Consider the following 144,179-nt stretch of genomic DNA (forward strand, 5'->3'; position numbering starts at 1 on the left):
TCTTTTGCAAAAATCTCTGCATTTTGTGATGCTCATCTATTCTACCTCATCTATAACTATTCACAGGGTCAGCAGACAGCTTGTTCATCATGTCAGATCAGAGTGACAGCCAGAATGTGTTAGAACAGCAAGTGCACATGAGTGAGGGCACTAGTCCCTCCAGTTCTTCTGATGAAGGCAGCAGGAGCACCCCTAGCAATCTGCCAAAAGCTGCCACCAGACAAAGGAGGAAGAGAACTTCAGATTCTGAGGATGAAGATTATGTGGCAGAAGTGGAAGCAACTTCCAAGAGAGTTGAACCAGCTCAAGGCACAAAGCCAGGATTGAAAATCAAAAGGCCAGCAGGCAGGCAGCCTATGCCAAAGGCCAGAGCTTCAACCAAGATTCCTAAGAAGTCCACTCCCATAGAGCCAGTTGCTGCTGAAGGCAAGAAAAGGAAGGAAAGGGTCAAGAAGACCGTAGCCAGAGTGCTTGGAAAGGCTTCCATCATGGAAGAAGAGGAAGAAGAAGAGGTTGCTGCACCAGCACCTAAGGCACCTAAGCTTATGGGTGATGCTATCAGGACAGGGGCTGCTACATCTAAGCCCAAAGAAGCACCCAAAGCTGCCTCCAAGCCCAAGTCTGCGCCAAAGAGAAATACAAGAAGCATCTCAGCTGCGGAGAAGAACAAGGCCCCAGTGCCTGAAGCTGCAGAAGAAGATGATGAAGAGCAAGTACTCAGAAAACTCAAGCCCAAGATCCCAGACCACAACGATGCTCATCCTGTGGCCGAGGATATGAAGCTCAGGAGAGACTCAGGGCTCAGGAAGTGGAGAGAAGCAGATCCGTATGCTTCAAGGAGGAGGACTGCTGTTGACTACATATTTCACACCAAGGAACAGCAGGACTTCTATGAGACAGTGCTGCTTGATAAGAAGCCAATAGTCTGTGACATGAGATGGGTTGATTGGGAGTACATCAAGGACAATGAAGAGTACTACCCTGGAGTGCAGGACAGCTTCAAGGCATGTGGAGTAGAGGACTTTGTTGGGCAGAAGCTCACAAAGTGGAACGAGGAACTCATCATGCAGTTCTACTCCATAGCCCACTTTTATCCAGATGGTAGGATAATTTGGATGTCAGAGGGTACGAGGTACCAGTCCACAGTTGCTGAATGGGCTCAGCTGATTAATGCCCCAGAGGAGCAAGCAGATAATTTGGACATTTATGCCAAGAAGAAGATGGACCACAACTCTATGTCCAATATGTACAAGGAAATTCCAAATGAAGGTCTTGAAACTTTCAAATTTGGCTCAGTGCATTATCTTCTGTCAGGGCTGCCAACTATTAACTGGATCCTTAGGCACACCATATTGCCCAAGTCAGGTGATCACAAGATGATCAGAGGCCATGCAATCAACTTGCTACATATCTTTGATGTGCCACAAAAGTTCAAGGTGATGAGCCTCATGGTAGAAACAATCAAGAGGACTGCAGCAGACCAGAAGAGGAGCTGTGGATATGCCCCACAAATTCAGGAGCTCATTAACTCCAAGATGGGCACAGGCATATACTTGTTGGACAAGGAACACCTGCCCATCCGTCCAGATTTTGAAGATAATCAAGTTGTGATGACTGATAATGAACCATCATCTGCACAAGCACAAGCAAAGAAGGAGAAGGCAAGGAAGGAGAAAGCTGCCAAGATGCCAACTCAAGAGGAGGCATCTGAGTATTTCTTGAAAACCAAACAAGAGCAGCTTGGTTACCTGATTGCATCCACCCCATGGATTGAGAAAGGACTAGCCACCCTAACTCAGAACAAGGCAAGCCTAGAGAGAATCATGGAACAAAAGTTCTATGACTTGGATGTCAAGGTGACAGAGATTCAGACTGCAGTGGAGCAGCTCCAAGATGACATGCAGGAGAGGAGAGGTAGGACTACAACTGATGCATTTGCCAGAGTGCCACGAGGTCCGAGGTCGTCTGCAGTGCCAATTACTGACCCCAGAGCCACCACGTCTGCACCAGCTACAGCCTCAGTTCCACCAGCTCTAGCATCTACTTCAGCTCCAACTCCAGCGTCTACTTCAGCGTCTACGGAAGCCTTCGTCCTTGGAGTGATCCGGACTCCACCACCACCAGAAGATCAAGCCTGAGTGTCGATCTAGCACTATGCATTTTCTAGGAACTTTTTGGTAACTTGTTGCCAAAGGGGGAGAAAATGTATAGATCATAGGCTTCGAGAGAGAGAGTGTTGCTTTTTTCTCTCTTGCTTTATTTGGTGGTTTTTCGAACTTTGTTTGCTTTTGCTTGAGATACTATGTCATTGCTCATGAGACATTGATGATCATGTGTTTGATCATAAGCTACACTTAATGCTTGGTGAATGCTATTAGCTTATCTATCTTATGTGATCATTCACTATTCTTGGTGATGAGTGCATGTATTTCATTCTTATCATTTTAAGCGCACCACCAAGATGTATGTGACATGGAAGAGTAACCCATGACTCTAACTCTTTGTGCATTTGCAGTCCAAAGCAAATTTTAAATATGCACAAATTTAGGGGGAGCTCTTACTTATCACATACTTCTCAAAGCGACGATATATTTCATGCTTATTATCATTTGTCAAAGCTTTGATCTATATGTTGTCATCAATTACCAAAAAGGGGGAGATTGAAAGTGCAACTATCCCTAGGTGGTTTTGGTAATTCATAACAACATATAGCTCATTGAGCTAATGCTATTCCAAGATGATTATTTCAGGAAAGCTCAATGATTGGCATGGCATGGATGGTGAAAGTGGAACCCTCAAAAATGCTAAGGACAAAGGATTGGCTCAAGCTCAAAAGCTCAAGACTCTTCATTTTATATTTTAGTGATCCAAGATCACATTGAGTCTTTAGGAAAAGCCAATACTATCAAGGAGGGATGAGGTGTTGCTTAATGAGCCTCTTGCTTCATGTGCTTAGTGATATGCTCCAAAACCCTCAACTACTTTCCCATATCCACATATGACCTAAACCCTAAGCCAAACTCGGTCCTACCGATTCTTTCTATTCGGCGCCACCGAGTTTCACTTGTCATAAGCCACTGCCAAACCCTAGCAATTCGGTTCTACCGATAGGGATCTCGGTCTCACCGAGATGGGATTGCAAACTCTCTGTTTCCCTTTCGTAACTTTTCGGTCTCACCGAAAGAGCGAATCGGTCCCACCGAGATTGCAATGTAAATTCAGTGTTTCCTTTTTGTAACTTTTCGGTCTCACCGAAAGAGCACATCGGTCCCACCAAATTTTCCTGACCAACTCTCTAGTTAGCTAATTACCAAATTCGGTCTCACCGAGTTTGTGTAATCGGTCTCACCGAGATTATGTTATGCCCAAACCCTAACCATATCGGTCCTACCGAGTTGCATGTCAGTCCCACCGAAAATCTCTAACGGTCACTAGGTTTACCTTTTCGGTCCGACCGATTTTGTTGATTCGGTCCCACCGAGATTGGAAAACTATGTGTAACGGTTGGATTTTGTGTGGAGGCTATATATACCCCTCCACCTCCTCTTCATTCGTGGAGAGAGCCATCAGAACACATACACAATTCCAACTCATATGTTCTGAGAGAGAACCACCTACTCATGTGTTGAGACCAAGATATTCCATTCCTACCATATGAATCTTGATTTCTAGCCTTCCCCAAGTTGCTTTCCACTCAAATCTTCTTTCCACAAAATCCAAATCCTATGAGAGAGAGTTGAGTGTTGGGGAGACTATCATTTGAAGCACAAGAGCAAGGAGTTCATTACCTACACACCATTTGTTACTTCTTGGAGAGTGGTGTCTCCTAGATTGGCTAGGTGTCACTTCGGAGCCTCCGACAAGATTGTGGAGTTGAACCAAGGAGTTTGTAAGGGCAAGGAGATCGCCTACTTCGTGAAGATCTACCGCTAGTGAGGCAAGTCCTTCGTGGGCGATGGCCATGGTGGGATAGACAAGGTTGCTTCTTTGTGGACCCTTTGTGGGTGGTTGCTTCTTTGTGGACCCTTCGTGGGTGGAGCCCTTCGTGGACTCGCGCAACCGTTACCCTTTGTGGGTGGAGCCCTCCGTGGACTCGCGCAACCGTTACCCTTCGTGGGTTGAAGTGTCCATCAACGTGGATGTCGGATAGCACCACCTATCCGAACCACGGGAAAAACATCCGTGTCTCCAATTGCATTTGAATTCTCCAAACCCTTCCCTTTACATTCTTGCAAGTTGCATGCTTTACTTTTCGCTGCCAATATACTCTTTGCATGCTTGCTTGAATTGTGTGATGATTGCTTGACTTGTCCTCCAATAGCTAAAATCTGCCAAGAACTAAAATTGGGAAAAGGTTAAGTTTTTATTTGGTCAAGTAGTCTAATCACCCCCCTCTAGACATACTTTCGATCCTACAGACGACCAAACCGCGCGGTGGTGCTTCGCCGGAACGCGCTACAGGCGGCGAAAGAGCGCGCGGGGACTACCAATTGATTGCACGCGCTCGACCGTATCCACCCAGGCATAGGGGACGTCGCGGGGATGGCGGAGCTCGCCGGAGCAGGGCTCGCGGCGGCGGTCGGAGCTTGGCCATGCGCGGGCGGGGTGCTGCAGCTCGAGGGGGGTGCTAGGAAGCACTAAAGGGCAATAGGAGCCCGCCGGAGGAAATAGCAGGTGTGGAAGGGCTCAGGGGCACGGAGCTCGCCGGCCATGGGGTGAAAACGACGACGTGGTTAAGGGGGGAAGGACCGGGATCAGGACCGGTTTTTTGGGATATTAATTTCCCAAAAGCGGCCCTTGTGCTGACCAGCCCTAGGATTACTGTTAGCTGATGAGACACCAACTTGATACAGAAACTCCAAGCAAACTACAAAATATGTAGTACCAGACCATTCTAGCCTATGGGTACAACAATTGGTTTCTAGTGGTTGATGGCGGAAGCGGTTTGCGGATCATCAGCGTCTATGGGACTCCATTTCCCACAGGAACAGCTGACCAGGATAACTCCTATCTTCGCGAGGGTGCTATCTCCATTGCGTAGGTTCTGGGGCTGTCATCGCAACGTTCCTTTCCATGCAAGAAATCTGGCCAAGACAATAGCCAGGGACAAGCCAATGAGTACTTTGAATGTACTCGCAAACATTAAGAACAAAGGTATAATATAGCCATTGATAATCATGTTTTGAAATATTCCATGATCACTTTGTCAGTTATGAAATAAGGTTCATGATGCATGCAAGCAGATCATTCAAATAAAACATGAGTAAACAATCAGGGAGTAGAAATGAAAAGCACCGATCGGGTGTCTGAAGCGACGCCTCAAAAGGATAATAATATGAAGCGTGCCTCAGTCGGGCGTCTGTGCGACACCACATAAAGGGCTTATAAGTTAATGAAATGACAAGCATGCCACAGTCGGGCGTCTGTGTGACACCACATAAAGGGCTTATAAGTAAATGAAATAACACGCATGCCATAGTCGGGCGTCTAGGCGACACCACATAAAGGGCTTATATAAGAATAATCACGGTGAATATCCCAGAGGTAGAACCGTCCCAGGGATACTCATTAATTCAAATAACATAAATGATTAGTCCATAATAATAATAATCATAATCATCATACGTCACAAGTTATGATCCATGTTCTGGTTTAGTAGTTTCTCCTCCGAAGACCGACACTAAGACCGACACTTGACCCATCCCAGACTGTAGTCCTTAACCATGGACACGGCTATTTGAATAGGTATAATATCTCTGCAGAGGGTGTACTCTTTACCCACTAGCAACGGATTCCTTTAGTCCATCGGGACTAATTCCGTCCACGGTCTTTTGATTGAAAACACACTTGACCGCACACACTAGCCTAACTCACCAGTGTTTGGAATCACCCTTGACACCTGGTAAGCAAAACTCTAAGTGGGGAGGCTACAACCTCGACTAGCATGGGATCACAAAATTTATACCGCGTGCAAACTGGGGGAGCTACCCCCTACGGCTACAACCGAAAACACCCATGCCCCCGGACTGGATGACTGGCTTTAATCTAGGGCCATGGAACCCTCATCACGGTCTCTCTGTACGGTGTGTGCTAGACAGGGGTTGACAACTTACTGAACCGTACCCTACCTGCGGCAGGGACAAGTGGCAGCACGAAACAAGTATGGGGGTTACTGGAACAAGACTCGATCTACGGACGACTCAGGAGGCTTAAGTATTTCCTGCATGGTTAGCTCAAGAATTATATATTACAGTCATCAGACACAACCACCACTTATCATACCTCCCCCTGCCCTACCGGTCATAACCGTCTCGACGAGGGACAAGCTCGTGTCTACACAAGACAGAGGCTTTCCCGGGTCCTTCCCGGTAGGCATGATAGGCAAATGAGGGTGATTGCTATCACAAGTATGTCCATTTCCAACAGCAACCATTACCATTTTTGCACTCAAAGCGTAAGATCATATCGTCACATAAAAATAACTAATGCTTCATGTTGAGGTGGGGTTATAACTGTATCAAACAATCCCCAAAATATATTATGCTAGGGTTCAGAATGCTTGCCTTCAAGGTGTGGAGAGGTGAGGTGCCCTCCAAAACTTTTGAAAGTTATATCTCCCTTCCAAATTCCTATTTTCAAAAATATTCAAATACCACACACTTCAAAAACAGTACAAAAAGTTGTCCTAATTATTTTTGAAATAAATCTTAAAATAAACTAGGTGAAATTTGAGAGAGGTAGGAAAAAGAATCAATTCATTTGGAGTTTTATTTAAAAAGATATAGCCAGTCAAAGTTTCAGTCAAACTCTGTTTTTAAAATAAAATAGAAAAAGAAAACGTTTCGAATACGCATACGCTTTCGGGCAGAGAAAATGTACTTTAGGTTTTGCGCTTCCACTTAAAACACATGGAGGCGGGGCTGGGTGACCTATAGTGGGTCCCTTGGGCCCACTGGTCAGGTTTGACCAGTCGTCCCCCGCCTTCCCTCTCCTTTTGCCGAACGAAGGCGGAGCTCTGGCGATCTTCGCCGGCGAACGACGGCCCCTCGAGGGCATCCGAGGGCAGGGATGGATCCACCACTCCTAGGCAGTCCTACCGGTGGTCGACTGGCCGGCGGGGACGGAGGGAGTCACCGGTGGCGAGCTCCGCGGTGGAGGAAGCTTCGGGCATGATTGGGGAATTGGGTTTCGGTGGGTTTTGATCGCGTTTGAGGGGATGGGGAAGAAGGCCTTCCCTGGTTGATTGAGTACTACGGGGGTGCTAGGTGGGGTGGCTTGAGGTCGCCTGAGGTTTCGGAGAGGCTCGGGGCTCCTTAAATAGGCGGTCGGGGTCGGTTTCGACGATGGCCGTGGATAAGAACGCCAGCGACCGTCATTCTATTGCAGCAGGGGGATGTGGCGGTGACGAGCGCTTGCGGACAAGCTTGTGGATGAGCTCGGGCTGCTCTAGAGGGCAGCTGGCATGCGGGGGTGGCTTGGGCGGCGCCGTCCATGGCAGGGCGCACTATGGCCGCCTGCTAGCCGCCGTTGCCGACCTAAATAGCAGCAGCGCTTACTTATTTCTAGCGCTACTACTATGCTAGTGTGTATAAGCGTTTTCCTAGTAGTGTACTCTAACCCTCTCTATATTTAATTCTTTGTCAGATTAGCATACTTGCTTTTTCTGAGTGCATGATATCGTCGGCTATGATACCACCACTATGGCCAGCCTTATATAGCGGGGAGTATCATATACTATAGTATCATGCATATGATACTAGTGTATGATACTATGTACATACCTTCATAGTGCAGATATAGTATCATAGAGTAGTATATATCATAGATAACCGTATTTATGGCCATGCATGACACAAAGTAGTATAGCATTTTATTATATATGTTATGGTCTCTACCCATGTTACTTCTTCTTTGCCACATAATCATATTTGCTATTCCCGAGTGCATGACACCAGCTATATATGATAACCCCAGTATGGCCACCCTAACGCTGCTTGTAATATGGGAGTATCAAGCATTATCATGCATGCCAACTAGACTTTTTGGATGAGGTGGCACACAGTTAAATGAGGAAAGAGAGGTTGTGGTATCATATCATGATACCTTATCATATTAAATGGTGTACTACTTTGTGTCATGGATGGAAATTAATAAGGCAACCTAAGAAACTAACTTGTGATACTATGCGCGCATTATGGAGGTATTATCAATCATATATTAGTATCATGCATATATATGATACTAGAAGCATGGTCAATAATACAGCCTACGGTCGTCTATAAGAAGTTGCCATGTCATATATTGGCAACCTCTTATCCGTCTTGTAAAATAATAAGATTTAAGTATGTACTAGTTTATCAATAGTTAGCCCATCTTACATCCTCACAGATTGTCTTGGGTCTCGTGTTGCAGCTGGCTACTAACCAAGAGCCCGCTTCTCTTCTCTATCCTCTTCTCTTTCGTCCAACTAATCACATATATATTATTCTATTCCTTATAGCCTTCTTATGTCACTCTATTATACTTGCTCTAATGCATAGTATCATAGAGTAGTATCATGTAGTACTTTATTTATTGTCATGCATGACACATAGTAGCATAGCATTTATTATGATACGGTTTCATGATATGATACTTAACCCTCTCTTTCATCATTTAATTCTATGAGAGCTCATGAAAATTTCCTAGTTGGCATGCATGATACTAGCTATGATACCCCCTTACTATTAGCCTAGAAAAGAACGTGTATAGATCATTTGTGTGTCACTTTGTGAGTTTTCATCCGTTTGTTCGAGAAGTGGGGAGAAGTTTCAAACATTTCGGCCGCGAGGTGCGGCCACTAGCGTAGGCCTAGTTGGTATTTTAATTACAGGGAATTCAGATGGAGCCCGGACATCATCAAAATCGATATGTGCCCATGGCGTGCTCTCACGATCCCTTGGAAAAAAATTGTTAAAGTTTGGCACAAGTTTTGATAACTGCTCCTTCCAAACCGGAGTATCTCACATGAAGGATCATGGTTTCTTCCAAAAGGAGACGTGTCAATTCAAACACCTATGGCCGGTGACTTCATCATTTGGCCTCATAAAAATTTCCACGGTACACAATCAAAATTATACCACGGGTTCGATTTTCTGGTGCATTTCAGGTATCATTAGCTATAATTAAGGCATATTTGAGTTTAACGTGCATTCTGTGCATAAAATAAAATTACAACCGGAAATGCATGTGTTGTCGAAAGGGATGAGGATCGTCGTTCGATCTGGGAGCATCCAACGGTGCAGACGTACGATCCGTGGGGTTTGGGTTCTGACCAATAAGAAAGCATGACTCAGATCGTGGGCGGGGTTTGAATTAACACATTCTTACCGTAGTATCAAGGTCAACATATTAACGGTTCTTACACGAATAGAAAACTGGGCATAGCTCACAAATTTAGTACACGTGAAAGTTCTAAATTGAATGAACTAAGTTGCAGGGTAGGCATAAAGACTAGTCTTACGGCTTAATTCCCATGTACATGGGGAACTGGGATCATTACATTCACCTTGAATGAACTTGGGTTTTCTGATGATTTTACGCTTCTCTATTACATGGGTGGGTGATCCCTTGGCTGGAAACTCATCAAATTCATCATACTCGTCCTCATCGGCAACATCGTCGACACCCAGTACTCTTCTCTTCCCATGCATCACTGCATGGCAGTTCCTATTCAAGGGGACTTCCACAAAGAAAATCTGGGTAGCATCACTGGCAATAATGAATGGGTTTGCATGATATGCCATCGTTGTCCTGTTAACACAGGTCTTCCTATAATCATCAACCCTTACATGACCAAGAGGGATCCATGCGCATGTGAATAATGCCACCTTAACTTTCACATAGTCAAGCTCCCAAATCTCTTTAATGGTTCCATAGTATACCCTTTTATCAGCTTCATCTACAATCATGTATTCTATTCGAACAACGCTGTTCTGATATGAGGTCTTCTGATCATGTTCCTCAGTGAAGAACGTGTATCCATTTATGTCATATGCTTGGTACGTCAACACCGTAGGTGATGGATTTTGTGCGAACCACATAGCAATGTCATTGATGGATCCTTGTGCCAAACGATTCTTCAGCCATTCGGCGTAGTTCTTAGTGTGCTCCTTCATCTCCACAGCTAATGAAGGCACCATTGCTAAGAATCTTCAGCGTATCTCCGCCAAGTGTTCTTCGGCACAAGTGCTGAGAACTGGGCTATTAAGCAGTACCGTAAAATGCGCTTTCTCTGCCAATTCTCCGGGTCCAGCCATTTGCATTCCAGCAAGGACCGACTTACCTTTCAGCCTTCCATCATGGCGAGAGAGGGGCAAACCTATAGGTCTTTGTTTCATGTATTCGGTGCAAAACTCAACCACCACCTCCATGGTATAACCTGGTAGGATGCTTGCCTCTAGATGGTTTCGGTTCCGACAAAAGTGCTTCAGTATTCCCATGAACCGCTCGAAGGGATACGTGTTGCGAAGAAACATAGGACCACAATACTTTATCTCATCGACAAGGTGCAAAGTGGGATGGAACATGACCTCGAAGAATGACACTGGGAAAAACATCTCTAGGTTGGACAATATTCTTTCAATATCATCTTGCATATGATCCAACTCTTCAGGATCTACAACCTTTTGCCATTGTTGGCTGAAGAAATCACAGAGGTTAATGAGTGTGTTTCTTATATCTTTGTCCATCAGATTCCTGATGGCCACCGGGAGGATCTGTGTCAACATTACGTGGCAATTATGTGACTTCATGTGTCCCAACTTCATTTTACCTGAGCTCGTATCCACGAGACTTCTAATGTTTCCGCAATAGGGAGAGGGTGTCTTAACTAACAACAAATAGGTGAAGAACTGTGTTGCTTCTTTTGCAATGAAATTGTAACTCTGGCGAGCTTTGATGAATTTGTCATCATTTTTCTGCTTCACTCTTGCGTTTTGATTGATCAGCAAGCATATCGAGCCGTGAACCGTCACCATCCTTTCTTTTACCTTCAATCTTGAGTGGAGTACCAAGGATGCTTTCACATGCGTTCTTCTCTACGTGCATGACATCGATGCAATGACGTACACATAGAATCTCCCAGTAAGGTAATTCCAGAACACCGATTTCTTCTTAAACAATTGACCCTTGGGTGTTTGTTTCATCGTCAAAGGGTGGTTCTTGCTAAGAACAACATTAATTTTTTAGCCATGTTGTGGAGCACCTCCCCTTCATAGGATCTTGGTCCCACACCTGCCTCTGCCATACCATCAAATTCAGCTTTCAACTTTCGGTATGGGTGATTTTTCCGTAAGAACATAAGATCATGCAAATACACAGTTTTGTGTGAGTTGGAAAGTCTTCCGTTAGCTATCCTATCCATGCATGTGACTCACCCTACATCTCCCTTTGTTTTCTAGCCTGATGTGTTGCCTAATGCTGGCATATCTTGAATGGTGTGCACCAGCATCACATGTAGATCGAAAATCTCATTTCCGTAAGCATCATAAGATTTTACAGCAGGCTCATCTATCCACAATGTCAGCAGTTCTTCTACCAGTAGCTGAAAGTAAATGTCGATGTCATTTCCAGGTTGCTTCTGGCCTTGGATAATCATTAACATCATAATGTATTTTTTCTTCATACACAAGCAAGGAGCTAGGTTATATATGCATAGAACCCCGGCCTTGTGCTATGATTGGTTCTCATATTGCCGAAAGGATTCATCCCGTCAGTAGAGTCCCCGAGCCTTATACTTCTAGGATCCTAGGCAAAGTCTTCAAACTTGTTGTCGATTAATTCCCACTGAGCCCCAACTTTCGGGTGCCTCATAAATTTATCCGCAATTCACTCATCATGATGCCACCGTAACCCCTTTGCCTCTCTAGGGTTTTCAAACATACGCCTCAACCTTGGAATTAAAGGCGAGTACCAAACAACCTTGAATGGGATTCTTGTCTTGATCTCGTCGTCCAATTCGTACTTTTCCTTAGCTCTCCTACACATGTATCATGCATGCTTGCATGTGGGATATGCACACAAATCTTTGTACTCACCACAATAAAATATACAATCATTCACACAAGAGTGTATCTTCTGTACTTCAAGTTCGAATGGGCAAAAATTTTCTTTGCTTCATTCATGATTCTAGGGAGCACATTATCTTATGGAAGAATTTCTCTGAAAAGACCTAACATCTTTGTGAAGCCCTTGTTTGATAGACCGTTTGCTGCTTTAAATCTGAGAAGCGCCAGGGTGGCATTCAACTTCGAATATTTGTTTTTGCAACCTAGATACAATTCTTTCTTGGAGTCCGCATCAATGGTTGGAAGATCCTTGTACCCAATCATATCCTTTTTGGGCCCTCGAAATCTGCAATCATAGCAGCAAAATCTGGTATATCAAGATCGTCGTCATCTGCGTTGACATCTTGGTTTTTTCTAGTGGGCATTTCGGCTTTCCGGTGTTCCATTGGTAGCTTGACGCCTCTGCCCCGATGTTAGATGAAACATCCATGTGACACTGATCGGGGTTTGGCATCTCGCAGCCCTGGTTATCTTCATCCATGACCTCTTCACTGTGTCTGGTCCAACGTGTATATCCATCAATGAATCCCCTTGAGACTAAGTGCCACTGGACATCTGCAAATTCATGTGACTCTATATTGGCAGACACAGGATGTAATCCACATCACCAATTCTCCTCTTTGTACTTTCAGCCAAATTCATGAACTCTGTCACGCCACTAATAAAATTTGTGGTTTTTTATTCTTTATCCATCGATATTGTTCCATCTGCACAACATGAATAGTAATTAAAAACAAAATAACAACATTAATACACGGATTAACTGCTGCCCAAACATGCGTGCATAAATCACAAGCTTTTATTTTCATGATTACTAAGGGCGCTCCATATTGTTATCCGGACGTGCAATGCCAAAAATTAATGACCAATCAATTTACACGTAGAGTACTAGTACAACACTACCCATAGGAATTGAATACCTTAATTAAGACACTCACAAAAACAATACCTTAATTAATTAGCCGCACGGTGACCTCCACCCAACAGACAGAGAAGTGCGATGTGGCGCCACACTGAGACAGCCGGGACAAGGAGCAAAGCTTAGTGCGGCTGCCACCTAAAGTTCGACCTCCACTATCCTGCCATCGACTGTGATGGATGTGCTCGAAGCACGCCGCCACCGAGTTCGATGCTTGAGCTCCTCCTATCTCCCGCCGCAGACTGAGGATCGACCTCCTATGATGCCGCCACCACCCACTGACTGAGGATTGACCTCTTCTCCGGTAGCTGCTGCCCAGGCCGCCGCCACCATCTCTATATGCAGAGCGGTTTTTCTTTTTGATGGATATCCTCAAAGCAGCTGTTTACACGGTATCACTATAACTCAATTATATGGACATGGTAGTACATCACATACGGTTATGTAACTGCAATTGTGTCTAACCTACGTTGTCTTCTAACACAGTGTGCCATATACAACATATAGTGCCATAAGTAGTTCCCGACCGTTAGCTTATCCCCAGAGGTTCTCCATTTCCCCCAAATCCCTACATAGCATCCAAATTCCCTCACGTGGCATTGACATTGGGGGAATGCGGACGAGTGGTGCTGATGGTTTCGGTGCGTCTACTCCTACTCGTATCGCTGCCACAACGGTGGACGTCGCCGAGCACTTGCCTAAGGTCATCAAAAGGAAGGTGTACTACAGATCCGAGTCAACCTGTCAGGTTCTGATCTATCCCGATCTTTTTAGCATGTCCAAAGTATAGCTCCTTCCTGAATCCGTTATGAATGACCCCACCCCCCAGGAAAGCGATCTGCCACTAGATCCAGAGCATGACTATAGACTCCCGCAACACGAGTTCGACTCTGAGTTTTACGCCACCAAGAAGTACCAAAAGTGGAGTTGTGTGCACGAGCACACTCCTGCTCGATGTGTATGCACAGAGGGATTCGACATTGGGAGGAGGTTTCCCGGTTGCCCCTAATAGATTAGTGCTAAGTTCATCATTTTACTTCAGTTAATGCCACCGCTTATCCTGGATACTATTTAACATTGGCAGGGATATGAGGCTTGCGCCTTTGTTAACTGGCTGGATGAGGAATGGCATGGAAGGGCTCGGAGTGTTATCACCAAGCTCGCAGAAGATAATGTAAAGATGAAGAAGAAACTAGTTGACATGGAATGTACAATCAGTACGATGAAGCAAGAAAGAAATAATCACAGGCAACACATGAAAGCAAGAGACAACAAGGAACTAGCATGTGTAGTTGTGGTTGGCACATTAGCCATGTTTATCCGCTGTTTGCAATGATGATTAGGGGTTTTGTTTGACAGTATTGCTAAAGCACCTCTAGATGTGCTCTAAGTAATGCACATCTAGGTCCTATGCCATTGATGTTACAGGAAGATTCGTCCAGATATTTTCCTTTGTCTTTTTTTTTTATTTTCCTTTGTAGTTTGATTATTATTGGCTTTATCAATAAGAAGAGCTCAACGTAATGCTTGCAAACTATCCTACTCCGTTCGTACTGGTACCGGTGCATAATCCCAAAACTCGTTCCTTATTTTTGTCCTGAAAAAATAAACCAGCCAATAGGAGTCATGCACAACCCCAGGAATTTGGAGCGACTAGGTACAAATAATTGCGGTTGATTATATCAGCGGTTAGATAGTACGTCAACCCGCTCTTCAATTAGCATTTCCTATTCTCTGCATAACCCGCTTAAGTGTCTAGAATCTTCATCGTCCCTGGCAGGCTGCGCTACACATTGGCACACACTCTGCAGCCATGTCGAGCGATAGCGAGGATGATAGTTCGGCCAGCAGTCTGGCGCCCGATGATAGGTCAACATTGGAATCATCCAGCTCGTCTTCCATGAGTCTAGCATCGAGCCTAGACCTTGATTTTATCCGGAGTCGTCAGAAGACAACCAAACGGATGAGGAGCCATCGGAGGACGGATAAGAGGACGAAGATGATGATGAGGAGGGATAGTCGAACAAGGAGGAGGAGGACGACGACAACAACAACGATGACGATAGCGGCAACGATGAAAAGTTAACCGTTAGTGCAAGGAAGCGTCCTCCCCAAGATGATGTCGCCGGTCCATCCAACAACAACAACATGGACTAAATTAAGCAGACTATACATATCTATGTTTCCGTTCGCTCATATTAATTTGTTATCTCTATTTATCCTGTCAATCTCATCGCAGACGGTTAGTAATACGTATTTGATAGAGATCTTCTTCATTATTGCCCATAGGTTGGTTTGACGAACTGTGTACCTTGACGACCACACAATTCACAAAAAAGGCCGTATGGGCTTTCTATAATGATCGCACACTATTCTGATTACCGACCTATTTGATGGGTATCACACACATCTTGTAATGTCGAATTGTTTGTGTTCACCTCGATCATCGCAAATAGTTCACCGGAGTGTACTGTATGCTGTATATCTCGCACACATTGATATGGATGCCCGTTTCTGTTGTTCTGTCTAATCACGAAGAGTTCGCATCGATCAACCATATGCCCAGCATCGCACACGCAACTAAAATTTGAACCATGTTGGATGTGCCCGCCATCGCAAACAGTTTACACCTTTTTTATGGTTATATTACACCACCGTTTGCAATTATTGCATCGCACACAGTTTCTTTGAAGGCTCTCTGATCGTAGTGTCGCGTTAGTAGCATCATGCAGTAGTGAATGTTCAAGCAGAGTGGGCCAATCAGGAAATTTTGAGATGTATAAAGCCCCGGCTTATGGTTCCTTTGCAGAGAATGCCGGGTTGTTGGGTCAAGGAATTACCCTTAGCAATTTGGAGTATCAACACCACCCCCAATAGGTCAACATGCTATACGCCTTTTGTCATGGTCTATGGGGCAGATGCGGGTCTTCCAAGCGATATCTGTCATGATTTACCTTGTGTACCGTCTTATGTTGAGTCTGCTAATGAGATAGCGCGTCAAGATGCACTTGATGTGTTAGATGAGGAGGGTGACCTAGCGGTAGCTCGTTCGGCTTTATATCAGCAAGATCTGCATCGCTACCATAGCCGCGGAGTTAGGACCAGAACCTTTCAAGAAGGTGACTTGGTGCTCCGGTTAGTCCGAGATCAAACAGATATGCGTAAGCTATCCCCACCTTGGGAAGGACCTTTTGTGGTTAGCAAGAACCTGAACAAACGGGTCATACTACCTCATTGATATATGAGAACACAAGGAATCACTTAAGTCGGAGGAGGAGACCCGCCGGCCCTAGAACGTTGCTCATCTTTGTCATTATTACACTTGAGCCACTGGCTCTTGTTGTTGTACATACTTTCACCAATGTATATATTATGATCAATATAATAAAGCGGGCATCCCTGATAATTCAGGGACTTTGTCCTTTCATTTCTAAGTATCTGAGTCTTTATTATTTGTTCATAAGTTCACTTGGGGGCTTCCAACCCACCGGGTTTAGCTTGCTTACCCTCTTGACCAGGCGTGGACGCCGAATCCTGAGTTTGTCCTGCCTGTTTGCAAGATGCTACTCCGCTAGGTAATCCTGAATAACCCACTATACTCTTATCAGTCAATCTTTTTAAGACCTTGAACTCCTTAAGATTAAAACAATGGTTTTTCATTTGAGGGTCGATTTACAGTGAGCGAGGATTGCTCTAAGGCTGTGCGGCCTATGTAAGCACTTGAATTTTAGAGGTTGTGCGGCCCATGAAAGAACTTGCATTTTAAGGCTGTGCGGCCTATGAAAGCACTTGAATTCTTCTGAATTTATTTTCTTCTGGATAGTTTGGATTTGCATCACTTAAAGAATTTTTCTTCCCAGGTCTTTTTGGTACAATTCAGGCCATGCAGCCTTGATTATGTGACTCATAATTGAACATATTGGGTTTGGTAACCCACCCTCATAGCAAACTCTAAGTCGCCAGGATCTTTTTCCTTGAGCAATCCAAATCATTATATTTCATGTCTACAGGTGAATACCCACTCTAGATTATAATTACCAAAGCATCACCATGATATCAATCTACAGGTATGTCTTTTAATAAGTATATGAATATTTAGGGTTTGGTAACCCGTCCTTGCTTTAGACTTTAAGTCTCCAAAATGTTTCGGCTTAGATAGCTTCTACTTTAGTCTTTTTATAAAATTCTTCAAAGACTATTATATTGGGGTTTATTACCCGCCCTGGCTTAAATTGTCAGGGCATATGTTGTTTAACTTGTGTGCAAGAAATATGAAAATATTGATCTGACCTACATAGATGATGATATTATAAGAAAGCTTGGCAGCGGGTCATAAATATTAAATTGGCGGCTTAAAAGTTGAAAGCTAGCACGCACGATGGCATAACAGATCATTGTTTTCAAAAGTCTAACCTATTACAAGGCCACCCTGGACCTGCATAATGGGAACAAAGTATTTTTTTTAGCACAGAATGTTTATGCCCTGATTTGAGAGCCATAGTGTATCAATTGTCTTCATCGCAGCGGGTTGATGACTCCGGGTCATCCCGCTCTGGCACTTCTTCCTTGCCCATCTGGATGTCAGGTCACGTCCAATCAATTCTAGTTAAGGCTTCGAATATAGCTTCATCACTTATAATTGGGGATAGATCAACATCAGGGGCAAAAGTGCGCTTACGTATTGGAGGAGTGAGATCCACATCGTCATAAGTCAGTCTTGACCTTAGCATTGTCCTTAGGATTGTCCATGGTGTACGCCGGTTCATACCGGGATAAGTCAGTCTCCTCGGCCAATTTGCTCGCCAAGGCACACATCTCCTTTACGCATTTTGCAAAGTTTTTCTGATCAAAAGGAGACCCATCTTCCTTGACGCTTGGGCAGCCAGTGGGCATTTCCTCCGGGTATAGTTCCGCCTGCCATGCTTTGGCTCGGCTAAGAGTTGTAATGGCACGAGCGCGTGCGGCTGGCCATTTTATCTCGACTATTTTTTGGGGAATTATGGACAATTTTGCTAGCACCTCCCTGATGAGTGTTGGCCGCTGTTTACCATTGGAGATAGCCACAAGAGTCCATTGAGTGCTAGTACATAATTGTTTAACCAATGCATATGTGTCTTTGAGCTTTACGAGCATACAGTACAAGGGAAAACCCTAGTAGTAGCGCTGGTTTTAGAGCTACTAGTAGCACTTGTACCAGCACTACCAGTAAGGTGCTAGAGCTAACTGGTTGTAGTAGTGCTGGTTTTCTAGGGCTACTGCTCTATCTACTTAGCAGTAGCGGTTGGGAGGGAAAAGCTCTACTTCTAATAGTAAGTACTAGTAGCGTTTCTTTTGAAAAGCGCTATTGCTAAATTTTCTTGTATTTTTTAAAATGCAGCTTATTGTCGCTATATTTGTATAGGTTTTATATACAGTACTTTCATCATACGATTTTATGACCATGATTAGTTAGTATATACAACAATGGGTGAAATGAACGTGGATTAGGTTCAAGTGGAGGCAACATGTGGTGCATGTCGAACGTATACTACTAATCCAAACTTGATCTAGTTTTGATTAGTAGTACTTTCGAAGTGCACCACAAGTTGCCTCCACTTCATTCTAATCCATGTTCATTTCACCCACTGATATATAAAAACTCATCATGCTCATAAAACAACTTAGCATCATGCATTGGTATCATAATAACAAGTTGTACTCATCATAGTCATTACCACCAACACTATTTAATCATCATAGTCATAGTGTACTAGCTAATCACCACCAACACTAGCTAATAATAATCACCATAGTCATTACCACCAACACTAGCTATTTAATAATGGTAGTCATAGTATAGCACATCATCATCTTCAAACTCATTCTAGAGCTTGATAATCACTCCTGATGCTCTCTCTCTGGTAAAATAGCTTAAAACATCACTCCTGCTTCATCATATTGGAGCATGCAGATGAACGTGTCTCCTATTTGTGGGCTACGCTTCTGATTTCTGCCCCTAGTACTTCTGTGCTGCGATCCTTCCCAATTTTGCTCTAATCTATGACAATTAAGACTTGCTCGCTTTGAGAAATGATGAATGCTCTCATGTGCAATGCATGATATCTTGTCCGTAAGCTAACCAATGTCATGCGACCTTTAGCCTCGATCCAACTAGGCACAACACTCATCGGGAGTCCCTATTGAAGAACATCTTAGTAACATACTTATTAATGAAGTTTAGCTTAAAAATAATGTATGCAAAAAATGCACCACGGACAAATAGTAGAAATATTACCATCTTTCCTAAATAGATGTGACCGTAGTTCAATACGCACACTAATGGTCACACGTTTTGAGTACTAATATCTCGAAGTACAGGAAAATAACCTATCTTGACAGTATCAAGATCCTCAAGCCATGAAACGTAATGACCTATCTCCTCACAGTTTAGTTTAGCCCCGGGTCAGTACTAGGTGTTGTCTACCAAGCGCTGGACATATTTGCTTGAATGGAAATAAGCTGTCAAGAGAAATTAGTTGTCAACTATTTTTAAATAAACAATATAAGTTACTTAATAAATGTGGTTGAGAAACTCACACAATGGTAGAATTAGAGGAGTCTGCACATCAACCCACATGTCGATATTACCTTCAATTTCATCTTCCGGACGAATATCAAAGGTGATAAGCATATTAGGCTCAAATGCAATAAGCCCTGCATGGTTCTCTCCTATTTTTGCATTCAAAATAGGAGTGTCACAACCCTAGAATTGTTTGCAACAGTTGCATAAGAGAGCATCCATGCAGCATGTCTAAATTCTGAAAGTTGAATTGAGGTTAGTTGAAACCCTCAGAAATCACTTTAGGGATAATCAACATTGAAAATCTTTTCAAATGAGTCCAAGGAAATGTTCCTGTTATTCTGTAAAAATATTGGCAAGAGGTAAAATTCAAACCAATATTTTTGGAGTCTCAGAAATATTTATTTTGGGCATTTGAAATTAATTCAATAACTATTTGAACTAGATATATATTTATTATATAATAAATATATGTTCAATAATTCGGAAAATTGACGTGTGGCTTTGGATAAGTCCACTTAGCTAGCACAATTATTTTCATGAAGTTTAAAGTTGATTTGGTGTTAAAACTAAATCGCAAACAAACTGCAAAAAATAGAAAAATAGAAACAATTAGTAAAAGAGAGAGAGAAGGCCACTGGGCCACGATGAGTTCGATGACACCGATGAAGAGCTATAATATCTTCAGAAGTGCCAGGCAAGCAAAAACCCCTTGTTCATTCCGATACAATCCCACTCTCTTGCTCCTGCTCTCTTTTACTGCATTAGGACAACAACGATTCAACTGTTACGTGCTGCGGTAGCTGAATCCCTTTCCTCTGCATGACCTGTCATTGCCACAGTAAATAGATGAAACCCACTAGCATGAGTAGGAGTTGTTTGAGCCCTAATGTGCCTACTCATTCATGCTTGTTTGTCATGCCTGCTACTGCTTAGAGTTGAGTCAGGTCTGATCATCGGGGATGAATTGGAATGGTGATGAACATGTCCTACTATGTGTGAGCTAAGTGTGTGAAGACGATTTGGTAAAGGTAGCGGTGAGAGGCCATGTAGGAGTACATGGTGGGTTGTCTCATTGCAGCCGTCCTCAGGAACTGAGTTCTGTGTTTGTGATCCCTGAATAGTTATGACCACACATTGGGTTCCGGTAACTCGACCCCTCTCGACTTATTATTCAACTCGATATATGTCCAGGAGTTGCACCTAGTTTCTGGTGTTTGTAGGTAGCGTTAGTAGTCTACCAAGTGGCACCCGGTACAGGTGGGCTTGAGATAGACTAGGCATAGTGGCACAGTGTGCCAAGTGGCACCCGGATGGTGGGCTTGGGAACCCTGCTCACATCGTTTAGGGCCGTGAGCGACACCCCGGCCGGATCTCCTTGCGGATGGAACCCGAATAGGCGATAAACCTGGACGAGAGACTTGTGTGGTTGGTCAGGTCGTGGCCAACTCCCTCGCCAGGCTTTCGCTTGAAGGTTGCCGAGGTACACGACGTGTACATGATGGTAAGTGGAGAGAGCGTGTGTGAAGAAGTACACCCCTGAAGGGTTATCATTATCTATTCGAATAGCCGGATTCCTCGGATATGGAAACTTGGACCCCTTGCATAGTTCATAGACAAGTGAAAGTGGATACTCTAAAATGCGCAAGATAAGCGTGAGTGCTATGGATGGCGTTCTCGTAGGGAGACGGGAGCGGATCCATAATGGAGTATTGACATGGTGAATATGTGGACTCGTGTGCGCCACCTCAAAAGAGTTACTTGCAGTCGTAGTTCAGGATAGCCACCGAGTCAAAGCTAGCTTGCTGCAGTCAAACTCCAGCACCCCTTTGTTGATACCGATGCATATGTAGTTAGTTCTGATGTAAGTCTTGCTGGGTACATTTGTACTCACGTTTGCTTATTTTATGTTTTTGCAGAGAGACTTCAGTCTCGCTAGTAGTTCTGTGTGGACTTCGACGTTTAGCTTGATACCTCAGCTACGATCTTGTGCCCTCGGCAGGATCTGGTAGATAGTTAGGCTTCTCAGCCTTTTTCATTTGTAGAAGTCTGTACTCAGACATGTTAAGCTTCCGCATGTGCTTTGACTTTTATGCTCTGAATGTTGGGTCACGATATCCATGTTTATATTATCTGGCTCTACAGAGCCTAATGAATAAATACTTGAGTCGTAGAGTTATGTTGTGATGCCACGTTGTATTTACACATATCGAGCATATTGTGTGTATGATTGAAATGCTTGGTATGTGTGGGATCCGACAACCTAGTTGTTTATCCTTGGTAGCCTCTCTTATGGGGAAATGTAGTCTTGTGCTTCCATGAGCGATAGTAGTCCGCTACAGCCCGGTTCACCGGAGTCCTGCTAGCCCAGCACTACTGCTCCGGAACACTTGACTGGCCGGCATGTGATTCACTTCGTTCCTGTGTCTGTCCCTTCAAGGAAATGTCACGCGGTGACATCCGGAGTCCTGCCAAGCCTGCTACAGCCCGGTTCACCGGGGTCCTGTTAGCCCAGTGCTACAGCCCGGATTCGCACACTGCTGACCTTCATGTATGCCTGTCCACGTAAGTTAGTGCCACTTTGGGTTCACGACTAGTCATGTCGGCCCGGGTTCTCTGTCATATGGATGCTAGTGACACTATCATATACGTGAGCCAAAAGGCGCAAACGGTCCCGGGCCATGGTATGGCGTCACCCGTGGGGATTCCGTGCGTGAGGCCGCAAATTGATATGAGGTGATACAGGCTAGATCTGTGTGACTTAGAATCGGGGTCCTGACAAGGAGTAGGTGTCTGCATTGCATAATTTTACGGCAAAAGTATAACCATGCTCGGTCCTCAAGTGAAATCTCTTTCCCTCCATACTTTCCATAGTACTGAAACCAATCTTATCCAAGACATACATTCTTGCATGGCAGGGGATACACTAGTAGAATTGTAAAAAAATAAAAGTGTAAGTTGAAGAAAAAGAAGCAGAAGTAATGCTTAATTATGAAAAAAGACTTGTCATTGTGACTTACTGTATGAACTTCGAAGGTCTCATCTAGCATGATGCTAAAGCGCCTACCACCAAATAGGTGAGCCCTGTCGCATAGGCCACGCTCGTCTTTGCAAGATTCGCACATAACAAATTTCCTTTCGTCGTCAGACATTTCCTATGTTCATAGTTGAAACATTAATTGAAAATCGATTGAAGCCAACTACCAGGAAATTCAACACACAGATCAGTATTACTCAATATGCAACAAGTTAACTTTAGGTCTCTCGACTCTTCCTTCCTAAACTCGCATCTCACGTATATGGTGGGAACTCCATTTCTGATATTGCGACCGTCGGTGATGGTCGCTACTCCTCCTTTCCCTAGTGCATTAAAAATATCTAGCACAAGGAAAAGAAAGAGAAGCGACCCCCACAACAACAGTCAACATTCTTCTTCTCTCATATATGGTGGATACTCCTTCATCGATTGTTTGACCGTCGATGATGGTCGCTACTCCTTCCCCTAGTGCATAACAAAGGTCTGGCAGAAAGAGAAGAAGGAGAAGCGACCCCCACGACAATAGTCGGCATTCTTCTTCTCTCATACATGGTGGAGACTCTCCCTCACTGATTTTTTGATTGTCATGTATGGAGCCCTGACAGACTTAAAGTCAACTCGAAATTTTGTTTAATTCTCTTTCTATTAAATCCGGGGCACTCGATATTTCCTACATATTCTAGCACAAGTCATGCTTAAATTCACGAAAAATCTGGCATGACCTTTGCTAAAATAGGACATATCGAGCATCTGAAATTTGCCAGAATAGAAATGAATCAACACTTCGGCGAAACATAGGCCACTCGGAAATGAATCAACACTTCGCACATGAGCATAAACTGGTGCTCATTCCATTTCTATGGTTCAATATTGACAAAAAAATTTCAACATATCTTATAACACAAACATTTCATTTGGTTAAGAAGCATACACTACAAAAAAATACACTTCCGTGATGATACGTGTTTGTCACAGTAGGTTGCTTTTTTGTCATGCATGTACATCCATGGCAAATTTATGACAGAATCAAGATAGTCATACCTGTGCTGACGTAGAAGTGTTCCATGACATTACAAAAATTATCATCACGGAAGTGCCCAATTCCATGATGATAAATCACGCGTCACAGAAGTGCTTTCGTCAAGGGTGACCGACACGTGGCATCCACTATAACGGAACGCTGTTAAACTATCGGGTCGGGTTTTGGATCCGATATCCCATTAACAGCCCCAACCAATGGGGATTTTCCACGTGTAAAATCATCATTGGCTAGAGGAAACACGTGTGGGCTCATCGTCGGGACAGATGTCATCCACTCACTGGATAGAAGGCGCCTATGATACGTCGACACATGGCACGGCCCAACAAGTTTAAATGGGCCGGCCCAACTAAAGCCCCAGAAGATTTTGCGAACCATAATGGGCTGGCCCAGCTAAAGGCCCACGATATTTTGCGGACCATAATGGGCTGGCCCAGCTAAAGGCCCACAAGATTTTGCGGGCCATAATGGGCTGGCCCAGGTAAAGGCCCACAAGATTTTTGTGTGCCGTAATGGGCCGGCACAGGTAAAGGCCCACAAGATTCTTGCGGATCATAATGGGCCGGCCCAGCTAAAGGCCCATGAGATTTCACCGACATTAATGGGCCGGCCCAACTGTAGGCCCACAAGATTTTGAGGACCCTAGTAGGCCGGCCCATTAACTGTCTGCCATGTTTTGGGCCAAATGCCGACCCATATTTGATCCGGTCCATTACTGGCCTGCCACGCTCCGGGCCTAATAGTGGCCCGTATGAGATCCGGCCAGTTAAAGGCCTACCACGTTCTAAGCCAAATTACCGCCCAGATCAGGTCCGACCCTTTAAGAGGCTTTGGGATCAATTATGGCCCATATCAGATTCGGCCCGTCAACTGGACACTATGCTTTTGGGCCCATTTATTAAAGGCACACTTAGTAATTCGGCCTGAGATTAGTTTTGCCCTATTAAGGGCCCGTTTAACATTTCAACCCTATATTAATTTCAGCCTGTTAAAAGCCCGTCATATAGTTGGGCCTAACTACGGCCCAGTTTGCATCCGGCCTACTCGCAGCCGATATCTGATTGGGCCAAACAAGGACCGAGACAATTTTTTGGCCAGTTAAAATCCCGTGATTTGATTCGCACAATCTTGGGCCGGGGTTCATTCGGGCTGCTGCCGGCCCGTGAGCTGTTCAGCACGTTTCAGGCCCAACCTACATCGTGATTGCATGACGGCCCGATTATGTATCGTAATTTTATGGTTTGGCCGGTTTACTGCGAAGACAGGATATATATATACAGTAAAATAACTGCAGCATCGTGAATAAGAAAAAAAACCTAGACTATACAGTAAAGAAATTATGGCATATTACATCCACTAGGCATCAATGTTCGCCACTATGATAATAAAGCACAAGCAGACAGCAAATTACATACACTGGGCATCAAAGATCGCCACCAGTGCAAATAAACACGCCGACAAAATAATATACAAAACCGACAGCACTTCAATAGAGTTCAGGAAAGGTTAGCCCTGCTGGCGAGCTGCAGTGCAAGCAGCTGAGCAAGATGATGAGATTGCGCTTGTTCAACACTTATATCTTCTTCACTCTGAAAGATAAAAAAGCAGACAGATGACAGGTTTTGCACATAAAAGTATCAGTGCTGACAATTCATCACATTTCTTACTGACGAATAAAGTGACACACTTTAAATTTGCATTAACACAATATGGTATTGTTCAGGTCAAGACATGGCAGGAAATGACATTGTGAAGGAGTTGGCAGCTTCACGACACCACTTGATTACAGATCAAGAACTCATAAGTATCAATGGTTAGTGTGTTGTCAATTTATACCATTTCATATTGGCAAATAAAGAGACAGTTTAAATAATAGTACAATGATATGACATTGTTCATAGTTAAGACATTGCAGAATATGACATTGTGCTGTAGTGGGTAGGTTCATCACACCACTGGATTATGGATGAAGAACAGAAGCATACATGCAGTGCAAAACAAGATCACTTGCTCTGTATAGTTTAATTTACATGGTATAAAGAAGGAACTTGGTTGTACAACTGAAAACTTAAATTGAGAAAGGACAAACTTTTGTTTATGAACTATATATAATAAACATTAAAGAAGCAATCTGATGCAAACACCAAAAATAAAGAGCTGTTGCAGTCATGCCTAACCAAATATATACAACAAAGTTTGAAGGCTTGAGATGGACAAACTTACATTATTGGTGAAGACAGGCTCTATAAAGGCCTTGTCCATGCTGATGTGGGGGCAATTCAAGAAGTTTACCACAGAATCTTCTTCAAAAGCATTGCCTTTATTCTACATTTTGTTAAGAGTAAATATAGATGTGATAATATATGAAAAAATGGAGAATATTTAAGATAAGAGGAAGAGTGATGCTACATAACTAAGTAGCTATAAATGTAAGTGCAGCGATACATGCAAAAGGTAAGGCCAAGAGCAATGCACAGCTAAACTTCTTCAGTACCAACCTTATGGTAAGAGTAAATATAGATCTGATGTGTAGAAAATGGAGGGCAAAGGAAAATAAGCTGCAGAGTGATGGTACATGAACAACTACCTGTCATTATAAGTACACTGATAAAGGACATCATTTACTTACAAGAACAATGCAGAGCTAAAAAAACATTGGCATTGGATATATTCTACACTAATGTAACCATTCATACAGATAAGATAATTTGGAGCGAACAATTGATAAGCAAGCTATCATGCATACTGTTGTCACATAATGAACCAGGTATGTAGGCAAGTACAGTGATATAGGACAACAGGTACTAACAAGTGCAAAGCAGCGGACAGCATATTTGCGATATCATGTCGTCCTTGTCAAATCGGAATTCTTCTTTGAGCAGATTTCCTGCAAAAAAGATCCGTAAGGCACATGCGGAAAAGTAGAAGTTCAAATTGTCATGTGATTTCATAGATAGTACCTCATCCTGGGAGCGAGACCAGTGCATAACAAGGTTTTTCCATTAAATGTCTTCTAAATTTAGCACAGGAGACTTTACCGGAAATTCGTTTATAGAGTTGCCATCAAAGTGTAATTTCCTCAGGTAACACCGATACTGCTGCAATGCTTCCTTGAAAAGCACAAGCAAGCTTTGCTCGTCATGACTATCCAGATTGACCCTCGCCTAGTTACAACAATGTAATGTAAATCATTGATGTGTTCAATCAGCAGAAAACAGGAAAATAATAACCATGAATAATAGCACTTACACGTAAGTTGGACAGGAAGATGTGAAAATGGTGTTTGTCTTCACAATAATCTTCCCATGATGGGAATATATGCACGTAGTCCCTAACAACATTGCAAGCATTGTATTTTAAACTGGGAATAAATGGAATGGGGTTCCAATCTGCAGGAATTGGCCGTCTCTGCAGTTGGGATAGGTCTTCGGCCGGTGGACTTGTTGTACTTTTTGCTGGAGTGGGATTTTTCTGTGGTACAGCTGGTGCTATGGCAAATGAAATCGGTATGCGTTTTGCTGGAGTGCAGGTCATGTGTGGTGGGGCTAGTGGTGTGGCCAGTGAAGCATGGGTACAGTCTACTGGAGTCAGTCCTACGTTTTGAGTCACTGGTTGTACAGCCAATATAAGTGGGTGATGTCTGATTTCTCTAGCACCACCATGTTTTTCAAGGTCTTTGCTGGTGCTCCTTCAGGTTCGGCAATCACCCTCTTCCTTTTTGATGTCTGATGCACAAGAACAACATTTGAGTGGAAAAACATGGTATGATGACAGATGGAATATGTATTAATAATGGATGGGCATGGCATCTCGACATATATGATGAGTAAACTAAGCAGATGGCAGTGCAACAAAGTAGAAGAAATGCAAGACAACATATGCAAGATACATGGAATCAATAAAACCTTGCCAAATTAGAACAGGCACCTTGATGGGTGAACAGGACAGGCCATCTGCCTTTGACTCCTCGAGGTTAGAATAGTCATTAGGATGATATTCTGAACAAGAATCAATAGGTGGGGAGCGTACGAGTTTCATTGCTTCCAGAATGGCAATCAATGCCTTGCTTCCAATTTTGTAAGTCATTGTAGTGTTCCACAATATTCTTCTGATGCGCGGATTCTGATATTCACTATAATTGTGTATAATATCTGAGAACCATGAAAACATAAATAGTTGTGATATTATCTTTGTAATGCAGATGATATTCTAATATAGGGGCGCCTCTGTAAACACTTGTGTGCTATCACTGGATTCTGATGAGAGAGCTCATGTGTGCTGTAATATGGTGCGTGCATTTATATAATCTGGCACAAGTACACAAAAAAATAGGCTCCGGAAGTAAGGATAGCTGGCAGATGATAGGTTCATAATATACTGTATAGAGAGTTTATTGCCAAACCATGATAGCAAGAGCACACAGCAACTAGGCAGATCATAGTGTACATAACAGGGGTACACCATAACCAGGATATATAAATCGGGAAAGTGGAACTGGCTGGAAATTACGGTGTTGTATTGCCGCTAGTAATTGAAAGCCTATCGATCATGTACAGGCCAGCTCTATCAGCTGTTGACTGCAGATGTCCCTGCTACTCTTCCTGACAAGGAACATACTGTGCTTCCCATACAGAACACCGCACGGGCCGCCAGCCGAATCATCGGCCCCACCGCCTGTGTTCCTCCGCCACCCCCAACCTCGCCCCCACCCGCGTCGAGTTTTCTTCGTTCGACGAGGCCCCACCACCGCCTCCCACAACCACCGTCCCCACCCGAGCCCCTTCGATCGCACTGGCGAACTCCGGCGAGCTCTGAAAAATTGACTGACCCAATTTTGAAATTTAGTCTACTGTGATTTAACTAGTGTGGAATATAAAAGGGGAAAACCATAAGCATTGAGAGCATGGTGTTGAGCGTGCCATGGCGGATCTGAAGGTGCAAACCGGACAATGGCAACTTCGCAACCAAGACAAGAAATCAGAGTAAAGCAGTGGCGATCTATTTTCTTGCTGTGATAAATAAGTTGAGCAGATACGAAAGAGTACTGCCTCTGGTGCGGCGCCGCGTACGCATCTGCTGAGAATTTGACGGTGCTGTGGTAGCAATGGCTGTCAGCGGCATGGAAGCAGATGTAGGAGGGTAGACGGTGGCGGCGGGGCGCGGTGGACGAGACGGTCGTAGGAGCGGCGCCGGCAAGTTGGACAATGGGGGGGATGAAGCGAGAGGACGGGATGGAAGGATCCCGGTCTGAAGCCATGGATGAGAGAGGTCAATCTCTTGTAATGGATGGCGGCGTCGTGGTATCAGCTCCGGCATGGTGGAGGAGGAAGGCGGTGGATGGGGTGGCGGACGGCGGCGGACGGCGGTGGACGGAGGAGGGTGGGGTGGAGAGGGTGTTTTGGCGCCCACGGAGTACGAATGGGGAAAAGGGAGGTAGAGAGGAAGGGGGGAACCATGTATTCAGGGCGCTCTTGTCTGAAATGCGACGAAATTTACAAACTTAGCCCCCGTTTCAATTTTCTACAACATCACAGCAACACTAGTCGGTTGGGGATAGGACGGTAATCTCGCATACACCGAATATTTGTCGACGAGAATTTGTTTTTGGCGCCCACCGTGTATGAATATGAATCGGGGAGGGAGTCGATTTCGGCCGAGGACACACTATGTTTTGGCGCCCACTGTGTATGAATCCGGGTGAGAGGCGGTTACGTCACGTTTGGGTGAAATTACAAACCTACCCCTATCAAAACCTATAGAAATCCAGCATATAGGCTTTGCTTGGCAGGGATAGGCAGTAGTGATTTCCATCTCACAGATTTTGGTTTCGGCGGTTACTGCGACTTTCCCCCCTTCGTTCAAATTTTGCAGAGTGCACGTTTACTGTGCCAACTCAATTTGAATCCCGTTTGTATTCTATTTTTTTCGGGCGGGATCCATATTCAATTGGAATTACATTCTATATACATCATTTTTTTATATATACTTTCAAAAGCACAACACCATTTATACATAAATATGGTTTACAAATGGCATGATCTCAGATTCATAAGGTTGTATCCATCAATTTGGATTTTTAAATATTTGAAACCACTTTATGTTGAAATCGAATGTATGCATTCCTCGCTAACTGCTCCAATTAATGTGTGTTTTATGCGGGGTTTTTTACTTCTCAAACATGTATAATGTGTTTCACACACGCAACATATAGTGTAATCCCGTTTAGACATTAATTGCATATAAACCATGCATTGTTTGTAATTGAAGAATCTATGGATCACTAATATTGATAAACTATATAACATTACACGTGTGCCCAAATTCAAATGAATATGCATGTTTGATACACCAATTTGCATTATGATATTATCGATGTCGTGATCTCCAGTTTAAATATTTGAATCCCCTTTAATCCAGATATTCGTCTCATATAGATATCACTCATGCTTATATAGGACTATCTCTCTGGACCTATACGCGTTCTTCGTCTCTCAGGTATCTCTCGTGCTACCTGTATGTCGACAATAATCTTTTATCATCGTAACACACTGACGGTACTCTTTCCCTCGACCTTCATCACTCTATCTCTCTCTAAGTATATCTTGCTCCTTGCTATGTGTCTCTACCTATGATTCTCCATGTGGAATCTCTTTCTCTCACACAAACACAAAAATTTGTCTCCCGGGGTCTCATTTCTCTCTACTATTCACATGTGTGCCACTCGCACACCCCTCATATAGAGATGTCTTTCGCTCCTTAGATATGAGAACCTACAACTCTTCCTCTTCAATATCTCTTTCTCACACACAAACACAAAGTCTGTCTCCCAGGGTCTCATATTTCTCCATTGTTCTCTTGTATGTCGCTCACACACACCCTCTCTCCCTAGAGATATCTTGCGTTCCCTCGTATGTCTCTCTATCTATCACTCTCGTTGTGAAATATCTTTCTTTCTCGCAGACACAAAACTCTATCTCTCTGGATCTCATTTCTCTCTAATATCTATTTGTATGTGACTCACACGCACCCTCTCTCTATCTCTCTCACACCCACACACATAACCCAGCCTTCTGATCCACTCGACTCTTATCTTTAACGCACACTAGCTAGCATCTTTATCTTTCTATTTATCTGTTTCTCCATCAACCTTCTTTCTCGCCCTCACTCTTGATTCCTATCACGCACACTACATATGTTTCTCTCTACATGCAGTCAAGTGCCCTCTCACATACATATATAACTTCACCCTTTGAACCACCCGAGGGTCATCTCCAACACCCAAACTAGCGGATGTCCCTCTAGCTAGCATCTCCATCTCTGTATCTATCTGTAGTTTCTCTGTCAACATTTCTTTCTCGCATGGAGTCTTGCTTCCTATCACCCACACTATATATGTCTCTCCATTCATATGCATTTATAGGTTGGTCACTTTTGCACAATCATTGCGCCTCACTCCCTCTGCTCGCCATAGATGCATGCTCCAGCCCATGCCACTATCTCTTAAAGACAAAAACACATGCTGAATTGTCGGGACTTCTTCCATGCATTCTCACATGCATGCATATTGTCATACCAATCCGTCTCTCCCATGTCGTTGATCTTATGACTTATGTCTTCTTTCTTTTATCTCGATCATGCACGCGCACACACACACACATCCCACATATAAATGTATACCTCTCGCACATGCACGTTCAAGGTCTCTATGTCTCCATACGTAGTTAATTACCCTCAATCCTAACGCCACATTGAATCGTTCTCCTCTTTTGTGCACATAACTTCCGCCTGGATGGGTAAAACACACACTCACACTTAGCAATCTCCTTCTAGCTACCCCCACCCCGCCTCTCACTCTTCCCCTATATCCCTGAAACCAATAAGACCATCCCTTAGTTTAATTCCCGCCTACATGCACCATCGATATATAGTAGTCTTCCTTGGTGTCTCTCGAACAAACACGTTCTCTCGAAGTCGACTCCTCTCACTGTAACGCCCTCAATGCGGCTATATCTCCCACGTGTCGAAGCACGACTTAGAGGCATAACCGCATTGAAAGCAATGTCTCAAGTGAGGTAATCTTCACAAACAACCCATGTAATACAATAAGGGAAAAGATACATAGTTGGCTTACAATCGCCACTTCACACAAATACATGAATAAAGCATGACATCAACCAGATACACACAAGGTCCGACTACGGAACCAAAATAAAAGAAGAACCCCAAATGCGACAAGGTCCCCGATCGACCCCAACTGGGCTCCACTACTGATCAACTAGAACAAAACAACACAAAGGACAAGATCTTCATCGAGCTCCTCCTGAGCTTGGTTGCGTCATCTGCAAGGACTCATCTGCACCTGCAAACTGGTTTGGAAGTATCTGTGAGTCACGGGGACTCAGCAATCTCGCACCCTCGCGATCAAGACTATTTAAGCTTATGGGTAAGGAAAAATGTATGAGGTGGAGCTGCAACAAGCGACTATCATATATGGTGGCTAACATACGCAAATGAGAGCGAGAAGAGAAGGCAAAGCACGATCGATAAAAGTATGATCAAGAAGTGATCCTAGAACAACCTACGTCAAGCATAACTCCAACACCGTGTTCACTTCTCGGACTCCGCCGGAAAGAGACCATCACGGTTACACACGCGGTTGATGTATTTTAATTAAGGTCAACTTCAGGTTTTCTACAACCGGACATTAACAAATTCCCATCTGCCCATAACCGCGGGCACGGCTTTCAAAAGTTCAAATCCCTGCAGGGGTGTCCCAACTTAGCCCATCACAAGATCTCACGGTCAACGAAGGATATTCCTTCTAGCGGGAAGACCCGATCAGACTCGGAATCCCGGTTACAAGACATTTCGGCAATGGTAAAACAAGACCAGGAAAGCCACCCAGATGTGCCGACAAATCCCGATAGGAGCTGCACATATCTCGTTCTCAGGGCACTCCGGATGAGCCAGACATTGGGTGGGCCAGCCCAGAGTTGCCCCTGGTAGCTCCGAACATCGCTCGGTTTGGACCAACACTCAGAGGAGCACTGGCCCGGGGGTTTAAAATAAAGATGACCCTTTAGTCTGCAGAACCCAAGGGAAAGAAAAGGCTAGGTGGCGAATGGTAAAACCAATGTTGGGCCATGCTGGAGGAGTTTTATTCAAGGCGCACTGTTAAGGGGTTCCCATTATTACCCAACCGCGTAAGGAACGCAAAATCCGGGAACATAACACCGATATGACAGAAACTAGGGCGGTAAGAGTGGAACAAAACACCAGGCATAAGGCCGAGCCTTCCACCCTTTACCAAGTATATAGATGCATTAATTAAATAAGATATATTGTGATATTCCAACAAGTAAACATGTTCCAACAAGGAACAACATCTCCATGTTCCAACAAGGAACAAACTTCAATCTTCACCTACAACTAACAACGCTATAAGAGGGGCTGAGCAAAGCGGTAACATAGCCAATCAACGGTTTGCTAGGACAAGGTGGGTTACAGGCTTGGTTCAACAATATAGGAGGCATGTTAAGCAAGTGGTAGGTATCGCAGCATAGGCATAGCAAAAGAGGGAGCAACTAGCAAGCAAACATAGAAGTGATTTCGAGGGTATGGTCATCTTGCCTGAAATCCCGCAAGGAAGAAGAACGAGTCCATGAAGAAGACAAACGGACGTAGACGAACGGGTCCTCACATACGCGACGTTACCGGAACCAACCCAAAGAAACAACACCGGAAAGAAAGCAAACAATATAGTAAAACAACCATCACATAATCATGGCACGATGCGCAAACAAGTATGATGCATGTCCATTTTAATGAAGCATGGCATGGCAAAGTGCACAAACAAAACTACAAATTAAGTGGAGCTCAATATGCAACGGAGTTGCATATTGAAGAAAACACCACATGACTTATTTAGTTCACTCCCGGTTAGGTACTCAACAATATTAAATGTTGGTTAACATGTCAAGAGGTGAAGCAAAGTAAAACTACCTATCTAGGCAAGTTTAAATGAGGCCGGAACAAAAAAACAACAAGTCCGGAAGATCCTCATGAGCATTTATCAATTTAAAGCAACAACAATTTAAAAAATTTAGTTGTTGTTATCATGATGCAGATGACATGAACAAGTTTATGCAATTTTTATTAAAAGTTGACAAGAGCAATATGAAGCATTTGTCACCGTGGTGGCAAGGAAAAGGGGTGCCACGGCAAACATAACGAAACGGTGCCACGCAACGTTCCGGTTCCGCCAACTCATTGAGACGTTGGTGCAAAAGAAAGTGTGGCGGGAGCGTGCAAAAGATGGAAGGTGGGGTCCTCCCGGTAACCGGGTTCCCACATGACGATGACAAGGTAAAAGAGGGCAACGTGCACCGACAAATCGAGCACGGTGCAAGCACAAGCATCTCATACATCGCAAGCAATCATTCAAGGACGTCGTCTCGGGGTTATACCTTCGAAGCGTGCAAACGGGACGGATCAAGTTCGTAGAGGGAAGTAGGCGTTCTCGCGACGGTGGTAGTGGAAGTAGTCATTCACGTTCGTTCGGAGAGGTACTTGATGACTCCAACGTCTTCGAAGCGACAGTAGTTGTACACGGTCCACGAGACGTCGATCGTTCGGGGTCCGACTTGCGGTTCTTGCCGACATGAGTGGTACTTGGCATTTTCGTGTAGATGAACTAGGTGCATCCGAAGGGTCACACTCGTCGTCGTGGGAACTTGGTGAATCCGAGGTCTTCAAGCGCCGTGGTACTTGGCGAATCCGCGTAGTCATGCACGTTCCAACATCACACTTGGAGGGACACCGACGGTGTGGTACTTGGCGAATCCTGGACTATCTTGGCGGTCTCCGGTGGAGGTGTTTGTTCCTTTGACCGAGGGAAAATAGCGGCGGTAGCAGGCATCGCAGGAGCTAATGGGCGGCTGCGTGTATGAAGGAGCAATGTAGGGGTGCATGCGCGCGGCGGTGACCGCTGTAGCCGTGCGGTGGTGGAGGTCTCGGGAAGTCCCTGGAGGGGGTGCTCGGCGGTGCGACAGAGGAGATCCCGTATGGATGCAGGGGATGGCTGCCTGCGGTGCTGCACGAGGCAAGAAGAGGAGGCAAGACAACATTGGTGGAGAGGAGTACAGCAGCAGGGCGATGCGCTGTCCGACCGAGAGGAGGGGAGGCACATGAGGTCGAGGACGCCAGAGGTGCGCGGCATGGCTCCTCCGGTCCATGGCAGGAGGCCATGGCGAACAGGCGGCGTCCATGGTCGGCGGGCCAGCGACGGTGCAGCACGGCAGTGTGCGGGGCTCGTGGTCACCGGCGGGGTTGCGACGTGGCGCTCGACGTGGGAGGAGAAGTAGGGCGCGGAGGAGCTTCAGCGCGGGATGGCGTCCTGATGGCGTGGGAGCTCCTGTGGGCGACTGAGAAGGAGAGGCGGGGTTGAGGATGACAGGTCCGGGCGGCGAGGGGATCGGGGCGAAGCCCTTCCTGGCGCTGGTAGTGTGCGTGTGTGAGGCGTCACTGGGAGAACGAGGGAGAGGGAGATGGGGAACGAGGCCCCTGGCGGCACTACGGGAGGGAGAGAGAGACGAGTGAGGAAGAGATCGGGCTAGGGTTAGATGTTGTGGGGGTTGGCTGGGCCTTGGAGGCCGGCCCAGTAGAGAGGGCGGCTGCGCCTAGACGCGGATGGGCCTGCCTGGCTGGGCTCTCTTCTCCCTCTTACTTATTTCTAAAACAAAAAAAACAAAGAAGTGAATAAAAAGGAAGGAGAAGTTAGGGGAAGAAGTTGGGCATGGGGTTAATTTCTGGACTCACAAAAATGTGAGGAACTTAAATAAAATGGCAAGAGGGTTTTTGGAGAGCAATAGATTCGCACATGTTGAATTTAATTCAACATGCTTGAATTTTGAAACCCATTCGAAAGGACTCTAAATGGGCTGAGATTTTTAGAGGGGTCTCGATAAAAGAGATGAGATATATTGGCAGTGTTTCAAGGTCAAACTCGAAGAGGAATAGACATGGAAAATATTTTGCACGTGTGTTATGGGTGATTCCGAAAATGAAATATTTAATATAGCTCCCTAATATCGGGAGGATATGTTATAAAGAGAAGTCACTCTTCCCTCGATTTAAATGGATCGAAGATCCACACAATTTATTTAGTTGAGATGAAGAAGATTTATGAGATGATGGCATGATGACATGATGCAATTCACAAAAATAAAAGGTCAGGCACAAATGAAACACACGGCGAACCCCGAAATATATGGAGGCATCTGAAGCTCCGGTCTTGGGGCGTCACAAAACTCCACCACTACAAGAGGATCTCGACCCGAGATCTAGGATGGCACCGGGGAAAACGAAAGAGAAAGAGAAGAGGTAAAACTAAGTTGCTTCTTTGACAAACGAGTGAAACCATGAGCCTTGAGAGGTTGAACAAATTGAAAGAAAGAATGCAACGAGAATGAGCGAAGTTGAAAGCACTCCGTTCGAAAAAAACAAGGAAGAACAAAATTCGAGTAGCACTCTGGCTGAGAAGGGATGCAAGACTTGATAAGGCGAAAAGAACTTGAGCAAAAAGGGCACAACACTCCAGTTAAATGGATAGGCATGAAAAGAACATGATCTTTGACAAAACGAGATGATGGGTGAACAGAACAACATCGCAAGGCCTCCAGAACAGAACTAAGAATGGAATGGAATGAACGACGAGAAACAAGATCTTGGGGGAGCATGCTTACAACAAATGCTAGAACGGAGTTGTTGGAAAACCAACAACGAAAAGAATAATCTTGATATGGTCTTATGAAATACATCTCAAATTATGAGGTGACAACCTGCCACTCATGGGAAAAAGAATTGGATTGATAAGAACAAGGAGACGAGAAGCTATCTCACCGGGAGGATAAATGAAGAACTTGGATCATTGATAAACACCATAAGAGCGACAATCCATAAAGGAAAGCTTTAGGTGAAATATAACCCAAGATAATTCAAATGAAGAAAATGATGGATTTAAAATATCTCATCCTTGACAACATGTGAATCATGAAACATGAACTCAAATTATCAAGAATGGCATAATACCACCTCCAATAATATGATAGAAAGAATGCACTCCAGATTACAATATGAAGAAAGCTTGAGTTTCTTAGAAAAGAATCTTGATGAACACTTCAAGAAGAAATTAAATCCTTTATGAACCAACATGTAGAACCTTCCCGAAGAACTCCGTTAAACAAAAGAATGCTCAAACGGAAGGCAAGAGAAGATGGAAACACAAGGTGAAGACTTGCAATGATTAGATGAAGCTTTGGAATGGTACAATTGAAATAACTTTGAACTCCGGAAAAGAAAGATGGACAACTTGAATCGAGAATTGATGAACCTCCGGAATAAGGAATTAAATTTACTCGATGAAAACAAGAATAAGAATTACGTTATGCGTATCCTTCACCAATTTAGATTGATGAGAAGCAATGGATTTGGCATACTACTTATTCTCGTAGAACATATTAAGATAGATATGGAGCAAACTTGAGAAGGTCTTCAACGAACCACCGGAAGGATTGAAAACAACGAATAATTGATATGATAACGAATGACGAGAGCTCTTGAACAAACCACTATAAGAACTAAAAATGAACGAAGAGAAGATAAAGAAACACCGGGAAGAATTAGCAAATAACCGAATATGCTTGAGAGAATTTAGATCCATGAGAACGAAGAAATTACGCGCTGATTAGAGAATCCTTGATTTAAGCACCGGTATGATTTGGAGAATGATTGCTGAAAGCTGAGAATGAATACTTCTGAGGTGATGGCCTTCGGAGAATCAAACTGAAAAGACTCCTGAATTTCTCCGGATGGGTGAGAAAGAATTTTGACAATCGAAAACAATTATGAGAGGATGGCAACAATCTCGAATGATGAATCTTGAAGAGAATGGAGCAAGGTTGAAAGAAGAATCTTCTTCGGTCTTCCAGACTGAGAATGACGACGAGAAACACCATCATGAATTATTTAGACGCTCCGGAAGAATCAAAAGCGAAGAGATTGAGCCAACGATGAGAAGAATTTGACTGATGATAAATCATTCTTACGTCAATCTTTGAAACAAATTTGAAAAACTCTGGGAAAATAAGAAGAGTCAGGTAAGTTCCTGGGAAAAGACCTGTGGGTTAGGGCCCACTGAAAAGAAACACCATTGAATGATTTAAGAGAGAAAGCACCGGTTGAATTAAAAGGCTTGAATGAGATAACATCTTCAAAATAGCTTGAACGGATTAAGAGTGGAAACACGAATCTCCGGGATATCTTGAGCACTCCGGAACAAATGAATATCAAGTGGGGAATGATTATGAGGTGCACCGGCATAAGAAAAGCATTGGGCAAAAGAAAAGACTATGCTCGATACCAAAAGCTTGAATTAAATCTACCGGAGAAGAAAAAGAATGAAGAATAACGAACTTGAAGAGCATCTTCATGAGAACCGCCGGGTAAGAATATTGACTAGAAAAGGATGGAGAGACTTCACAAGAATAAAAGATACTTGATTAAAACATCGGATTCCTTGAAGAAAAAGGGTGGGTGGGCGGGAAAAACAAAGGCAACTTGGAGACGGATGAAACAAACACAATTGAGAAGAACTGATACTTGATCTAGCGGATGTTACAATGACCGGATCCACTTGAAGAGAAGTACACCGGTTAAAAAGGATTTGCATGACAATCTCGATTATCATGAGGGATTAGTATTCACATAGGAGTATGAGAACACCGTTTAGGAAAGGTATGGAATCAACATTTCACTTTGAAGCAACTCGAATACCACAGCTCAAAAACAAAACAAAGGATTGGCTTGCAGAATAAGCCGGAACGAACATATGATAGAGATTTCGTCCGAAGTTTTCGTGGTGGGGCCTACAGGGGCTCGATCGTACAGCACCATCATGTACAAGGCAGTCCACATGACATACGAAGCGTCCCCGAGTCGGCATAGCCAAGGACTCTTTAAGACACAACGAGACCACTGTAAAACCGACCGTGGATAGGCGGACCACTGGACGTCGAACCCCAATTTCATATCATACATCTGTCGGAAAGATATCCTAGGAGCTACTTGAATTACCACTTATGAACTCCCGAAATTTTCCGGTTATGCAATCAGGTGTTTGGGATACAGGGGGAAGCATAATATCTCACCCAAACTAGCAAATCCTACATCCAGCTGTATCCATCCTTCAACACATAACCAAGAAACCTTCGGAAATCATCTACCTCAACCTTCGAAAAGCATCCGTTATACGAGTTATGGCAATACTCCCGAACTCCCGCCCCAGTACTGGGTGGCGTCGAGGTTATCTCACCAACGAACTGCATAAAAGAGATTATTGATGTCGGCGTACTAAACTCAGGTATTCCAGAACTGCAACGATAAAATTGTGACGAAAACACGTCGGAGCTCAACTCCCCGGGACACTGCCACAACCCCTAAATGTCAGGAGGCACCAAGAACAATGTTCTCGTCACAAAACCATCAGAATGATTCCAAGATACCCGCGTGATCCTAAAATTTTTTTTAGTGAAATTTGAGAAGAGAAGAGTCAAAACTCTACGTCAGGATGCCTTACCAGAGCGATGAAGGGACTGAGGAGTAAAAAGAATTCCTAAACTCCCTGATATATAATTCCTAAATGACTCAAAACATTTTTCTAGACTCAACAACGGCTGCTAAAAACGATCAAGCAGTGGGGGCTCCTAAGGTCGGGGAAGGCTCTGATTACCAACTTGTAACGCCCTCAATGCGGCTATATCTCCCATGTGTCGAAGCACGACTTAGAGGCATAACCGCATTGAAAGCAATGTCGCAAGTGAGGTAATCTTCGCAAACAACCCATGTAATACAATAAGGGAAAAGATACATAGTTGGCTTACAATCGCCACTTCACACAAATACATGAATAAAGCATTACATCAACCAGATACACACAAGGTCTGACTACGGAACCAAAATAAAAGAAGAACCCCAAATGTGACAAGGTCCCCGATCGACCCCAACTGGGCTCCACTACTGATCAACCAGAACAAAACAACACAAAGGACAAGATCTTCATCGAGCTCCTCCTGAGCTTGGTTGCGTCATCTGCAAAGACTCATCGCACCTGCAATCTGGTTTGGAAGTATCTGTGAGTCATGGGGACTCAGCAATCTCGCACCCTTGCGATCAAGACTATTTAAGCTTATGGGTAAGGAAAAAGGTATGAGGTGGAGCTGCAGCAAGCGACTAGCATATATGGTGGCTAACATACGCAAATGAGAGCGAGAAGAGAAGGCAAAGCACGGTCGATAAAAGTATGATCAAGAAGTGATCCTAGAACAACCTATGTCAAGCATAACTCCAACACCATGTTCACTTCCCGGACTCCGCCGGAAAGAGACCATCACGGTTACACATGCGGTTGATGTATTTTAATTAAGGTCAACTTCAGGTTTTCTACAACCGGACATTAACAAATTCCCATCTCCCCATAACCACGGGCACAGCTTTCGAAAGTTCAAATCCCTGCAGGGGTGTCCCAACTTAGCCCATCACAAGCTCTCACGGTCAACGAAGGATATTCCTTCTAGCGGGAAGACCCGATCAGACTCGGAATCCCGGTTACAAGACATTTTGGCAATGGTAAAGTAAGACCAGCAAAGCCACCCAGATGTGCCGACAAATCCCGATAGGAGCTGCACATATCTCGTTCTCACGGCACACCGGATGAGCCAGACGTCGGGTAGGCCAGCCCAGAGTTGCCCCTGGTAGCTCCGGACATCGCTCGGTTTGGACCAACACTCAGAGGAGCACTGGCCCGGGGGTTTAAAATAAAGATGACCCTTGAGTCTGAAGAACCCAAGGGAAAGAAAAGGCTAGGTGGCGAATGGTAAAACCAATGTTGGGCCATGCTGGAGGAGTTTTATTCAAGGCGAACTGTCAAGGGGTTCCCATTATTACCCAACCGCGTAAGGAACACAAAATCCGGGAACATAACACCGATATGACGGAAACTAGGGCGGCAAGAGTGGAACAAAACACCAGGCATAAGGCCGAGCCTTCCACCCTTTACCAAGTATATAGATGCATTAATTAAAATAAGATATATTGTGATATCCCAACAAGTAAACATGTTCCAACAAGGAACAAACCTCAATCTTCACCTGCAACTAACAACGCTATAAGAGGGGCTGAGCAAAGCGGTAACATAGCCAATCAACGGTTTGCTAGGACAAGGTGGGTTAGAGGTTTGGTTCAACAATATAGGAGGCATGTTAAGAAAGTGGTAGGTATCGCAGCATAGGCATAGCAAAAGAGCGAGCAACTAGCAAGCAAAGATAGAAGTGATTTCGAGGGTATGGTCATCTTGCCTGAAATCCCGCAAGGAAGAAGAACGAGTCCATGAAGAAGACAAACGGACGTAGACGAACGGGTCCTCACAAACGCGACGTTACCGGAACCAACCCAAAGAAGCAACACCGGAAAGAAAGCAAACAATATAGTAAAACAACCATCACATATGGCACGATGCGCAAACAAGTATGATGCATGTCCGGTTTAATGAAGCATGGCATGGCAAAGTGCACAAACAAAACTACAAATTAAGTGGAGCTCAATATGCAACGGAGTTGCATATTGAAGAAAACACCACATGACTTATTTAGTTCACTCCTGGTTAGGTACTCAACAATATTAAATGTTGGTTAACATGTCAAGAGGTGAAGCAAAGTAAAACTACCTATCTAGGCAAGTTTAAATGAGGCCGGAACAACAAAACAACAAGTCCGGAAGATCCTCATGAGCATTTATCAATTTAAAGCAACAACAATTTAAACATTTTAGTTGTTGTTATCATGATGCGGATGACATGAACAAGTTTATGCAATTTTTATTAAAAGTTGACAAGAGCAATATGAAGCATTTGTCACCGTGGTGGAAAGGAAAAGGGGTGCCACGGCAAAGATAACAAAACGGTGCCATGCAACGTTCCGGTTCCAGCAACTCATTGAGACGTTGGTGCAAAAGAAAGTGTGGCGGGAGCGTGCAAAAGATGGAAGGTGGGGTGCTCCCGGTAACCGGGTTCCCACATGACGATGACAAGGTAAAAGAGGGCAACGTGCACCGACAAATCGAGCACGGTGCAAGCACGAGCATCTCATACATCGCAAGCAATCGTTCAAGGACGTCGTCTCGGGGTTATACCTTCGAAGTGTGTAAACGGGACGGCATTCTCGCAACGGCGGTAGTGGAAGTAGTCGTTCACGTTCGTTCGGAGAGGTACTTGATGACTCCAACGTCTTCGAAGCGACGGTAGTTGTACACGGTCCACGAGACGTCGATCGTTCGGGGTCCGACTTGCGGTTCTTGCCGACATGAGTGGTACTTGGCATTTTCATGTAGACGAATTAGGCACATCCGAAGGGTCACACTCGTCATCATGGGAACTTGGTGAATCCGAGGTCTTCGAGGGTCGTGGTACTTGGCGAATCCGCGTAGTCATGCACGTTCCAACATCACACTTGGAGGGACACCGACGGCGTGGTACTTGGCGAATCCTGGACTATCTTGGCGGTCTCCGGTGGAGGCGTTTGTTCCTTTGACCGAGGGAAAACAGCAGCGGGAGCAGGCATCGCAGGAGCTAATGGGCGGCTGCGTGTCTGTAGGAGCAATGTAGGGGTGCATGCGCGCGGCGGTGACTGCTGCAGCCGTGCGGTGGTGGAGGTCTCGGGAAGTCCCTGGAGGGGGTGCTCGGCGGTGCGACAAAGGAGATCCCGTACGGATGCAGGGGATGGCTGCCTGCGGTGCTGCACGAGGCAAGAAGAGGAGGCAAGACAACGTTGGTGGAGAGGAGTACAGCAGCAGGGCGATGCGCTGTCCGACCGAGAGGAGGGGAGGCACATGAGGTCGAGGCCGCCAGAGGTGCGCGGCATGGCTCCTCCGGTCCATGGCAGGAAGCCATGGCGAACAGGCGGCGTCCATGGTCGGCGGGCCAACGACGGTGCAGCACGGCAGCGTGCGGGGCTCGTGGTTGCCGGTGGGGTTGCGACGTGGCGCTAGACGTGGGAGGAGAAGCAGGGAGCGGAGGAGCTTGAGCGCGGGATGGCGGCCTGGTGGCGTGGGCGCTCCTGCTGGCGACTAAGAAGGAGAGGCGGGGTTGAGGACGACAGGTCCGGGCGGCGAGGGGATCAGGGCGAAGCCCTTCCTGGCGCTGGTAGTGTGCGTGTGTAAGGCGTCACTGGGAGAACGAGGGATAGGGAGATGGGGAACGAGGCCCCTGGCGGTGCTACGGGAGGGGGAGAGAGACGAGTGAGGAAGAGATCGGTCTAGGGTTAGAAGTTGTGGGGGTTGGCTGGGCCTTGGAGGCCGGCCCAGTAGAGAGGGCGGCTGCGCCTAGACGCGGATGGGCCTGCCTGGCTGGGCTCTCTTCTCCCTCTTACTTATTGCTAAAACCAAAAAACAAAGAAGAGAAGAAAAAGGAAGGAGAAGTTAGGGGAAGAAGTTGGGCATGGGGTTAATTTCCTGGACTCACAAAAATGTGAGGAACTTAAATAAAATGGCAAGAGGGTTTTTGGAGAGCAATATATTTGCACATGTTGAATTTAATTCAACATGTTTAAATTTTGAAACCCATTCGAAAGGACTCTAAATGGGCTGAGATTTTTAGAGGGGTCTCGATAAAAAAGATGAGATATATTGGCAGTGTTTGACGGTCAAACTCGAAGAGGAATAGACATGGAAAATATTTTGCACGTGTGTTATGGGTGATTCCGAAAATGAAATATTTAATATAGCTCCCTAATATTGGGAGGATATGTTATAAAGAGAAGTCACTCTTCCCTCGATTTAAATGGATCCAAGATCCACACAATTTATTTAGTTGAGATGCAGAAGATTTATGAGATGATGGCATGATGACATGATGCAATGCACAAAAATAAAAGGGCAGGCACAAATGAAACACACGGCGAAACCCGAAATATATGGAGGCATCTGAAGCTCCGGTCTTGGGGCGTCACACGTGCACACACCTTCTCTTCCCTCTCTACGGGCATTTTATCTCTCGCACCCCATCGTTGGTGGCCTCTGCCATATACATCACCTCTCTATGATGAAAGCCATGCACACTTAAATTACATCCGCCACAGAGGACCCCGCGACACACACACACACACGCACGCACCCCCCCAACACACACACACTAAGACTCCATCTCTCTCTCTCTCTCACACACACACACAAACACACACACACGCAAGCACGCACCCCCCCACACACACTAATACTTAATCTCTCTCCCTCTCACACACACACAAACAAAGACTCCATCTCTCTCTCCTCTCTCTCTCTCACACACACACACACCCCACACACACACACACTAAGACTCCATCTCACACACACATGCTCTAGGCGGAGCATTTGTTCCTACCACCTTTCATCCAACCTTACCCGTATGATAAACAATCACCTTTATTTACTTGCATAACATGGACAAATTCCACTTTACTTTAGTAGTCAGCAAACTTATCATCTGTACCCTTATAGAAAAATGAGTTGGTGGTGATGGTGTGCCTGCCATCTTGTAATACAGACCGTATGATCTATATCTGAGGATAGAAAGCAAACTATGATAATTTTACAAAAAATATCGGCACCCCTCCACATCATTATCTCTCGCAACCTCATTGCTCAGCAATTAAAAAAGGAATAAGTCTCTGGAACAATCTAGCATGCATGGTGGCTACTGCCGCCTGCAGGCGCCGTCCATCCCCATGCCTCCGCCCATTCCGACCACCAGTCACCACCACGCTCCACTCCTCCTCGCCTTATCTCTCATCTTTCATTTTTTCGATGACATTCTGGAGATACCAGTTTTTCGATAAAATTCTTGAGATATCATTAATTTTTACACATGGGATTACTCCTGCATGGGTCAATCACAATAGGTGTTATGTTAAAAAATGCATATTGATGTTCCGTGCAATGCACGAGAATCTTGCTTGTAATTATATAACGCAAATCAAGAGCAGGAAGTGACATTTTTTTGACACAACCACATTAACATGGCCACGTAAATCACTAGCTAAAGTAAATACCATTATACTTATATCCCGATGCAAAAGGTTGAGTACATGTCCGAAGAGTAGAGTCGCACACACGTACTCTGTCTCTCAGAATCTCTCTCCCACACACACCAGTTACGTGACGCCCACTTAAGCACACACATATGTTACAATTTGTGCACCCGTGGGTGCACGTGATGCTGCGCATTTATTTAAGCCGGAAGGCGAACCCAAACAGTAGCTTTATTCATTCCCCTCCCGCCGCCTCTTCTCTGGTCGCCGTCGCCCGGTAGCCATGGGCCGGCCGAAGGTAACAACATATGCCATACTCCCGCCGGAGCGGCGCTTCAATATGGGAATTTTAGTGGTCATGCATGCATCTTTTTGTGCTCTAGCACTCCTATATATGGGTTGACCGGTCGCTTCCCGCGGACGTGCGCGAGCGGTGGAAGAGGAAGGAGAAGGGAAGCGGGCTGTGGAGTAACGTTTTTAACACAATTTCTTAGGAAACTGAGTGCAATAATTGAGTAGTTTTGCAAACTACCAGTACTACACCTGAAACAGTTCAAAACCTATACTCCCTTGCTAGCGCGCGCTTCCCGCTTGAAATGGTCAGCGTCGCCCTAGAGCTTCAGTGCCGCATTAATGCCCGGCCAGAGCAGAGGCGACCTCTCACTGGCGCCGGCTTTGAAGTGGCGCGACGGCCGAGAGAGAGCCGCTTCCCGGTGCACGCGATTGCTCCGCCTCGAGACTGGCCATAGGCCCTGTTTGGATCCATGGGTTAGAGTTAGTTTGAGCTAGTTGGGGCTCAAATAGCCCTAAACTATCCAAGCATGAGGGTTTAAATTGGAGCAAGTTGCACCGAACCCACCAAAAAAACTATCCCACCCAAGAGGTGCTAACTGGAGATAGTTCTCATTGGGACCACTGAAAAATCACTTTTCTCTCTCCATGAAGTGCATTTATTGTCAATCTAACCCTGTCACCCAAACACCTCTTTGGCTACAGTTAGTTCAGGGTTAGTCATGAGTTAGTCTAACCTCTAGCTAAGTTAGAGTATCATACAGGAGCAGTATAGGACATGCAAGTTTCTCAAAGCATACAGGCAAATTCGTACGTGAAATGATTTTTTTTCTTTTTGAAAACGGAATGTGAAATGAATTTTTTAGAATGCTCTTGGCATGTTGCTAACATGTAATAGTTAACCGACCTCAATAGACGGCAGAAACGCCAGCCTGCCGCACTTTAATAGAGACGACGAGGGAGAAGTGAAACAGGCTGCTGGATTACTAGAGATAGGTGTCGCACGGAAGCCAAGAAATATGGTGATAGCGTGGTTTAGCCATGTACTAGTATGATACTACACTGGGCTGCCGTGTTTCGTACTCTTCCAGTCCACTTTGGAGATGATTGGATAATTTTATATCGCTGAATAATATTAAATATTATGAGTGCAGACGCTCCTCCACGAGGTTCCTTGCTCCTTCTCGGTCGTCCAGAATCTATGTTCTTCCACTCTATTTTTTTACGTGAGCTTTGTTCATCCTTTTGCCAACACGTGATACATCTAGCATCAAGGTGCTCGTGTTATGCAAGGATCGTTCCATCTATATGAAGAACACGTGGGACAGGAACTACGAGACGAACATGTACCCAGGAGTGGACATATGAACCTGAGTAATGTAGCATAGTAAGTGAAGTAGAATGGCACAAATGGTATGAACATGCGTGGCATATAGGGTGTGTTTGGTTGCGTTCTCGTCTCAGCATATTTGTGCTAAACTAGTGTGGGCTCATGCACCCTCCATACACTCTACCAAACACCCAAAAGTAGGTCGAGAAGGGAACTCTTGGGCGGCATTTGTCTCTTACTACGTACTACCACTAAATGTTGTACGTGGAATGCACGGTGATGTTATGGAGTACGTGCCTAAGTACTCTACTACTACTATATTAGTTGGAGGCACATATTAACTTTTATATTTGTTCACGTGTAAGTGCCCCGAGACCTTCCAACTAGACGTGTCTTTGTCTCCAGGTCGCACTTTGTATCGTTCATACCACTAAGTACTACTACATGTGGTCTCCGACCCAGAAGTGGAGACGCTCTACCATGCTGTTTTTTTACGCTGGGCTCTACCACGCTGTTCATGTCCCACTCCTTTCGCTGACGCGTGGGACATCCAACACGTGCCGTGTTTGGCACCCTTCGTCGTAAGAGTTGAAACGCTAGCATTCATCAGAGGCCTCCTTTTGTTCATAGGATAGGAATATGAAAATCATAGGAAGTGAGATGACATGCATCTCAATTCCTATAGAGAAAGAGATGCCATTTCATGCTTAGGATAGGAATTTTTCCATTTAGTCTAGGCTAATGTACTGGCAATTATCTCTAAAAACTACAGTAGTAACTAGTAGTACTGGTACATGCTCGTACTCAGACACACACACACACACACACACACACACAAACTACTAGTACTACTACTTCTCACATGCTGGCCAGACGCCGTCGTTCTCCTTCCCTGCTTTGTCGGCGACACCCCACCGTGCTTGGATCTCCGCCGACCTCTCCGCAACAACGCGTGTGTCCTTTTCTTTCTTGCGGCGGCGGGCCTCTCTTTTCTTGAGTGCTTTCTGACTTTTCCGCTCCTTCTATGTGGCTTTGGCCGCCTCTTGCTCTACCGCCCATTCGGCCTTGGCATCTTCAAATTCCTCCCACATAGTTGTGAGGTCACGAGCGGCGATGAGCTCGGCACAGCGGGATTCGCTTCCCTACCATTTTGTGTGCTGTCGTGGGCGGCGAGGAACTCAGCGCGGCGGGATGCCATCGCTGCCTTACCGGTTAGTGTGCGGCGTGGTGGCATGATCGACGCTTGGTGAGAGCTCTGGGGTGGAGTGGCCGGGCAACCGTATAGTGCATTGGTTGTCAAGAGCTCAAGGACAGAAGACGAAGCAAATTTAGATTCCCCTTCAATCGTGGTCATTTATTACCGGGTAAAATGCATTGGCGGTCATCGAACTTATCTTGATAGCTCACTTTGATCATTGTATACGAGATATGGTGATTATACAGTCACTGGCTCAGCGTATAGCTCCATATTTGTCTGGTTGAATAGTCAAACAGTCCGCATGCGCCTCATTAGCTCGTGTTCTTTATCTATCTACGCGGGCCTACCTGTCAATGGAGAAAGAAATAGTGTAAAAACCAAAATTATGCTAGAGTCCGGACCGCTTCCGGAGCCCGCTCTCACCGCCCTGGCCCCTCAAGACGCCAGCTGCCCGCCGCATGCATGCATAGCAAGTAGTACTCCTTATGTGGAGGAGAGAGAGGCATTGACAAAGTCAAGGAGTGGGCTCTGCAAGAGCCCGTCTCTACACGTGCTCCTAGGTATAAAAAAATAATTCTAAAAAAAGGCATAAAAACAATTGTGTCTTAAAAAAAGAAAGGTAAAAAACATTTGAGAGGAAATATATAGAGAGAAAGTGAGAAAAAGCTGTAACCTGGGCATTACATGAGGAAGGAGGGAGTGGTGCACATGCCAAGTTCACTGGGCTTCCGTGTTTCACACTCCTCCGTCGTGATAGTGGAGACAATAGCTTTCATCAAAAATAAACAATGAATACTCGTTGCTCGTCCTCTATATCGGAAAGAATAGTTTCATTCGCCGACATGTGGGACGTCGACCATCCTGGTCCACCTGCCATGCACAAAATTATCCTGGTCGACCCCGATCGTATCGTAGGCCCAACCTTTCCCACTGTAAGTTGTTCGGACAAAGGAACCATCATGACTTCGTTGAATTCCGCTTCTTCAAGAAAACTTACTGTACCCGCAATACTACCACCACACGCGAAGACTGGACGGCACTGTACCATGTCATATCACTAAAACCCACTAGGGCAAACTAGCCCGCCTAGGTCATATATTTTGGAACGGAGGGAGTACGTCTCTGCACTGCTATGATTTTGTGTTGCACGTCATATCACTGAAAACCACTAGGCCAAACTAGCCCGCCTAGGTCATCGATCGCTAAGCCTAGAATTTTAGGAGCTAGGGCTATTGGTCGATCGATGAGGGATAAGTATAAGCGTACCACGAGCTCATCAGCCCCAACGTTTCTCTTTGGTGAGTGTTTTGTACGTACTATAGCTCGCACAGTAGCTAGCCTACTAACACCAAGAATCATCAAACAAGCCCGGCTGATATGATAAACAGTTCAAACTTACATCTAATCATGCCATATATTACATCAAAAGCTGGTGAGGATACATCTGTTTCCATAACTCGGAGAGGGTTCGCATGATTCATCGCATGATTCACTATCAAACAAAAGTAGCAAGATCCGCCCACACAAGACATTGCACTAGCCCTAAGATGGTTTGATAACACGCACTATTCTGGTAATTAAACACAGGGTAATGCAAACTACCCTGAAGGATTAGCGCGACCAACTATTTCTTGTCATCGATGTCTCGGTCAATGACCACAGCACGGACAACGGCATGGGAATCTATTTCTGGGGCGATGTCCACAGGACTGACCGCGACATCAGAATCGATCTCTGGGGTGATGTCCACAGGATGGACAGCGGCATCGGAATCGATCTCCGTGGCGATGCCAACAGGACGGGCCACGACATCAGAATCATCAAGGACGTCCACCGGCACCTGCACAACCCTAACATATTAGCAAGCACATTGCAAATAATCAAAAACCACAACTACGGTAATAAGCCATTACTTTTTACCTTGTGCAGCTCACCGGGGGATCTCATCCTCCCGGGGGCCATCTCCTCGTCCTTGATGGGGGCCATCACCTTGCGAGGGTAATACTGCTTCTCAACGGCGACTATCTCCTCAAACTTGGTCTTGAGCTTCACATAGGTGGAAATCAGAGTTCCTGGGGTAGGCACGGTGGGGCCCTTGCCATTCTTCCAACTTCCTTTGAGGAGTTCGTCCGCCAACGTCCTCAACTCTTTGGCCAATGCTTGTTTCTTGGAGTTCTTCGTCTCCATGGGTTGGCCCGCCAACATGGTAAACTCGTTGGTCGGTGCTCGCTTCCTGGAGATCACTGTCTCTAGTGGTTTGTCTGACGGCAACTCTTTGCCTAGTGCTCCAGGATCCATCAATGAACTGACAAACAAAAAGCAATCGAAAGGAAACCACAATCGCAGTGAAAACGGGAAAAGAATAGGATGTGAGAATCGGTTGGTGCTTCGCAAAAAGAAGATTCTTGGAATGAAAATATAGCAGCATGACTGATTCGCCAACCTTTCCTTCATCGGCACAGAAGAAAAATGGCAGAAGTGAGTAGCCTGGAGTGAGGTTTTCTTCAAGAAAGGGAAGAAAGGGCTTCAACGAGCGTTCCAGTGAAATGATGGTTGCTTTGTCCAGTCCAACTTGGAGGCCACCTTACCACTGCTGGTAAAGGTGTGGGTTTTGTGATATGACGGTTCATGACGGCCACACCGGGGTTACAGGTGAGTCTTGACTGTAGCACCTCGCTGTGATTTGGTGGATGGCACGCGGGCCCGGATGCTTTGAAATGTCCCGCATGTAGATAGAGCGGCTAGTCATATAGGAGTGCTCAATATTGTGCACCGCGACCAAGGTGGAGAGGAAAACGAGAGAACTATGTAATTAATGCATGAGTTTAATTAGGGTAGTTTTGTAAAGGACGAGATACATTCCTCCAATCGCAAAATGCCTTGGTTCATGAGATTTGAGATTTGAGCCCTATAAACCGGAAGGGAGGGAGTACTGCACACGGTGTAGTCTAGTTAGTTGTTGAAATCTCTAGAAAGGCAAATACTCCTTTCCGGTTTACAGTGCTATACTACTCCCTCCGTCTAGGTGTGTAAGTCATCTTATGAAAACCAAATAGTCCCAAAACACTTAGGCGCGGTGCATTAACTGTCGGATTTCGGGTTCCGGCAGACCCTTGAGGTTCGAACACTGGGGTGCGCGCGGATATTTCGCCTCCTACCTACCTGCACCCCTCCCCCTCGCTAAGATCTAAGCTATGGAAAGAACAACACGAGGGACACAGGGTTTATACTGGTTCGGGCCACCGTTGTGGTGTAATACCCTACTGCAGTGTGTGGCGTGGTGGATTGCCTCTTGGGCTGATGATGAGGAACAATACAAGGAAGAATAGCCTCGCGAGGGTCTGTTCTTGGCTGGGGCGATGAACTGCTGGGAGGAGTTCAGTCACCCCTCTCTCTCTCTCCGATTGTTGATGCCCCAACCTCTAGCCTCTCTCTCTCTCTGATTCTTTCTCTCCTCTGATTCTCTGATCTCCTCCCTCTCCTGTGGGGGCTGGTCCTATTTATAGAGGCCCTGGTCCTCTTCCCAAATATCGAGCGGGAAGGGAGCCAACAATGGCGGGCTAATTTGAAGGGGGACAGCTAGTACTAGCTATCCTGACAAAAGTAGTCTTCACCTGCACAAAGCTCTGGTGGTGACGCTGTCTTGGGCTCCACAATGACCTCCGTCTTGCAGTCATCCTGGTCTTGGTCTTGTTGCACCAAAATGGCAACCTTTGCCTGATGCCTCGGTACTCCGCGGCTGTGCTTGCCCCCTTTGCACCGAAGAGGAAAGGAGGACACTGCGCGGGCTGGCACCTGCCTGGCGCCTTTGGTTGTCATGGCTTGCATCACGGGCACCTCGTGAGGTACCCCACCTTGATCTCTCCGCCTCCTCGTGAGCCCGCCTGATGAGGCCATGCCTGAGGAAGCTCCGTGTCGTCCGCCCCGCGAGGCTTGGCCCCTCGCGAAGGTCTTGGGTCTGTGTTGATGAAGATGCGCCGTGCTGTGCCCCCCTTTGAGCCACGCCGCAGGCCGCAGGCAGGCAAGTCTGGGGACCCCCGTTCCCAGAATGCCGACAGTAGCCCCCGGTCCCAAGGCGCGCCCGGACTTGGCCGTGTAGGAAGGCGGAAGGGCAAGAGCGAAGCGCCGCGGGCCCTAACAGCCTGTGGCCTTGGGCGCCGCGTGGCGGTTGATTGGACGTGGGCGGCACTGTTCCCCCACGCCCCCCTTATTTTGCACCATGCTAGGCGGACTCGTAGTTGTACACAGCCGCTCCCCCTTCTATTGCTCGAGCGCCCTTTTTCCTTCCTCCGCTCGAACTCCAGCTTCTGTTTTCAACCCAATCTCGAACCTCCCCCCTTCCCATCGCCATGGCTCTGACGACGAAGGGAAGAGGGAAGAAACCCGTGCCTCCGCCTTGTCCGCCGCCGTTGGTGGCCCCCACCGAGGGCTTAGGCAAGGTTAGCTCGGCTCTGGCCACTATTTTCAACGAATGCGGGTGGACGACGGCCTGGCCCGCGTCCCACTTCTCCATCGACAGGATAGTCACCGAGGTCACGTATTTTGCCGACGCCCTGTGGGCGGGTCTGGTTCCTCCCTTTTCTGATTTCTCCAATGCCGTGCTTTTCCACTATCAGATCCACATGATGCATCTGGGTCCTGAATCCATCACCCTCCTTTCGGTCTTCGCCTTTGTCTGCGAGGCTATGATGGGCATCCTTCCTTTGGTTGCCTTGCTGCGCCACTTCTTCTCGCTGCACCTTGTCGACCCTACCCAATGCTGGGCGTGCGTGAGCTTCGTTGCCGTGTCTGAGACAGCGGCCTCTGGGATTGACTTCAAGCTCCCCCTGCCTGCGGCTGGGTTCCGCGAGCGGTGGCTGTATGTGGACGCAGGGGTGCCCAGCCCCCTGCTATCAGAGCCAACTTCGCCTGCGGTCCCCAATTCGGGCTAGGGCCAGGAGACGCTTGAGAGCCCCCGGCTCGTCTTCGTCTGGCACCGCTTCGCGTTCTTGAGGTCGCTTGGCGTGACAGTGCCCAAGGTGGTGAAGGAGTTCCTGCTACGCAGCGTTGCTCCTCTCCAACGCCACTCCTGCCGGATGTGGGCCTTCAGCGGGCGCGATGATCGTATGAGGCTCCAGGAAGAGGACCTGACTCCTTAAGTGCTGAGGACAGCGCTCTTGACCCTAACTGGGGACCCTAACTGTGGCAGCATCCAGTAGGGAGGGGCGTTGCTGTACCTCTGCCAGAGCAGGGGCAATTTTGTGAAGCAGATGCCTATCTTTGATGAGTGGGGGTTGTGCCCCGCCGGCCTCCAGGGGCCTCGCGAGAACCCAGTGGTGGTGATTGCCCTTCCAGTCGGCCAAGGCGGCTCTTCCTCGAGCGGCGGAGCAGGGAGGCATGAGGCGCCAGAGGCCGAGGGGGCTCCCGGCGGGGTGACGGCGCCGGGCGATGCTCATGAGGGAGCAGCTTTCGGGGCCCGTGCCGCTGAGGCTGAGGGTGACGAGCAGCTGCCCTCAGCGCCTGCGACTGAGGCCCCTGAGGCTCCAGCTGCTTGCCTTGGCGAGGCGATTGGCAGCGCGCATCAGGCAGGCGCCCCTGACACAGATCGCCTTGATGCTCCGTCTTCGTCGCAAGTTGATCCCTGCGCCCAACTCTTGGGCCGCTTCCGTGTGGACTTTGAGGCCCTCCGGAAGAGAAGGGAGGCCCTGGGCGACGATTACCCTTGTCGCCTGCTGAAGCGTAGGAACTACTTCGCCACTGATGAGTAAGCCTTCTCCTTTCCCAGCTCCCGATCCTTCTGTTGCTTTTACTGACCCTTGCTTCGCAGGCCCCTTCTAGCCAAGCTTGCGGAGACGGCTGAGGTGCCGTCCCCCTTGGCTTCGCCCCCTCCATCGTCCTCAAGCGCCCCGAGCAGCAGAGCCCTTGTGGTGAGGGCGGTCGAAGAGGCGGACCGTCCCGAGGTGCATCGTGGCCCTGCGCACCTCGCGATCCTCTTCCGCAGGCCTTCTCGTGGCATAGCTAGCCTGCCGTGGGCTTCTCGCCTGGTCGTGGACTGCGACTGGCTGAGGCGCTCCCTACGCTCTTCACCTGGGGACGGGCTGGCTCCAGGCCGGGCTTCTGGCGCGGCGTGCCTGGCCGTCGCGAGGGTGCTAGCCCCAGCCCCCAGCCCGGAGGGGGAGTGCTGATTCGTGGCCCCCGACGCTTGCTTGGGGTAGCTGATGGTGTGGAAGACGTGCTCGAGCGCGCTCGGGGGCGTCGCGCTCTCCGCCAAGGATTCCTTCGTAGGGCGGCTGACGCGGTAAGCCTGCTTGGTGAGGAGCTTGCTGATGAAGACGCACGCCTTGTGGCCGAGGGCCTGTGCCTGGCCGCAGAGAGGCGCGAGCTGGAGGGCGCCATCACCCTTGCGCACCGTTAGCGCGATCTTGACAACGCAGAGGCCAAGGCGTCGCTGGTGGCCTCTCGGGAGGCCCGATCTTGGGCCGCCGAGGAGGCCCGGGAAGCCGACCGGCGGCGAAAGGCGGCGGAGGAGCGGGCTCGGGAGCTCCTGGCCTGGTGCCACTCACTGGAGGAGCAGGTGGAGCTGTGCGAGGTAGCCCTCGCGTCGATGAAGGTGGCCTCTGGCGACTCAGCAGAGCTCCAGAAGCGTGAGGAGGCGCTGACGCTAGAAGCCGCCGAACGTACCCGCGAGTACGAGCGTCTGGAGACGAGGGAGTGCTTGGTGACACAGGCGGAGGATGATGTCGCTGCACAGGAAGCCCGTGTCCTAGGGGAGGTCGGACGTCAGGTGGCGATGACGCATTTGAACCTTGAGCACGAGTTCGAGGAGAAGCTGGGGTTGATCCGGGCCGAGGCTGAAGGCAGGACTGCTGCCTTGAGAGCCAAGCTAGAGGAGGCGACACGGCGGGCCGATGCTTTCCGGGCCACCCTTGAGGTGGCGCAAGGTGAGTTAACCGCCTCCCAGGCCGAGGTGCTCGTTCTTCGCCAGCGGGTGGAGGAGGCTGAGGCCGTCGCGCGCCAGAATGCGGATGAGATACGTCAGCGGCGGATCCTGGAGCATGAGCACGGCCCCATGCTCACCATGCTCCGGGAGAGAGCCAACACAGCCTTGGGCAACATCTACGAGGCGGCTGTTGGTGAGCCGCATGCAGTCAACTACACCGGCAATATTCAGTTCTTCACTGACGTGCTGACGCAGCTGGAGGCGCGGTCGGTCAGGGCTGACAGGTTGGTGGAGGAGAGGAGCCGCGCCCTGCTCGGGCGTGCCTTTTCTCGCGTCTTCAGCCATCTTCGGAACATGGATCCCCACTTCGATTTCGACACCGCCATCGCCCTAGTCCCCCAGGCCATCCGAGGAGACCTGGCGCAATGGGTGGAAGACAATGTGGATGCTCTTATCAGGGCCTTCGCTTCAGACAACGACGGCGTGACCGTAGCTGCCGACGAGGGCGGTGTGGTGAACGGCCCTGACGCCGCTGGCGGCGACGCGTACAGCGATGGCGAGTTCAGCAACGCCAGCAACGGCTCGGGTGGTGCTCTTCAGGATGCATTGGGGGATTTATCCGACTGATTGTGCATCGTTCCTGCTTCCTTGCCCTGCATGAATAGAACTCAGGTTTTGGCCTGATGGCTGTGAGAGCATTTTGGAGGGGGAGCCCCTCATGTAAAACTTGTGTTCATCGTATTAGTAGACGCTACATTGCCCATGCACCTGCGCCAAGTGGTTGGCTTAAGTGACGCGCTGGTCGGCTAGTTTACCTTTGTCCCGTGCTGGCCCTGAGGTAGCCTGTGGGAGGTTGTGGTGTCCCGAGTGCTCCCTGATTCGATTCATAGGACCTGTAGTTAAACACCCTCCTGAGAGGACGCGACGGCGGCAGTCTGGGCTCCGCGCAAGCTAGGCCTGACCCGGCTCGCGAGGGGCTCACGAGGGGAGGCAGCTGAGGCGAAGTGGTAACCAAAACGCGAGAAATTGCTCGAACGAGACTAAGCACCCCTTCCCCGAACACACGCAAATCTCAAATTCGAATCCAACTTGAATCCAGCGGGGGAAAGCGACAACCAAAGGGAAAAGCAACGAAAGCAGACAAAAGGCCGCGTCCGGCACCTAATCTAGTCTTGGACGTCTTCTCACCAGCGCGGAGCTAAGTGCTGCCACTGGGCGTGGGAGGGAGCCCCAGGGCCTGAGGCCGTCACCCCTGAGACTCCGGGGCGTGTACAGCCCCACTCATTATTACGTGAGAGTGTCACGGGGCGGCAAGCTTCACAGGCACTGGGCCTTCTTCATAGGTACTGGCCTTGCTTCATATCGCCAGATGAGGGCCCCGCCTTGCGCCACACTCTAGTTCCATCAACGACGACCGAAAACGAGGACGCCGCCGATGGGGTAGAGCGGTCGCCAGCAGTTCCCCGACGACCACGGGTCCTCCTCCAGGGGCAGGCCCTGAGGCACCTCCCTAGCAGAGGGCCTACCTCCTGAGAACACCTTGCTCCGAACGCCGCGGTGGTGATGTCGGATCTCGGGCCCTCTCCTGCAGCCCCCTGCGCCCTCCTCCCGAGCGGTAGGAGACTGTGGGAGCGGGGCAGCTGCTCGCTGTGGTGACCTGCACCTCCTGCGATCCATGGTTAGCATATGCCTGCTCCTGAAGAATTAGCGGTACCCGATAATCGTTGCCTCCAGCGTGGCAAGTGGGACCATCCCGGGGCTCCTGGAAAGGCTCAGCTTCTGGCGCCTCGTCCCCCCAGCTTGGGCTAAGGAGCGAGCCTTGTTCGCTCTCGTGAGGGTGTCCTTGGTCCATCATGATGGGCACGTATTCCTCTGGCGCTGTCATCCAGAAGGCCACGCCGTAGTGCTCCTCGTGCCACGCGGTCCTGCCTGACGCGCCCACCGTGGGGTGGCAGCACGGCTGTCCACTGGGGCCGCGGGTCGCATCGAGTCCTTCTTCTTCGCGGACCGGGAGCGGGGGCAGCGCCGCCGCCAGTCCGGTGCTGACAGCTTCGCTGGCGTTGGAGTAGCCTTGGAGCCCGCGGGCGTGCGCGGAGCCCCCGCGCGGGCCACCCTGGGCTTGAGATGGGAGCTGGGTGCAGAAGGGGTGAGCCCCCGAGGCGGCAAAGCCCAGGAGCTCTGCCACCCGCTCCAGCAGCACGTCGCGGCCGCCCTCCAGTAGCCCGCACTGCAGCAGCTCTCGGGCCACCGTCAGCGCGGCCCACAAGTTCGCCTGCTCCCGGCGGGTGTACGGTGTCGTGGTCGCGGCGTGATTGGAGGCCCTTGCTGCCGACCGCGCCTGCCACGGAGTGAGAGCTGTCGAAGCCTGTCCACGTCGCCCGCGGCCCGCAGCGCCCTACGGACCGCGAACTTCCTAGGGCACGGGGTCACCCGAGGCGACCGGCTCTGCGCGGGCGGGCCACGCCACCCATGGATCTGGGTTGCCCGCCTGGTCGCCGGACATGGTGATGACGACGCGACGGGGCACGAAGCGGTAGAAGGTGGATTCCAGCGCACCCCTACCTGGCGCGCCAAATGTCGGATTTCGGGTTCCGGCAGACCCTTGAGGTTCGAACACTGGGGTGCGCGCGGAGATTTTGCCTCCTACCTACCTGCACCCCTCCTCCTCGCTAAGATCTAAGCTATGGAAAGAACAACACGAGGGACACAGGGTTTATACTGGTTTGGGCCACTGTTGTGGTGTAATACCCTACTCCAGTGTGTGGCATGGTGGATTGCCTCTTGGGCTGATGATGAGGAACAATACAAGGAAGAACAGCCTCAGGAGGGTCTGTTCTTAGCTGGGGCGATGAACTGCTGGGAGGAGTTCAGTCACCCCTCTCTCTCTATCTCCGATTGTTGATGCCCCAACCTCTAGCCTCTCTCTCTCTCTGATTCTTTCTCTCCTCTGATTCTATGATCTCCTCCCTCTCCTGTGGGGGGCTGGTCCTATTTATAGAGGCCCTGGTCCTCTTCCCAAATATCGAACGGGAAGGGAGCCAACAATGGCGGGCTAATTTGAAGGGAGACAGCTAGTACTAGCTATCCTGACAAAAGTAGTCTTCGCCTGCACAAAGCTCTGGTGGTGACGCCGTCTTGGGCTCCACAATGACCTCCATCTTGCAGTCATCCTGGTCTTGGTCTTGTTGCACCGAAATGGCAACATTTGCCTGATGCCTCGGTACTCTGCGGCTGTGCTTGCCCCCTTTGCACCGAAGAGGAAAGGAGGACACTGTGCAGGCTGGCACCCGCCTGGCGCCTTTGGTCGTCATGCCTTGCGTCACGGGCACCTCGTGAGGTACTCTGCCCTGATCTCTCCGCCTCCTCGTGAGCCGGCCTGATGAGGCCGTTCCTGAGGAAGCTCCATGTCGTCCGCCCCGCGAGGCTTGGCCCCTCGCGAGGGTCTTGGGTCTGTGTTGATGAAGATGGGCCATGCTGGGTCCCCCTTTGAGCCACGCCGCAGGCCACAGGCAGGCAAGTCTGGGGACCCCCGTTCCCAGAACGCCGACATTAACTTCCACCTTGTTTCTTGTTTCTTGACATATCAACCAATAAGAGATGAGAGGTGTGCATGCTTTTAATGACTTGCAATGGCTAGTTCATTGCATGCAATGCTATTAATTAGCAAATAAACATTGGTGACCCCAAGAGGAAACGGTGCTAAGCGCGTGGACCTATGCAGAATGAGTATCAACCAATGGATAATGGAGTTTAATTGTTAAACAATAGCAATTTTGTCTCATGCAAGAGCCTGGCTAGTACTCCAAGGAACCGCACCACACGAGCGTTCGCAACTGCCACGTTCGGGTTGCGCTTGGCTCTTTGCCTCTTTGAGAAGACGAACAATAATGATGTTACTCCTACTTCTACAGTATCGAATCCACTGTTGCATTTCCGTCCACCTCATGCGGGAGGGATAGCGAAAGCTTCAACTTACTGCTCCTGCCTTTACGTCCATGACAGGTGGGCCCAACAGGTGGTTGGCCCTCCTATCATGCAGCCAAAGGCAGGTGCAGTTAAGGCACTGGAGCTCAGTCCGCGAGGGAGAGGGCGTTGTAGTAATAAAATTTCTCGGTCTTGTACGAGTTGAAGAAGATAGGGGTTGCTTGCTTGCTAGGGTTTCTCACTACGTATATATAGGCCGGAGCCTCCGCGCTTGCTTGCTAGGGTTTCTCTATTCACACACTCTCATCCTCTCTAGATTTAAACAAGATAGAGGTAGTAACACTTTTTTTCTCCCTTCAAAAAACACTGGTTTTCTATCCTCACCGCTGGTTACAGATCTGGACATATCCCCCTCCGCCAGTGAAGGGGAGGAGGGGCAGCGTTTAGGCCATCGTCGACAGCGAGGGAGGAGATCCACTACCGGCCGCGCCGTTATCTCTGGCCGAGCGCTGGCGAGGGAGGTCCTCCAATCCCTTCGTTGTTGCCTGTGGGCGGATCCGGCCTCCCGCCGCCCACCTATCCACATCCTGACGACCTTCAGGTATATCTTCGTTCGAAACCGCCTTAGCTCTACTTCCCCAGCTCGCTACGTCGCTGCATGTGCATCATTTTCTACCTCTCAGCCCCTCTCGATCGGATAGTCCAACGTCACATATATTTTTTTCTTCTATTGTTAGAGGTAAAGCTACTTCATGGATTCGAATCTTGTACTCCCTCCGTCCGAAAATACTTGTCATTGAAATGGATGTATCTAGATGTATTTTAGTTCTAGACACATCCATTTTGATGACAAGTAATTCCGGATGGAGGGAGTACTTGGTTCAAACAAGAAATAAAGTGGGGGTGGGGGAATTTAGTATGTACATCGGACTTGGTACAAACAGGAAGGAAAGGGGGTGAAAGTAGTACAGACTGGTCATCCAACCGGTCTCTTGGTCGAAAAGGGAAATATAGGGGTAACGTTGTACAAAGTGGTATGACCAGGACTAGATTTGCTATCCACACATAGGAGTAGGTGGCTAGAGTGAACAAAAATGGGACCAACCCAGATATGTTTCTTGGATGTTTCTTTCTCGGGGCAAGAAACTATGAATCGCCACTTTATGCCCCTATTTACGTACATGGTGTTGGACTGCTGGTGCGCCCACCGTTATAAGCCATTACAAGTTTAGCGAAATGTTTTTGCCTGTAATTGTTTGAGACTCTGACTGTTTCCTCTGTGCCTTTTTGTGCAAACAAGGATATCCAATTCACCTGGTTGCTATTGTGACCTTTTGGTGCACTGCACGAAACTCTTCTTAAAAGAAGTGACTTTTGTGCTGTTTACCTGGAATGTTAGAATGGAACAGTTAGTTCATTTTGGTGGAACTGCACAAAGGGAGATCTGTGTTCCAATCCTCATCATCCATATTGGCGCCAAAACCTTCCTTTAGGTAAGAATGTTATTTAATGCATGTGTTCGTCTCTATTTTCCGACTGCCATGAGAAAATAATGTTGTTTTTTACTAGTACACTTGTACTCCCTCACTGACAAAACCAATTCTGAATTAGAAGGCCAATCATGTAATTGGTTTCACCAACTGGTGAGGAGAAAGAGAAACAGAGCATGAAGAGGAAGAAGAAGAAGAATAAACAGCGCCAAGGCGATCTTGCTGAAGCCAGAGGCCTCAGTCGAGGCCATTCAAGGGCTCCGGCAACGACTACCTTAGATGTGAGACGATCCTCCAGGGATCCCTTCCACTTCTGCTGTCTCACTTAATTAATTAGGAGTACTTAAGTACCACTAATTTATTACTGCCTAATTTTCCTGTTGGAGTTAAACAAATCTTTAGTAGGACCCTATGTTGAATCATGTACGTGTGTATGTTTGTCTATGGAGGTGAATCATGTGGTGGAGCAGGGAGGGAAAATTATTAGTGTCATGACATAATAGTGCTATTGTTTTGCATGTCAATTTATTGCCATTGGTTCAATGAGGCAATGTTTTGCGTATTGTCCATCATGAATTTGATGCTACTGGTTGAGTAATATGCTAATGTCTTCCTATCCTTTCTCACTAAGCTAATGAAGGTTTCACCTTGTTCCTACTTGTGCAAACAGGGATCATGTTGTGCCAATCATACATTAAATGGAACTACACAAGACAATACAATGAACTGTATCCCAGCCAGTGCTTTAACTCTGCTGGAAGTTCTTGAAAATCTTTCGATATAATCTCAGCACTGGTAAACAAGAGTGATTTCAACCATACATTTGAAGTGCACAAAAATATATACTATTGTGTGATTCCAGTGAGTGCTTTATGATCTCTTATGGGACTACATGAGTAAGCTTTTTTTTCTCATGTTGGTACGGGCCTAAGGCCTTCATCCATATTAGTTTGCTATCATCTCTATTTGTATCGTGCTACTGTCATGAGAAACTCCTTTATCTTTGCACATTAAAGTTTTGCAACCTATGATAAATGGCAATGCTTTGAGTGTTGAGTTGAGCTAATTGGCACTGACTAAATAAACTAATACCTCTCTTTAAGCAAGACTACTATGTTGCTAACTTTACCCATTAAGATAATGAGGGTGCTTCTATTTGTTAGTGTATGTTTCATAAACTAGTCCCACTATTACAGTAATCTCACTCTCTCAATATATGTGCCAACAGGGATGCTCGATTTTGGTGGAACTTCACAAAAACTTTGGGTGCTTCATTGCCTCGACAGCTTCCATCCTTTCCTATCAGTCGCTAAACTCCGCATGATTTCTTCCTTTGCTGTCAGTCGCTTGGCTTATCTCGGCTTCCGGTCAAAGGAAATAGTAATTGATATGCTACCTCACACAGGTTGGTACTGGTCTTTATCCTGATTATTGTGCCTATCATATGTATTGGTAATTTCGTATTGTGCTACTGTTTGCCGATTTCATAAAGGAGTAATTTGGAGCCTGAACTCATAGGCAAATCATTACATCGGGTGATTTCAGTAGAACTGCAGAAAATGATCAGATGGACAGGTACTTATGCTGCTGCTATGTACTCCAAAGTTCACTCAGACAAGCATCGATGTTGACAAGAAGTGCCTATATTCATTCGAGTATCAACCGGCATCAACCAATTGTCAAACTCCAAGTGTTAGGAGAGTCAACGCCAAAAATATTGCTTCGTGCATAGCCCAGAAAAACGCAGTCCAGTCTTTGATCCCAACTTGTGCCTTTTGGTTATCGGCACATATGGTAGCGAACTATATGGCATGGAGTCTAAAGATTCCAGACAAGTTGGTTGACGCGTATATTCATCTGGCACTTAATCAGTCTGCGCGCCAAGGATGCTCCATTTCAGTTGAACTGCATAAAAAATTTGGGTGGTTCATTTTCTCAACCGCCTCCTTTCTCGTCTTCAATGTAGAATTTTGGCGAGATACAGGACCAAGATGACCTAGTAAACTGGTTGGATCAAAGTAGTGGCCAAGTTGCTCAAACCTCCCTGGGCACGAGGCCACTATTTGAGGATAAACCTACAAGCAAAGTTCAGATTGTCTGTGCTGCCTCTTATGTACTCGAAAGTTTACTCGTACAAGAACTAATTTTAGCAAGAAGTACCTCCGTTTGAACACCATTTACCAGTCTGTACCCTAGGTAATTAAAGTTCGTCCATGGATCATATTGGCTGTGATCTCAATCATTTGGATGCATAAACATACTGAACATGTGTATATCTAAATCTTTTTGTAAATTATGTATGAATATTGTCGTGTGATCTATCAATCATTTGGATGCATAGATATGTTGAGCTTGTGTATATATGAATCTTTTGAGTTATTGATTGTGAATGTTGGCTATGGATATGAACGTGTCTTGTGAACCTGAGTTTGATATGAATGTTTACCTTTTCTGTTGTATTTGTGTGTGAACTTGTTAGTATGCCTACCGTGGGGTATAAAACGCAGGTCTCTTATAAAAGTAATGCTGTGTCCAATTTATGTTTTCCCTTCTAACCACATTATATATATTTATATTATTACTATTATCGTATATTTTATAGAGACTTATATATACATTATGAAAACATCCCAACTTATAAAAGTAAATGTTTAACGGAAGTTGGCAAGGAAAATCCTAGTTGTTTTTGACTCACAGGCAAGGAAAATCCTGGTGATTGCGTACAAAAGCTTGCAAAGATTTGAAGGACCAATTTAATAATAACGCGCTCATTTTTATTTTGAGCAATAACTCACTAATTTCTTAATTATATATATATAAAATGTGCCTCTCCGGTTTATTCTTTGATATTAATTGCTCCTTCTAACATAACATTATACTCCCTCCGTCCGAAAATACATGTCATCAAAATGGGCAAAAAGGGATGTATATAAAACTAAAATACATCTAGATACATCCCTTTTATCCATTTTGATGACAAGTATTTCCGGACGGAGGGAGTTTATATAACGAGCCCACCTAATACGTGTATTTCAAGGAAGTGCAAATGGGCTGGGATTTCTTAGAAATATAAATGGGCCTAATTGACGCGGAATTATTTGTTCACCCAGCCCAGCAAATGGACTGTACATTCTAGAAAACATGGGTTAAATATATGCCACATTTTTGCAGACTGACATGTGGGCCAATAGGTCGAAGCCTACGCAGGGCGTTGTCAACTTGGTCAACAAATGATTGTGTCATCCACAACCATTGGATTTATATCCAACGGCCGGCATTCACCTTCAATCTCTCATCTTCTTCCTCCAGCGTCGCCGGGACCGCCTGGTCTAGCCTCCGCGGGCTAGCGGCTCTGCTTAGCACACATCACTGTGATGCACTACCCCACCGCCGGCCAGGCTATCCCTCCACCCCTCGACACCTCCTATTATTATCCACAGACTACAGCCCCACGCTACAACAGAACCAGTTATAACCCTTCTCTTCCTCTCAATCTGCGACTCCAATGCCGCGTTTTCCCATCTCCGAGTCGTTCCAGTCCGGGGCCTCGCCGTCGTCCACTGCCTCGCTGCATTTGGTGCGGCGTGGTCAACAAACGAGAGTCATCGGAAGAGGACTTTACGTGGAGAGCCTAACGGCTAGGACCCACGAGGTCCATGGTCGCACGCAAGGAAAGTTTCTCCTTATTAAGCTGAAAAAAATGTTTCCTCCACCTGACAGCTGGGACCCACCGGCTGTATCTTCGCACGGAAGGAAGTGCCTCCTTGTTTTGCAAAAAAAGTATTCATCCCGTTGACAGCTGGGACCCGTCAGATTTGGTGACTGACTTGTGGGCCTACTAAGCGGACGTGTACGCACGGCTTTGTCAACTTAATCAACAAATGATTCTAGTAGCTGGACCGTTGGATGTTAATCCAACAGCCGTGCTCCTTCTTCAACCTCTGTTCTTGCTCCTGTCTCCCGTGGGCGGCACCGCGGCTGTGCTGCCGCGCACCCGAACCAGTGAAGTTTCCCACTCCTCTCCATCTGCGACTCCACTGCAACTTAATAAATAGTAACGTCTTCGGTTTTAGCCTGGTTTTCCGTATATTAACCAGGTAATTCTCTTCTTCTTAATTAATCGACGAGGCAATTCTTTTGCCTCCGTTTCGAAAAAAAATAGTAACGTCTAACTGAGCCAGTTAGTTAGATGCATACACTTGGCGTAGTAGGATCTTTATTTAGTTTGATGCATACACTTGTTCTTTTTTGGTAGCCCTTTTGTGATGATGGCTGATGTTAGGTTTGGAAGAGAGAGCTGTGTCTTCACTCTTCTGGCCTGCTTACTGCTTCTGTTGCACCCCCAGCCCTGGTTGTTGTTGCTGCTGTTTTCAATGTACAATCAGTAGTATATTTTGTCTATTGGTTGAATAAATGTGTTGTTAGAATGACAAACACAATGTTTTGGAAGTTGTTTCACGGTTTGATCCTTTAGTGCCCCGTACCGTACGTAGCGCATATTATTTATCGTATGGAACACATTTTTTTTGAAACTCGGAACACATTTTCCACTTGTTGATAACATGCAACCCACTAATGAAGGCCAAATAGAGAAGCCCATAATTAACTGGAAGGGAGACTCTCACATGAACCCGGCCCAGGTACATCCTCATGGTCCCATAAACATAAATAAGTAAATAAATAAATAAAGCTAAATGCTCATGCACCAGTTCTTTGGGAAAATAGGTAGCCCAGTATTTCTTTTTGAAGAATACCCAAGCTAGGCCTATTTGTTTTCTCCGAATTACTGGGCTGCAAATCTTTTTGAAGAGTATGGTCAATGTCTATTAAAAGTAATATCAAAAGGGGTTGAAAATTCCAAAAAAATTATAGCAAATGGGATATAAGTTTCTTTTTTAGTTTTTGTTCTTCACTGATATCTTATACATATTTCATTGGATTTAACATGACATAGTACTAATTTATTTGTAAATATGTTTTAGTATGGCTATTAATTTTTGGATTAAGAATATTTCGTTCCCCAGCAAAAAATTGCGAATTTTCAAAATTTCCCACATATTTAGTTAATTTTTTGACCCTGGTACTCACCAAGAAAATGGCCAGCAATTCTAAAAATAGAAAACGGGCTGCAATAAATTCCATATGAATTAGAAAATGAGTAAAAATTATAAAAATAATAGCAAATGGGTTGTACACGCCACAGATTTCAAGGCTGACTTGTTTACGCAAGGCTTTGTCAGTGAACACACGATTCTAGCAGCAGTTAGTGTTGGATGTCCATCCAACGGCCGACGTGCTTCTTCAATCTCTGATCTTCCTGCTCCAGCCGCCTAAACTAGCGCCGGCAGGACTACCTGCTCCCTCCTCTTGTGGCCCGCTGTGATGCCGCGCAGGCTTCCCCGGCCCACCCTACTCCCTCCGCTGGCCTGGCCGCACAGAATCAACTGCCTCCTTATTACGCGAAAAATGATTCCTCCCACTAACATCTGGGGTGCACCGGTTGGGAGGCTGACTTGTGGGCCTACTAAGTTGACGCGTACGCAGGCCTTGTCAACTTAGTCAACAAACGATTCTAGCAGCAGTAACCGTTGGATTTGAATCGAACGGTCCTGCTGCTTCTTCAATCGCTGCTCTTCTTGCACCAGCCGCCGAAACCAGCGCCGGGGAGACCACCTGCTCCTGCCTCTAGTGGCCGGCTGTGCTGCCGATGAGGCCTCATCGCCCCCTACTACTCCCACCGCTAGCCAGGCCCTGCAGCGACGGCAGCCTCATACTGCAGCCGAACTAGTGAACCCTCGTACTCCTCTCCGCGTGGGCATCCACTGCCGCGTCTTCCCCGGCTCCGCCTTGTCCCCTTCCTAGTCCTCGCCGTCGTCCACCGCCTTGGTGCTCTCGGCGCGGCATGGTCAACGTGGTCAACGACATTCCATCGGAAGAGTACTGTACGTGGAGAGGCTGACAGCTGGGTCCACGGCCATAGCCTAGTTTTTTTGTGATTTGCCAAGTAAGTCACTTTGTCAGGCCTGTTGGGCTGCAAATCTTTCCAGACAAGGAGAGCTTTCATTCGGCTCGCCGAGAAAATGGCCCATCAGTAATGAGAAATGGGATGTACATTTTTGAAACACATCAAACCTGCAATTAGTTTCAAATATCTTTTTTTTAATTTCGAGATTTGAAATTACATTAATTTTTATGCGTGGAGAATTTGTTGGATTTTATATTGATATACATTTATTTTTAAAATCAGTTTGAATGTGATTCGAAATTTCAGGATTAAAAACAGTTCGGACCACACCAAAATATGCAAAATTTCATATATTTTTTAACCGTGCCACAATATGGGCTATAATGCTAACAAAAAGAATATGGGCTCCAAGAAAACCTTAATAATTAGAAAATGGGCTATAAATTATAAGAAATAATGGCAGATGGGTTGTATGCTGTTTTCAACAGATTTGAGGCTTTCCTAAAAAAAGGTTGACGCACAAGCAGTGACTGTTGGATGGCCGTCCAACGGCCGTCGTGCTTCTTCAATCTCTGCTCTTCCTGCTCCAGCCAGTCAAACAGGCGCCGGCGGGACTGCCTGCTCCCTCCTCCCCGCGGTCGGCTCTGCTGCCGCACAGGCCTCACCGCCCCACCGTACTCCCATCGCTGGCCTAGCCATCCCTCTACTCACCCACACCTGCTGTTATTCTCCGACGACGGCAAACGAACCAGTAAACCCTCGTACAGTCGTCCTCCCTCCGTGTGGGAAAAAATGCCGAGTCTTCCCTACCTCCGTGTCGTTCCCTTCCTAGGCCTCGCCGTCGTCCACTGCCCTGGTTCTCTCGGCACGGCCTGGTCAACGTGGTCAACGACCGACATGCATCTAAAGTGGACTTTACGTGGAGAGGCCGACAGCTGGGTCCACGGCAGCACGCAAGGAAATGACTCCTTATTACGCGCAAAATAATAATTCCACCACCTGACATCAGGGACCCACCGAAAGGGCCTCTGTATTTCGTGAAAAAAACGTTACCGCTGCTGACAGCTCGGACCCACTAGCTATATCTTCGCACGCAAGGAAGCCTTCTTATTACGCACAAAAAAAATGAATACTCCCCTATTAGCTGGGACCCAGTACAGTGGCAGGCTGACTTGTGGGCCTACTAAGTTGACTGGGACGGAGGGCTTTGTCAACTTAGTCAATATGCATGATTCTAGCTCCAGTGACCGTACGATGTCCTCCAACAGCCGTAGTGCTTCTTCAACCTCTGGTCTTCTTGCTCCAGCCTCCCAAACCAGCACCGGTCGTGCCTCGTGCTCTTGCCTCCCGTGGCCGGCTGCGATGCGGCGGAGGCCTCACCGCCCCCTACTACTCCCACCGCTGGCCAGGCCATCCCTCTACTCACCCACACCCCCTGTTATTCTGCGGCGACGGCAGCCTCACACCACAGCGAACCAGTGAACCCTCATACTCCTCTACGCGTTGGCATCCACTGCCGCGTCTTCCTCGGCTCCGCGTCGTCCCGTTCCTAGGCCTCGCCATCGTCCACCGCCCTGGTGCTCTCGGCGTGGCGTGGTCAACGTGGTCAAGGAACGGCTTCCATCGGATGTGGACTATACGTGGAGAGGCTGACAGCTAGGTCCACGGCCGCAGAAAGGAAGTGCCTCCTTATTACGTGCAAAATAATTATTCCTCCACCTGACAGCGGGACCCACCGGACGGGCCACTGTATTTCGCCCCCCTGACTGCTGGGACCCACCAGCTACATCTTCGCACGCAAGGAAGTGCCTGACAGTCAGGACCCACCTGGTCGAAGCGTACGTAGCGTTGTCATTCTAGTCGCGAACGTGTACGTACATATATACTGGCGGAAGTAGAGGCGCGCACGTGTCGTAGTAGAGGCGGCCAGGGTGCTAGAAAGAAAATACGGCCACGAATGTGTATATACGGGCGGGGTCTCGAACGCCTACTCGCGCATACGTACGGCCAGGGCTCGTGTACATGGCTGGGTCGGAACAGAGAAACAACGTCGTTGTCGTGTTCATGGGGAGGCAACGGAATGCGTCGTGTTCATGGGGAGGCAACGGAATGCGTCGTGTTCATGGGGAGTCAACGGAATGCGTCGTGTTCATCGGGAGGGCTTGGACGGAACAGGCGATGGAAACGAGGCCTGGCGTATCGCAGAACGGAGGAAACGGCCTTGTGTTCGACCGGCCACGTTCAAAATGGGATCCTGTTCATCGGGAGGGGTATGGTGTACCGCAAAACGGAGGAAACGGACCTCCTACGGTCGAAACGGGGGTCCCGTTGATCGGGAGGGGTGTGGCGTACCACAAAACAGACGAAACGGACTTGTGTTGGAGCGCTACAGTCGAAACGGGGGTCCTGTTCATCGGGAGGGGTGTGGCATACCGCAAAATGGGACTCCACGGGATACTGTTCATCTCCACCGTTGACCCCCTCCATCCTCCACGAGCTACTGTTCATCCACCGTCGACCTCTTCCAGCCTCCATCTGCGACTGTTCATCCATGGGCTCCTGTTCATCCAGCCTCCACCGCGCGCTACTCCACCGGCTCCTGTTCAACTGCCCCTCCATGGGCTATTGTTCATCCTACCCTCCACCGTCTACTATTCATCCTACCCTCCACGGGGTGGTCCTGTTCATCCAGCCCTCCACGGGGTCCTATTCATCGAACCCCAACCGGCTTGATCGATCAGGGTCCTGTTCATCTAGAGGCAACACCACGGGGTCCTGTTCATCCACCCCCACTAGGAACTGTTCATCCAAACCCCCCCGCAACGCTCATTGTTCATCCAGAGGCAGCATCAATCGGCTTCAGTTAGCAGTAGTAGCGAAGGAATCGCCCGATCGAGTTCAGTTAACAGCCATCAATTGATCGCTCGGGTTCAGTAACGCATAGCCTGCAGTGCAATCGCTCGGGTTCATTTAGAGCCCAACGCCTCACTCAGGTTCAGTTAGAGCCAACGCCTCGCACACACGCGCGTACGTGTACGAGAGAAGCATGCATCGCTCAGCCCTCGACCTCCCACCATAACCGGGAACTCCCCGAAATTTTCCTCGCCCTCGCTTCTACCACGGTTTTTTCCATCATGGACGGCCCAAAGAATGTCATGCAGCTGCGTCTCCGGCCCACCCAGGATGAAAAGCCCATTTTCTGTCATGATTTTTTGTCATAGAAGTAGGAGCCCACCACATCTATGACGATACCGGGTTTTGTCACAATTATCATCATAGAAGTTTCATATGTATGACAGAAAAAAATTTGGTTCGGCCCAAAATGTCACGGATGTGTCTTTTTTTTGTAGTGATAACTAAATGCCCTAGTTCTACTCTATTCAACACCGGGGAGTGGAGAAGGAGGAGGTGGACTTTTAGCTCACTGAGTCGGGTGTATAGGAAGTACAGGTAGCCCGGATGAAGATCACTCCAAGGAGACACGACTCTACAAAGCCTGCATATTCCATCGAGTAAATTTTTAATTAGATCATCAAATCTCACATAGCATTCTTTGATGACAAAGTGATAATGACATAAATTCAACTAGTTCTATTAATTCAACTAGTTTAACTAAGCACTTACTAAAAATAAACTAGTTCTATGAATTCAACTAGTTCAACTAAGCCTTACTATAAATAAAAATAATTAATTGTCTTAATAATTCAACTAGTTCTATTAACCACTTCCTAATTAAAAAACTATTTCTATTAAACACTTACTAAAAATAGAAAAAACTACATTATACAAGAACAGTAGGGTGGGATGAGGGAGGAGGAGGAGGAAGGAGAGAGGAGGGGGAGGAGGGCAGTGGGAGGAGGGTTTGGCCGAAGGTGGAGGGAGGAGGGGGCGCACAGAGGAGGAGGGAGGAGTGCGGTCGGTATGAGGGAGGAGGAGGGAGGAGAGATGAGGAGGGATGGAGGGACTACCTTACTGGAGGATGAGCACGAGCGCCAGCGGCGGCGGCGACAGACGACGGGCCAGGGGTGCGGGGGCGAGAGTGAGAGTGGAGAGGGAGAGTGGGGGCACGCGGCCGGTTTGATAAGGCGTTTAGCAGTAGCGCGCGTTAGTATAAAGCGCTACTGCTAAACTCCATAGCAGTAGCGCTATTAACCAGAGAGTGCTACTTATATGCCTATAGAAGTAGCGCTTTGTGGAAAACACGCTACTGCTAAGGCTAAGTATGTAAAAAATAAAAAATACATTGGTCATCAATGATATTTCTGTGTAGAATCTAAATTGTCAATAGGAATCTTCCACAGTTTAAGAACCAGCAAAGATTCCTATTGCTGCCACAGATCCTACACATAGAGTTCAATGAAGAGCAAGTGGTTGTGATGTTTTGAGAAGCACCATATTTAAGGTGGTAAACATTCTGTTCACGGAGCGAGGTGGCACTAATCTTTAGTCTTATTAGGAGGGGACTGAATTTAGCAGTAGCGCTGGTTAGAGGAAAGTGCTATTGCTAAGTTCAATAGCAGTAGCGCTTTTAACGTATGAGCGCTACTAGTATCCCTAGCCTACCTGGAACGGTCTGGCAATTGTAGTAATAGCACATTTTCTAGCTACATCGCTACTGTTATGCGCATAGTACCGACGCTTGTTCTACCCGAGCACTACTGCTATTTAGCAGCAGCGCTTGCTTTTTAAAAGCGCTACTGGTGAGCTCCTGTGTATAAGCATTTCCCTAGTAGTGATATCCTAGCCAAGATTGGAGCTCCTGGGATCTATTGAGCAAACATACAGATGAGTCGCCAGGCGGGTCAAAATAAATAGCTTGTGAAAGGATAAAAATTAAGCGTTACTTACCAAAGATGGCAGCTGTCATGTGATTAATGTGTCATTTTAAGCCGGATAAGTCAGTCATCGGCTTAAGAGCAGCTTTAGCAGCTTTAGCATCTTCGGCTCTTTTCCATAGCACCGCCCTTTCAGTCTCCCAGCCGACTCTTTCAGTGTTGAAACCTGTTTTCAATTTTTCAGTTACTTCCAAGGCGGCTTTCAGTTCTGACCTGGCCTTTGAAGTTTTTGCTTGCCGTGACTTTATATTCTGCATCAGGTTGCCCACTTGCAATTCATTCATGCTTAATTGAGCCTGAAATGCAATAATCAAGCAGCACTTAGAAATTATGATAATTATTTTATTGAAGTCCCAAGCACATTACAAATACTCTACTTGGCACTTGGGGGCTAATGTAGGTCATTTCAAAATTATTTGATGACCCCGCTCAGCTTGTTAGTTAAAGCCGTCCCATGGGGATACATGTTTGGATTTTGTACGAGTCTAAGTCCCTGCTCAAATTTTTAGTTTACGCTGGCCCTTGGGGTCTACTGATTCAGATCTAAATGGAATAAATTGATTTTGGGTAGCTACAGTGTGCATACTATTATTCAAGTTTACAGTATACTCAATTCTTTCTTATCCTGTAGACTTGGAGCCTAAACATGGATTCATATGGAAAGGAGTTGATAAATTACCTCAAAGCGATCATTCATAAGTTTTACTAAACCGGCCTCCATGTCATGGCTGGTATGGAGGCGGCTCAGGGAGCCTCCATGTCATGGCTGGTATGGACCTGTGCTAAAGCCAGCATAGCTTTCTAGGTCCAGCTTCAATTTTTCTTTTTCAGCAATCAAAAACTCTTCCTTGGCACTTCGTTTGTCTATGGAAGTAGGGTTCCTTAGTTCTGTGTAGCCTGTGCCAGATATGATAACATCCCCGGCATCCTTTTCAGAAGAATTTTCTTCAGCAGGCTTGGCAGGGCTCAGCGGGTCATGACTGGTCGCCGGGTTAACCTCAACATCCATCGGTCAAAGATGGCGGCATCGGCAGAACGCAGCGGGCCATTAATGAGCTATGTTGGATCTTGAGTAGGAACCTTGAAGATATCGACAGATTGTTTTTCTGGCTCAACCGGTTTAGGATCTTTTGAAGACCCGCCAAGTTTCTGCTTCCTACCAGCTTTGGCTATCCCTCTGCGGTGAAAATATAGGAACATGAGTATATCATCATAGCATATTGATCAACAAATGAAGCAAGTGCAAATACTTATCCAGGGGCAACTTTCAAGACTGGCATCTGGGCCCCTAAAGAATCGCCAGATGATGGAGGTGTCTTCTGATAATTCGAGTTAGAAGGTGTGAGAGGCTGGCCCATTGAGCCGGCTAGAGGATAAAGAGAATTTGGATCATGAAGCACCACATGTTCACGTTTGTGAGGGACTAGAATATTTGGAAAGACAGAAATCAGCTTCGCATCACCATCACTCTGAGTCTTGTGCCTAGCTTCGTGTTGTTGTTTTTTCAAAATAAATTCAGGATCCAAGTAAGCAAGAGGATGAGAACATCTTACTTTCCGGGACACCTGTCGGGTTTTTTGTCTTGGCAAACGAGCCGAGTCGGACGAAATGTTAGTTACCTCCACGGCGTCGGCATGGCTGGTCTCCGCATTGTCCCGAGGGGAGTCAACATCACTAAGTTGCATAAAGCGAAAGCCAAGAGAGTCAAGTTCTACCTCCTACTCATTATCAAGGGCAAATAAGTCGCCAGCATATGGCTTCCTCCCTTTGATCCTTTTAGTGGTCTAAGATTTTGCTTTAGCCTTTTTGGCCCTACAATTTCTTGTTCCAGAAGAGTTGGCCCGAAGGATACAGATGGCAATAAGAAGTGGTGTAGTTTATGAATATATGATAATTACAAAATATCTTTAAATACTTACGTCTGCTGGATGGTTGAGAGTGCAAAACAGGTTTAGACCCGTCTTGCTGCAATATTCAAGGCTCTCGCCGAGTAATGATTTGGTCAAATCATTGATATCTTGGTCTTCAAGATGTATTGGATTATACCTCTAAGGGTCTTTTATGTCACATGTATATTCACACATCAAGCCTGTGCGGTGGCTCAAAGGCATGATCCTCCAAGCAACCCAGCACCAGACCAGGTCAACTCCAGTTGAACCATTGGCCAACAAAGCCCTTATCTTTGAAAGGGTTGGCACATATTTGGCTCGTTCTGCGGTGCTTATCCGGTCAAGGAGAGGATGTCTCGGGCTGAGCCGGCAGGTGCGATAACCCGACAGAGGATTTTCACCTGCCAGAGAAGTATCTTGACAGTAGAACCAAGTTTGATTCTAGTCTTTGGGATGACTGGGTAGTGTAGCGGCAGGAAAGATGGTGTGTCTCCGCCTATGGATTGAAATTCCACCAAGTTCGAGACAAGGCCCGTCTGTCATTTTGGTCTGGCGGTTCGAATAGTAATATTCCCAAAACAAATCAACATTGGGTTCTTCTTGAAGGTACACCTTGCTGAAGACTTGAATTGGGGCTGAGGTCTTGAGGGTGTAGCTGATAAAAGTGCAGAGCATCTCGATAGAACTTTGAGTCGGGTGGTGAAAAACGGCGGAGCAGGTGCTCCACAAAAGCTACAACTTCGCCTTTGTTGAGGAGAGGCTTAGTTCTAGTCCATGGAACTCTCCATCGGATGATGTTCTTTGCTGGTAGGACACCCATGGTAACGTATTCGTTCAGAGACTGTTCGGTAACAGTGGAAGCGACCCAATCATAGGAAGTGGTGGTCTTAGTCATTTTTGCCAAGTTAAAACCTGAGAGTGAAGAATTGGAGGATTGATATTATGATGACAAACCTCTCAATGGTTAAACAAGCGAGTTTATTTCTCAAAAACTAGTTATGCATACAAGATAGATTATTATGAGCGATGGGGGTTAGTAAGCATGGTTCAACCGACAAAACATCAACAAGTTATGCGGTTATAATTGATGATTAAAAGGGTATTTGAGGTATAAACATTTATGAGTACGCCGGCTGGCGTTTGGTGGGTCTCATAGTAAGGGAATGGATCTAAAATATGAAGGACGAGCTACTGTGTTGAGAGATGAATCTCATAGTAAGGGAATGGATCTAAAATGAAGGACAGTTAATAAAGATTGCTGCCACATGGTTTTTATGTTCTATTGGGATCCAAACATGCAGTGTATTGGAAGAACCATAGGTGAGCATGATGTACGCCGACAAACACTAATGAATGGAGAAAACCCTAATGCAGATTCAAAGCAGGGGGAGACGAATACCTGGCGATGTTGATGAACAGCGGAAGGGCACCATGTTTTTTCCGGTCCGAATCAGGTTGATGCAGCGGCCGAGTGGAGGTCGATGGTGAAGGTCGATAGCGGCGGCGGAGCTCCATAGGCTTGAGTGGCCGCGAGGAAGAACAAGAAGGGAAAGAGGCATGGGTAAAAGTTGAGAAAGGGGCCCCCTGTCCCTATTTATAAGGAAGTGGTAAAATGACATGCACATAAATTGAGGAGTCAGAATTATTATCTTCGTAGTCCGGGCGCTTCGATTCTCAAAAGGTTTACTAAGATAAAGATCCGTTATGGTTCTATCCATATTTAATGCGTGTGAGGTCATGGTAGATTACAATAATTCCATGTACATGATGTCACGGTGGCTTATGATGGTTCAGCTCGCGTGGTATTATGACTGATTACAGTGGTTTATCTGGAGGTTCAACATTAATGGATAGTATGCTGACTAAAGCTATGAAGATTGACATGAATAAGTTCAAATCAATCTAGGGCCTAATGTTGGGGATATAACCCCGAGGTGTGACCCGCCAAGCTGGGGTCGGGTTACACCGTTGGTGTTTAATACAAAGAAGATTTAAGGAGGCCCAAGAAGAAGTATAAAGACGTCGACTGACAGAGGCAGGCCTAGTGAACGACCCCAGACCCGAACGTATGAACAACCACAAGGTGGCTTGCCTACAAGACAAGGCAATTTAAAAACTAGGCCGGTCACGTTGTGTGATCCGGCTCGGACTCTTATAAGCCACCGGGCATCGACCTATGTATATAAAGTCAAGACCTGGCGGCGGATTAGGCCAAGAAACAATCAATCGAGAACTAGGTCAAGCGTACTTGGTCCCTTGTAATGGAAACTTAAATAATACAACTAGAAGAAGGACACAGGCTTTTACGTCGTTGTGAGGGGCCAAACCTGGGTAAATCGTTTGTGTCCTTTGTCCCGTTCAACCCATTTAAGCTAACCTACATTGCGATGGCTCCACACTAAAGTCCTTTCATGAGGATCTACCGTGTAAAATCCATGACACCATCTTTGTTTCTACATGTGCAAAACCCGCCGTCTCACTTCTTGTTTCAGGGTGATATGCCTGATGGCATGCACAAGTCTGCTGAAGGCTATGAGACAAACCTATAATTTATTAGAGAAAAGAAGGCAAAACATCTTGAAGATAGCGAGACAACTCCAAAGTCATGTCTTGATGCAGTGTTCAAGTTACTGAGACTAGCAGTGACACAAGCTCATGGAATTTTCTTTCTGAATCAGTTCGACTTCTTCAGTGCCAAGTTCTAGCAAAAAGGCATTATGCAACTCAAATTTTACTTGAAGTCCTACATCTGAGAAAGATCACGGAGAACACCAATGAGAACCTCATTGCTAAACAGCTACACCTGGAAGCTATGACCGACATGCTAGCGCGGTCTCACAGCCTTGCTCAGAGGTGGGAATGCCTTGGAAGTGGAAATGGTTCAGTATTATTTTGTTACGCTGCAATGGCGCCCAGTTTTTGTAATCTACTTCTTCGTTGCGCTTTATGATCAATGGTGGCTAACTTTGATGCCCAGTGGATGTAATATACCATAAATCCTTTATTGTATAGTGTAGGTTTATTTGAAGTTACTATGTCGTAATTTCTTTATTTTATAGATTAGGTTTGTTCTTTATTCCTACTAGTTACCGTATATGCCATCATTCGCAATTTGAAAAAAATGGCAAAAATATGATTTAGTGGACCAGGCCAAAACAATCACATCTAAGAGGCCTGCATTTTGGCGGGCCACAATTGGCCCGGCCTGCAACTTTCTTGGGCCTGAAAGGCCATTGGGGCCTTCACATCTTGCGCTAGGCCCTCAACTTACATGGGCCTATATTCAGCCCAAAGTTTACTTGGGCCTTTAGTGGACCCAGCGCTTAGTTGGGCCCATGTAGCTTCGGGCCATTAACATGCTAAATATTATGCTGGCCTGTTACGGCCCAGAATTAACCATGGGCCTTTAGCAGGCCCAAATGCATGTTGGGCCTCAATTTTCACTTGACGTTGACTGGCCTTCAGCAGGATGAAATGTAGACTAGGCCATGATTGGCCTAGTTATATGACGGGCCATTACGAGGCCAAAAAAAATTCAGGCCTTTGATGGCCCACTGATATCATGGGCCTTTAAGAGGCCGAAAGCTTAGAAGAGGCACAAAAGAGCCGAATTATACGATAGGTCTTTAACTGGCCAAAAGTAACATTGGGTTGAACTGTTTCCACCTTGATCACGGGCCGTTAGTGGGCCGGATATCGCGTTGGACCATATATGGCCCATGGGCAACACGGGCCATTCCCAGGCCGAAAGACAGACCGGGCTGAAATGGGCCCATGTCTACATTGAGCCTCTAATAGGACGAAATGTCACTGGGCCGTAATTGGGCCCAAATATTCAACGAATAACGGGCCAGATCAGGCTTCGGCCCAGAAATGGGCCATGTTTAAACATGTCATTAGTGGGCTGGCCCACTAGTACCTGACTAAATACTACGGGCCTTTTACTAGGCTGGCCCTTTTAACCTATACAGACCTCAGTTGGACCCTACCACGTGTCGACATATCATAGGCACGTCTCCTCCATTGGACGGACGGCATCTTGCCCACCGAGGAGCCGACACATGTTTCCTCCAGCCAATGATAATTTTACAGGTGGAAAATCCCCATTGGTCCGGGTTGTTCACGGGTTACCGGATCCAAATCGGAACCCGATAGTTTAACGGGACCCGTTACGCTGGATGCCACGTGTCAGTTACTGATGGCCCACAAGTATAGGGGCTCAATTGTAGCTCTTTTCGATAAGTAAGAGTGTCAAACCCAACGAGGAGCAGAAGGAAATGACAAGTGGTTTTCAACAAGGTAATGTCTGCAAGTGCTGAAATTGTAAGTAGCAAAGTAGTTTCAAAGTCAGATAATTTGTAACGAGCAAGTAACGATAATAGTAGTAAAAGTGCCCCATGATAGCCCAATCCTTTGTAGGCAAACGACAGGCCAAATGGTTTCTTATGATAAGCAAAGCGTTCTTGAGGGTACACGGGATTTTCATCTAGTCACTTTCACCATGTTGGTTTGATTTGATATGCGGGTGGACCGGTGCTCAGGTGTTGTTCTTACTTCAGCAAACTTCCTACTTATGATTAACCCTCCCGCAATCATCCGCAACTACGAGAAAAGTATTAAGAATAAATTCTAACCATAGCATTAAACTTTTGGATCCAATCAGTACCTTACAGAATAATCCATAACCTGGGGATTAAGCTTTTGTCACTTGCAACCCATCATCTAATTGCTACTCCACAATGCATTCCCTTAGGCCCAAATATGGCGAAGTGTCAGGTAGTCAATGTTCACATGACACCAATAAGGGAATCACACCATACACACTATCAAAATATCGAACACATATCAAGTTCACATGATTACTTGCAACATGATTTTTCCCGTGACCTCAAGAACAAAAGTGACTACTCACAAATGACAATCATGCTCAAGATCAGAGGGTTATTAAATAGCATATTGGGTCTGCACATATAATCTTCCACCAAATAAATCATATAGTAATCAACTACAAGATGTAATCAACACTACTAGTCACCCACAAGCACCAATCTATAGTTCCGATAACAAGATTGAACACAAGACATGAACTAGGGTTTGAGAGGAGATGGTCTTGTTAAAGATGTTGATGGAGATTGCCCTCCCCAAGATGGGAGAGTTGTTGGTGATGATGATGACGATGATTTCCCCCTCCGTGAGGAAAGTTCCCCCAGCAGAATCGCTCCGCCGGAGGGCAAAAGTGCTCCTTCCCAAGTTCCACCTCGAGATGGCAGCTCTGCGTCACGAAAGTCATCTCCTTAATTTTCTAGGTCCAAATGACTTATATACCAGAAGATGGGCACCAGAGGTGGCCCTGGGTGAGCACAAGCCACGAGGGCGCGCCTGGGCTCCCTGGCGCGCCTAGGTGGGTTGTGCCCACCTAGTTGGCTCCTCTGGTACTTATTTTCTCCAATATTCTTCATATATTCCATAAAAATTCTCCGTGATGTTTCATCTTGTTTGGAGTTGTGCAGAATAGGTAGCTTGACGTAGCTTTTCTAGGTCCAAATTTCCAGCTGCCGGAATTTTCCCTCTTTGTGTATACCTTGCATATTATGAGAGAAAAGGCATTAGAATTACTCCAAAAATAATTATTATGGATAGAAACATCATAAATAACAATAGGAAAACATGATGGAATATGGACGTATCCACTCCCCCAAGCTTAGACCTCGCTTGTCCTCAAGCGGAAACCGAAATTGAAAAACATGTCCACATGCTTAGAGAGAGAGAGGTGTCGATAAAAACAAAATTCAGACATAGAAGCATCATGTTCATTATTAGAATAACAACAAACTTAAACATAAGACTTTTATCAAAGAACTTTTATGATAGACTTCTCATGAATAAGTGATAATTCATGACATTATTGAAGTATAAAGCAAAAACTCTATTAGAAACCAAAAAACTATGTTCTCAGTGAACTTTGCAAGTAGAATTCATCATCTTTTCAGGAAGGGTCACGTGTCGGATCCTTTAGGCGAGTCCACATACCCAACCAGCATATAGTTTTCCATGATTGCTAACACTCACCGCGTACACATGAGCAAAAAGTTTCAACAGGACACATAGAAAGATAGTGGCTTGTAGGTTCGCGTCCCAACGTATTCACCACAAGGGTGATATCAACAATAATAACTCATGCTATCTATATTCAAATGGACATATGTGCCTATATCATTCCTCAACACATGATGCTTGCCAAAGGAGAAAATAAAATGGAATAGAGAGAAAACTTTGACTCTTTGCATAAAAGTAAATCCATGAAAGTAGAAGATAGGCCCTTCGCAGAGGGAAGAAGAGGTTGCCATGCGCTTATTTTTTTGTATGATCAACCCCTTATTGCAAAAGGGCGTCACGTTGCATTGCCCCTTGTGATAGCGACCTTTACTATGCAGCCTATCGCTTTTATTCTTCACCATCACAAGTTCATGCAATGCTCAATTTTCTCTTACACTAAATGATCTCACACTTTTAGAAGCAATTTTATTTCGTTTTTGCACCGATGACAACATACTTGAGGGATCTTTCTCAGTCCTTAGGTAGGTATGGTGGACACTTGAAAATAAGATTTGGGTTAAAGTGGTTTTGGATGCACAAGTAGTATCTCTACTTAGTGCAGAATTTTTGGCTAGCAAAGATAGGGGCAAGTACCACATGTTAAAGGATCTATGACAATATCACTTCTATGTGAATATAAACAAACATGAATCATTAGGTTGTCTTCCTTGTCCAACATCAACAATTTTGGCATATAATATTTTGATGAGGGCTCACAATCACAAAAGATTTCTAGGATAGTATAACTATATGTGATCGTTTTGTTCCCTTATTAATTTTTTCGTTTAATTCCTTTCTTTTTATTTGTTTCCTTTCTTTTAATTGCAACATGAAAATAAAGAAAGCAAAAACTCAAACTAATTTTATTATATATCTTGCACATCATAGTCTTTGATAAATGTCCTATAGAAACCAGCATGACCTAAGAAACTACAAATACCTTTAATATCTTTAGTACATGGCATTTTCTCAATTGCATCAACCTTATCTTTGTCCACTTCAATACCTCTTTCAGAAATTTTATGGCCCAAGACAATACCTTCATTAACCATGAAGTGTCACTTTTCCCAATTCAAGACAAATCTTGTTTGTTCACATATCTGCAAAACTCGATCAAGATTGCTTAAAGAATCATCAAAAGACTTCCCTTAAACAGAGAAATCATCCATGAAAATCTCAACAATCTTTTCACAAAAGTCAGAGAATATACCAATCATACATCTTTGAGAGGTAGAAGGTGCATTGCAGAAACCAAAAGGCATACGTCTATAAGCATAAGTTCCAAAGGGACAAGTAAAAGTGGTCTTTTCTTGATCAGGTTGAGAAATAGATATTTGTGAAAAACCCGAATATCCATCAAGGAAGTAAAAGTGTGTGTTCTTAGATAATCTTTGTAGCATTTGATCAATAAAAGGCATAGGGTAATGATCTTTTCTAGTTGCTTTGTTTACTTTTCTAAAATCAATTACCACTCTATAAACTATAACAATTCTTTGTAGAATAATTTCATTCTTATCATTCGGAACAACAGTAATACCTCCTTATTTAGGGACACAATGAACAGGACTTACCCATCTACTATCAGCTATAGGATAGATTATACCTGCTTCCAGTAGTTTTAATATTTCCGTTATTACCACTTCTTTCATCTTCGGATTTAACCAACATTGGTGATCAACAACGGGTTTAGCATCAGGTTCCATATTAATTTTGTGCTAACATAAAGTGGGACTAATGCCCTTTAAATCATCAAGAGTATATCCAATAGCAGCTCGGTGCTTCCTTAGAACTTTCAATAATCTTTCTTCTTCATGTTCTAAAAGGTTAGCACTAATAATAACAGGATATATCTTCTCTTCATCAAGATAAGCATATTTCAAAGTGTTTGGCAATTGTTTTAATTCAAACACAGGATCACCTTTAGGTGGAGGAGGACCTCATAGAGTTTCAATAGGAGGACCTCAAAGGCAAATTGTGTTTAAGCAGAGGACATTGTTCAAAGAAAATATTAGCTACTTCATTTATTTCATGCATATGTAAATCATTTTCATGGTCTCGCAAATATTGTTCTAGTGGATCAGTAGGAGGCACAATAATAGAAGCACGACCAATTAATTTAGCCTTACTCGGCAATTCTTTTTCATGAAGTTTTCTACTAAACTTGGATAAATTAAACTCATGAGACTCATCACCAAAACTAATACCGACTATTTGTTTCTCACAGTCTATTCTAGCATTAGCAATGTTCAAGAAAGGTCTACCAAAGATAATGGGACAGAAATCATCTTGTGGGGAACCAAGAACAAGAAAATTGGTAGGTTATTTTATTTTACCACACAATACTTCAACATCTCTAGCAACCCCAATTGGTGATATAGTGTCTCTATTATCATGTTTGATGGTAACATCTATGTCTTCTATCTCTACGGGTGCTATGTCATTCATAGTTTCTTGATATAAGGAATAAGGAATAACACTCACGCTAGCACCTATGCCACATAAACCATGATAAAAATGATCTCCTATTTTAACTGAGACAACGGGCATGCCAACAACAGGTCTGTGTTTATCCTTTTTATAAAATTTTGGCAATTTTAGCAGGTTCTTCATAGAAATAAATAACATGCCCATATACATCTTCTTCCAAGAGATCTTTAACCATAGCAATACTAGGTTCTACTTTAATTTGTTCATCAGGTTTAGGTGTTCTAATATAGCTTGTGTTGACCACAGCTGAAACTTTGCCATGTTCCTTTATCCTAACAGGGAAAGGTGGTTTCTCAATATAAGAAGTAGGAACAACTAGGTCTATGTTATAAATTATAGTTTCTTTTTTAACTAGTATCGGTTCTTTAATTTCTTCTTTAATAGGTGGGTGATATTTAAACCACTTTTCTTTAGGGAGATCAACATGAGTGGCAAATGATTCACAAAAGGAAGGTACTATCTCAGAGTCAAGTCCATATTTAGTGCTAAACTTTTGAAAAGCATTGGTATTCATAAAAGATTTAACACAATCATACTTAAGATTAATACCAGGCTCTTTACCTTCATAAAGTTCCTAATCTTCAGAGTTGCATTTGATTCTTTCCAAAAGATCCCACCGGAATTCAATAGTCTTCTTCATAGAGAAACCAGCAGAAAAAGTATCAAGCATGTTTTGATAATTACGAGAAAGCCGACCATAAAAATTCTGGATAATATTTTCTCTTGAGAGCTCATGATTGGGGAATTAATATAACATTGACTTGAGCCTCCCACAAGCTAGAGCAATACTTTCTCCTTCATGAGGCCAAAAATTATATATATAAATCCGATCACGATGAACTACATGCATAGGATAAATTTTTTGATGGAACTCCAATTTCAATCGATTCCAATTCCAGGATCCAATACCATCGCATAGCCTATACCATGCCAATTATTTTCCCTTCAAATATAAAGGGAGAACCTTCTTCATAACTTCATCTCCGGGTAAACCTGCAAGGTTTAATAATCCACAAATTTGTTCTACATATATCAAGTGCATATCAGGATGTTTGGTTCCGTCTCCTGCATAAGGATTAGCTAGCAGTTGTTCTATCAAACCCGAAGGAATTTCATATTAAATATTTTTAGTAGGTGCAGTAGATTGAGGGGTATCTAATTGTGGTTCCAGTCGAGGTGAAAATACCCCGAACAAACCCCTCAAAAGATTGTTTTCCATAGTAACAACTCACAATAAATTTTTGCACACTATATAAATGTTTCCTTACCAAGTTCCACTTACCAAATGCGCTTAAATCTCCGGCAATGGTGCCAGAAAATAGCCTTGATGACCCACAAGTATAGGGGATCAATTGTAGCTCTTTTCGATAAGTAAGAGTGTTGAACCCAACGAGGAGCAGAAGGAAATGACAAGTGGTTTTCAGGAAGGTTTATGTATGCAAGTGCTGAAATTGTAAGTAGGAGAGTAGTTTGGTAGCAAGATAATTTATAACGAGCAAGTAACGATAATAGTAGTAAAAGTGCAAAAAGATAGCCCAATCCTTTGGAAGCAAAGGACAGGACAAAACGGTTTATTATGTTAAGCAAATCATTCTTGAGGGTACACTGGATTTTTATCTAGTCACTTTCACCATGTTGGTTTGATTTGTGTTCGCTACTTTGATAATTTGATATGTGGTGGACCGGTGCTTAGGTGTTGTTCTTACTTGAACAAACCTCCTACTTATGATTAAACCTCCCACAAGCATCCGCAACTCCGAGAAAAATATTAAGAATAAATTCTAACCATAGCATTAAACTTTTGGATCCAATCGGTCCCTTACGGAATAGCGCATAAACTGGGGTTTAAACTTTTGTCACTCTCGCAACCCATCATCTAATTGCTACTCCACAATGCATTCCCTTAGGCCCAAATATGGTGAAGTGTTATGTAGTCGACATTCACATGACACCACTAAGGGAATCACAACATACACACTATTAAAATATCGAGCACATATCAAGTTCACATGATTACTTGGAACATGATTTCTCCCGTGACCTCAAGAACAAAAGTAACTACTCACAAATGATAATCATGCTCAAGATCAGAGGGGTATTAAATAGAATATTGGATCTGAACACATAATCTTCGACCAAATAAACCATATAGTAATCAACTACAAGATGTAATCAACACTACTAGTCACCCACAAGCACCAATCTAAAGTTCCGGGAACAAGATTGAACACACGAGATGAACTAGGGTTTGAGAAGAGATGGTGTTGTTGAAGATGTTGATGGAGATTGCCCTCCCCAAGGTGGGAGAGTTGTTGGTGATGATGATGATAATGATTTCCCCCTCCAAGATGAAAGTTCCCCCGGCAGAATTGCTCCGCCGGAGGGAAAAAGTGATCCTGCCCAAGTTCCGCCTCGAGACGACGACACTCCATCCCGAAAGTCCTCTCCTTATTTTTATTCTAGGTCAAAATGACTTATATACCAAAAGATGGGCACCAGAGGTGGGCCTGGGTGAGCACAACCCACCAGGGCGCGTCTGGACTCCCTAGCGCGCCCAGGTGGGTTGTGCCCACCTAGGGGGCCTCCTCTGGTACTTATTTGCTCCAATATTCTTCATATATTCCATAAAATTCTCCATGAAGTTTCAGCTTGTTTGGAGTTGTGCAGAATAGGTAGCTTAACATAGCTTTTCCAAGTCCAGATTTCCAACTGTCGGAATTCTCCCTCTTTGTGTATACCTTGCATATTATGAGAGAAAAGGCATTAGATTTACTCCAAAAAGCATTATTATGGATAGAATCATCATAAATAATAGTAGGAAAACATGATGCAAAATGGACGTATCACTTACCCGTGACATAAGAACTTCCATGACGTGCCATTTATCATCATGGAAGTGGACACTTCCATGATGATAATTTTGGTATTTTCATGGAACACTTCAACGACAACACAAGTATGACTATCTTGATTCTGACATAAAATCGTCATGGATATACATGCATGACAGAAAACGTGACCTACTGTGATGAACATGTATCATCACGGAATTGTTTTTTTTTGTAGTGGTTGCTCCGACCCTTTCGACGAGTACTATATATATACTCATATGATACGTAACACAAACCAAAAAATTACCATCCTTGTTGGTCAAATTAACCTCTCTTGCCGCAGGTCATAGTGATGGACGACAACCTCGTGGGCCCACGAAGAGCGTCACACGAGAGTGAGGTTCCTAGTACAACCGCGTGCATGTGGCCCAAAGATGCATGTCAAACTTTTTCTGCAGCGAACATGCGACGAAAGGAGTTTAGTGTTAAAAATAAAAAAAATATACCATTCGTCCGTCTTTATACATTGATTGACTTGCTTGGGATTTAATGTGTAGAAATCAAATTTCAGCTACATGAGACCCGTGACAGTGCACCAAAATGGATTGGAAAATCATATGTGTACGTGTCCCTGGGTGCATGTTTAGTCCCCATGCAAGAAATTTCTAACATCAAGAATCTTGATTTTAAAATCCAGTAAATCCAAAACGAATTTGAAATTCATGAAATTATGATGGTGTCATATGGACACCAATAGACTGTGATACTATATTGTTTATCAAATTTGAGACAAGTTTTGATATAATCTTCTTACAGATGGGAAATTATCAATAATTAGCAACCAATATCGCAGATGGACTGTTTATTCGAACCGTGTGCATTAGACCAATAATGTACATGTCGTGCTTCGGTTAAGCAATAAAGCGGCAGAATTAATCATCAAAAAGGAAAATCAATACAATATGTGTTACCAGGCTTCCTGTCGATGTGGAACGACGCCTATGGGATCACAAGAATCCCTACTATGGTTGCCAGGGTGCAGGGTTGGAAGGAGAGCAGGGCTAGTAGACAGAACAAGGATTGTTTACCCAGGTTCGGGCAGCGACAATGCGTAGAACCCTAGTCCTGCTCTGGTGGGTGTATTTCTGAGAGTTCTTGAGCTCTCAAACTAGCTATGGTCAGCGTGTGGTTCGAAAGAGCCGAATCCCTCTCCTCGTCACCATGGGCCTCCTTGTATAGGAAAAAGGGGTTGCCATAGTGGCACATAGGAGGTGGAAAGGTCTATAGTGGCACGAGGTTATCCCTCATATTACAGGATAGGGTGCATTTAATGCATCGCTTAGGTGTCCTCTTGCTTTATCGGGGACGGGGGAGAGACCCGTCCCGTCCGTCACCGCTCCTCCTCGCTTCGACATGCGCCTCGGCCTGGGATGCGGTGCCATGTAGGCAGGTAGGAAGCTGAGTTGGCACGGTGGTGGAGCCTTCACGAAGACTCGCATGCCGCCACGCAGGCGCTTGATGAGTTGGCCTGGGAGCTGCATGTTGCCACGCAGGTGCCCGCCCAGCTGGCTGGGCTGGAAGCTACATGTGAACGACGGTGGAAGCATGGTTGACGTGGGCTTGGCGGTGGCCTTGCCGGTGTCTTTGGCGAGGGCCTTGTCGGGTGGTCCGGCAAGGGTCTCGCCGTGGTGTGTTGTCGTCCCCGCAAAGGATCTTGCCGGAGGTCTGGTGGCCTTCCTTGGCAAGGATCTTGCCGAGAATTGTCATCTTCTAATCTGATCTTGAATATGCCTTCACAAAGATCTGAATGCCACCACAGGGGTGCCTTCCCGAGCCCTGGCCCCACGCTGATGATGGCACTGGGGGCCGTGGGCTCAAGGGTGGCTCGCTCTGTTGGTGTGGGGCGAGTTGTCCCGGAAAGAGTCTTCCCGGGGCCGCTGAGGCCACCCGGCAAGGGTCTTGCCGGGGGATCTTGCTTCATTCCTCTGCTCTTTGTGGTCTTGGCCTTGGCGTTCCTTTGGTTGTCTTGGGCTTCGATCTTACCTTGGCTCACCTCCCTCGTTCTGCTTGGTGTGGCCGTGGGCGCGGCTCTGACTGCCCGTGCACAGGAAAAGGGGTACAAAGATGCGCCCCTATTTTTGTACACCGATAGGAGCCCCCAGGCCTGGGCCACACATAAGCGCAACACGTTGTTGGGCCAGGCCCAAAACGGTGCGCGGGCAGGTGTGGCGGTTTTTACCATGGTAAGATTCTTCACGCGCTCCGCCTCCCACGACCCGCGTGCGTGGCGTGGTGTGGAGGGGCGTGCGTGACGTGGGCGGCATGCGTGGGGCGGTTTCCACACACATGCGTCACATCATAGTAAAGAGGTGGCTCGCGTCTTCCCCGTAAAAAGAGGGAGGCGTGGAGGCGTGGCTCATTTACTGAGTGGGGTCGGGGTGCGGTCTTCAAGGTGTCCACTCCCAATGATCACGGGGTGGGGAGAGGTCGCCTCACCCGTCCCCTCAGTTCTGCATGTCTGCCACGCGTCTTTCATGCGCTTGTGGTGGCAAACGGTGGAGGCAAGAAACCGGACCACCGCTGGTTGGGGCGGCGGGTTGGTCCTAATTCCCCGCGCCTTCGGTGTCTGGATTGGCCGAGCGGGGTGGTCGAGCCTCAACCTCGTTCCTTTATAAAGAGGAGGAAGGGGGGAAATGGCACCCCACATTCTTCCATCTTCTATCCCTCTCTGCTTCTGCTCCTTCCTCTCACCCGCCATGGAAAAAGGGAATCCTGGTCCTTCGACGGTGGCGGCGAGGGTCGCCGCTCGACAACGCGTCCCTCCCCCTTATGAACCCGTGGTGGTGGAACCGACCGTGAGGGGAAGGGGGAGGGGGCGAGGCCGTGGGCGAGGACGGGGCAGAGGCCGTAGTGCTCGGGGAAGAGGAGGACGGGGCGACACACCGGCCTCACCCCTGCTAATGATGCCCTTCCCGATGGAGGGCCACGTTGAAGACCAGCCTTGCGAGTTCTTCATCAGGCTCCGCCGGCCCCCGCGTCGTCGTCTTTGTCTCCCCACTCCGTTCGCTCGGGTGATGGAGCGTGCCCCGCCCCAGACACTCAGATTGCACATGAGGGGCTGCGGGAACGGGGGCACGTGGGTCGACGTCGACTTCCCGGCTCCTCTAGTTATGTATCTCTGTCGTGGATGGAAGACGTTCGCCCGCATCCACAACCTGATGGCGGGGCTCGTCCTCTACTTCAAGTTAATGGAGGACTGCCTGCTCTCCGTCAAGGTCTTCGGAGATCTTGGAACTTGTTTGAAATTCTGCGTGGAGAGCTCCTCTGATGGAGATTCTGACAATGGAATCTCATCCTCGAGCGAGAGCGGCGAGGAGGACAGCGGGGCGGACAGCAGGGATGAGTCCGACTAGGCGTCGGACGCCCCGCACCTGGGCGGGTGCGGCAGCAGCAGCAACATCTGCACCTGGCCGCTCCTCCGGCAGAAGCTAGCCGGGGGCAAGGCCAGCTCCTTGAACTTCTCGGGGTTGTCTCCTTGGGCGGCTGGCGTCGGGAGGGTGCGGAAGAGGAAGAGGGTGGGTGGAAAGGCCGTCAACTCAGAGTACGCGGGCACCGACGCCTTCATCGTGTATTGCTGGTCCTGCCGCCTTGTCTTCCAGCTCCCTTCCCGGCACCGTCATCACCTGCCCGCCCGTGGGTGGCCACCGAGATGTTCTCTTGGTGCTTTCTGCTGCTCGTAGCCCGCCTAGACGCCCCTTTTGCCCTTTCGCCTACTTGACCTGCCTCTTGAGGAGAGGGACAAGAAAGGTATTACCGGCATCTTATCTCTTTTTTAGTTTGTAAGCCTTCGAGCCTTTGTTAAATTTAAAACTTGTAATCCCCTTGCTCATGTTTTTCATCTCGCATGAACTGTACTTGTATGGGATGTTTTTAATGAAAAAGAGATGCTTGCCGGGTTTTTCGTTCACGGGTAAATCCCGCGACAAGGAGCGAATCCTTGTTATTGTTTTAAGATAAACGTTTTTCACCCAGCAACATGCCTTGCCGTCCCCCCACTCCACTCGACCGTTCTCGCGCTCTTGGCGGAGGCAGGGACGAAGTGGGCTTTAGGCTCCTCATCCCACCTCCTTGCCGCCGCGGGTACGACCAAATCCGGACCCATGAAATCATCCGTAGGTATAGGAAAAAGGGGAGCACGATAGGCTAGAGATAAAAACGAGGTTTCACATGCCCCAGTCAGGTTCCGAATTCATGACAGAGGATAAAAGACTTATCTAGATCCGCAGCCCTTGGCAATCTCATCTTGCTGCGGTTGGATCTCTGTGCTTGCAGCCCCCGGCAACTCTGGCTTGCCGGGGTCGGGGCGCCGGTCCGTCTCCTTCTTTCCGAGTAGCTCAACAAAAGTGCTCATGTGCCCTGCGAACCAAAGGAGGACGGAAAAGGAACAGACAGACGCGCACTCGACCTCTAGGCTAGTGGTTAGTCGCCGCTGAGCACTATCAACCCTAGCCAAGGAAGAGACTTGACCTAGCATGCATGCTATAACTTAGGGCGCCAACGCTTCATTTATTTATGCTCAGGGTCTGCGCCTAGATTTGTACAAAGGGTTACATGCCTTGTCGGCAAAGCTTATACAAAAGGTGGTTTGCCGAGAGGCCCGGCAAGCCGCGCCTTATGGGTAAAACTTGCGAAGAGGCTCGATGTTCCAGGAGTTGCTCACTGGGACGGCATCTTCGGTCTCCAGGCGGACTGTGCCAGGCCTGGTGACTCGCATTACCCGATAAGGGCCTTCCCACTTCGGCGTCAACTTGTTGGAATTCTTGGCCAACTGAACGCGCGGAAGAACAAGGTCGCCTTCCTCAAGGCTTCGGGCATGAACCTTGCGGCTATGATAGCAGCTCAAGGCTTGCTGGTAGCGTGCCGCTCTTACAGCCGCCCGAAGATGATCTTCCTCAAGGAGTGTCGCGTCATCTTGGCGCAATGGCTCTTGCTCAAGCTCATCATAAGCGAGCACTCGAGGTGACCCATATATGTGTTTCGTGTGGAGAACTGCTTCTGTCCCGTATACCAGGGCAAAAGGTGTCTGGCCGGTGGCTCGATTTGGCGTCGTCTTGATCGACCAAAGAATCGCTGGCAACTCATCAATCCAGCACCTTCCACTCTTGTGCAGCTTGCCAAAATTCTTTGTTCTCAGGCCTCGCAACACTTCAGCATTTGCCCTCTCCGCTTGGCCGTTGCTCCGTGGATGTGCCAAGGAAGCAAAACAGACCTTGCTGCCCAGGTCTTGGATGTATTGCATGAAGATGTGGCTTGTGAACTGCGTGCCGTTGTCGGTGATGCCTCTGTTTGGCACACCAAAACGGCAGATCAGTCCTTTGAAGAACTTGACGGCTGACTAAGCAGTCACCTTCCTCACTGCTTCCACTTCCGACCACTTTGTGAACTTGTCATTTGCAACGTACAAGTACTCAAAGCCCCCGACAGCGCGAGGGAAAGGGCCCAATACATCGAGCCCCCAGACCGAGAATGGCCAGGAGAGAGGGATTGTTTGCAGGGCTTGAGCCAGCTGATGAAGCTTCTTTGAATGGAACTGGCACGCTTCACACTTGGTTACTAGTGCCGTCGCATCCTGGAGGGCGGTGGGCCAGAAGAAACCTTGCTGGAATGCCTTCCCGGCAAGGGCCCTTGACACTATGTGGGAGCCACATAGGCCTCCATGTATCTCGGCCAACAGCTCCAGTCCTTCCTCCTGGGGGATGAACTTGAGTTTCACACCGTCTGGCCTCCTCCGGTACAGGACGTCATGGACGAACTGGTACAGAGCGGACGGACGGGCTACTTTCCCTGCTTCTTCCTGCTCCTCAGGAAGCTCCCCTGTTTGGAGCAAGTGGACAGTATGCTGCGCCCATGCCGGAGCCTAGGGATCGACGGCAAGGACCAAAGGCATTTCTTCCGCCATGAGAGGGGCTGTCTCTACGGCCAGGGCTTGACGCTCTGTCGGAGCCAGTCGCTCTTGGGCAGGATGAGCATCTGTGGCAGCACCCTTGCCGGTAGCCCAACGGGGCTCGGTAGGAAAGTACTTGCCAGGACCTGATTTCCTCCGCTTGTTTTGCCCCGCTGACGGTTCGACAGATGGTTGAGTTAACTAGAGCAAAAAGGTACCTGGTTCCACAGGTAGCTTGAATGCAGCACGCTTTGATAGGTAATCGGCGATGTCGTTCTCCGCTCGGTGGATGTGCTCCGCCTAGATACCGTCAAAGCGTTCCTCCAGCTTCCTCACCTCATCTATGTAGGCTTCCATAAATGGGCTCTGATAATCCTTGTTGACCTGCCTGAGAACGAGCTGCGAGTCGCCCTTGATGATGAGCTTCTTAACCCCGAGGTCTGCCGCGATCCTGAGACTGGCAAGCAATCCCTCATACTCGGCGGTGTTCTTGGTGGACATCTCCCTAGGGAAGTGCATCTGGATCACGTACTTGAGGTGTTCTCCGGTGGGTGCGACGAGTAGCACAACGGCACCGGCGCCTTGCAGCGAGAAAGCCCCATCAAAGTACACGATCCAGTCGCGGTCTGCTTCCTTGCCGGGGAGAGTGATCTCCTGGATTTCTTCATTAGGCGTCGAGGTCCATTCTGCGATGAATTCCGCCAAGACTCTGCTCTGAATTGTCGAGGTACTTTCAAACTTTAAACCGAAACTTGACAGCTCCAAGGCCCATTCCACAATCCTTCCGGTTGCGTCCGAGTTGTGCAATATCCGTTGCAACAGGAGGCTGGTGAGGACAGTGATCTCATGGGCCTAGAAGTAGTGATGCAGCTTCCTCGAGGCCATAAGGAGGCTGAAGATAAATTTTTGCACGCCGGAATACCTCGACCTAGCCCCTGCAAGAGGGAGCTGACAAAGTAAACCGGGTGCTGCATCTTCTTCTTTGGCACCACTTCACTCGACTGCACGGGCATTGCCTTGGTGGCACCATACTCTGCCGGGGGCCACTCCTTGTCCGCACCAGGCCCTGCCAGGGGAATCTCTGGCTTGCCATTCGCTGGTTCTGCTGCCATTGCCGCCTCCTCGTCGACCTCCCTCTGTGCCACCAGTGCGGCGCTGACCACTTTGTCACGCCCTCAATGCGGCTATATCTCCCACGTGTTGAAGCACGACTTAGAGGCATAACCGCATAGAAAGCAATGTCGCAAGTGAGGTAATCTTCACACAACCCATGTAATACATAAGGGAAAGTGATACATAGTTGGCTTACAATCGCCACTTCACACAATTACATGAATAAAGCATTACATCATCCAGATACAATCAAGGTCCGCTATGGAACCAAAATAAAAGAAGACTACCCCAAAAGCTACACAGATCCCCGATCATCCCGACTGGGCTCCACTACTGATCGACTAGAACAGAACAACACAAAGGACAAGATCTTCATCGATCTCCTCCTTGAGCTTGGTTGCGTCACCTGCACGATTTCATCGGCACCTGCAAACTGGTTTTGGAAGTATCTGTGAGTCACGGGGACTCAGCAATCTCACACCCTCACGATAAAGACTATTTAAGCTTATAGGAAGGGTAAAAGGTATGAGGTTGATCTGCAGCAAGCGACTAGCTTATATGGTGGCTAAACATACGCAAATGAGAGCGAGAAGAGAAGGCAAAGCACGTTCGAGAAACTATGATCACGAAGTGATCCTAGAACAACCTACGTCAGGCATAACTTCAACACCGTGTTCACTTCTCGGACTCCGCCGAGAAGAGACCATCACAGTTACACACGCGGTTGATGTATTTTAATTAAGGTCAACTTCAGGTTTTCTACAACCGGACATTAACAAATTCCCATCTGCCCATAACCGCGGGCACGGCTTTCGAAAGTTCAAAACCCTGCAGGGGTGTCCCAACTTAGCCCATCACAAGCTCTCACGGTCAACGAAGGATATTCCTTCTCCCAAGACAATCCGATCAGGCTCGACATCCAGGTTACAAGACATCCTTGACATTATTGGTAAAACAAGTCCAGCAAGACCACCCGCTGTTCCGACAAATCCCGATAGGAGCTGCACATATCTCGTTCTCAGGGCACGCCAGATAAGCTGAGCGTACGAGAGCCAATGTAACCCAAGTTGCCAAGGGATGGCCCCGCACGGTGCTCTGGGTTGGACCAACACTTAGAGAAGCACTGGCCCGGGGGGGTTAAAATAAAGATGACCCTTGGGCTGGCCGACCCAAGGGAAAGAAAAGGCTAGGTGGCGAATGGTAAAACCAAGGTTGGGCCTTGCTGGAGGAGTTTTATTCAAGGCGAACTGTCAAGTGGTTCCCATTATAACCCAACCGCATAAGGAACGCAAAATCTGGGAACATAACACCGATATGACGGAAACTAGGGCGGCAAGAGTGGAACAAAACACCAGGCATAAGTCCGAGCCTTCCACCCTTTACCAAGTATATAGATGCATTAATTAGATAAGCGATATTGTGATATCCCAACAAGTAAACATGTTCCAACAAGGAACAACATCTCCATGTTCCAACAAGGAACAAACTTCAATCTTCACCTGCAACTAACAACGCTATAAGAGGGGCTGAGCAAAGCGGTAACATAGCCAAACAACGGTTTGCTAGGACAAGGTGGGTTAGAGGCTAGGTTTAACAATATGGGAGGCATGATAAGAAAGTGGTAGGTATCGCAGCATAGGCATAGCAAAACAGCGAGCATCTAGCAAGCAAAGATAGAAGTGATTTCGAGGGTATGGTCATCTTGCATGAGATCCCACAAGGAAGAAGAACGAGTCCATGAAGAAGACAAACAGACGTAGTTGAACGGGTCCTCACAAACGCAACGTTATCGGAACCAACCCGAAGAAGCAACACCGGAAAGAAGCACACAACATAGTAAACAAACCACACACGAACATGGTATGATATGCGGGATGCGGTATGTGATGCATATGCATGATTTGGAAAGGAATGATTGAACCTGGCCTCAACATGTAAATCCAAGAGTGCCACTGGAAAGCTGAGGTGATTTCGGTCGAAATCTATATAAAGATCACCGGAATCGGATGCACGGATTGGAAATGGCAAGCAAAAACAAATATGGCACCGGTCTGCGATAATCAGCAAGTAGTCATATAAATGCATCAAGTTAAATATGCTACAACACTCAAACATGGCAACAAAATACATGGCAGGTATCCACTCATGAAGCTTGACAAAAGATGAACACTGAGCTACGGCTAGTTCATCTATTGACAGGTTCAAACAAGCATGGCAAAAGAGCAAATGATAACAGGTTTCAGACTTAGAGAAATAACAACAAGTCTGGAATTTATCATCAGGAAGCACATTTTAGAGTATAAAAACTACAAGGTACAGGAACTTAACATGGCAAATCAAGGCATGGCATGAAGCTACTCAAAGCACTTAACAAAAATCCCTTAGTGAGATTGAGCCAAAAGGGATCAGAAAATACAATTGCAAGCATGTGAACATGGCAAAAACATAAACAGATTCAGACTTGGTGAAAAACTGGAGCATGCAAAACAGTTAACGAGTAGGCATGTTTACAAGCTCGATGCACTCACTACAGAGCATGGCATGACAAACTAAGCATACACCCATCAATAAGACATGGCATAGAAGCTAGGCATGGCAATAACAACAACATAGCATGCACGGATCAATGGCAACATCCTCGGCAAAATCGCTAAACATGTCAACGATCTTCTAGGAACATTTTATAGCAAACATAGAGCTCGATTGACTCAAACTAGGGTGCTCCATAAATGCAAAGAAAGACATGGATGTATAGGGCACCACAATGTTAACAAAACATACTTACTGATCATCCTCAAAAGAGGCACGGATCACTAGGAAACAACATGAACATATGGCATACCAACAAAAAACAGAACAAGGACTTAGTGAAATTCTAAGTCCCTGAAATCAGCATTACCGATTACGCTACTTTGCAAGCTTGTGCTTGTCACCACAAATATCACAAAAATACATGGCAGGAACCACCGTAAAGAATGGCATGGCGTATAACAAAACACATGTAGAGCTCAGGATCATAGCATGCACACATTAATCATGGCAAAAATGACAAAAGGCCATTTGCTGAAACAGATCTGACAAATTCCTCACATAGCCCTCTTCCAACAACATTTCGGGCATCCAGATGAGCTCAAATGAAAATGATGCAATGAGATGAAATGATGTACTAGTCGAGGCAAACGTTTTGATATGCTACACGCACGAATCGGGGCTATGATGAGGGAGTTATGACATGATGAAAAATGCATATGAATCAGGAAAACTCAGGACTCGGTAAAAGTCAAGGGCACGGAATCCGAGGTTCGCCGGCACGGTTCTCGCCGGAGATGGCGGGGATAGAAGTGGACCTCGCCAGAGATGGCGGATCCAGGCCGGATCACGCCGGATCCGGCCGGATCCCGGCGCGGGGCGGCGGAGGAGGCTGCGGGCGAGCGTCGCCGGAGCGGGTCGGCAAAGGGGCGGCGGCCGTTGGTCGAAGGGCGAGGCGGCGGAGTCCGGCGAACTTCCCGCGGCGTGCGGCGGCGCAGATGCCAGGCGGCGGCGCACGAGGCATGGCGGCGGCCGGCGGCGAGCAGAGGAGCAGGGCGGCAGGGGACGGCGATGGAGGCGGCGGTGGCACTGGTGGCGGAGCTCCGGTGAGATGCGGTCGCCGGCGGGCGGCTCGGGGCCGGCGGAGATGAAGTCCGGCGAGGGCGGCACCGGCACCCCGTCGGCAGCGACGGCGAACAGGCGGCGGGGCACGCGCGGTGGAGCGGGTGGCGGCGAGCGGGCACGGCGAGGCCCGGTTCGGGCCGGATCTGGGCCCCGGGCAGCGGCGGCGTTGTGGGGTGCTGGCGGGTGTGACGTGGCGCCCTGCGGTTGGCTCGGGCGGGCGGGGGTGACGTGGCGCCCTGCGGTTCTTTCCATGGGAGAAGTGCTTAGCCTTGGGTTGGATCTTGTGGTGTCCTTACCCAGTGACAGAAGGGGCAACAAGGCACGTATTGTATCATTGCCATCGAGGATAACAAGATGGGGTTTATTTCATATTGCATGAATTTATCTCTCTACATCATGTCATCTTGCTTAAGGCGTTACTCTGTTTTTAACTTAATACTCTGGATGCATGCTGGATAGCAGTCGATGAGTGGAGTAATAGTAGTAGATGCAGAATCGTTTCGATCTACTTGTTACGGACGTGATGCCTATATACATGATCATGCCTAGATATTCTCATAACTATGCTCAATTCTATCAATTGCTCAACAGTAATTTGTTCACCCACCGTAGAATACTTATGCTCTTGAGAGAAGCCACTAGTGAAACCTATGGCCCCCGGGTCTATTCTCATCATATCAATCTCCATTACATTAATATTGCTTTGCTTTTTTACTTTGCTTTTACTTTTTACTTTGCATCTTTATACCAAAAATACCAAAAATATTATATCTATCAGATCTCACTCTCGTAAGTGACCGTGAATGTCGCGACCGGTTTTCCGGGTATTACTTTCCAGAAAATGGCCATTGTGCTCACCAGCCCCAGCATTACTGTTAGCTGATGAGGCACCAACTTGATACAGAAATTTCAAGCAAAAAAAATGTGCAGTACAAGACCATTCGGGTCTGTGAGTACAACAATTGGTTTCTAGTGGTCGATGGCGGAAGCGGTTTGTGGTTCACCACGGTCTATGGGACTCCATTTCCCACAGGAACAGCTGACCAGGTTAACTCCTATCTTCGCGAGGCTGCTATCACCGTTGCTTAGGTTCCGAGGCTGTCATCGCAACGCTCCTCTCCAAGCAAGCAATCTGGCAAAGACAATAGCCAGGGACAAGCCAGTGAGTACTTTTGAATGTACTCGCAAACATTATGAACACGGGTATAATATAGCAAACGATATTCATGCTCTGAAAATATTCTATAATCACAACGTCAGTCATGAAAATAAAATCCCGATGCATGCAAGCTGGTTATTTATATGCAACAGGAATAGGTAATGACAGAATAGTAATAAAAAGCACCGATCGGATGTCTGAAGCGATGTCTTGAAAGGATAGGAAAAGTGAGCATGCCTTAATCGGGCGTCTTAGCGACACCACATAAAGGGCTTATAAAGTAAATAAAATAACAAGCATGCCACAGTCGGGCGTCTAAGAGACGCCACATAAAGGGCTTGTAAGTAAATGAAATAACGAACCTGCCACAGTCGGGCGTCTGAGAGACACCACATAAAGGGCATATAAGGTAATAACAAACATGCCACAGTCGGGCGTCTAAGCGACACCACATAAAGGGCTTATAAAGTAAATAAAATAACAAGCATGCCACAGTCGGGCGTTAAGCGGTGCCACATAAAGGGCTTATAAAGTAAATAAAACAACAAGCATGCCACAGTCGGGCGTCTAAGCGACGCCACATAAAGGGCTTATAAAGTAAATAAAATAACAAGCATGCCATAGTCAGGCGTCTAAGCGACGCCACATAAAGGGCTTGTAAGTAAATCAAATAACGAACCTGCCACAGTCGGGCGTCTGAGCGACGCCACATAAAGGGCTTATATGAAAACATAATCATAGTGAATATCCAGGAGGTGGTACCGTCCCAGGGATATTCCTTGTTTCAAACGACGCAAACGGTTAGTCCACAATGATAATAACCATAACCATCATATATCACAAGTCATAATCAATATTCGGGTTTAGTAGTTTCTCCTCCGAAGACCGACACTAAGACCGACACTTGACCCATCCTAGACTATAGTCCTTAACCATGGACACGGCTATTCGAATAGGTTTAATCTCTGTAGAGGGTGTACTCTTTACCCACGAGTAACGGATTCCTGTAGTCCATCGGGACTAATTCCGTCTACGGCCTTTTAGTTGACAACATGCCTGACTTGCACACACCAGCTTAACTTTACTGGTGTCAGGAATCACCCGCGACACTTGTTAAGCAAAACTCTAAGTGGGGAGGCTACAACCTCATGTAGCATGGGATCAAATTTCTATCGCACGCTCTAAGGGGTGCCCCCCTCTCGGTCCCAACCGGATACACCCATGCCCCTGGACCAGGTGGCATGCCTACCGGCTACAACCGGTATCTTCCACCATGGCCTCTCTGTACGGTGTGTGCCAAGACAAGGGTTAACAACTTACTGAACCATACCCTACCTATGGCAGGGACTAGTGGCAGAACGAAACAAGTATGGGGGTTACTAGAACAAGACTCGATCTATGGCCGACTCAGGAGGCTTATAAATTCCCTGCATGACATGTATATCAAATATATTTAGACCAACAAAATCACCACCCATTATACCTTACTATGCCATACCGGACATAACCGTCCCGACAGAGACCGGAGACAAGCTCACGCCCACCCAAGGCAGAGGCTTTCCCGGATTCCTTTCCGGCATGCATGCAAGGCACATGAGGATGCTTACCATCACAAGTATATTCATTTCCAACAGCAAGGAAATCACTAATATGCATTCATGCAAATGATCGCATCATCACATAAAATAACGAGTTCTCTGAAATAAGGTGGTGTTATAATCGTGTCAACCAACACATCAAAAATATTATGCCAGGGTTCAAGATGCTTGCCTTCATGGTGTGGAAGGGCAGGGTGCACTCCAAATCTTTTGAAAGCTTTCTTCTCTTCCAAAATCCTATTTTCAAAAATATGCAAATAACACATATTTCAAAAACAGTACAAAAAAGTTGTTTGGAAAATTTTCAAATAAATCTCAAAATAAACTAGACAGAATTTGAGGGATGTAGGAAAAAGAATCAACTCATTTGGAGTTGTATTTCAAAAGTTAAGCTCAGTCAAAGTTTTGGTAAAAATATGTTATTTAAAATTAAAACAAAAAAAGAAAAACGTTTCAAATATACGTACACGTCGAAGGCGTATTCTGGAAACGCGCCTCCACTTATCCAGCGTGGACCGAGCGTGTGTCACGGAAAGTGGGCCCGCCTGTCCCACTGGTCAGGTTTGACTAGTCCACCTTCCCTCCTCTTCCTCTGCCCGAGAGGGGGCGGAACTCCGGCGACGCTCGCCAGCGAACGGCGGCGCCGTTCGAGAAATAGAGGTCACCCGCGGGCTCAGGGGGCCGAGGCGGTCACTCCGGTGGTCACTTTGGTCTCTGGGATGGACGGAGCTGCCGGCGGCGAGCTCCGCAGCGGACGGTGGCCGTCGGGCAAAGTGGGTTTGGGCTACGGTTGTTCCCGATCGGAATCGAGCAGGGGGATGGGTTCACGGAAGAGAGAGAGAGCTTCTGGTCAAGAGAGTGGAGAGGGGGAGGCCCTGGTGGTGCCGGAATGGCCGGGGCAGTAGCGGCGGCAGGAGTTGCCGGAGAGGAAGAAGACGATCTCCTCGGGTCGATTGGCTGCCATGGGGGGAACTAGAGGAGTGGACTGAGGTTGCATGAGTGCGGGGACGAGCTTGGGGCTTCCTTTTATAGGCGAGGCAAGGCGGTTCCGCGGCGGCCGTGGATAAGGTCGCCGGCGACCGCCATTCTGTAGCTAGGGCGTCGTGGCGGCGACGAGCGCTAGGGGCCACGCTTGTGGATGAGCTCGCGCTACTCCAGGGGGCAGGTGGCGAGCGGGAGAGGCTTGGGCGGCGCCGACCTGAGCAGGGGCTGTCGGGCGGCTGTGGCGGCTAGCTCTTGGCCTGCCGGGGACGTGGTGAGGGGCTGCTTGGCGTGATGCGGTGAGAAGGGGAGCGTGTGGCGCGGCTCTGCAGTGAGGGAAAAATCAGGGGCGCGACGCGGTGGCTCGGGCGCGGCACGTGCAAAACGCGTGCTCTGCTCGCGCCCAAAGCACGCATGAAACGTGCTCGACAAAATGCTAATGCATGTAAGAAGGCTCTAAACCACAAGAGGGTTAGCAGGTTGGGGTTGTAGGTTAGGGCAAAACCATTGGACATGCTGGTCTGGTCAGGGGATCAGGTTCATAACACAAACTTACAATCATGCCAAATCTGTCCATGCCCACAGGGTGTTTGACAAAATGCCAGGGGCATCTAGGCAGTGCTTGGAGTGGTCAAAATCTCCAGATGGTGGTCTCATTAGATGCATAAGAGGGTGGTGAGGTTAGTTTGCCAAATGCAGAAACTTGATAGTGCAAGATTTGCAAAACTACAATTTTGGACAGGAGGTAAATGGCATCATTTCATGAACCAAAAATGATCCAATGGGTGCCTGCTCCTGGACTTAGGGGTTTAGTAGGGAGGACTACAAGTAGGAAAAGGAATCATGGAAAAAGGAGCAACTAAAATTGTGGCTGCTGTACAAATCCTCAAGTTGGACCAGAATGAAAGTGAGGTTGGTTCACTCAAGTTTTTCAAATAACATCACTGGGTTTTTTCATAAAGTTGAATCATATGCTACTACCAACATCCCATAATTTTGGTGGAGGCTAGAAAGAAATATTTCATTGAGTTGTAGTGAAAAATTGCACTCTGGACCAGAGAAGAAAATTGGGTGCAGAGCTCAAAATATTTCATGAATAAAAGATATTTTTGTATAAAAGTGATTTAAAAACATCACATGACATCTCCAAATTTTGGTTGGAATTTAAGTGAATTTATCAAATGGTTGTAGTTCAAATATGGCCTTATAACCTTGAAAAACCATTTTTCAAGAAAATAAAGATCAAGCAAATTAATTATGTAATTTGTTCTACTAATAAAATAAAAGTTTTTCTAGAGAGGTTAAACAAGTCCAATAACATATTTGAAAAGTTTTCACTTTGGGGAAAAACTCCATAATAACAAGGGAGAAAAATGGTTCAAAAAAATCAAAAGGGAGCCCAGAAAATGAAAGTTTTAATCTCCTGGAAAAATTTTAATTAACAAACAAAGTTAAAATTTTGGGGTGTCAAAACACTACCCCCTTAAGAAAAATCTCGTCCTCGAGATTTGCTAAAGATTGTTTTGAAAAACAAATACTCCACGGTCACGTGTTTTTGCAAGCAGGGTATGCGTTCGAGCGATTGTGGTTGTGAGTCTACTGTCGTGGTGCTGTGTGAAATAAAATAATCCATGTCGTGAGAAGGTGTATGATGCAGCAGCTCTGGGAAAAGAAATCTTATTCCGGGATTTTTTTTTGCAAGGGAAAACGGTTAATTTAAAGGAGCATAAACCACAACAAAACTACACATATTAGTAGAAGCCAAATAATTGACTCGTCGCACAAACTCAGGGTATCACGCATAAGTCACACACATAAATAAATGTTGCAACAAAGAACACAGCAGCGATGTCTAAAATGGAAACGGTAACTGGAGGGGGTCCCGAGAAAATGTCTCTGGTACTGGGACTCATTCCTCTTCTATCGGGGGAAGTGGATTGACCAGTTTATGTATGTGTCTCTCTTGGTCGGGCCTCAGAGTTCTGCCGATGGCGATCTGAGGATTTAAATCCGCGAGGCTCTGGAGATAACCCATCACACGTTGGGTTAAAGGTTCTTGAGCGATGACGTACTGAACAAGGTTGGCCAGTACTGGGTCTCTCTCAATTCGTCCACCGGGAAAAGATGTTACTTCTCCGGGTGCTGCACGGCTCGGAAAGTAATAATACCCTCGTTCGCTGGCATAGGGTACCGCGAATCGAAGGCGAGCAAGCGCTTCGTATGCAGCAGCTTCTATGGCCATATGTGGGGTTGGCATAGATTTTCCTACGAAGGAGACCTCCGTTGGGTTTTGGTTTGAGTTTACGAGTGGGATGTGTACTGCTGCCCAATATCTCGAGGTGGAAGGGGTGATTCTTGATTTGAATAGCTCGTACTAGGGTGGCTGGGTAGTGCCCATGGTACTGCAGGTAAAATCCCACAATATCTTGACAAAACTACCCGGGATTGCATCTGGAGTTCTCAGATGAATACTAGGGCTCGGCATGGCAAGAAAGGGTTGTGAGGATGGTGGACAAGATGAGGGGTGTTTGGCAGGGTCACGCTGTGGCCTATTTATAGCACCGAAGCTGGGTCATTTTTCCGTGGTGAAAGGTAATGATTTTGCCAGCTCAGCTCCAAGGGTCGGGGTCAAAGCCAAAGATACATATCTCACCAAAGTGACGTATCACCGTGGAGTTGTCGGGGTGGTTTTGGTAGTTGTGCCCGGAAAATATGCAACTATGTGCTGACATACCCATGCAAGGTTACTATTTAAAACAGAGGCACGATGACAGGCTGCGTTTATATACATGGTCACACGAGGATACACTGGGACTCGACACTACTCGAGTGACTTAGTCTACCTCGTTCATATCCAAGCGGCTGTGCCTTGCGGATGTCGAGGCTTCTCCATCGGCTTCGCCGTCGGGGTTAGCTGGAGGGGGTGGAGGAACTGCAGGGTCGGTGTAGCAATGATGGCCATCGCGGGGATTGTTGGCCACAATCCCATTGGAGTGTGTTCCCAAAAGGCAACGAAGCGCTTCTGGGTTATCAAAGCACCTTGGTTGGTGGCTGGGGCTGACCTCAAGGTCTCGATTGGTTGTCCGAATAGCACGACTGGGTTGTCGGCGTCGGGCTCATCTTCTCTTCTTACCAGGGCTTGGCGAATCAGTTCTCCACGAGCCGCGATCAGATCAAGTGTGATTTGATCGAACAATCCTTCTAGTGCACCTACATAGCGCACTAGGTGCAACAATGCAGGATCTGTCTCGTGATCTCCGTTGACAACTCAGGGTGGTCTACCGTATCCGTCACGGCTGGGGTAGTAGTAGAAGGAGCGACAGTTAACTCTGGGTGACAAGTGCCGGAGTTGAACTATAGTTTCTCAAGCAGCTAGTTGGATGGATTGTGGCTCAAAAGTAGTTGTCCTTCCGGTGAACCTGTAGGGGCGTTCTGGCGATAGACCCCTACCATAGACGTGCACAGTGGCCCAGAATTAACGGCTCTCACCGCTCACGGACCCTTGGTACACCACATATTCTGGGGGTTCTCCTAACGCAAAGGCACGGCGGGTGAGGTTTGCTAGCACGGTCACAAAACCTCCAAGGTTGGTTGCTGTGGTCTCAATGTGGACGATGGGTCCTGGCATTTTAGCTCGGTTTGGGTAGAGGCTGTGCTGTGTTGGGTTGAGGCTAGCGTGCCCTTTTATAGAAAAGGGGACGGAGTCTTCCTTTGCACACTTGCGAAAAAGACTATTCAGGATTCGGTCACTGGCGCATGATCGAAAGGTTAGGTTAATAGGTTGGGCACCGACTGCCAACAAGGTGTCGGGTCACTGTATGCCTATCTTGCAAGGGAAGCTTGGCTGGGGTTCGGTTAAGGTCTAGTGGGTTGGTTAACCTAGGTTTATTGACCTGGCTAGGATAGGGTCAGCCAATGGTCAGCATGGCTTTGATACCAAGTTTGTCGCGACCGGTTTTCCGGGTATTAATTTCCAGAAAATGGCCGTTGTGCTCACCAGCCCCAGGATTACTATTAGCTGATGTGGCACCAACTTGATACAGAAATTTCAAGCAAAAAAAATGTGCAGTACATGACCATTAGGGTCTGTGAGTACAACAATTGGTTTCTAGTGGTCGATGGCGGAAGCGGTTTGTGGGTCACCATGGTCTATGGGACTCCATTTCCCACAGGAACAGCTGACCAGGTTAACTCCTATCTTCGCGAGGCTGCTATCACCGTTGCTTAGGTTCCGAGGCTGTCATCGTAGCGCTCCTCTCCAAGGAAGCAATCTGGCCAAGACAATAGCCAGGGACAAGCGAGTGAGTACTTTTGAATGTACTCGCAAACATTATGAACATGGTATAATATAGCAAACGATATTCATGCTCAGAAAATATTCTATAATCACAACGCCAGTCATGAAAATAAAATTCGGATGATTGCAAGAAGGTTATTTATATGCAACAGGAATAGGTAATGACAGAATAGTAATAAAAAGCACCAATCGGATGTCTGAAGCAACGTCTCGAGAGGATAGTAAAAGTGAGCATGCCTCAATCGGGCGTCTTAGCGACACCACATAAAGGGCTTATAAAGTAAACAAAATAACAAGCATGCCACAGTCGGGCGTCTAAGCGACACCACATAAAGGGCTTGTAAGTAAATGAAATAACGAACCTGCCACAGTCGGGCGTCTGAGCGACGCCACATAAAGGGCATATAAGGTAATAACAAACATGCCACAGTCGGGCGTCTAAGCGACACCACATAAAGGGCTTATAAAGTAAATAAAATAACAAGCATGCCATAGTCGGGCGTTAAGCGACGCCACATAAAGGGCTTATAAAGTAAATAAAATAACAAGCATGCCACAGTCGGGCGTCTAAGCGACGCCACATATAGGGCTTATAAAGTAAATAAAATAACAAGCATGCCATAGTCGGGCGTCTAAGCGACGCCACATAAAGGGCTTGTAAGTAAATGAAATAACGAACCTGCCACAGTCGGGCGTCTGAGCGACACCACATAAAGGGATTATATGAAAACATAATCATAGTGAATATCCAGGAGGTGATACCGTCCCAGGGATATTCCTTATTTCAAACAAGGCAAACAGGTAGTCCATAATGATAATAACCATAACCATCATATATCACAAGTCAGAATCAATATTTGGGTTTAGTAGTTTCTCCTCCGAAGACCGACACTAAGACCAACACTTGACCCATCCCAAACTGTAGTCCTTAACCATGGACACAGCTATTCGAATAGGTTTAATCTCTGCAGAGGGTGTACTCTTTACCCACGAGTAACGGATTCCTGTAGTCCATCGGGACTAATTCCGTCTACGGCCTTTTAGTTGACAACATGCCTGACTTGCACACACCAGCTTAACTTTACTTGTGTCAAGAATCAACAACGACACTTGTTAAGCAAAACTCTAAGTGGGGAGGCTACAACCTCGCGTAGCATGGTATCAAATTTCTATTGCGCGCTCTAAGGGGTGCCCCCCTCTCGGTCCCAACCGGATACACCCATGCCCCCGGACCAGGTGGCATGCCTACCGGCTACAACCGGTATCTTCCACCATGGCCTCTCTGTACGGTGTGTGCCAAGACAAGGGTTAACAACTTACTGAACCATACCCTACTTATGGCAGGGACTAGTGGCAGAACGAAACAAGTATGGGGGTTACTAGAACAAGACTCGATCTATGGCCGACTCAGGAGGCTTATAAATTCCTTGCATGACATGTATATCAAATATATTTAGACCAACAAAATCACCACCCATTATACCTTACGATGCCATACCGGACATAACCGTCCCGACAGAGACCGGAGACAAGCTCACGCCTACCCAAGGCAGAGGCTTTCCCGGATTCCTTTCCGGCATGCATGCAAGGCACATGAGGATGCTTACCATCACAAGTATATTCATTTCCAACAGCAAGGAAATCACTAATATGCATTCATGCAAATGATCGCATCATCACATAAAATAACGAGTTCTCTGAAATAAGGTGGTGTTATAATCGTGTCAACCAACACATCAAAAATATTATGCCAGGGTTCAAGATGCTTGCCTTCATGGTGTGGAAGGGCAGGGTGCACTCCAAATCTTTTGAAAGCTTTCTTCTCTTCCAAAATCCTATTTTCAAAAATATGCAAATAACACATATTTCAAAAACAGTACAAAAAAGTTGTTTGGAAAATTTTCAAATAAATCTCAAAATAAACTAGACAGAATTTGAGGGATGTAGGAAAAAGAATCAAATCATTTGGAGTTGTATTTAAGAAGTTAAGCTCAGTCAAAGTTTTGGTAAAAATCTGTTATTTAAAATTAAAACAGAAAAAGAAAAACGTTTCGAATATACGTACACATCGAAGGCGTATTCTGGAAACGCGCCTCCACTTATCCAGCATGGACCGAGCGTGTGTCACTGACAGTGGGCCCGCCAGGCCCACTGGTCAGGTTTGACTAGTCCACCTTCCCTGCTCTTCCTCTGCCCAAGAGGGGGCGGAACTCCGGCGACGCTCGCCGGTGAACGGCGGCGCCGTTCAAGAAACAGAGGTCACCCGCGGGCTGAGGGGGCCGAGGCGGTCACTCCGGTGGTCACTTTTTTCTCTGGGGTGGACGGAGCTGCCGGCGGCGAGCTCCACAGCGGACGGTGGCCGTCGGGCAAAGTGGGTTTGGGGCTACGGTGGTTTCCGATCGGAATCGAGCAGGGGGATGGGTTCCCGGAAGAGAGAGAGAGAGAGCTTCTGGTGAAGAGAGTGGAGAGGGGGAGGCCCTGGTGGTGCCGGAATGGCCGGAGCAGTAGCGGCGGCAGGAGTTGCCGGAGAGGAAGAAGACGACCTCCTCGGGTCGATTGGCTGCCATGGGGGGAACTAGAGGAGTGGACTGAGGTTGCATGAGTGCGGGGACGAGCTCGGGGCTTCCTTTTATAGGCGAGGCAAGGCGGTTCCGCGGAGGCCGTGGATAAGGTCGCACTGCCATTCTGTAGCTAGGGCGTCGTGGCAGCGACGAGCGCTAGGGGCCACGCTTGTGGATGAGCTCGCGCTGCTCCAGGGGGCAGGTAGCGAGCGGGAGAGGCTCGGGCGGCGCCGACCTGAGACCTGAGCAGGGGCTGTCGGACGGCCGTGGCGGCTAGCTCCTGGCCTGCCGGGGACGTGGCGAGGGGCTGCTTGGCATGATGCGGTGAGAAGGGGAGCGTGTGGCGCAGCTCTGCAGTGAGGGCAAAACCAGGGACGCGACGCCGCGGCTCGGGCGCGGCACGTGCAAAACGCGTGCTCTGCTCACGCCTAGAGCACGCACGGAACGTGCTCGACAAAATGCTAATGCATGTAAGAAGGCTCTAAACCACAAGAGGGCTAGCAGGTTGGGGTTGTAGGTTAGGGCAAAACCATTGGACATGCTGGTCTGGTCAGGGGATCAGGTTCATAACACAAACTTACAATCATGCCAAATCTGTCCATGCCCACAGGGTGTTTGACAAAATGCCAGAGGCATCTAGGCAGTGCTTGGAGTGGTCAAAATCTCCAGATGGTGGTCTCATTAGATGCGTAAGAGGGTGGTGAGGTTAGTTTGCCAAATGCAGAAAATTGATAGTGCAAGATTTGCAAAACTACAATTTTGGACAGGAGGTAAATGACATCATTTCATGAACCAAAAATGATCCAATGGGTGCCTGCTCCTGGACTTAGGGGTTTAGTAGGGAGGAATACAAGTAGGAAAAGGAATCATGGAAAAAGGAGCAACTAAAACTGTGGTTGCTGTACAAATCCTCAAGTTGGACCAGAATGAAAGTGAGGTTGGTTCACTCAAGTTTTTCAAATAACATCACTGGGTTTTTGCATAAAGTTGAATCATATGCTACTACCAACATCCCATAATTTTGGTGGAGGCTAGAAAGAAATATTTAAATGAGTTGTAGTTAAAAATTGCACTCTGGACCAGAGAAGAAAATTGGGTGCAGAGCTCAAAATATTTCATGAATAAAAGATATTTTTGTATAAAAGTGATTTAAAAACATCACATGACATCTCCAAATTTTGGTTGGAATTTTAAGTGAATTTATCAAATGGTTGTAGTTCAAATATGGCCTTATAACCTTGAGAAACCATTTTTCAAGAAAATAAAGATCAAGCAAATTAATTATGTAATTTGTTCTACTAATAAAATAAAAGTTTTTCTAGAGAGGTTAAACAAGTCCAATAACATATTTGAAAAGTTTTCACTTTGGGTAAAAACTCCATAATAACAAGGGAGAAAAGTGGTTCAAAAAAATCAAAACGGAGCCCAGAAAATGGAAGTTTTAATCTCCTGGCAAAATTTTAATTAACAAACAAAGTTAAAATTTTGGGGTGTCACAGTGAAGGGATTGACAACCCCTAATCGCGTTGGTTGCGAGTAGCTATCGCTTTGTGCAGGTATGAGGGACTTGAGTGTGGGCTCCTACTGGATTGATACCTTGGTTCTCAAAAACTAAGGGATATACTTACGCTACTCTGCTGCATCATCCCTTCCTCTTCGGGGAAAACCAACGCAAGCTCAAGACGTAGCAAGAAGGATTTCTGGCGCCGTTGCCGGGGAGTCTATGCAAAAAGTCAACATACCAAGTACCCATCAGAATCCCTATCTCTCGCATTACATTATTTTCCATTTGCCTCTCGTTTTCCTCTCCCCCCAATTCACCCTTGCCGTTTTATTCGCCCTCTCTCTCTCTATCCTCCTGCTCTATTTGCCTCTTTTTGCCCGTTGCTTTTGTTTGCTTGTGTCTTAGTTTGCTTGTTTGTCGCGATGGCTCAAGATACTACTAAATTGTGTGACTTCACCAATACCAATAATAATGATTTCCTTAGCACTCCGATTTCTCCTCTTACCGATGCTGAATCTTGTGAAATTAATACTGCTTTGTTGAATCTTGTTATGAAAGATCAATTCGCTGGCCTTCCTAGTGAAGATGCCGCTACTCATCTGAATAGCTTTGTTGATTTATGTGATATGCAAAAGAAAAAAGATGTCAATAATGATGTCGTTAAATTGAAGCTATTTCCTTTTTCGCTTAGAGATCATGCTAAAGCTTGGTTTTCGTCTTTGCCTGAGAATAGTATTGATTCATGGAACAAGTGCAAAGATGCTTTTATCTCGAAGTATTTTCCTCCCGCTAAGATCATCTCTCTTAGAAATGATATTATGAACTTTAAACAACTTGATCATGAACATGTTGCACAAGCTTGGGAGAGAATGAAATTAATGATACGTAATTGCCCTACTCATGGTTTGAATTTGTGGATGATTATACATAATTTTTATGCCGGATTGAATTTTGCTTCTAGAAATCTTTTAGATCCGGCCTCGGGAGGCACTTTTATGGAAATCACTTTAGGAGATGCTACTAAACTCCTAGATAATATTATGGTTAATTATTCTCAATGGCATACTGAAAGATCTTTTAATAAAAAAGTGCATGCGATAGAAGAAATCAATCTGTTGAGTGGAAAGATGGATGAAGTTATGAAATTATTTGCTACTAAAAGTGTTTCTTCTGATCCTAATGATATGCCTTTGTCTAGTTTGATTGAGAATAACAATGAATCTATGGTTGTGAATTTTGTTGGTAGGAATAATTTGGTAACAATGCTTATAGAGGGAATTTTAATCCTAGGCCATATACTAGTAATCCTTCTAATAATTATGGGAATTCCTACAATAACTCTTATGGAAATTATAATAAGATACCCTCTGATTTTGAATCTAATATTAAAGAATTTATTTCTTTGCAAAAGAATTTTAATGCTATGATTGAAGAAAAATTGCTTAAGATTGATGATTTGGCTAGGAACGTTGATAGAATCGCTCTTGATGTTGATTCTTTGAAACTTAGATTTATTCCACCTAAGCATGATATCAATGAGTCTCTAAAATCCATGATAATTTGAATTGATGAGTGTAAGGAAAGAACCGCTAGGATGCGTGCTTCCAAAGATGCCTTTATTAAAGCGTGTTCTTCCAATACCTATGAAAATCAAGATGAATATCTAAAAGTTATTGATGTGTCTCCTATTAAATCTTTATTTTGCAATATGAATCTTGATGAAACTGAATATGATCTTCCTTTACCTAGAAGGCATTCCAAAAATTCGGAGTGTTTAGATCTTAATGATGAAATTGATGAAAGTGGGATTGAAAGAAATAAAAATCTAGATATTGCTAAACCCACTATATTGGATTTCAAGGAATTTAATTATGAAAGTTGCTCTTTAATTGATTGTATTTCCTTGTTGCAATCCGTGCTAAATTCTCATATGCTTATAGTCAAAATAAAGCCTTCACCGAACATATTGTTGATGCCTTGATGTAATCTTATGAAGAAAAACTTGAGTTGAAAGTTTCTATCCCTCGAAAACTCTATGATGAGTGGGAACCAAATATGAAAATTAAAATTAAATATCATGAGTTTTATGGTTTGTGTGATTTGGGTGCTAGTGTCTCTACTATTCCCAAGACTTTGTGTGACCTACTACATTTCCGTAACTTTGATGATTGCTCTCTAAACATGCATCTTGAGGATTCCACTATTAAGAAACCTATGGGCAGGATTAATGATGTTCTTATTGTTGCAAATAGGAATTATGTGCCTATAGATTTCATTGTTCTTGATATAGATTGCAATCCTTCTTGCCCTATTATTCTTGGTAGACCTTTCCTTAGAACGGTTGGTGCGATTATTGATATGAAGGAAGGGAATATTAGATTTAAATTTCCATTAAAAAGGGCATGGAACACTTTCCAAGAAAGAAAATAAAATTACCATATGAAACTATCATGAGAGCCACTTATGGATTGCCTACCAAAGATGGCAATACCTAGATCTATCCTCGCTTTTATGCCTAGCTAGGGGCGTTAAACGATAGCGCTTGTTGGGAGGCAACCCAATTTTATTTTTATTCCTAGACTTTTTCTCCTGTTTATTAATAAATAAATTATTTAGCCTCTTTTTTGATTGTGTTTTTTTGTGTTTAATTAGTGTTTGTGCCAAGTAGAACCGTTGGGAAGACTTGGGGAAAGTCTTGTTGAACTTGCTGTAAAAAACAGAAACTTTAGCGCTCACGAGAACTGCTGTCATTTTTATTTGAAGAGTGCTATTTAGTAGATAAATTCCTCACATCCAGAAATTTATTTTAGAATTTTTGGGGTTCCAGATCTTGCGCTAGCTACATATTACTACATATTGTTCTGTTTTTGACAGATTCTTTTTTTCGTGTGTTGTTTGCTTATTTTGATGAATCTATGGCTAGTAAAATAGTTTATAATCCATAGAGAAGTTGGAATACAGTAGGTTTAACACAAATATAAATAAATAATGAGTTCATTACAGTACCTTGAAGTGGTCTTTTGTTTTCTTTCGCTAATGGAGCTCACGAGTTTTCTATTTTGAGTTTTGTGTTGTGAAGTTTTCAACTTTTGGGTGAATTCTTTTGATGGATCATGGAACAAGGAGTGGCAAGAGCCTAAGCTTGGGGATGCCCATGGCACCCCCAAAATAATCCGAGGACACCAAGAAGTCAAAGCTTGGGGATTCCCTGGAAGGCATCCCCTGTTCCGTCCACTTCCATCGGTAATTTACTTGGAGCTATATTTTTATTCACCAACATGATATGTGTTTTGCTTGGAGCGTCTTGTATTATTTGTGTCTTTTTGTATTAGTATGCCACAATCATCCTTGCTTTACACACCTTTTGAGAGAGCCATACATGAATTAAAATTTGATAGAATACTCTATGTGCTTCACTTATATCTTTTGAGCTAAGTAGTTTTGCTCTATGTGCTTCACTTATATCTTTTGAGCGTTATAATTTTGCTCTATGTGCTTCACTTAGATCTTTTAGAGAACGGTGGTGGATTTGTTTTAAAGAAACTATTGATCTCTCATGCTTCACTTAAATTATTTTGAGAGTCTCTTAATAGCATGGTAATTTGCTTAATAATAATATGCTTGGTATTCAAGATTTGTGAAATTTTCTTTTGAGTGTGTTTAATACTAAGAAAAGATTGAAGCATGATAATTGTTTTGAGATATGGAGGTGATAATATTAAAGTCATGCTAGTTGAGTAGTTGTGAATTTAAATAATACTTGTGTTAAAGTTTGTGATTCCCGTAGCATGCACATATGGTGAAACGTTATGTGATGAAGTCGGAGCATGATTTATTTATTGATTGTCTTCCTTATGAGTGGCGGTCGGGGATGAGCGATGGTCTTTTCCTACCAATCTATCCCCCTAGGAGCATGCGCGTAATACTTTGCTTTGATAACTTCTAGATTTTTGCAATAAGTATATGAGTTCTTTATGACTAATGTTGAGTCCATGGATTATACGCACTCTCACCATTCCACATTTGCTAGCCTCTCTAATACCGTGCACCTGTCGCCGGTATCATACACCTACCATATACCTTCCTCAAAGCAGCCACCATACCTACCTATTATGGCATTTCCATAGCCATTCCGAGATATATTGCCATGCAACTTTCCACCGTTCCGTTCATGACACACTCCACCATTGTCATATTGCATATCCCGGTACACCGCCGGATGCATTCACATAGAGTCATATTTTGTTCTAAGTATCGAGTTGTAATTGTTGAGTTATAAGAAAAATAAAAGTGTGATGATCATCATTATTAGAGCATTGTCCCAGTGAGGAAAGAATGATGGAGACTATGATTCCCCCATATGTCGGGATGAGACTCCGGACGAAAAAAGAGAGGCCAAAGAAGCCCAAATAAAAAGAGGCCATAAAAAAGGGGAAAGGCCCAAATAAAAAATAAAAAATGAAATGAGAGAAAAAGAGAGAAGGGACAATTTTACTATCCTTTTTCCACACTTGTGCTTCAAAGTAGCACCATGATCTTCATAGTAGAGAGTCTCTCATGTTATCACTTTCATATACTAGTGGGAATTTTTCATTATAGAACTTGGCTTGTATATTCCAATGATGGGCTTCCTCAAAATTGCCCTAGGTCTTCATGAGCAAGCAAGTTGGATGCACACCCACTTAGTTTTAGTTTGAGCTTTCATATACTTATAGCTCTAGTGCATCCGTTGCATGGCAATCCCTACTCACTCACATTGATATCTATTGATGGGCATCTCCATAGCCCGTTGATACGCCTAGTTGATGTGAGACCATCTTCTCCTTTTTGTCTTCTTCACAACCACAATTCTATTCCACCTATAGTGCTATATCCATGGCTCACGCTCATGTATTGCGTGAAGATTGAAAAAGTTCTGAAAAAGTTAGAGTATGAAACAATTGCTTGGCTTGTCATCGGGGGTTGTGCATGATTTAAATACTTTGTGTGGTGAATATGGAGCATAGCCAGACTGTATGATTTTGTAGGGATAACTTTCTTTGGCCATGTTATTTTGAGAAGACATAATTGCTTTAATTAGTATGCTTGAAGTATTATTATTTTTTATGTCAATATAAACTTTTGTCTTGAATCTTTCTAATCTGAATATTCATACCACAATTAAGAATATTTACATTGAAATTATGCCACGTAGCACTCTGCATAAAAAATTCTCTTTTTGTCATTTACATACTCGAGGATGAGCAGGAATTAAGCTTGGGGATGCCTGATACGTCTCCAACGTATCTATAATTTTTGATTGCTCCATGCTATATTATCTACTGTTTTGGACTATATTGCGCTTTATTTTCCACTTTTATCTTATTTTTGGGACTAACCTATTAACCGGAGGCCCAGCCCAGAATTGCTTTTTTTTCCTATTTTAGTGTTTCGGATAAACGGAATATCAAACGGAGTCCAAACGGAATAAAATCTTCGGGAACGTGATTTTCTCACCGAACGTGATCCAGGAGACTTGGACCCCGCTCGAAGGAACAAAAGAGGCGGTCACAAGGGTGGGGGGTGCCCCTTGCCTTGTGGGCCCCTCGTTGCTCCTCCGGCGTACTTCTTCCTCCTATATATACACACGTACCCCCAAACGATCAGAACAGGAGCGAAAAACCTAATTCCACCGCCGCAACTTTATGTATCCACGAGATCCCAACTTGGGGCCTGTTCCGGAGCTCCGCCGGAAGAGGGCCGTCATCATGGTGGGCTTCTACATCATCATAGCCTCTCCAATGAAGTGTGAGTAGTTTACCTCAGACCTTCGGGTCCATAGTTAGTAGCTAGATGGCTTCTTCTCTCTCTTTGAATCTCAATACAAAGTTCTTCCCCTCTCTTGTGGAGATCTATTCGATGTAATCTTCTTTTTGCGGTGTGTTTGTTGAGACTGATGAATTGTGGGTTTATGATCAAGTCTATCTATGAATAATATTTGAATCTTCTCTGAATTCTTTTATGTATGATTGGTTATCTTTGCAAGTCTCTTCGAATTATCCGTTTGGTTTGGCCAACTAGATTGGTAGTTCTTGCCATGGGAGAAGTGCTTAGCTTTGGGTTCAATCTTGCGATGTCCTTACCCAATGACAGAAGGGGCAGCAAGGCACATATTGTATCGTTGCCATCGATGATAACAAGATGGGGTTTATTTCATATTGCATGAATTTGTCTCTCTACATCATGTCATCTTGCTTAAGGCGTTACTCTGTTTTTAACTTAATACTCTAGATGCATGCTGGATAGCGGTCGATGAGTGGAGTAATAGTAGTAGATGCAGAATCGTTTCGATCTACTTGTCACGGACGTGATGCCTATATACATGAACATGCCTAGATATTCTCATAATTATGCTCAATTTTGTCAATTGCTCAACAGTAATTTGTTCACCCACCGTAGAATACTTATGCTCTTGAGAGAAGCCACTAGTGAAACCTATGGCCCCCGGGTCTATTCTCATCATATCAATCTCCATTACTTTAATCTTGCTTTGCTTTTTTACTTTGCTTTTACTTTTTACTTTGCATATTTATACCAAAAATACAAAAAATATTATATCTATCAGATCTCACTCTCGTAAGTGACCGTGAAGGGATTGAAAACCCCTAATCGCGTTGGTTGCGAGTAGCAAACGCTTTGTGCAGGTACGAGGGACTTGAGCGTGGGCTCCTACTGGATTGATACCTTGGTTCTCAAAAACTGAGGGAAATACTTACGCTACTCTGCTGCATCATCCCTTCCTCTTCGGGGAAAACCAATGCAAGCTCAAGACGTAGCAATGATGGTCAACGGCCGGGGCATCTTTAGCATGTTGTAGGCGTAGTGTGACACCGCCATGAACTTGGCCAATGCAGGGCGGCCGAGGATCCCGATGTAGGGCAAGGGGATCTCAGCCACGTCAAAGACGATCCTCTCTGTCCTGTAGTTCAACTCTCCTCCAAATGTCACGGGCAGTGTGACCTTTCCCTTCGGCTAGATCCTCCCCGGATTGACCCCTTGAAACGTGTCTGTTTCCTCGAGGTCTCCATCAGGGATTTGCAACCTTTTTATCACGACAGGCGAGATCAGGTTCAGGCCGGCCCCGCCGTCAACCAACATCTTGTTCACCCTGAGGTTGCGTATTATTGGTGAGACCAACAATGGCAAACACCCGACCGCGGTAGTGTGGTCAAGGTGGTCCTCGGCGTCAAAGATGAGGGGCGTGCTGGACCACTTCAGCGGCTTCTGAGCGTCGAACGACGACTCTGCTGCTGTAATCTCACGTGCCCACTGCTTGAGCTGGCCATGAGAGGTATGCAGCGAGGCGCCACCATCGACGCACATGTCCTCCGTAGCCTTCTGGAACCCTTGATCACCAGACTCATCGTCCTCGTCGTGATCGTCGTCTTCTTGTTTCTTGTTGTGGCCCCGGGCAGGCCTCTCTTGCTGGTTGTCCTTGCCGGGGCAGCCTCCTTGGCCACCATGCTTCTTGCCGGATCCCTCAGCACCATCCTGGTCCTTCTCCTTGTCCCGCCTTTCATACTCAGCCTTTTTCTTCTCAGCAAGCAGCTCAACTTGTCGGCAGTTTTGGAGGTCGTGGCCCTTGGTGCGGTGGATCTTGCAGTATTGCTTGCCGGAGCTTCCTGGCTTGTCGGTAGCCGCCAGGGCCCGGTAGGCGGCGCACCCGGCAATCTCCTTGTCGGGGGCGTCTGCCTTGACCTTCTTGCCGGCACCGGTATCGTCAGATCCCTCAACGGCAAGAATGGCCTTGCCTTTGCGTTTCCTGTTGCGACGCCGGCTCTTCTTCATTGAGGTCACGGCGTCTTCATCAGTAGAGTCGGTTTCCGCACCGGCGTCTTCGCCGGGGTACTTCCTTCCCTCTTCAGCCCGAGCGCACCTATCGGCCAAAACGTAGAGCTCGGCCACATCCTTAACCTTGGTCATCGCCAGCTCCTCACGCATCTTGCGATTGCGTACGTTCTGGTGGAACGCGCTAATCACATCGGCGGGATGAACATCGGGGATGTTGTACTGCACCCGGCTGAATCTCTGGATGTACATGCGCAGGGTCTCCCCTTCCTTCTGGGGAATGATATGCAGATTACTGGCCTAGCCATGAGCTTGGTGGCCTCCTGTAAAGGCGCCAACGAACTCATGGCACAGATCTGACCAGGAAGAAATGGAATCCACCGGCAAGTGCATCAACCAAGACATCACATTGGTCTTGAGCGCCAGCGGGAAATAGTTGGAAAGCACCTGTCGTCGCGAGCCCCGGCGGCCTGCATCGCGATGGTGTAGATGCTGAGGAACTCGGATGGATGGGTCTTGTCGGTGAACTTCTCGCCGACGTCGGGCTTGAATGTGTGGTGGGACGGCCACTGGAACTGCCTCAGCTCACGGGTAAAAGCCGGGCAGCCCACCTCGTAAGGTAAGCCGCCGGGGCCCCCCGGTGCCGGGTGGTCAATAGCAGGCCCCGCCCGCTTGTTCGACAGGTGGCGCATTTCATGCCGGCGCTCGACGGTGGTTCGAGCGTCTTCGTGAGCTCGCTCCCAAAGGATCTGGCGCTAGTCGCGGAGGGTCCGCGGGTCGGACGATGCTATGGAGATGTTATCACAAGCATCGTCGTGACGGGCCGACGCCCGCTGGGGGAGTCCTGGATTAGGGGGTTTCCGGACAGCCGGACTATTTCCTTTGGCCGGAGTGTTGTACTATGAAGATACGAGATTGAAGACTTCGTCCTGTGTCCTGATAGGACTCTCCTTGGCGTGGAAGGCCAGCTAGGCAATACGGATATGTATATCTCCTCCTTTGTAACTGACCTTGTGTAACCCTAGCCCCCTCCGGTGTCTATATTAACCGGAGGGTTTTAGTCTGTAGCACAACATACAATCATACCATAGGCTAGCTTCTAGGGTTTAGCCTCTCCGATCTCGTGGTAGATCAACTCTTGTACTACTGATATTATCAATAATAAATCAAGCAGGATCTAGGGTTTTACCTCCATCAAGAGGGCCCGAACCTGGGTAAAACATCGTGTCCCCTGCCTCCTGTTACCATCCGCCTTAGACACACAGTTTGGGACCCCCTACCCGAGATCCGCCGGTTTTGACACTGACATTGGTGCTTTCATTCAGAGTTCCTTTGTGTCGTCACCGTTAGGCTTGATGGCTCCTTCGATCATCGATAGCGATGCAGTCCAGTGTGAGACTTTCCTCCCCGGATAGATCTTTGTATTCGGCGGCTTCGTACTGCGGGCCAACTCGCTTGGCCATCTGGAGTAGATCTAGAGTTACGCTCCTGGCCACCAGGTCAGGTTTGGAAGCTTAAACTACACGGCCGACATCCACGGAGACTTGATCTTCGACGGATTCGAGCCCCTGCCGAGTGCGCCGCACGGTCACGATGAGCATGATTTAGCTCTACAATCGGACAGTGTTCAGGAGACCGCACCGGCAACCGCTCCGACCCTCAGTTCGGAGCCAATTGCGCCATCCATGGACGGGTGGATAGACCCCACCACGGAGGCCGTATTCTCAGCGGTAATTGAGCTGAGTATCGACCTTACCCTTCACAGGAGCCGTGACACCGAACTACCGGATTCTTCCCCGGCCACGGACTCCGAACCGCCTGCGCCCGTGCCTATCGAATCCGACTGGGCGCCGATCATGGAGTTCACCTTCGTGGATATCTTTCAGCACTCGCCCTTCGACGACATACTAAACTCATTAAGGTCTCTCTCCCTGTCAGGAGAGTCTGGGCCGAACTATGTTCGGCATGATTGGGATGCGGATGACGAAGTTCGCTGCCCACCCACCACCCACTTAGTAGCCAGTGTCGACGATTTGACCGACATGCTCGACTTCGACTCCGAAGACATCGATGGTATGGACGACGATGCAGGAGATGAACAGGAACCACTGCCCACAGGGCATTGGACGCCCACTTCATCATATGATGTATACATTGTGGACACACCCAAAGAAAATGGTGACGAGGAACGGAAGGACGCAGCGAAGTGCTCCCTCTAGAAGTAGTCAAAGCGGCGGCGTAAGCGCCGCTCCAAGTCCCGCCTCGGCAGAAATAGTGATCATATAGACCCAGCGATAGAGCAGGGTGAACCATTACCTGACCAGGGAAAAATGGAGAATCATACCGAACAACCCGACCCCGTCGAAGATAACAGTCCGAACGACATCACACCGGACAGGCACACAGAGCAATAGAATGCCCATCAAAGGCTGGTTTCCACTGTGAGGGGTCTAAAAAAGCAGAAGCAAAGGCTCAGGGCTGCACAAGACACACTCAAAATCAGATGGAGTGAAGTACTCAACACTGCAGCGAAGTACGGCAGTAATCGCCACACCAAGAGCTACCCGAAGCGAAAGTTGCTACCTGAATTCGATGAGGAGGCCTTAGATCCCCGCAACCAAAAATTAAAACGGCCATCTGGTCGGATAGACGACCTCGTGGCCAACATAGAGCGGCAAACGACACCGCACATAAGCCAGTACGCGATCCACGCAAGAGCTCGCATCAAAAGGACGGCGCAACCAGATCCATATACGGGCCACGTATGCATGCTCCAGCATGCAATGCAACACAACAAACATCCGAACACCATGGTACACCCAAATACAGGGGTGCCGCACACCCCCTATGTTACACCGATGAGGTGCTGGACCATGAATTTCCAGAGGGATTCAAACCCGTAAACATAGAGGCGTACGACGGAACAAGAGACCCTGGGGTCTGGATTGAGGAATACATCCTCCATATCTGTCGTGGGTTTGTCATGCCAGATGTCCTTGTGAAAGGACTTAGTCGTGGAGCCATCGCTACGGGTTAGCTTAAGGGGGTCAAACCGGACAAGGGGACACGGGGAATTTTATACTAGTTCGGCCCCTTCGAGGAAGGTAAAAGCCTACGTCTAGTTGTGATTGGTATTGCTAGGGTTTCGAAGGCCAGGGAGCGAATCCGCTTTATCTACCTCTCGAGTTGTTGTCCGTCCCTAAACCGCTGCCGGGTCGTCCCGTTATATACATCGGTTGACGCCCGCCGGTTTACAGATTCCCGAAGCCGGATCATAAACGTATCTAGTTCGGTCTCTATCCTTCCTATCTTACAATACAAGTTACATGACTAAGCCGGTTTACATTTACAGGCTTTAACCCGCCTTTGGGCCTTGGGCCTCCATGAAGCGCCATCATCCTTGCATCTTTATGGGCTTCTAATCTTCAAGGAGTCAACCCGGCTACATAAGGCCGGTTTACCTCCAGTAGAAATATCCCCAACATTAAGCCCCAGATTGGTTTGAACTCGTTCATGTCAATCTTCTATAGTTAGAAAAATTCTTCCCTCATGTCTTCACCTCGATCTTGTAAATCGCAGTGACATGACACTTCAAGATTATGATAAACCGTCCTGACGTCATCCATCCGTTGATGTCGAAGATTACCTTTATTTAATATGTCTTCAGCCATCGAGGCGACACCCTTATTAACTTATCCATTTTTGGGCTCCTCGATTCCCGCAATTGCCGTTTCATCTCTTCGCCTTATAAATAGGGACAGCGGACCCCTTTTCTTTTCTTTCCGCTACCCATTCATCTCTTCTTCTTCCTCTTGATGACCCCGCACCCGAGCACCGCCGTCATCTTCGAACTCTGCCTCTGCTTCGCCATTGGCCGCTGCATCAAACTTTTCGCACCAGAGTTCCACAGTGCCCTTCCGCTGCTTCCGCCGTCACAATAAGTCTTTTCCCCTTTCTTTCTTAGATCCATTAGGGTTTCCTTGTTCTTCGCTGTTCTTGAGGTTCATTAGAGCTTTCAGCGTTGCTCTTTCATGGACTTTAGGTGAATACTTCGTATCTGACGTACTCCTTGCTGTAGCTAACCTTCCATTGTCACCACAAACACTTATGCACAAAGAACTGATCTAGCCCTTCGTAAGTTGCTTCGGTTCTGCACCCCTTCTAGATCCAATTAATTTTTCTTTTCTGTCTTATCTTAGATCCGAAAATTTCATATGTCACTATGAGATTTGTTCCTATGTCCCTGTGAGATCTGTTTCTCCTTACGCCAACATAGGCGGTTTGACCTTGTATAAGCAGTCTATGCCATTAGCCCTCTGATAAACCAGAGGAGCATTTTACCTTCATAACTATGCTCCAGTTTAACAATGTCTGAGTAATCCTGTGCTAGTATTACCTTTTTCCCTTATTGCATTAGTCTCCGGTTTACACCATTTCACATATCAGTATGTTTCTTACTCCCTTGTATATTGCATATAATCAGGCGTAATTTATAAACCGGCCTTTCATTTGCAGCTTTATTTGTTCCACAATGGCCAAACAATTCACTGCCTGCAACTGGGCTCCTTCCCGGGTTACTAAGACTCAGTTGAATGAGATGGTTACCATCGGCTCCCTGCCTAAGAAAACTGAAATCAAATGGCGAGTTCCAGGAACAGAAAATCCTCCAACCCCAAGGCAAGGCGAGGTGGTGGTCTTTGTTGACCATATAGGCCGTGGCTTCAAACTGCCAGGGCCAAAGTTTTATCGAGATGTGCTTGCCAGCTTCCAACTTCATCCGCAAGATATTGGTCCCAACTCGGTTTCCAATTTATGCAACTTCCAGGTGTTCTGTGAAGTATATTTACAAGAAGAACCAACTACAGAACTATTTCGGGATTTCTTTCACTTAAACCGGCGCATAGAGTTTGTAAATGGCCCGAACACAGAACTTGGTGGTGTCTCGATTCAAAAGCGGAAAGAAGTTCAATTCCCTCATGCCAAACATCATAGCCACCCAAAGGAATGGAATCAAACTTGGTTTTATTGCAAAGACACTTCAACTGAAGATGAAAATCCCCTCCCCGGCTTTCGTGATCACAGACTATCCAATACTCCCCCAATGCCACAACGCCTGAGCTCTTCAGAAAGGGCGAAATACGCTCCTCAACTCTCCAAACTCTGGGCCTTTATGGCAAACGGGTTAACAGGCATGGACTTTGTGCGCTGTTGGATATCCTGGAGTATCTTGCCGCTAAGTCGGCGTCCTAGTTTAATGTGTCAATATACCGGTGAGGTTGACGACCCTCAACGCCATTGCAACATCCAATTAACTGAGGAAGAAGTCACTAAAGGCGTAAAGAAGATTCTGAATGAGTCGGAACTGATCTATAGCCAAACCGGTCTGAATCCCTTCTATGCCAAGAACAAACCGCCTGCTGTAAGCATTATATTTCCCCCTCATTTCTAATGTTTTTACCTTATGCAACCTGTAATCCTTCTTCTTTGTATATAGGGAGATGACCCCTTCTAGAAACAGAAAACCGTAGAGAAAGCAGCAATGCCGACTGGAGATAAAGCGGTCAAGCCATCCCGCCCAAAGACCAAAGCCGTAAAGCGGACATGAAAACGGAAAACGGCTGACCAGATTAACATGGAGCTTGATGATGACACTGATGATCCAGAAGTTGAGGTAGAACTTGACTCACTTGGCTCTCTTTTCATGCATCTCATTAACAATGATCTTCCTTAGGAGGACGCAGAAGCTAGCCAAGCTGATGATGTAGAGGTAATTACCCTTTCCTCCGGTTCAGACTCTATGCCAACACAAAAAACTCGCCATGCAATCCAGAAAGTAAGCTTTTCTCATCCTCTTGCTCACTTGGATCCAACATTTATTTTTAAGACTCAGCAGCATGAAGCTCGCCAGACAACCCGGCACAGTGGCCAACAGGTCACTTCAGCCGGTTTACCTGATACTTTGGTTCGGAAGTGCCGATCTGAGGTCTCTCCTACTTATGACCATTCTTACCCCAAGGCATGTTATTTCAGACAACCTCTTAATCCGTCTGATTAAAATTATCAGGTGACACCTCCCTCATCATCTGGCGAGTCAACCACAACTCAACTCCCTCCGCTGAAAACTGTGGCCAGGTAAGTTCTAAAACCTTTTCCTTTAACGCATTGCAGAATTTGAATAAGACGTTAATCCTTCATCTTTATTTGCAGAGCCCAAGCTAGACCTAGCAAGAAAGCTCGGGTCACCAATCCATCCGAAGATCCGGTCGCCGAAGAAGAAGAACCCAGAGGTGAACCGGTACAAACATGTGAACTAGAAGGTCCTCATCCTGAAGCTACTTCTGATGACCCACCCCTTGAAGGCCAAAATACTGATGGGCCCATAGACGCTGAGCCTGCCGTGCCTGATTCTGAACCGGCAGAACCAAACCGGTCTAGTCCGGTGAAAGATGCTGAAATTCCAGTATCATCAACCAAAAATCATGAAGGCCAAGGTGATGATGTTATTATTACTTGAGTGGGCCACAGCTCTCCTGGCCATCCCATCATTTTGGCTCAGCACAGTGCCAAAGAAGAGCAAGCTGCCCGGGATAAAGGTAAATGGAGCAGCGACTTATCAAGCTATGCTCATCTTAACGCTGATGAGCTTCATTCTGGCTTCTTGAACCGTCTGCACTCAAACCGGAATTATGAAGCCGGTTTGGTGAACTTGATGAAAGAGCGATATGAGGTAAATTTCTCTCCCTTTGTTGATTGATTTATAGCTGAACTACTATCCCAAGTAGCCCCCAACGGCCGTTTGTATGATTATTAATCATAAAACGGGTCTTTGTAACACTTTACGCTTCGCATCATTGATCCTTGCACTGACAGATCTCTAATAACAGATAAGACTCATATTGAAATAATTAGATAACTTTCTGCAACATAGCCCCCAAAGGCCGGTTTAACTTGGCAAGTTAATCCGGTTTTTTGATCAACACATCCGTTTTAGAACAGACGTACATTAGCCCCCAAGTGTCAAGTATAATGCTTGCATTATTCTAGAGACTTGCATAAAACTTTGCACTTGAGAGCAAAATAGGCATTAGCCCCCAAGTATGAAGTGCATAACTTGTTATACACTTTGTACTTAGCACATATATATGTTGTTTGTTTAATATACCTTCAATGTGGCAGGCTGAACTGAAAAGCAAAGACGCCCGAAATTCTGAATTGCAAGAGAATGTGAAATCACAACAAGCCGAGGCTGAAAAAGCCAAAGAGGAGCTGACCCAGGCCCTGGCCGTGATGGAAAAATTGAAAGATTTTTTCAATAAAGATCGTGCTGACTGGGAAACCAAGAAATCCGGTTTAATCAAAAGAGCTGTAGACGCCGAGGCAGCCCTAAAGCTAGTGGTTGATGAACTATCTGGTTTGAAACATCAAATCAATGCTATGAGCTCTGCTATCTTTGGTAAGTTCCTGCTTATGTGTGTTGCGCAAGTTAATGAACTTTACAGCTGACCAAAATGTTGATAAAATCATTGGCAGGCACCCGGATCACTCATCTTGGTTCTGATATGCGGATGAAGCTCAAAGCGGCATACACATTGATTGAACAATTGTACTCTGGGTCGTAGCGGGCTATTTGCACGGCAGCTTATAACAAACCGGCTCCCTCTTTGATTAAAGAAACTCTTGAGAAGTTGGCCATGTTACCAGCCCGCATCGTCGACTTGAAGAAAGCAGCTGCCAGAGCCGGAGCTTTAACTGCACTTATTCGAGCAAAAGCCTGGATTCCGGATCTTGAAGTAGAAGACATCATCAAAGGATACCCAGGTGTTAAAGAAGATGGTTCCAACTTTGACAATGATGATCTCCGGTGGCTGACTAAACAGATGCGGCCAGCAGCTAGCAAGTTAGCCGATGATACCGATTTGTCCCATTTTCAACCGTTTTACAATGCCGAGGGGAAAAGGCAGCCGACCGACATCCATGAAGTTGAAGAACTTGTGCCTCCGATTCGTAAGCACACTTATCCTCCTGATATTAACCCCTCCAATATTATCCATGAAGAAGCAGTGTTTCAAGCTTTAACTGGAATCGATTGGCCAACGGTTGATTTCCAGCGACTGGGAGGGATGAAGAAGTGCCTACACCAACGGACCCTCAACCATCAAACCGTCCTAACGAAGCGTCCTGAACCGGTCGCCGGTTTACTGTCCACGGTGTGCCGATTTTATGAAAAACAATTATGTCATTGGAGCTGCTTTGAAGGCTTCTTGTAATAGGACAGCCAAAACTCCTTTATTTGCCATGCCTTTGAGCATGTTTTGTAATACCTCATGACAACTTTTGCCACCCTTTGGGATTTATTTATGCATAACCCATGATGAGTTGTGTTCCTGGTTTCAACAACTTAAAAGTGTCTAGCGGTTTACCGCTAGATGGGTCAATATATCCAAGAAGTGTACAGGATATAGATGAAATAATCAAAGTATTTGTATAAAAAAAAGAATATACATAACATAGCTCATTGGTTGACCAACGGTGCATACGGCAGAGGTGTTAATACCAATCCGGAACGTTGATAACCTTATCTCTGTATTACCGGTTTAAACCGGACCGGGATAACTACAGGGCTTTCTTTATAACACTGGTGATTTAGTAAAACCAGACCGGGTCAATAAACACCGGTTTATAACTGATCATGTGCCAACAACTTGTAGTTGAGAAGCAAGCTGGGTCAAGGACGCCGGTTTATCAAAAAATACTTATGATTTTCAACAAACAAAATTCAAACGGGAAAATATGCAAGGCTTTTTACGAGCTACCAGGCTCCAAATCTAGGCTTTTCATGGGCTGCCAGGCCTCTGAGTTAAACCATTTAACAAAGCCTTTTAAGATGGGCCTCCAATTAACCAATCATTGCTTTAACTGTGACAAGTTCAGGGTCTGTAAAAGATTGACTTGTCAAACGTTCGATGGGTCATACCAGGATTACCTGGATAGGTGTGGCTTACTTGATGAAGGCAGGTTTACCGAAGTTTTTAGGTGAATACACCAAGCTTCCAAGCCGTGGCTTGATAGCCAATTACTAGGGTCCTTTCAAACTCTTTGTTGCTTGCACAAAGAGCCCCCAAGTAATTTTGTGAGCTGTGCTCCGTGGGTGCCCATGTTTGAGTTTGTGCTTTGTGCAACACTCTCTTTGGCCCCACATAATTACCTTTCTGGACAAACGCCTATCAAGAGGTGTAGCTGTGGTGTGATAACAACCAAGCCCCCTAGTGATGTCCCTTTGTCGTTTCAAACCAATCAAGAGGTGTAGCTATGGTTCAGATATGACCAAGCCCCCTAGTGATATTCTTTACACCCGTGCGGCTGTAGAAACCGGTTTAACAAAAAACTCCACTTTGTTAGTAGAAACTCTTGTGAGCGCACACATGATGTAAAAAGAACAGAGACCCTGCTTTAATGGAGGCTCCAGTTTATTATATAATATATACATTATCATAAATATGTACATAGGAAGAGCCTATGGCTCACGTATAGTAAGGCCGAAGAAGGGCTATGTTCCATGGCCGCTTGGTCTCCTCCTCTGATTGACGTGAGTCTTTATGCTCTCGAACATCAATGAGGTAGTAAGAACTGTTGTGTAGATTTTTGCTGACCACAAAGGATCCTTCCCAAGGTGGGGATAACTTATGCATATCAGTCTGATCCTGGATGAGCCGGAGTACCAAATCGCCTTCTTGAAAGGACCTGGTTTTAACCCGGCGGCTGTGATAACATCGGAGATCTTGTTGATAAATCGCCGACCGTGCTGCTGCAAGATCACGCTCTTCATCCAACAGGTCGAGAGAATCCTGACGTGCCTTCTCATTATCAGCTTCAACATAGGCTGTCACACGGGGTGAATCATGACGGATGTCAGTAGGAAGAACGACCTCCGCTCCATAGACCATGAAGAAAGGTGTGTAACCCGTAGACCTATTGGGTGTGGTGTTGATGCTCCATAACACAGAAGGTAGCTCCTCAACCCAACAACCCGGCGTCCGCTTTAAGGGAACCATAAGCCTAGGTTTGATACCTCATAGAATTTCTTGATTTGCCCTCTCTCCTTGACCATTAGATTGGGGGTGTGCCACCGACGCTAGATCGAGCCGGATGTGCTCACGTTGACAAAATTCTTCCATCTCCCCTTTTGACAAGTTAGTACCATTATCTGTTATAATACTGTGCGGAAAGCCAAACCGTAATATCACCTTCTTGATGAATTGAACCGCCGTGGCTGCATCACACTTGCTGACTGGCTCTGCCTCCACCCATTTAGTGAATTTATCAACTGCTACTAATAGGTGGGTCTTTTTGTCCTTAGAACGCTTGAAGGGTCCAACCATATCAAGCCCCCAAGTTGCAAACGGCCACATAACTGGAATCATCCGCAATTCTTGAGCCGGAACGTGCGCACGGCGGGCAAATTTTTGACATCCATCACATCTCTTGACTAAATCCTCAGCATCAGCATGCGCCGTCAACCAGATAAAAACATGGCGAAAAGCTTTGGCAACCAACGACTTTGAACCGGCGTGGTGACCGCAATCCCCTTCATGGATTTCTCGCAAAATCTCACAACCTTCTTGAGGAGAAACACAGCACTAAATTGCTCCTGAAACACTGTAACGATGTAACTCCCCGTTGAGTATGGTCATGGACTTGGAACGTCGGATTATCTGTCGAGCCAACGTTTCATCGTCTGGTAATTCGCCCCAGTTCATGTAAGCCAGATATGGGATCGTCCAATCTGGTATGGCATGCAGAGCTGCCACCAACTAAGCCTCGGGATTAGGAATAGCCAAATCTTCTTCGGTTTGCACTTTGACTGGCGGATTATGCAACACATCAAGAAAGACATTGGGCGGGACCGGTTTACGCTAGGAACCAAGACAACTTAAAGCGTCCGCTGCTTCATTCTTCTGCCGGTCTATATGGTCCACCTGATAACCTTTAAAGTGACCAGCCACTGCGTCCACCTCTCGCCGATATGCAGCCATAAGTGGGTCCTTAGAATTCCAAGTGCCAGACACCTGCTGAGCCACTAGATCTGAACCACCGAAGCACTTAACCCGGCTCAAATTCATCTCCTTAGCCATTCGAAGACCGTGGAGCAAAGCCTCATATTCAGCTGCATTGTTAGTACAAGGGAACATTAAATGGAGGACATAACAAAACTTGTCACCTCGTGGGGAAGTTAGTATGACTCCAGCCCCCGAGCCCTCCAACTGTCTGGACCCATCCAAATGAATAGTCCAATATGCATTATCTAGCTTCTCCTCCGGTGCCTGCAACTCCGTCCAATCATTAATGAAGTCCACGAGTGCCTGGGATTTTATCGCTGTGCGGGGTATATACTTGAGCCCGTGAGGTCCAAGTTCAATAGCCCACTTGGCAATCTGGCCAGTTGCTTCTCTGTTCTAAATGATGTCGCCCAGAGGAGCTGAACTGACCACTGTGATGGGATGGCCCTGAAAATAATGTTTAAGCTTCCGGCTCACCATAAACACCCCATACACCAGCTTCTGCCAATGCGGATGCCTCTGCTTTGATTCATGAGCACCTCACTGATATAATAAACCGGCCATTGAACCGGATATTTCTTGCCAAGCTCCTTGCGCTCTACCACAATGGCTACGCTAACAACCCGGCCATTAGCAGCCACATATAACAATAACGGCTCTTTATCGATCGGTGCTTCAAGGATAGGCGGTTCAGCTAGCTGCCTCTTCAGATCCTCAAACGTCTTATCAACTGGCTCACTCCACACAAAATTATCTGTTTTCTTAAGCATCTAATATAAGGGGATGGCCTTCTCTCCAAGGCGACTGATAAACCGGCTCAAGGCTGTAATCCGGCCGGTCAGTCATTGAACATCGTTGATACACGCTGGTTTAGCCAAGGATGTAATTGCTGCAATTTTTTCTGGATTAGCCTCAATGCCTCTGATTAACACCAAAAACACAAGAGCTTGCCTGCCGGGACACCAAAAACACACTTCTCCGGATTGAGCATCATCTTGTAAATCCGGAGATTGTCAAAGGTTTCTCTTAAATCCTCTATCAACGTTTCCTCCTTTCTGGACTTTACCACAATATCATCCACATATGCATGAACATTGCGCCCAATTTGTTTATGAAGGAAATTTTGAACACATCGCGGGTAAGTTGCCTGGGCACTCTTGAGTCCAAAAGGCATGGAAACATAGCAGAAGGCTCCAAAAGGGAGTTATGAAAGCTGTCTTCTCCTGGTCCTTAACCGCCATTTTGATCTGATGATAACCAGAATAAGCATCCGGAAAACACAAATGGTCACAACCCGCCGTAGCATCAATTATCTGATCAATGCGAGGGAGAGCAAAGGGATATGCAGGGCAAGCCTTGTTTAAATCTGTGTAGTCCACACACATGCGCCAAGTGCCATTTTTCTTAAGAACCAGCACCGGATTAGCTAACCACTCTGGATGAAAAACTTCGACAATAAACCCTGCGGCCAACAGATGGGCTACCTCTTCACCTATACCCTTACGTCTCTCTTCATTGAAATGGCGGAGGAACTGCCGGACTGGTTTAAACTTAGGATCAATGTTGAGTCTGTGCTCAGCGAGTTCCCTCGATACACCTGGAATGTTAGAAGGTTTCCATGCAAAGATGTCCCGATTCTCACGGATGAACTCGATGAGCGCGCTTTCCTATTTGGGATCTAGGTTAGTGCTGATGCTGAACTGCTTGGATGAATCGCCAGGAACAAAGTCAACCATCTTAGTGTTTGTAGCCAATTTGAACTTCAACGCTGGATCATGTTCTGTAGTTTGCTTTTTCAAAGAGGTCATGTCTGCCGGATCAACTTGCTCCTTATAGAATTTCAACTCTTCCGTGGCACAAACCGACTCAGCATAAGCCGCATCACCTTCTTCACACTCCAAAGCAATCTTTCTACTTCCATGTACTGTGATAGTCCCTTTATGACCTGGCATTTTAAGCTATAGATAAACATAACACGGCCTCGCCATGAATTTAGCATAGGCCGGCCGCCAAACAAGGCGTGCTACGGACTTTTGATCTTTACCACCTCAAACATGAATGTTGCTGACCTTGAATCATAGTCATCTCCAAAAGCTACCTCCAAAGCTATCTTGTCAACAGGATATGCAGACTTACCAGGCACCACACCATGAAAGACCGTATTCGACGGTTTAAGATTTTTATCTGTCAACCCCATACAGCGGAATCTATCATAATATAAAATGTTGATACTACTTCCCCCATCCATGAGTACTTTGGTAAACTTGTATCCACCAACTTGAGGGGCTACGACCAGGGCTAAGTGACCTAGATTATCAACCCGGGGTGGGTGATCCTCTCTACTCCACAGAATAGGTTGCTCAGACCAGCGTAAATACTGAGGTACTGCCGGTTCAACAGAGTTTACTGCCCTTTTGTGAAGCTTCTGGTCACGTTTACACAAACTAGTAGTGAAGACATGATATTGCCCGCTGTTTAGCTGTTTGGGATTACTCCGATAACCCGACTGCTGCTGCTGCTGATTCCCCTGATGGTTGTAACCTCCCTGGTTGCCTTGGTGCCCTTGATTGAGGTGTCTGGTTTGGTTGCCTTGAAACCCTAAACCGGAACCACCACATCCGTAGCCCGGCCCATGGAAACCTCCTCCTGAACCGCCGGGTGGGTTGTTATCATACTGGAACATATTGGAATTCTTGAAATCCCGCATGTTATAACAGTCCTTCCAAAGATGTGATGTTGGCTTCTCCTTTGATCCATGCTTTGGACAGGGCTGATTTAACAGGCGCTCCAAATTGGAGCCTGAACCTCCGCCCCTCTGGGGCTGCTTGCCCTTACGGCACGGGCCGTTCTCCTGTGCATTGGTGTTAGCAACAAAGTCCAAGCTACTATCGGCCTTGCGCTTACCACCGTTTCCATGGCATGCCGGATTATGCTGTTGACCCTTGGCATTGCCGTTCTTCTTACCTTTCCCCGGTTTGTCCTCCTCTGAATCCGGATCCTTGGTATTATCTGAATCGGCATATTTAACCAAAGCGGCCATGAGTGTTGACATATCATTGCAGTGATGTTTGAGCCTTCCCAATTTCTGTTTTAGCAGTAAGAAATGACAATTGCCCTCTAATGTTAACACTGTAGTGTCTGCATTGATACGATCTGATGAATGCAAAATTGCTGAGACCCGTTTGACCCAATGGGTCGTGGACTCCCTTCCTCTTGGACACAAGCGGCCAGATCCACGATTGACATCGGCTGCTTACACGTATCCTTGAAGTTCTGGATAAACCAGTGCTTCAATTCAGCCCATGATCCAACAGAGTTGGTCGGCAAGCGCTTTAACCAAGTGCGAGCTGTTCCTTCCAACATCATGGTGAAATATTTAGCACACACTGCCTCATCCACATCTAACATCTCCATTGCCATCTCATAGATCTCCACCCACGCCTCTGGTTGCAAATCGGCGGTGTAATTTGGTACCTTACGAGGTCCCTTGAAATCCTTGGGCTGTCTCACATTATGCAAAGTGGGGGTTAGACACGGCACCCCTAAGGAACTGAACACCACACCTGGCTCCATGGAGGCCGTGGGGTGAACCGGAGTATGTTGTCGTGCTCCGTGTCGAGCTGCCAACTCGGCCTCCCGACGTGCGTGGCCATGGTCCACAACATCCTGCGCATTAGGGCCTCCCCCGGCCAGGTTGTTTCCTCGTGGTGAATTTCGGCGACGTGCACTACTGGACACGGCCGGTTCGTCCTCCACGTGTCTGCTATAGCTCCGGCTTGGACGGGGAGTGGAATGAATTCTCTCACGACTATGTGAATACGCCTGCTGTTGATTTAGTGCTGTTTGAAGGAGATCCCTGCACTACTAGGAAAAGGGCTATAGATGGAAATGACACTAATGGCACACCAGACATGTGGTGCGCCATTAGTATATACTAATGGCGCAACATGTGGAGATGCGCCATTAGTGTGGAAGACACTAATGGCACACCAGGCACACGGTGCGCCACTAGTAACAAAATGTTTTTTTTCATTTTTTCAAACATACTAATGGCGCATCCGGGCAGAGTGCGCCATTAGTAGTTAGAACTACTAATGGCGCACCATCCATAAGTGCGCCACTACTGATTTTTTTTACTTTTTTGCAAAACTACTAATGGCGCACCGTTGCATAGTGCGCCATTACTAGTTTAAACTAGTAATGGCGCACTGTGCCACGGTGCGCCATTAGTATAAAAATAATAAAAACATTCTACTAAAAAAATAATAAAAAAACATTCTAATGGCGCACCGCTCGGGGGTGCGCCATTAGTAATCTTCCCCCTAGCTCCAACTCGCCCGACCCCTTCGTCCTTCCCTCTCACCAAATCCAGTCCCCCCCCCCGCGCGCTGCCCCGACCCACGACGCAGCCGCCCCCGCACCCCCCACCACTGCAGCTCCGCCATAGCCGTCGCCTCCGCGACCTCGCCGTCGCCGACAGCCTCCCCGCGTCAGCCCCTCTCCGTCTTCCTCTTCGACTACGAGGACCCGGACGAGCTCGGACACCCTCGAGCCATCCCTTCGACGCCACCGCCGCCGCCGACCCCGACCCCAACCCCGACCCCGACCCCTCCAGCGACCAGCCGCGCCCGCCCAGGTACCTCTCCTCCTTCCTCCTTCCTCCCTCTCCACCCTTCCTCCCCATTCCATCCCTCCCTCCCCTCGACCATGTCTTGTGTCTCAACACTTCAGGTTTGTGCACTAGGTTTAGACAGACAGTAATGCCTAGGTTCAATTAGGTTCAGTAGTGCCATTTGTTCATAGGTTCAATTAGGTTTGTGCACTAGGTTTAGATAGACAATAATGCGTAGGTTCAATTAGGTTTAGATAGACAGACAGTAATGACTATGTTCCTAGGTTTAGACAGCCAATGTCTTTCATGCCATTTGTTCAACATCAGACATCATTTGTCATTTCCCAGATGTTCAGTTTAGTAGAGATGCAATGCTAGTAATTCATTCCATTTCTTCTAAAATTGACATATGGAAGTAATATGTTAATCTAAATTTTGTTACTGATGATGACATGCGATTTGTGCACTGTAGTTTGTTAATCTGGACAACTCAGTAGCTAATGCATTCAGTTAACCAAAGTTTAGTTCTTGTGTATTGTAATTTTTTAATCTGTTACTCCATTTGTTACTGAATTTTTCTCTTGGGGTTTAGTAGTGAGATAGAACATGCATGGCCCATCATTCAGTTGGAGTATTTCCTAGGTTCAATTAGGTTCAGTAGTGCTACTAGGTTTAATATCGTTGCTCCTGTGCTATACTTTGACAGCCTGGAGTGCATTAGGGAGTAGTAGCCAATTAGGTTCAGCAGTTAATTGATGGTTTGATACATGATACATTTCATGCACAGGGTGCTAGAGCTGCACTTAACTTGCTAAAATCATCCCCTTGTTCTTACTGGTTATAGAAATTCATTGCTTGTCCTATGTTTTCTGTCAGGGTATTGTTCAGGAAGCTTGCTTGAGTTTGTGTCCTTTAATTTGTAAATCTGCAGTTCTAGACACATTTAGGATAAGTTGTTGTATATACTGTCATAAAGTTCAGCAATAACAGGGCATCAACAGTGCTACTCTAGTATCTAGTTGGGGAGGGAAAATAGACAGGGAATTACTTGTGATGCCTCTGAATTACTTGTGATCACATTGAGAAAGACTTGTAAAGATGATGATCATCTTTTACAGAAAACAATTTCTGTAAACACGTCAGTAACTTTGCTAGTTTGCTGGGTTTTGTCTCCGACCATCGTGTCGTGATGAATTTGCAGGTACCCCGAGAGGCCCTTGAGTTTGCTGGAATGTCGATTAACTTCTGTTCTGGCAAATTCGGGTACTCCATATCTCCTATTTTCAGCAAAGGTCATGCTGAAATTTTCCGTGAATTTTAGCATGACTTTGCTAAAAATAGGACATATGGGATACTTGTGACTAATGCATGGGCCGGGGTATCTTAGTACTTAATTAAGTAGGATCAACTGCCCCTTTATTCTTGCTGCATTAAACCATAGGTTTTAGGGTGCCTCGGTGTTGATAAGAACCTAAATGATGAAAGCTTAGGCTTTTAGGGTGCCTCAGCGTCGACAAACCCTAAATGATAAAACCTTTGCTTTTAGGATGCCTCGGTGTCGATAAGAACCTAAATGATGAAAGCTTAGGCTTTTAGGGTGCCTCGGCGTCGACAAACCCTAAATGATAAAATCTTAGCTTTTTGGATGCCTCTATGTCGACAAACCCTAAATGATGTAGTTTTAAATTATGAACGTAGGATATGTCGTCATCGGACGACGAATGTCTCCCGGGGGAGTGCGACTGGTGCCACGACGATCGAGGTCTGTGCGACATGCCTCACCTGGACGATGATCGGCGCTTCAGCATTAAGCTCGAGGAGACCTTCGAAGTTGAAACGGTACACAACGGCAACAAGTGTTATTTTCATATTAAGCATGACTTCAACTATTTCAACGTGTAATTTTCATCTTTTACAATTCGAGTATAGCTTATCCCATACCATGCAAGACGCTATGTCTTGGAGAGGATGGATTTTGAAGACCATGAAATTTCTGAAACAAAGAAAATTCATCTAAGGACTCATCACGATGTGGACTTTGAAGTAAATCTATATAATTCTGAGAGCGTAACCCATTTTGGTTGCAAAAATTGGGAAACATTTTGCAAGATGTATGGTTTTGATGAGGGTATGCTTATCACCATGGATCATGGTAATCCTGACATCAACCAAGACAATATGGACATTTGGGTCCTTGTTGATACGCCTCCAGTTCTACCGCTATGTGAGTTTCTCAAACATAGTTATTAGCTAATTTATATTGTTTATTTCAAAAGAATTGACAGCTTATTTCCATTGACAGCTTATTTTTATTGTTCAAAGAATGTGCGGGAGATGGTAGACAAAACCCACTACACCGATGGCTCTGAATTAACAACTTACAAGGAGAAAAATCATCTGGTCGGATTTTGTACTGACATTGAGAATTAAAATATCCACAATCAAACTCCTCAACATTATGGTAAATACGTGCCACTAGTGCATGTGTTCAACTACGGTAACTACCATGGAGATACCCTGGTAAGATTTTTTACTATTACGACATCCGTGCATCTTTTGCATACTTCTAAAACTAGTACATCATTGCTAACTATGAAGTTATTACTATGTTTTTCAATAGATAATCCCAGAGAATTGTGTGCCTCATTTGATGTATCAGAAAGGTAGTATTAATGTTTTGAACCTACAGCCAGGTCATCCTATGAATCTCAACTGTCCATACGAGATTTCTAAAAGAAGTGGAGACATGAAAATCAAAGGATGGAAAAAATGTATGGACAGTCGTAAGGAGCTTCTTGGAAGCAAAAGGAAGCGAAGTGCAAGAATTGGAGATAGGATGTTCTCCATTCTCCATAATAGAGAGTCAGGGTCTATATTGTTTTATGCTATTTTAGCTTAAATAGGGTATTTAGGTCCTGCCTAATACTGATGATCATGTGCTAAGAACAATTAAGTAGGGTTGGTTCGATGACTATCAAGATGATGATCGTATGACTTGTTATTAATAACGAGTAGAAGTTGTATGACGATGATTAGTAGGACTTGTTAGGATTAGTATTACTTCTGACAAACTCGATACTCGCGGTCTCGAGACTTGTAATGTTTTATCTTTGTTCGGTCTTTTGAATTCGGAGACTAATATGATGAATTGTATTCGGAGACTAATCTTCTATTGTATTCGATGAATCTGCTGTTGCTGTGTGCTACTATCTATATTCTGTCAAATAATATATTTTGTAACCTGTGCAAAAATCAGAAAAGTAAAAAAAATAAAACCTAATATTCATACTAATGGCGCATCACTACAGAGTGCGCCATTAGTATGCCAAAGTATACTAATGGCGCATCACCAAACAGTGCGCCATTAGTATGCCAAGTATACTAATGGCGCATCCATCCGCAGTGCGCCAGTAGTGTGCCAAAGCACATGGTTAAATATGGCCCTTGGGAGGCATACTAATGGCGCATGGTGTTATATACTAATGGCGCACTGGGTGGTGCGCCATTACTAATAAATACTAGTGGCATGATACTAATGGCGCACCAGAGATGCGCCATTAGTAGGCAAAACTGGTGCGCCATTAGTAGGCCTTTTCCTAGTAGTGCTGGCCCGACGTGCTTCCACTGCAACTGGTGACTCGCCGTCGGTTGGGAGGGCCGCCGTGCGTGAAGCGGCGGCCACAATGTTGTCCAACGGGTTGGAATAATGCCCGGGCGGCATTGGTACATACTGTGGCACAACGTTGTTCTGGCGAGGCGGGTCCGTCGTGCGCGGTTGAACCGGCGCTCCTGTTCCTGGCGCCTCCGCCCGGTTTAGTATGGGTTGGCTATTAGCTCCTGCTCCTGTTGTGTTGAAGAGATTCTGGGGCTCATAAACCGATGGGAGACATGATCGATACCTTCTTCTCATGACTTCCTCTGAAGCATTCTGATCCATCCTAATCCGGTAGGCCTGTGCTTCCAATTCAGCCCGCTCTGTGGCCATCCTAGCATTCTCTGTCGCCAGGTCCGCTTTAGCATGGGCTATCTAATCTTTCACCTTTGCAATATCCGCATTGTGCTGATCCCTGAATGTTGCATCCACCTCCGCGGCCATCAATGTTGCCAAAGCGTCGAACAAATCAGACAGGACTTGGGCTGGAGGCGGCGCTAACCTTCCTGCCCCTGCTGGTGTGGTCATTGTTGAACCGGAGAGCATCGCTGCGGCGGTAGATGAATGAGGCGCCGATTGTGTGCCGGCCATGAAGATGGCAGCCCGGTTTGGCAAATCAGGGGAATCCGGAATACTGTTGCCCTCGGATCCTCCATCAATCCGGCCGTCCTGCAAATGGTAAAGTGATTCGGTCTCTCCAGAAGACTCGTCATCAGAGCAGACCATGGTCTCTCCATCGGACACCGGCCCGTCCTCGTACCTTGTGAAAGGACTTAGTCGTGGAGCCATCGCTACGGGTTAGCTTAAGGGGGTTAAACCAGATAAGGGGACACGGGGAATTTTATACTAGTTCGGCCCCTTCGAGGAAGGTAAAAGCCTACGTCTAGTTGTGATTGGTATTGCTAGGGTTTCGAAGGCCAGGGAGCGTATCCGCTTTGTCTTCCTCTCGAGTTGTTGTTCGTCCCTAAACCGCTGCCGGGTCGTCCCTTTATATACATAGGTTGACGCCCGCCTGTTTACAGAGTCCCGAAGCCGGATCATAAACGTATCCAGTTCGGTCTCTATCCTTACTATCTTACAATACAAGTTACATGACTAAGACGGTTTACATTTACAGGCTTTAACCCGCCTTTGGGCCTTGGGACTCCATGAAGCGCCATCATCCTTGCATCTTTATGGGCTTCTAATCTTCAAGGAGTCAACCCGGCTACATAAGGCTGGTTTACCTCCAGTAATAATATCCCCAACAATATCCATTTGGCTCGAGGAGACGATCTCCACGCCATCAAGTACTTACCCCTCAAGCTCAAAGGGCCAGCTCAGCACTAGCTTAAAAGCCTCCCCGAAAACTCCATTGGAAGCTGGGAAGAGCTCGAAGATGCCTTTCGGGCAAATTTTCAAGGGACCTATGTCCGACCACCGAATGCAGACGATTTAAGTCATATAACTCAACAGCCCGGAGAGTCGGCCCGAAAGCTTTGGAACAGGTTCCTCACTAAATAGAACCAAATAGTCGACTGTCCAGACGCCGAAGCCTTAGCAGCTTTCAAGCATAGCGTTCGAGACGAATGGCTTGCCAGACACCTCGGCCAAGAAAACCAGAGAACAATGGCAGCATTAACAAGCCTCATGACCCACTTTTGCGCGGGAGAGGATAGTTGGTTAGCCCGATGCAGCATCAGCGACCAAAGTACATTCAAAGTCAGGGACGAAAACAGGAAACCACGGGGCAGCAAAAACAAGCGTCGGAATAAAGATGACAGCCCGAAGAGCACGGCGGTAAACGCCAGATGCAGAAGCTCTCGGCTAGGTCAGCAAAAGCTGCCCTCCAAAGGCAACAGAGACGAACTGTCCAGCCTAAACAAGATTCCGGACAAAATATATCAGATCCACAGCACCCCCGATAAACCTGCAAATCATACCCATAGAGAATGTTGGGTCTTCCAGCAGTCCGGCAAGCTCAACGACGAACACAAGGGGCAGGATACACCAAGCGAAGACGAGGACGAGCCTCACAAGCAAAGCACCGGGGAACAAAAGAAATTCCCACCAGAAGTTAAAACAGTAAACGTGTTACACGTGACAAAGGGGAGAAACACAGCGGCACTCCTAGAGACACATGTCCCAGGGCCTATCACAGCGGAGTTCTGCCACTGGTCATCCCAACCGATCACCTTTGACAATCGAGATTACTCGGCAAGTATGCGGCGTGCAGGATGGGCTGCCTTGGTGTTAGACCCGATAATTGACCGATACCACTTCACACGAGTCCTGATGGACAGCGGCATTAGTTTAAACCTGATATATCAGGACACAGTCCGCAAAATGGGGATAGACCCAACAAAAATTAGCCATAGCAATACTACCTTTAAAGGAGTAACGCCAGGCCCAGAATCCCATTTCACGGGCTCCCTGCTACTCAAGGTTATATTCGGCTTCCTCGATAACTTCCGCAGTGAAAATCTAACCTTCCACATCGCTCCGTTCCAAACTGGCTATCAAGCATTACTCAGATGCGAAGCTTTCGCTCGCTTTAATGCAATACCGCATTACACTTCCCTCATGCTTAAGATGCCCGGTCCACGTGGCATCATTACAGTAAATGGAAATATTGAGCGCTCCTTGCGCGTGGAAGACCGTGCGGATGCCTTGACAGCCGCACACTAAACGGCCTCACCAACTAAAGCATCTGACAGGTCATTAAGACCACGGACACGGTTGGCATCATAGCACTTTTGGGCAAAAGTATAAATACAACATTGATAAATTCAATAAAACATTGTTTTTACAATGGGAATACATGTCACTCAAACATAATATTCTTCGAGCACTGAGCCTCTATTGAACGAGTGCCTTCAAGAACTTCTTCAAAGTAGTGCTTGGCAGCCACTCGGCCTATGGCCGAACCCTGTGCCGCAACAGTGGTGGCATCCATCTCCGCCCAATATGTTTTGGCACGGGCAAGGGCCATCCGCGAGCCTTCTATGCACGCCGACCTCTTCACAACAACGATGCGTGGCACAGCGCCAAGGAATTGTTGCACTAAGCTAAAGTAGCTATTCTGCCTTGGCCCTCCTGGCCACAAATGATCCACAACGGACCTCATGACCAGCCCGGATAATATATGGAGCTCATCCCAATCGGTCAATCGCTCATTCAGCAACAGCGGACGGACTGGAGCGTGAAATTGTGACCAGAACAGCCTCTCCACTTCGGGACCTTTCTGATCCTTGAAGTACTCAGCGGCATCAGCAGCGCTGGCAACCAAATACATGTATGCGTCTGCAGAACTCCATAGCCGGTCCATAGGAGCATACTTCGGATCTCCGAACTTAGTCCGCAACAAGAAAGGCTTCCCAGACACGATATCTGTAGCCTGATTCAGCTCCTCCTTCGCCGCTCTAATTTTGGAGCAGGCTTCCTTGGCAGCCACCCGGGCCTTTTCTAGGTCCGTCCCTTTCACCCGGTTTTCCTCTTCAAGAAGCTGGTAACGGTCAGCAGCATCTTTTAACTCCACAGTCATCTTGGCAAATTTTTCTTTACTCTCCCAATGTGCGGCGTGATCGGCCCTTAACTCTTCGGCCGCCTGTAAAGCGGCCGCATTGCTACTCCTGGCTTGCTCCTTGGCTTGGGCAAGCTCTGCCCGAAGGGTCTCCACGGTGTCTGCTCCATATGCAGTCAGAAACATATTAAAGATACTGGCATCAGGCCGCTCTTATTATGTGACAATCGCCAGAAAAATCACTGACCCTTCGCCTCGTCAAGCCGCTTGTTGACAAGCATGATGTCGGCATCTGCCGCATCCAGCTGCCGCTTTAGTTCGGCATACCCATCAGTCCGGCTAGCCACTGGAGCCTCCACCACCTGCACATAAAGGCAGTCTGGTTATTACCTGGGACTATGATCCTCTGTTTGCCGCCGTTTTCGACGACAACCAGAGTCTCAGGGGCTACTATCTACACAGGGAACATATAAAAATGTGCGGTACTTTCAAAAATGTACATCATTTCACGTACCTCAAAACCCGTCAGTAGACTCATAAAGGCTTCATGCAGCTCGCTTTCGGCAGATGAAATCCTTTCAATCACCGTACCCATCAATGTGCGGTGCTCTTCTAAACTAGCTGCTTTCTCCAGCAGATCCCTCCGTACATCCGACCGCACACCAGACGGTACCGGACTCTTTTGACTGCTCTCTTCGAGAGCCGGATACTGAGGACTTCGGGTGGCCATAGGATTACCTTCTGGCCTTGCCGGATCAGGAGAAGCCCTTCGCGATGACACCTCAGGGTCGCCCGCTTCGTAAGGCGGTGTGGCAGGGGGAGGCGTTTCGCTATCCATCATCTCCGGAAGAAGATCTCCCGAAGACGAGCTCAGCTGAGAAGGGCTAAAATCCGAACTGCAAGATAAATGCTACAATTATTTTCCACGGAAATAGAGCAAGATATTTTCGTTATAGAATACCCTTTTACTTATAGCTCGGTAGAGGGCTGATCCCCGCAAGGACATTGTGCGGCAAGAGTACCCTCCGAGGCAGGTCTCTCTGGCGGAGATTTCTTCTCCTATTTGGAAACCTTAGTTTCCGAATCTTCAGAGGTACACCTCTTCCTTCCCCGGGAAGACAGAATGTCAGATTCTTCCCCTTGGTTATCCTCCCTCACGGAGGCGCTCATTCCCTCGATTGGAATAGGTAGCGATGGAGGCCCGCTTTCACCCTCTTTATTCCCCCCTTCATCTTCCTTTGAGGGCACCAGGAAAGGTGCTGGCTCAAGCATCTTTTCCAGCACCGGATTGTCCAAGCCTTCAGGAAGGGGAGCCGAACACTGGATCATCTTCGCCTTTGTTATCCAGTCCTAGTCAAAGAGCGATTCTTCAGAATGATGTCATGATAAATAAAAGGAAAGTGTGTTCGGCCATGGGATAACTTACTTGGGCAACGGTGCGGTTGCTGCTTAGGCCCACGTCCTCGGCAGTGTCCGGACATCTCCTTGTGCGTCATGCCCAGGAAATTTTGAATAGTGCGCAGTCCTTCCTGGTTGAATTCCCACATGCGGAGGTGCCGGCGTTTGCAAGGCTGGACTCAACGGACCAGCATAACTTGCATTACCATAACCATACTGAAATCTCCCTCGAATAGATCTCGGATACGGCTCTGCAGTATTGGCATGTCCTTGGCTGGACCCCAGCTCAGCCCCCTGCTGATCCATGACATCAGTTGTGGTGGAGGGCCCGAGCGAAAGGTGGGGGCAGCTAACCACTTGGCACTTCGGGGAGCTATGACATAAAACCACTCCCGTTGCCACAATCCGGACACCTCTGGAAAGGAACCCTTTAGCCATGGAGCATCAGCAATTTTGCTTATTAGTGTTAGGTTTTGGGTTCCGGCAGACCCTTGAGGTTTGAACACTGGGGTGCGCGCGGAGATCTCTCCCCTGCCGATCTACGTCCGATCCTCTCATGCGACCTAAGATGAAAATGATGAACAACACAAGAGACACGGTGTTTATACTGGTTCGGGCCACCGTTGTGGTGTAATACCCTACTCCATTGTGTGGTGTGGTGTATTGCCTCTGGGGCTGATGATGGACAGTACAAGGGAAGAACAGCCTCGCGAGAGGTGTTCTTGAGCTGGTGCGATGAACTGCTAGGGTGAGTTCAGTCGCCTCTCTCTCTCTCTCTGTTGGGGTTCTATCAGATCTCTCCCGGGGGGTCTAGACGTCTCTTTGGTGTCCCCCTACTCTGTGGTGGCTAGCTCTATTTATAGAGGCCCTAGGCCTCTCCCCAAATAATGAGCGGGAAGGGCGCCAACAACTGGCCATTTCGAAGGGGAACATCTAGTACAAGTTATCCTGACCAAAGGTGGTCTTCGGCTGCCAAAAGCACTGGCAATGACGCCGTCTTGGGCTCCACGGTGACCTCCGTCCTGCTGTCCGGCTGGTCTTGGTGTCGTTGCACCGGAATGGTAACCTTTGCCTGATGCCTTGGCCTGTGCTTGCCCCCTTTGCACCAAAGGGGAAACAAGGACACTGCGCAGGCCGGCGCCCGCCTGGTCTCGATCGTCATGGCTTGCGTCACGGGTTCCTCGCGAGGTACCCCTGCCTTGATCTCTCCGCCTCCTCGCGAGCCTGCCTGATGAGACTACCTCTGAGGAAGCTTCCTGTCGTCCGCCCCGCGAGGCTTGGCCCCTCGTGAGGGTCTTTGAGCTTGAGCTGATGAAGATGGGCCGTGCTAGGCCCCCGCTTGAGCCACGCCGCAGGCCGCAGGCAGGCAAGTCTGGGGACCCCCGTTCCTAGAACGCCGACAGTAGCCCCCGGGCCCAAGGCACGCGCGGGATTGGCTTAGCAGAGAAGCGAAGGGGCAAGCATGAAGCGCCGCGGGCCCTAACAGCCTGCGGCCTTGGGCGCCGCGTGGCGGTTGATTGGGTGTGGGCGTCAGCACATCCCACGACGCTCGGCAACTTCACGACTGACAAAAGGGGGTGCCCTGGCCAGGCTTCCTTGCCCCGCTCTCGTCCGTCTTGCCCTAGATCCCCTTTCTCGCTTTCCTCCTTCTTGCCCCCGAAATCCACCAGATCCGTCTCAATCCTTCGCGTCCGGCACACCATGGCGTCTCGCAAGTCCCCGGCTGATGCTTGGTACTCACCGGCCCTGGATTCCCCGAATTTGTCGGAGAAGAACCTCGCCCTCGCGCGCCTTATGACGGTGGCGTAGGGCAGCGAGGGGGCGACTGTGCTCAAGGTCGGCTCCGACCAGCCTAAGGGCAAGGGGAGCACCTTCTACCCGTTCTTCGTGAGCGCCATCGTCGCTGGTTTGGTGCCTCCTTTCTCTGAGTTCTTCTTTGCCGTTCTCTGCCAATACAACTTGCAGGCCATGCATCTCTAGCCCAACTCTGTCCTTCTCCTGGCGATTTTCGCCTACTATTGCGAGGCTCATGTTGGTGTGAAGCCCTCGGTGGCCTTGCCGCGCCACTTTTTCTCCCTCCGGGTTTCTGGCGCTTAGGTCTCCGCATGCGCGAGCTTCATTGCATACTCCAGCTCCAACGCCATCTCGAAGCCTGGGAAGAGCATCGAAGGCTACCGGAGCAAGTGGGTCATGATGGATGTCGGGCGCCTCCACCCTCGTCTGGTATTGCCCACGACGCAACCTAAGTTCGTTGACGCATGGTCCCGCGCGGAGCTTGTCGACCCTCGCGGACCTGAGGCCAAGCAACTTGGGGGCGGCGAAGCTGACCGGGGCCACGCTCCTGAGGTAGTTCTTGGAGCACCGGGTGGCTCCGCTCCAGGAGCACTCGCTCCCACTGTGAAGGCTTGGAGGAGCAGCCGCTGCCCTGCGCTTGAGCTCTGAGGCCATGTCCGACGAGGATCTGACTGCGGCCCTCCATTCCTTGGTTGGGGGAGACGTGGCGAGCCTGGTGGATGCCCACGTCCCCTTGTTCCTCCGCGACGACTGGGAGAAGGTGGTGGACGCCATGCCCACCTTCAACGGCGAGGGGCTGGTGCCCGCGGCAGCTCCCGAAGACCTGGCGGTCCTGGCGACGGTGAACTTGTCCTCTGGCAGCTCCAGTGGGGAAGAAGAGGCGGAGGAGGAAGCGTCCGACTCGGAGGAGACTGGCAAGGATTGGGGGGAGTCCTTCCCTCGGCGTAGGTCCCAGGCACTCTGCTCCATGACGGACAACGATGAGGCCAGCACCAGGCGAGGAAGGAAGGGCTCTTCCTCAGTCACGAGGAAGGGCAGGTCGAGCCTGGTTCCCCCAGGGTCTGCTCTGGTCCCTGGGGGGTCCAAGGCCAGCTCCATCTCTCTTAACGCGCCTTCTGCTTCTGGGCCCTCCAAGGCTGACCCCCGCTGCAGGCTCTCGGGCTTCAAGTATGGCCGGAAGTTGCTTGGGTCCACAGACGACGTCCAGTAAGTGCTCGATTCGTGCTCTGCTTGGCTTCTGCCGCCGAGGCTTGACATTTGCGCTCTTTAACTAGGCCGACACCTCCGACCAAGAGGTTGAAGGAGGCTTCTGCGGCCCTGCTTGGGGCGAATCCGTCTGCCGGGGAGACGCCTTCGGCTGTTGGGGGAGAGGATGGCAAGGCCCGCGCCTCTCCGACCCAACCGCCCTCGCGAGGCCAACTGGGGCACCCCGGCGAGGAGTCAACCCCCGTGGCCCCGCTGGTCCTGGAGTCCCCTATGGCCGATGCTGCTGCCACGGCAGCCAAGGCTCAGGAGGTCCCTTCCTACCAAGCCGTGGCCACGCTGCCATCTTCTCCGCCTACTGCACATGTTCTTGTCTCTTCTGCTCCCTCCGCTGCTGTCCTGGACCAGGTTGCCAACAAGCTGAGCCAACTGCGGGGGGATCTCCTGAGCGCGGACCCTCGTCTGGTGGCCGAGCGCCTGGAGTTGGCCTCTGGCTTGGCCCGTTCTGCTCCTTCCGTTCAAGCGGTGCTGATCCAGGCCATGTCATCCTCCGACGAGGAGAGGCGGGCCGCCAACCAAGCCAAGGCCGCTCACGATGCTGCCCTAGGCGACGTCGCAAATGCCCAGGGCCGCTACAAGACGCTTGAGGCCGAGCTGCAGGGCCTGCACGACGCGCTCGCCAAGGAGGTGCGCGGCCGCCAGGAGAAGGAGAAGGAGATGAAGGCTAGGGAGGCCGCCGCAATGGACCGGGATGCCAAGCTTGATGTCTACCACGGCCGACTAGAGATACTGGAGCGGTCGCTGAAGGCGGAGAGGACCGAGCTGGACGCCAAGGCAAAGGTCCTGACGGAGGACCGGGCGGCCTTCGCGGAGCTGGAGAAGAAGGCTCAAGGCATACTGAAGACGCTGTATGAGAGCGGCCTGGAGGAACCGTTGGCTGGTGCGGAGGATGGCCCCGCCAAGCTGCTCCCCTTCCTGGTTGATGTGCTTGAGGACGCCGCAGACGGCCTTGGCACCACGGTCGAGGCCGAGGCGCGTGCCCTGTCTTCTGCGGCGCTGACGCGTGTCCTCAGCCATGTCTACCTGCGCGACCCCAACGTCGACTTCAATAGCCTGCTGGAGCCCATGAGCGGCGACCGTGCCGCTGCCGCCGCTGAGGCCGTGAGGGGCCGAGCCGAGGTTTTGCTGGGGAAGTTCCGCTTCCCCAGCATCCTGCCCGGGCGCGGTGCCGCCGGCCCTGCGACCTCGAGAGGCGAAGCCATCCAGCATGACTCCACCACCGATGAGGGCGTTACTGGGAGTGATTCCTTCGCGACTTCCATGCTGTTTTATTCCTGCACATGCACCATGCCTCGCGGAGGCGTTCAAACTTGTGTTTGGCATTGTGGAACAATCTTATGGCTTGTAATATTTGCTTCGAATTTCCCAGAATTTGCATTTTCCTCTCCTACTTGTTTACGCTCTATGTCGGCAGGGCCCGACCCCGCGCATACCTCACCCAGCGTTAACCCCGACTGCAAACCAAGGAAGGGACTAAGGAGTGAGGGGCTACGTGGCAAGTTAGGCTCCTGAGTCGCGATGCTCAGGATTCCCCCTTGATGCGCGAGCAACAAGTAGGGAAGGGGGGAAAGAGGAGTGGATTGATCGTTCTACGTCGGCAGGGCCCAGCCCCGCGCGTACCTCACCCAGCGTTAACCCCGACCGGAAATCAAGGAAGGGACTAAGGAGTGAGGGGCTACGTGGGAAGTTAGGCTCCTGAGTCGCGATGCTCAGGAGTCCCCCTTTATGCGCGAGCAACAAGTAGGGAAGGGGGGAGCGAGGAGTGGATTGATCGTTCTACGTCGGCAGGGCCCGGCCCCACGCGTACCTCACCCAGCCTTAGCCCCGACCGGAAACCAAGGACGGGACTAAGGAGTGAGGGGCTACGTGGCAAGTTAGGCTCCTGAGTCGCGATGCTCAGGAGTCCCCCTAGACGCTCAAATGGGTTCCGTACCTTGGCTTCGCTTGGGGAGTGGCATGCGACGACCAGGTCCGAGGGACCTGGCTGGGTGGCGTGCGCTCGGGCGAGGCCCGGGCGTAGCCCCCGTGTCCAGCCCCCTCGCGCGGCACTCCCGAGGGGAGGCGTTGCGATGGTGCCGAACACTGAGCCCTGGGATCCCTGAGGTTGGTACGGTCATGGGCCGCCCTCAGTTGTTTATCACCAGCGCGGAGCATAGCATTTCCGTATGTGTACGGGCATAGCCGCTCCTCGGTAGTGTCGTCAGCCAGCGCGGAGCATGGTGCTTCCACTG

The sequence above is a fragment of the Triticum urartu genome, chromosome 4A (genome assembly GCF_056163025.1).
Source record: "Triticum urartu cultivar PI428250 chromosome 4A, HENAU_Tu73, whole genome shotgun sequence".
Classification (NCBI taxonomy): domain Eukaryota; kingdom Viridiplantae; phylum Streptophyta; class Magnoliopsida; order Poales; family Poaceae; genus Triticum; species Triticum urartu.